The 105,077-nt window shown below is 50.3% G+C and overlaps 1 protein-coding gene across 2 annotated transcripts; it reads left to right on the top strand.

Annotated features, from left to right (window-relative positions):
- Window positions 1–36,664: 36,664 nt before the first annotated feature.
- On the top strand, window positions 36,665–92,798 carry PARD6B (par-6 family cell polarity regulator beta). Of its 2 annotated transcripts, none has more exons than XM_078875736.1 (4): window positions 36,665–37,013; window positions 66,360–66,582; window positions 91,392–91,600; window positions 92,165–92,798. In XM_078875736.1, exons 1-4 carry the CDS (start codon window positions 36,954–36,956, stop codon window positions 92,657–92,659), a joined length of 987 nt encoding a protein of 328 aa, XP_078731862.1. In that variant the 5' UTR covers window positions 36,665–36,953; the 3' UTR covers window positions 92,660–92,798. The 2 variants fall into 2 exon arrangements, with proteins under 2 accessions (XP_078731862.1, XP_078731861.1); XM_078875735.1 differs by having other exon boundaries at window positions 91,389–91,600.
- The last annotated feature ends 12,279 nt before the right edge of the window (window positions 92,799–105,077 follow it).

Raw genomic sequence — 105,077 nt, 5'->3', positions numbered from 1 at the left:
GATAGGACCGCGTGGTGGCACCGGGGGGGGGCTCATAGGTCAGGGCCGCTGAGACCCTGCGTTCGAACCTGGGTTTCGGCTGCTACTTGTGATATAAAGCGGGTGGTCAAGTATAGTCAGTTCATGATCTTGGCCCTGCGAGATCCATAGATTCGCATAGAGATGCGCAGCGTCACATAGAGGCCCACAGACTCGCATAGACTGGATTGTGACTAAGACGGGTTCTCTAGTATAGCGAGTCCATTATCTCAGCCTGGTGAGATCGAGACTCACACAGAGCTGCGTGGTATATCTGTACGTAGAACGTATTTCACACTGTGCAATGTCAATCGGAGATGCAGCAGAAAGGCAGCAAGTTAAACGCACACACAAAAAACTGTTCTAAAGAAATGAGTTTTCAATTCGGATGTATCAGTGCATCGCTCCAGTGGCTTCCAAATTTCGGAAGATAGAGACCCACATTCTCGCATAGACTGACTCGTGAGTTAACCAAGTTCTCTAGTATAAGTGAGTCGATTATCTCAGCCTGGCGAGACCCATAGACCCACATAGCGATGCATAGAGTGACATAGAGACCCACAGACTCGCACAGAGTGGGTTGTGGGTAAACCGAGTTCTCAAGTTGTGGTCAGTTGATGTTCGCCAACGACTGCGCAACAACTAAAAATCGGTCGCACTTAATTTGGCTTAAGTTCCACTGGCCACAAACACCGACTAAGTGTAGAGATGACTTCGATGCAATTGGCCTGCGAAGGATTCTTTATTGAAGAAGCCACGTGCTCGCCCTCGAACAGGCAAAGATCCCCCCACTCCAACAGCAGCGCATTAAAATTTCGATTTAAAGCTTTCGTGACTGCAGGGATTCATCTTCTTGGTTCTTTCGGTAAAGTCACGTAGAAGGGAAATAATAACATAATAAAAATAAAACATAATAAAATAATTCTCACGACGTTTCGGAGGCAACACAGGCTTCCGTCTTCAGGTGGAACCATCACAGCACGATAGCCTCGTACAAGCTTGCCTCCGAAACGTCGTGAGAATTATTTTATTAGGTTTTATTTTAATTATTTTATTATTTCCCTTCTACGTGACTTTACCGAAAGAACCAAGAAGCCACGCATTTCCCTTATATACGATGCGTGACCACGCCCCTTGTCACCTGACCACGCCCCTGTCACCTGACCACGCCCCTATTCCCGAACCTTCTGGCTGGCTTCTAGATTTGAAGCTTTCGTGACTACAAGTATTCATATTCTTAGGTTTTTATCGGTAAAGTCACGTAAGTAAAAAATTAAAATTAATAAAAGTAAAATAAAAATAAAATAAAAATCACGACGTTTCGGAGGCAACACAAGCTTCCGTCTTCAGGTGGAACCGTCACAGCACGCTTGCTGTAATCAAGTAAATGAGAGATTCCAAGGGATACTACCCCGTATATATACTGGTTGAGGGGAGGGGGATGGGCCAGGACCGGCCCACTTTTATTATTATGGTAAGGTGCGGCTTGAGACTACGACTAGTCTACATAACAAAGGACTGAGCCTTTATTATGGTAAGGTGCGGCTTGAAACGTCGTGATTTTCATTTCATTTTTATTTTACTTTTTATTTTACTTTTATTAATTTTGATTTTTTTACCTACGTGACTTTACCGAAAAAACCTAAGAATACTTCTCGCTGTCCCCAGACGACTCGCTCTGCAGTTTGACTCGATTGGCATTACACAAGTGATTGCGTTTTCATTTGAATTGTAGGGGCAGCCAAGGGGGGGGGGGGCGAACTGCTCACATTCGACTATCAATATTGGACCGCTCTGCATGTTGTTTTTGGTAGAATCCTGTGATTGGCAGGCGAATGCCGTTCGTGATTTTTTGTCGTCGTTGCTGATTAAGAGCCTTGTCTCTGCTGCTGCCACCGCCGCTGTCAGCTGTCTCTGTCAGCCTGTAGCCTGCCACTGCTTGGCAAAGACCCCCCCCCCCGCCTGTCTCCCCCCCCCCCACGTTTTCCTCCCTCCATCCCTCTCCCCAGCTGCCCCTTGCCCGGTCGTTGCCTCCATACTTTGCCGTCTTCTCCTCCTCCTGCTGCTCCTTCTCGCAGCCTTCGCTTCCCCGTCTCTCGGTCTCCACCCCGGAGTTAATTCTGCCTCTCATCTCTCCTCTCCACCGTGCGAGATGTCCCCCTATGGATGATGTCTTCTCCCCTCTCTCACCCCCTAAAGATTGTACGGACTTTGTAAGAAAACCATATATATATAATCTCTGCTCTTCCAGGCGCGCTTTGTGGGCATGCAACGATTTCGCTGAAAATCTATTATCATTTTGCGCGTGTCATCATCAGCTCTCTCCGATGTCGGGGTGTTATACCGCGCGGCGCTCGCAAACGACGTCCGACGTTTCGCACCGCACGCGCGGAGCTTCGTCAGGAACTTTAGAAGCTCCCGGCACGTGCGGCGGAACTTCGGGCCGCATGGTGATCATCGTCATCGTCGTCGCCATCGTCGTCATCGTCGTCATAGTCCTTATCGGCATCGTCACGCTCACGAGTAGACGCGATTATTTAGTTTTTTTGGCACATACCGGAAATCGACCCCACGTGGGTGAAACGCTCGGCGCTCCGGCGCGCGTTGGGTTCGTGCCCGACGTCCGACGTTTCGCGGCACGTGCCGAGCAGCTTCTTCGAGAGCTGAATCGAAGCTCCCCAGTGCTGTTTTCGGCTCGTGTCGCGGCGCATCGATCGTGCACGCGCCACGCACGTCCGACGTTTACGCTCCTCCTCCCCGACGAAGACTTGGATTCAGCGGAACCGAATCGAAGCTCCCTGGCACGCGGAGCGAAACGTCGGACGCGCGGTGGCACGGCCCCAAAACAACAACATCGGTCAGAGAGAGCGGGCTATGCGGCAGTGGTCGGTGACGGATGAAACGAGTGCGGGGCCTGTAGCATTTGTCATTAAGGTGCCCTTAAATGAGAACAAAACACAGAAATATTAAAACACAATGTTTTACTTGCATCGTAAAGTAATTGTATTTTTTTTATTTGCTATACAGCCAGATAATACGACAAATCGCTAACCTTAAACACCCAGTCGTTCGTAAAAGTTGAAGGCGGTGTAGAACTATAGTAATAGAGCAAGTGCAGAATCACTGAACCGGAATTGATAGCTTGAAAGGATTTAGTGCGGGGGCCCTTGAAAGTACTGGGCCCGTAGCTACTACATATGTAGTACTACTACATATGTTGTAGCTGCTACACATGTAGCTACTTTTGCTACTCGGACAAATATATAATGCGGCACTGGCTGTGGTAGTGAACGTGGCAAGGGTGCTGGTGGGGGGGAGGAGGAGGAGCGGGGGGGGGGGAGTCGGAGTTGATGACAAATATACGTCGAGATGAGAACGCTGCCCCTATTAGCTAAGGTGTATTTATTTATGGTCACCAGTGTTTACGGGATGAGTGTCGTGATTCAACGTGAGGTGGGCATGCGAGATCTGGATACCTTTTGCTTAGTGTTGAACTAACTCCTGCACTACTGACAAACGCGCCCTTTCTGTGTGTGTGTAATAAATTGTGCTAAAAAAAGTAACTTGAACCCTGCTGATGTTGTACAAGACTGCTTGCTTGACTCTGATTATGAGTGTTGCCGATATCATCATCATCCTAGACTTGAAGTTTTCGTGACTGCAAGGATCCATACTCTTTGGTTCTTTCGGTAAAGTTACGTAGGTGAAAAAATTTAAATAAAAAATGAACATAAAAAATAGAAATAAATCAATCACGACGTTTCGATTGCAACACAAGCAATCATCATCAGGCGTGACAACCACAGCAAGGAAATGTTTACTGAAGTGGGAGAGAAACCAGGGTTAGGGCATGATAATTGTTTTTTTACCCTTCTATCTGGCAACAAAAATGACACCTTTTTTATAACGAGTCATGTTTGCATAGACCACAATACCTGCAGTCATAACTCAAACAAAAAACATAACATGCATTATGACTGCACGTATTGTGGTCTATGCAAACATGACTCCTTGTAAAAAAAGGTGTCAGTTTTGTTGCCAGATAGAATGGTAAAAAAACAATTATCATATTTTTTTACTGGCAAATGAGGTTCCAATGGAGGGTTAGGGCAGTTAAATAAGTCAGAGAGGGGGAGGGTGGGGGGGCGAATGGGGAGAGGAGTGGGAGCGCTGCAGAGAAGCTGAGACGCTGAGAGCCAAGAGGCAACACGATTACTGCCAAGATAGATGATGGCATCCAAAGCAAAATAGCCGCACTGCTAAAGATGGAACAACTACGAACAGTAAAATTTTACTTGGTTAATAACATCTTTCTAATGATTTATTTTTTTCACCTACGTGACTTTACCGAAAGAACCAAAGAGTAACATCATCATCATCATCATCGTACGATCATTATTTTGATAATCATCATTATAATCATCATTTATCATCACATATCAATCGTGATTATCATAATCATTCACCATCACAATCATTCATGATTATCATAATCATTCATCATCACAATTATTCATGATTATGATGCTCAATGATGGCCATCATTGATTATTAAAATCGTCATCGTTATTTGTTTTCAACATTATTTGTCATCATCACAAATCGTCAGAGTGATCACGTGATGATGCCGCACTCACACTCTTGCGGATGTACTGATGTCACAAAGACAAAGATCCCCCGTATAGCCTGAACAGACTGTTGGGGCAAGTGCTGTCAGCGAGCGCCTATGAAGGCCGGCACGGCACACGAGGGGGGTGGGTGGCCAGCACCACGCCCGACCGCCTTTGTCTCCCCAGTGGCGATGTTTACACACCGCGCCAGGTACTCATTTGAGGCTGAGTCGACCTAAGGGAGGCTCAGGACCGGTTCAGATAATCGTCACTGGTGTTGGCCGTGAGCGGGAATCGGACTCGAGTCGCCGGGTTCACAGCTAATGGCGACCCTACGTACACGTGCACCACCAGTACATGCACCACTGATACATGCACCACCGATACGTGCAGCACACACACACGCACCACCCACACATGCACCACTGATACATGCACCACCGATACATGCAGCACACACACACGCACCACCCACACACGCACCACTGATACATGCACCACCGATACGTGCAGCACACACACGCGCACCACCCACACACGCACCACCCACACATGCACCACCGATACATGCATCACTGATACATGCACCACCCACACACGCACCACCCACACATGCACCACCGATACATGAACCACCGATACGTGCAGCACCCACACACGCACCACCGATACATGCACCACCGATACGTGCAGCACACACACACGCACCACCCACACACGCACCACCCACACATGCACCACCGATACATGCACCACTGATACATGCACCACCCACACACGCACCACCCACACATGCACCACCGATACATGAACCACCGATACGTGCAGCACCCACACACGCACCACCGATACATGCACCACTGATACGTGCACCACCCACACACGCACCACCGATACATGCACGTACACTCATAAGCCCTTAATCTGTCGCTGAGCAGCTCCCATGCCTGGCGTCACTGGCGCGCCCGTAGTGGAACCACTGTCAGAATTCATGAGCGGGGCTCTGCATCAACCAGCTGCTGTGAAATCAACACCACCACCACCAACAACAACAACAACAACAACAAAAATAACGCTACACATTCGGTGCGTTTGGTGTTCGCGCAATTCTTGAAGCGCGAGGCAATCAGCAGGGCGCTGCTGCTGCTGCTCTTGTTGATATGCACAGTTGGGGGGAGGGGGGCAAAGTGGCAGTGATTTTCAGGCCGCGGTACACACTGCCCCCCTCGATTCGAATGACGCCAGGCGACTTGCGATGTCCACTGTGAAGAAACTGGTTGGGGTAGTGGTAGGGGTAGTGATAGGGGTTGTGGTAGTGGTTGGGGTAGTGATAGGGGTTGTGGTAGTGGTTGGGGTAGTGATAGGGGTTGTGGTAGTGGTAGGGGTAGTGATAGGGGTTGGGGTTGTAATAGGGGTTGGGGTAGTGATGGGGGTTGGGGTAGTGATAGGGGTTGGGGTAGGTAAGGGTAGTGGTAGGGGTAGTGATAGGGGTTGTGGTAGTGGTTGGGGTAGTGATAGGGGTTGTGGTAGTGGTAGGGGTAGTGATAGGGGTTGGGGTAGTGATAGGGGTAGTGATAGGGGTAGTGATAGGGGTTGGGGTTGTAATAGGGGTTGGGGTAGTGATGGGGGTTGGGGTAGTGATAGGGGTTGGGGTAGGTAAGGGTAGTGATAGGGGTAGTGATAGGGGTTGTGATAGGGGTAGTGATAGGGGTTGGGGTAGTGATAGGGGTAATGATAGGGGTGGGGGTAGTGATAGGGGTGGGGTAGTGATAGGGGTTGGGGTAGTGATAGGGGTAGTGATAGGGGTAGGGGTAGTGATAGGGGTAGGGGTAGTGATAGGGGTAGTGATAGGGGTAGTGATAGGGGTTGTGATAGGGGTGGGGTAGTGATAGGAGTAGTGATAGGTGTTGGGGTAGTGATAGGGGTAGTGATAGGGGTGGTGATAGGGGTAGTGATAGGGGTGGGGGTAGTGATAGGTGTAGTGATAGGGGTGGGGGTAGTGATAGGGGTAGTGATAGGTATTGGGGTAGTGATAGGGGTTGGGGTAGTGATAGGGGTTGCAGTAAGCCTGGTCGTAGCTGGGGTGGCCGTGACAGCGAGTAGCGGTAGCAGGATGGGCTATGGGACAAGAGATGGGTTTTAATTGTTGCGATTATTGTTCAGGCCGCAGTGCAATTGATGAGCGTGTCGATTCTTCACGTTAATCCCGCATGTGCACCACTGCCAACCAAAAACAACGCGCTGAAATGACACGCACAGCGCCCGTACCTAGGCAGCTTGTGCCTCTCAAACAGATTAAAATAACACTCCTAGTTTTTTCGGTAAAGTCACGGAGGTAAAAATGAAATAAAAATGTATAAAAATAAAATAATAAAAAATCACGACGTTTCGGAGGCAACACAAGTCTCCGTCATCAGGTGGGACCGCCACAGCCAGATTTGCTGTATCAAAGATTAAAATAACGCCTCGCCTGCGTTCGCTTGGTGAGATCTCACACGTGGTTGCTGGGTTTTCGGAACAGAGCGGTATATTTTCAGCTCGGAAATTTGCGACGGGGTTATGAGATCATGACGAAAACAAAAAATAAAAAGTTTCACGGACGGAAATTTCACGAAACGTGATACTGCAGTAGGCTTCATATCGGAAACAGATTAGGGCATCATTTCTCTATGGGTTGAGGCACTATTAAAGTTCAGATGGATTTCCTCAACGCCACAAATATCTTGGCCTACGATCCATTTAATACGTCTCTGTCATTGCATCTGCTGCTGGAAAGAGCCCTCCAATCTCTCCACCCATCGGCTCGTGTTATCGCAGCGCCTCTCACAACCTCCGCCCTCATCTCTTACACCAATAACCAGGACGAGCGTGGGGAGCAGACAGGGGGTGCCTTGCCCCCCTCCCCGCCCCCCCCCCCCTCCCTGGTGACCAAAACTACGAGTTGGCGCTCCCTTGACAAGCACCATGAGATAAATTCTACATTTGAAGCTTTCGTGACTGCAAGGATTCATATTCTTAGGTTTTTTCGGTAAAGTCACGTAGGTAAAACATTAAAATTAATAAAAGTAAAATAAAATAAAAATCACGACGTTTCGGATGCAACACAAGCTTTTATTTTACTTTTATTAATTTTAATGTTTTACCTACGTGACTTTACCGAAAAAACCAAAGAACATGAGATAAATGTTAAACAACAACAAGAACAACACTTAATTTGCGAAGACGGAGCGCCCCATACAGCGCTAAACGTTCGAGACCGTGTGAGCGTAACGACGATGAGATTAGTGCAAGAGGAGCCCGCGAGATATAAATAATCGTTGCCTCCAGGTGCGGCCGTACGAGACAAATCAATTACCGGGGGCCCCACGTGACCGCTTGCCGCACCCCCTGAGCTGTTAACGTCGTTCAGTGCGCCACTGATTAGAAGCCCGGAATCTCTCCACGCACAGAACTCCGTCTATCGCAACGCCACTCACAACTCTAGATTTGAAGCTTTCGTGACTGCAAGGATTCATACTTCGGTAAAGTCACTTGATGCAGCAAATCTGGCTGTGACGGTCCCACCTGATGACGGAGACTTGTGTTGCCTCCGAAACGTCGTGATTTTTATTTTATTTTTCATTAATTTTAATTTCATTTTTTTACCTACGTGACTTTACCGAAAGAACTAAGAGTATGCCACTCACAACGTTCCCCGTCTATCGCTTACACCTCAAGAACCGGCGTCGTCGTTTCTCCGTGGCGGTCTCCGCTGCACCACATCTCACTTAAAACGAAACAAATTTTTTTTACAAGGTAAGGCCCACCTGAGCCACGTAGCTCTCTGTGTTTTTCTAATTTCTTTTCAGAAGCTGCCAGGCCCTATCGCGAATGATAGCTCGGCCGGAAGCTGTTGGGTTTATCACCGCGCTGTGAATAATGTTTCGCGGGCGGCCAAAGCAACGCTCTAAGAGCCACGCGCACCTTTAAACGGGGTCCATTCGAGCGCGTGCCGGGGGGTGGAGGGTGGAGAATTAGCCGCGGATCGATTTTTGTTAATGACGAGCGCGCTCAGCGACGATGTCAAACCCAATCAATGTGGTGGCGAGCAAAATGTCTCGCGTCCGCACGCGGACTCAACTCGTTTGGGGGACGGGGGGAGGCAGGCGGGGGAGGGGGGGGAGTCTCTTCAGGGATTGTTCATCTCTTGATCAAATTACGCTCCGATCGATGTGGCCATTTAAGGGCTCAGCCCCCCCCTCCCCCCCAAAAAGAAGAGGCGGCCACGTGACTCAGCGGTCTGAGCACCTGGGTTCGAATCCGGGTTTGAGCCGTCCAACCATAGGTGGAGATTGGGGAGTGGGGAAAGGGGGGGCATAGGGGGACAAGGCCCTCCCCCCACCCCCGCCCAAAAACTGGGCACCTTTATTCATTTACTTTCAGTATAAGATTTAAAAAAAAATTACGTGCATCCGCGATTTCATTCCGAATGTGAGGGACAAAGCTCATCCCTGCTGCCCCCCTCCCCCCCAATTATAGAAGTCAAACTCCGCCGATGCGCCCAACCACAGTGGTTAAACCGGGTTAAACCGGTTTAAACCGGGTTAAACCGGGTTTAGACCGGGTTAAACCCGGTTTCTCACGGGCGAGTCACACAGGGACCCATAGACACTGGCGGAGCCAGTGGGGGGGGGGGGGGGGGTTGCACGTGCCCCCCCAAAGATCCGATCGAGATTCCTAATTTCGATCGGATCATTAGGGTTTATTAGTAATAAATCGGCATTTGCGACACCCACTGCCACTGTGTGGCATATTGTTACGTGCCAGGGACTCTATGAGATGATAGGACAATAGTCTGAGTCCATCATTGGCAATAAGGAACGGCAAAGCAGTTATTAGCGACTCAGAGAATTGTGCGCAGTTGCGTATAGAGTACACGACTTCCCTGAAGGCAAACACCTTCAGCGAGCGCGATGCCGATCACACAACGCGGTTCGAATTCGACCCTCGATCGATGGCTGCGCCATCGCCACACACGCGTCAAATAAAAAGCAAGGGACAAGTCATTACTTACTAACAACTATCATTTTTCATTGCTGGAGGGGTTGCCCCCCCCTACCTGAAAATCCTGGCTCCGCCATTGCCCACAGACTCACATTGAGACCCATAGACTCACACAGAGACCCATAGACTCACATAGAGACCCATAGACTCGCACAGAGACCCATAGACTCACATCGAGACCCATAGACTCACACAGAGACCCATAGACTCACACAAAGTCCCATATACTCACATTGAGACCCATAGACTCACACAGAGACCCATAGACTCACATGGAGACCCATACACTCACACAGAGACTCATAGACTCACACAGAGACCCATAGACTCACATGGAGACCCATAGACTCGCATAGAGACCCATAGACTCACACAGAGACCCATAGACTCACACAGAGACTCATAGACTCGCACAGAGACCCATAGACTCGCACAGAGACCCATAGACTCACATCGAGACCCATAGACTCACACAGAGACCCATAGACTCACACAGAGACTCATAGACTCACACAGAGACCCATAGACTCACATGGAGACCCATAGACTCGCATAGAGACCCATAGACTCGCATAGAGACCCATACACGAGCATAGAGACCCATAGACTCGCATCGAGACCCATAGACTCGCATAGAGACCCATAGATTCACATAGAGACCCATAGACTCGCATCGAGACCCATAGACTCGCATAGAGACCCATAGATTCACATAGAGACCCATAGACTCGCATAGAGACCCATAGACTCACATAGAGACCCATAGAGACTCGCATAGAGACCCATAGACTCACATAGAGACCCATAGACTCACGTAGAGACCCATAGACTCGCATAGAGATGCGGAGACAAAATAGTTTTTTTCCGGTAACGTCACGCAGGTAAAAAATAAAATAAATCAAAAAAACTCAATTAAATCACGACGTTTCGGGCGCAACACAAGCGTCCTTCTTCAGGTGGGGGGGACAACGTAGCGAAAGCACAACCGCTTAAGCGCCCGAAACGTCGTGATTTAATTGAGTTGTTTTCATTTATTTCATTTTATTTTTTACCTGCGTGACTTCACCGAAAAAACAAAGAGTATGAATCCTTGCAGTCACGAAAGCTTCAAATCTAGAATTAAGGTTGAGTCGTGATGAAACCGGGTTAATCGTATTCTAGTGCAGTTAAAGTAAACACGGAATAATTATATTCAAGTAAATCTAATCTACCGCAAACCAAATTACCGTACGTAATGTAGTGCGGTGCATTTAATATCCTGTATACGTGATAAGGTACACAACTTATTCCGACGCATTTAAAATCTATATTAAGCATCGTACTCACATCACCGATACATCACGTGTGTGTCCCAAAACCGGATAACCAAAGAGAGGTGATCTCAGCCAGAAGAGTAACATATTTATTTTAAATTTCCCTACAGATAAAATGTATTTTGCCCGTATGTCACCATACCATGTTTATTTTATATCCTTAACAAACTGTTGGGGCAAGTGCTGTTAGCGAGTAGCACCTATGAAGGCAGGCACTGCACACGAGGGGGTGGGTGGCCAGCACCACACCCGTCCGCCTTTGTCTCCCCAGTGGCGATGTTGACACATCGCACCACTGCTCATAGACTGACACTATCCATAGACTCAACACTGCGCCTACGAATAGCAGGGTTGACTAGGTACGGTGCGAAATAAATTCAACAATCGTATTATGTAATTTGCTAGATTTATTTGCGTGAATTGCTGAGCGAACTGCAATAATAATTGTGATTATAATCGACGTGCCGGTAAAAGCGCTTGCACACCACGTGGTAACTGGATTCGTTTGGCTGCGTCGGGTGGTGGAGGGTTTTTTTTCGACACATAAATTGTTCCAATCATTACATAGTAGCCTAACCCGATGATATAAAAAAAAAACGATGAAACATTTATAAATCATAACATTGGCTGCGAAAGCCCTGCGCGTGTTCAGTCAACATATTTTATTTCAGTTTCCACTTTCCAATAACGCACGTAATGACTAAACCTCGTTTTTTTTCCCCTTTCATATTTATATATAACATCGCTAAAATCTCGGTGGGGGGACCGGAGAGGGCGGGGGCACGAGGCGTGTTTCGTGAATCCCAAAGCTACGTTTTGATTAAGTCAGATTTTCAGCATCGCCAAACGACGGGAGGCTGGAGTGGCAGGAGTCGGGAGGCGCTGTTCGAACCCAGGGGATGCCGGAGAAAGAGAAATCCCAGGGACAGTTAACAAGGTTTAGCAAATGGGCCCCGTTACGTTTCACCGCCTCATCACATTTGCGGCTCTGTGCCATGCCCCATCGGGGGAGGCGAGTCACTGATAATGGACGTCAGCGGTTTGGCATTTTTTCTGAGCAGATGCAATCGAAGTAAATTGGGATTTATAAAAAAAAAATCACACGCGGCTTACAATTATTAATATATATTATTTGCACACACACACAGAGTATTCTAATACTGTAATACTGTAATAATCATATTTAATTACAGACCCTTTGCTGGATGAAGGCCTAACCCCCGCTTCGCACAGCACGATGAGGCAAATAATACCGATGACGTCACCGCCCCATCACCTCCCGTCCAGCGGCACATCTGGGAGACGACTTTCTTTCCTCCGCAACGAATTAGTGGAGAAATCTAAACGCAACATGAGTTTGTAAAAAAATTAAAAAGTTGCGTCTTTCGATATCCATATTCGATGTTGTGTCAGGATTCAATCTTTCGTCGTTAAGAATAAAAATACTCCTCCACCACCCGACACGATTGTCACGTGTGCGCCGATGTGTTTTTTTTCCGTGCAAGTGTATTTCTATGTAGTCGCGGAAAGGTCCGAAGCCACTGGGGAGCTTCGTCGGTCAGAATTTCGTCAACTCATCGGCGAGTGTAAACACAGTGAGGGAATGCCGTTGGTTTCTGGATACGCACATTTATGGGCCATGATGCCGGCACTCAATAGGCAGTAATAACCAGGGCGGTCTGCCGGATTCCAACCGAGAAGCTCCTCAACGAGCCGTGAAGACGCTACCGTTGGGCCACGTCACAGACAGCGGTGGCGATGGTGGTGGTGGTGGCGGTGGTGGTGGCGGTGGTGGTGGTGGCGGTGGTGGTGGTGGTGGCGGTGGTGGTGGCGGTGGCGGTGGTGGTGATGGTGGCGGTGGTGGCGATGGTGGTGGTGGCGGTGGCGGTGGTGGTGGTGGTGGCGGTGGCGGTGGTGGCGGTGGCGGTGGTGGTGATGGTGGCGGTGATGGTGGCGGTGGTGGCGATGGTGTTGGTGGCGGTGGTGGTGGTGGTGGCGGTGGTGGTGGTGGTGGCGGTGGTGGTGATGGTGGCGGTGGTGGAGATGGTGGTGGTGGCGGTGGCGGTGGTGGTGGCGGTGGTGGTGATGGTGGCGGTGGTGGCGATGGTGGTGGTGGCGGTGGTGGCGGTGGCGGTGGCGGTGGTGGCGGTGGTGGTGGCGGTGGTTGCTACACGGCACGTGGTCTTCAATCGAGCGCTGTGGAGGTGGCAGCAGCGAGGGCTGGTGACTCACGGCACAGAGATGTTAGCTCCCTCCCCTGGTATGCAGGAGGTCGTGGTTTTAATCCCGACCCTGACGCCTGCTGTATATTTGGAGTTTGCGTGTCTCTCTCCCCGTGGTCGCGTGGATTTGTCTACAGGGTCCTCCGGTTTTACACTCCACTATTAGAAACGTGCGTTCATAGTATTCGGCTGCTGTAGATGTCCACGTGACGACAAGCCCACTTCGTTGAGCTGTCATTTGTGAAAAAGAGCAACGTAGCTGAGTGGGCCTTGCTTGGTAAAAAAAAACCAAATAGTTTAGTTGTTGCGAAACGTCCTTCCCCGCGTGTCGTGGTCGAAGAGGAGCCGGAGGACCCACTACGGCAAATGTGCTGTCGAAAACCGTAGCGAGAGCGTAAAATGGATGTGGTGTGCCGGGTGAGTGTGGATGGATTCCCACACCCTGTTGCTTCTATATGCGATAGGGTGTTTAAAATGTTGATTGTGTATTATTATTATTTAACCAGGTCAGGCCCACTGGAGGGATGTAGCTCTTTTTAAATCCTTTATATTAAGTTCACTTGCTTGCTTGCGCGCTTAGGACCGTGCAAATCTTTCGGTCGTTTTTTAACCCACTTCCCGTGATCCAATCGAGCTGACATTTTCCACACAGACTCGTTGTGCGTGACAATTAATGTTCGTGAAATTCTTTTTCCAAAATGTTACAATTTTTAGGACAAAAATATTATATTTAATTACCAATTGCTTAATGGTGCAATGCAATCATCTGACCCATATGTGGCAGCCATCTCAAGCCAGAGGACGAGAGGATTCTAGCCGCCACGCATATAAAGGATTTATAGTGAAAAACTTTGTTTTTACGGGTTATACTTGTTCACAAGCGACCTGGCCACAACTGATATGTCAACGAAGTGGCTTATAGTGTGGACATTTGAAGCAGCCAAATACTCTGAACGCGCGAAGTTGATTCTAAATGTGGAGAAGAAAGCCGGAGGACCCGGAGAAAAATCCACTCGACCACGGGGAGAGAGCAACTCCAAATCTACAGCAGCAGGCGTCAGGGCCGAGATCGAACCCACGACCTCCTGTAGACCAGACGAGGTAGTTAACATCTCCTAGCCACCGTGATGATGATGAGAGACACTGCAAACTCAGAATATTCAGCTGACATCAGGGTCGGGATCGAACCCACGACCTCCTGTAGACCAGGCGAGGTAGTTAACATCTCCTAGCCACCGTGATGATGATGAGAGACACTGCAAACTCTGAATATTCAGCAGGCATCAGGGTCGAGATCGAACCCACGACCTCCTGTAGACCAGGCGAGGTAGTTAACATCTCCTAGCCACCGTGGCGCATCTAGTGTTGCACCCTCGCACCCGTTGGATTTCTCCGAATGCTGCGCTATCACCCCCCACATGTATAGACGCTCCTTAAGTGGCCGATACCACCTTAATATATAGAGGACCACAGAGCTTGGGGGTAGAGAATGTGGCTTTGGCTTAGCTGTTGCTGCTGCTTCCTTTCCCGCTCGTCTGTGGTTTCCCCTCCTCCTCCCGGCGCCTCTGAGTAGTCCCCATCTCCCCTCTGCGATACGGGTTGAAATTACGATTATTATAATGCCAGACCCCCCCCCCAGACCCCCCCCCCCCCGCCCTGTGTGGGCGCTGTGATGGGGGTCTTGGCCGTCCCAGAGTAGCTGTGCCAGTTCCTACATTGGCAGTGGGCTGACGAAGCCCAGGGTGGTACACAAACAAACAAGGTTCAGCCAGGCTCCCCCTCCCACACCCAGCCTCGCCTCATTATCCCTGCCCCCCCCATCCTCCTCCCCCCTCCCCCTGTGCCGGCGAGGCTTGCAGGAAGGCAGAGCGACTTCTGTGCAAAGAGGACAAATACACAAATATAAAGATTCATACTCTCATATTTCATACTATTGTATTTTTATACCCACGTGACTTTACCGAAAGAACCAATGGGTATGGATCCCTGCAATCACGAAAACTTCAGATCCAGATTGAAGAAAGTTTCCTCCTCCCGCCGTCACCCACTCGCCGTGTAGCCTGTAACAGACCGTCGGGGCAAGTTCTGTTAGCGAACAGCAACCTGTGAAGGCCGGAATGGCACACGAGGTGGTGGGTGGCCAGCACCACGCCCGGCCGCCTTTGTCTCCCCAGTGGCGATGTTTTTTGCACACCGCACCAGGTACTCATTGGAGGCTGAGACGACATTGGGGAGGCCCAGGACCGGTTCAGATAATCGTCACCGGTGTTGGCCGTGAGCGGGAATCGAACCCGGGTGTCGCCAGGTTCGTAGCACAGAGCGCTAACCGCTACACCACCGCTCCCCGCGTGACTACACACACACACAGCACCACGCCCGGCCGCCTTTGTCTTTACACACCCTACCAGCAGAGTGCGTACTCACATTTAGCAGAGTGCGTACTCACATTTGTTGAGATGGGGACTTCAAGCGATAGGGACTGCAAGGCAGTTCTACAGGAAGTGCTGATCGAATTTCGATTTAAAGCTTTCGTGACTGCAGGGATTCATCTTCTTGGTTCTTTCGGTGAGGATTGTTTCATTATGTTTTATTTTTATTATTTTATTACTTCCCTTCTACGTGACTTTACCGAATGAACCAAGAAGAAGAAGTGCTGATCGTTTAAGTTGTTGTTGTTGTTGTTGCATAATGCAAACTACGGTTTGCGTCCTGTTGTTTGAAGATCATCGTTGAGTGTTTCGGGTCAAAACAAATCGCTGCACGCGAATACAATAACAGTATTATTATTATGTATCGGTCAGCATTCTTTATTTTATTTGTTGGTGTGGGGGGCGGGGGGAGGGCGGGACAGGACCCCCCCCCGCCCCCCCGACTAAAGCAGGGAGGACATCAGATATTCATTCACCCTCTCACGGGGATTCGGGATTTGCGGGAGGAAGCGCGCGGAGGCATGGAAACGCGTACAGCCAATTACCCAGGCAATCAATCTGTGCGGCGGGAGAGAGGGCTGAGTCTTAAGTGAAACGAATGTCAGCCGCGTGACAGCGCCGCCAATTCGGCGTGGCACGTACACGCGTAACAAAGACAAAGATCCCAACCCCCCCCCCCCATAGCCTCAGCAGGCTGTCGGGGCAAGTGCTGTTTAGCGAGCGCCTGTGAAGGCCGGCACGGTACACGAGGGGGTGGATTGCCAGTACCGCGCCCTTTGTCTACGATACGTCGCACCCAGGTACTTATTTGAGGCTGAGCCGACTTAGGGGAGGTTCAGATAATCGTCACCGGTGATGTCCGTGAGCGGGAACCAAACTCGGGTCGGCAGGTTCGTAGCGCAGGTGGTGGTGGAGGTGGTGGAGGTGGTGGAGGCGGTGGTGGTGGAGGTGGTGGAGGCGGTGGTGGTGGTCGACTCAAAATCAAATGAGCGCTGTGCCTGGTGACGATGTCTAAACATTGTCACTGTGGGGGGCAGTGCCGGATTAAGCTAGTGCGGGGCCTGTAGCATACGTTATTAAGGGGCTCTAAAAAAATTATAAATATTAAAACACATACATTTTAAACTTGTATAGTAAAGTAATTGTACTTTTTGTATTTGTTACACAGCCAGATAATAGGACAAATCGCTAACCTTAAACACCCAGTCGTTCATAAAAGTCGAAGGCGCTATAGTACTATAGTAATAGAGCAAGTGCAAAATCACTGAACCGGAATTGATAGCTTGAAAGCATTTAGCGCGGGGCCCTTGAAAGTGCGGGGCCCGTAGCTACTACACGTGCAGCTACTACACGTGCAGCTACTACACGTGCAGCTACTACACGTGTAGCTACTACACGTGCAGCTACTACACGTGCAGCTACTACACGTGCAGCTACCACACGTGCAGCTACCACACGTGCAGCTACCACACGTGCAGCTACTACACGTGCAGCTACTACACGTGCAGCTACTACACGTGTAGCTACTACACGTGCAGCTACTACACGTTCAGCTACTACACGTGCAGCTACTACACGTGTAGCTACTACACGTGCAGCTACTACACATGCAGTAGCTACTACACGTGCAGCTACTACACCTGTAGCTACTACACGTGCAGCTACCACACGTGTAGCTACTACACGTGCAGCTACTACACGTGCAGCTACTACACATGCAGTAGCTACTACACGTGCAGCTACTGCACGTGTAGCTACTACACGTGCAGCTACCACACGTGCAGCTACTACACGTGTAGCTACTACACATGCAGTAGCTACTACACGTGCAGCTACTACACCTGTAGCTACTACACGTGTAGCTACTACACGTGCAGCTACTGCACGTGTAGCTACTACACGTGCAGCTACCACACGTGTAGCTACTACACGTGCAGCTACTACACATGCAGTAGCTACTACACGTGCAGCTACCACACGTGTAGCTACTACACGTGCAGCTACTACACGTGCAGCTACTACACATGCAGTAGCTACTACACGTGCAGCTACTACACGTGCAGCTACTACACATGCAGTAGCTACTACACGTGCAGCTACCACACGTGCAGCTACTACACGTGTAGCTACTACACGTGCAGCTACCACACGTGCAGCTACCACACGTGCAGCTACCACACGTGCAGCTACTACACGTGCAGCTACTTTTGCTTGTAGGATCATCCGGCACGGGTGTGGTGTTGGCGCGTGCCCCGCCCTTCGTGCGCTGGTTTGCTATTCGCGAACAGCACTTGTCCCCTGGTGAGTTTGTTGCGGGCTACACGGGAGACCTTTGTCTTTACGCATGTGTGATTCACCCCACCATGTGTACTCGAATGCCCCTGATCACCATCATCACCATCACTGCTGTCATCCTGCAATTTACGCAGACGTCCCGACGAAATGTCGACAATTAGACGCTCTCCCACGACAGCATTGTCCCCGTTGTATCATCGGCAGTGTGCCACGTGTCCTCCCCCCCCCCCCCCTTGGAATTGTTTGGCGCAGGAAGATAATTTGGTGCACAGGTAGTTCTTCCAAAATATACCCAATTTTTTACATACATAGGAGACGTTTCAGGCAATGACCCCTTCTTCATAGCACCTAGACGGACAGGGCAGAGGGGTAGAGAGTGGATACGGGGTTAAGGGCAGTCTCCAGCTCTCATCATCCATTCCGGCCTCTCTATTTACGTGCCACGATAAAGGCCACTTGCCCGAAACGTTTGCTATTACAACTCTGTTACTTTTTAAGGCCACAAGTATTCTTGACGATGATGTTGAGTTTTTGTTTGTTTGCTTATTAACAGAGAAACACACACTGGAATGCTTCATCATCTACACAGCTCGCCATTGTGTTCCGATTATCAATCGGGGCCATTGCCCGAAACGTCGGCTATTATATAGTTTATTCTCTTAAACCCGCGGTGTCATTGTAGAGGGTTTTGGTTTGTTCACTGTGCTACGCGTCCGTACATATGCGAGCCCACGTGGAGGGAAGAAACAGAGACAACAAGAATATCAATTGAAGATAAAAACCGTTGAAAAATATCGACAATCTTCGAAATTACGACGCTCACACACAACGGCCAATGAGAACGCACAGCTCCAGAACAATGCGGAACAATGCAGTCTCCCGCAGAAGTTACCAGGCATGCGGAGCGAAACGTCGGACATCGTGCCGAGCAGCGCACACACACACACACACGCGGAGAGCTGCAAGCAACAGCGCTATCAGCAGCACCGGGAATCAGAATCTTGATTTCGACTGCAGGATAAATCCGATGAGCAATGAAGCACTTGTTCACATATAGCCAGCATGGGGGGGGTGGGGGGGTCACCAGACGCAGCGTTGATAAATCCGTGTTAGGCCAATCAACTTTTTTTATTATAGTTTTTTATCCGGGCCATGCCCCACTTCCTATTTCCTCGGATAATTGAGAGCTGACTGCCCGTGATATGACGAAAGGAAGCTTTCGCGCAATATAATATACCGGCGGGTGCAGTAATTACGCACACAATGTTTTCATTACTCGGAGGCATGGAAGCTGTGTTCTCTGCCCTCCGCTCCGTGTCATGCATAATGCATGTGTCACGGCTCAACGGATTACGCTGCACCATAATGCTATCCGTGCTCTTGGTATGTGTATCGTAATAATATTAATTTTAAATTTCTCATACGCCGCAAAGTAGTCAGTCGCCCCCTCTCCGAGCGAGAGAGGACGACTCGGAGAGAGGACGACTCAGAGAGAGAGAGGACGACTCAGAGAGAGGACGACTCGGAGAGAGAGGGGACGACTCAGAGAGAGAGCGCGACTCAGAGAGAGAGAGGACGACTCAGAGAGAGAGAGGGCGACTCAGAGAGAGAGAGGACGACTCAGAGAGAGAGAGGACGACTCAGAGAGAGAGAGAGGACCACTCAGAGAGATAGGGCGATTCAGAGAGAGAGAGAGGACGACTCAGAGAGAGAGGGCGACTCAGAGAGAGAGAGGGCGACTCAGAGAGAGAGAGGACGACTCAGAGAGAGGACGACTCGGAGAGAGAGGGCGACTCAGAGAGAGAGAGGGCGACTCAGAGAGAGAGAGGACGACTCAGAGAGAGGACGACTCGGAGAGAGAGGGCGACTCAGAGAGAGAGAGGACGACTCAGAGAGAGGACGACTCGGAGAGAGAGGGCGACTCAGAGAGAGAGAGGACGACTCAGAGAGAGGACGACTCAGAGAGAGAGCGCGACTCAGAGAGAGGACGACTCGGAGAGAGAGGGCGACTCAGAGAGAGAGAGGGCGACTCAGAGAGAGGACGACTCGGAGAGAGAGGGCGACTCAGAGAGAGAGAGGACGACTCAAAGAGAGAGGGCGACTCAGAGAGAGAGGACGACTCAGAGAGAGAGAGGACGACTCAGAGAGAGAGGGCGACTCAGAGAGAGAGGACGACTCAGAGAGAGAGAGGACGACTCAGAGAGAGGACGACTCAGAGAGAGAGGGCGACTCAGAGAGAGAGGGCGACTCAGAGAGAGAGAGGACGACTCAGAGAGAGAGAGGACGACTCAGAGAGAGAGAGAGGACCACTCAGAGAGATAGGGCGATTCAGAGAGAGAGAGAGGACGACTCAGAGAGAGAGGACCACTCAGAGGGAGAGGGCGACTAAGAGAGAAAGGGCGACTCAGAGAGAGAGAGAGAGGACCGCTCAGAGAGAAAGGGCGACTCAGGGAGAGAGGACGACTTAGAGATAGAGGACGACTCAGAGAGAGAGGACCACTCAGAGAGAGAGGGCGACTCAGAGAGAGAGGGCGACTCAGAGAGATAGGACGACTCAGAGAGAGAGGACGACTCAGAGAGAGGGTGATTCAGAGAGAGAGAGGACGACTCAGAGAGAGGACGACTCAGAGAGAGAGGACGACTCAGAGAGAGAGAGGACGACTCAGAGAGAGAGGATGACTCAGAGAGAGGACGACTCAGAGAGAGAGAGAGAGGACGACTCAGAGAGAGAGAGGACGACTCAGAGAGAGAGGGCGACTCAGAGAGAGGACGACTCAGAGAGAGAGAGAGGATGACTCAGAGAGAGAGGACGACTCAGAGAGAGAGGACGACTCAGAGAGAGAGAGGACGACTCAGAGAGATAGAGGACGACTCTGAGATAGAGAGGACGACTCAGAGAGAAAGAGGACGACGCAGAGAGAGAGAGGACGACTCAGAGAGAGAGGGCGACTCAGAGAGAGAGGACGACTTAGAGAGAGAGAGAGCGGACGACTCAGAGAGAGAGGACGACTCAGAGAGAGAGGACGACTCAGAGGCGCCAGGAGGAGGAACCGCAGACGAGCGGGAAGGCAGCAGCAGCAGCATCAGCAGCAGCATCAGCAGCAGCAGCAGTAGCAGCAGCAGTAGCATCAGTAGCAGCAGCAGCAGCAACAATCAGCAGCAGCATCATCAGCAGCAGCAGCAGCCACGCGGCTGAGCAGGAGCCGGCGCTACCAACGATTGCCCAAGCTCTGCGGTCCTCTACATATCAAGACATTTTCAGCCGATCACTGAGTGCCTTTGTACACGTGGGAGGAAACCGGAGCGTTCGGAGAAAACCCCGACGCAGTGCGAGGGGGCAACACTCAATTCCGCACGCAGTTTTGAGTTCACATTTTGCCGTTTCGCCTTCTCCTGACGAGCCCGGCGTGTATATGGCAACGCTCTACCGCCTTCTCCAGGCGAGCCAGACTTACGACTCCTACGTGACGCTAACGGTGAAGAGAGCTTGACAACATCTGTGCGTCATCCACCAACCCTGGATTACAGCCAGCCACGTGGATAGCCACCTGTACGTCGACATGTATTTTGGTTTAAATCGTTTCTCTTTTTTCAAGTTACCGGTAACCCCATTCGTACCGGATTGGTTACCGGATTTCTGCCCGTATGGAAGTGTCCAGCGACAAAGAGAAACACGTTAACCTCTTTTTTTTATCTTCTTGGTTCTTTCGGTAAAGTCACGTAGAATGGAAATAATAAAATAATAAAAATAAAACATAATAAAATAATTCTCACGACGTTTCGGCCACAACGCAAGCAGCCGTCCTCGGGTGGAGAGCAGGTCTGTCGAGACGACATTTTTATTATTATTTTATTATTTCCATTCTACGTGACTTTACCGAAAGAACCAAGAAGATGAATCCCTGCAGTCACGAAAGCTTTAAATCGAAATTGTATTATTTTATTATGTTTTATTTTTATTATTTTATTATTTCCATTCTACGTGACTTTACCGAAAGAACCAAGAAGATGAATCCCGGCAGTCATGAAAGCTTTAAATCGACGTTCGCCTTTGGCGAGGCCTGGTCCCCCGCAGTGGCAGGAACAAGCGAGACAGCCCCCACTTCTTCTCCGTACGTTGTGCTCAAAATAAACTCAACACTTTCGCATTAAAACACCGTGGCCTTAAAATATATATTCATATAAACATCGATATAATCGGTGACGTTTTGAAACAATGACCCTCCTTCATAAAGCATGAATAGCAATTGACTTTCTTCATAACACATGAAGAAGGGCTATTGCCTGAAACGTCGCCGATTATATATATTTGTTCTTCTCTTAAGGCCACGGTGTTATTATGGGAATCTGTTGAAGGGCAATTCTCCGAAACGTCCACGATTACATATCTGTTTTTCATAGCACGTGAAAAGGGGTCATTGCCTGAAACGTCGCCTATCACATATCTTTTCGTTTTTCAAAGCACATGAAAAACGGGTGAACGCTTGAAACTTCACCCGTGACATATATATCTTTTCGTCACGGCACGTGACAAAGGGGCCCATCGCCTGAAACGTCGCCCATTACAAACTGCCGCAACCTCCTGCGAAAGGTCACGTGCGGCAGTCACTGACGGCACGTGCGAGTTGGTCGTCGTCGTCGTGGTCGTCGTCGTGCTGTCTGGCGGCCGTTGACCCGCGCCAGGGCAGCCAACGCAGCGACCGTAGCGGCCACCACCGTGAACTCGAATCGATTTGTCTGCCACGCTGCCCGCTCCGCCTGCCTCCTCCCTCCTCCCCCCGCCCGCCGCCGCCGAGGTCCCAGCGCCGGCGAGGAAGCCGCCGCCGCTGCCGCAGTCACCGCCCGGGAAGAATCGAGAGGAGGCTGCTGCTGCGGCTGCTGCGGCTGCGTTGATGTGGAGACGTGAGACTGGGGGGGGGGGGTGGTGCAGGGCAGCTTCTCTACGCCTTGACGTTGTGACGAGATCGATAGGGGAGAAGAGGAGGGGGGCGGTGAGACGGGGGGGGGGGGGGGGCGGTGAGACGGGGGAGGGGGGCGGTGAGACGGGGGGGGGTGAGATGGGTAGGTGGTGAGACAGGGGGGGGGTGACCGAATGGGGGGAAGGATGACACCGGAAGGGGGGCGGTGACGGGGGGGGTGACGGGGGGGGGGTGACGGGGGGGTTGACGGGGGGGGTGAGACGGGGGGGGGGGGTGAGACGGGGGGGGTGGCAGAATTGGGGAAGAAGGGACACCGGAAGGTGGGGGTGAAACGGGGGGGGGGGGGGGGTGACGGGGGGGGGAGACGGGGGGGTGAGATGGGGTAGGTGGTGAGACAGGGGGGGGGGGTGACAGAATGGGGGAGGGATGACACCGGAAGGGGGGGGGGGGTGACGGGGGGGGGCGGGGGGGGGGGGTGAGACGGGAGAGGGGGGATGACAGGGGAGTGTGGGACGGCGGGAGGGGCAAGTGCTGAGAGCGAGTAGCAGCTGTGAAGCGCGGCACGGCACACGAGGGGGTGGACACACGCGCACAGACACACGCGCACAGCAGAGGACTTTTGGGTTCGCGTTGTGAACAACTTTTAAATTCAAACTTTATTCCTCGCTGGGATATCTGTTTTTTGTGCGCGTGTGTTCGTGTGATGTGATGTGCATCGTGGCGACGTCTTTATTATTGTGATGCAACAGCGTTGCCTCCGTCAATTGGCCCCGTCGGCTCGTTAAATCGTGCGCCACTCTCGCGAACTCCCCAAAGCAGACTGCTAATTAAATAAAGAAATGCGTGTTTGTTTTAAAAAACATTTATAAAAAAAAACATGAATACATTTCAAAGCGGTGGAAAATCAACAGGGACATCAATGTTCTCTTCCTGGCGCTACGTGATTATCTTCTCGACATGTATGATCGATGGACCACTACCGCATTCTCCAGATCACAAGGCACGCGTCCCCCCCCCCCCCCCCGTAATTTAAATCCAAAGTTTTGCAGTGCGTCTTATAATCCGGCATGTGACATCCACGCCTCGATTTAAGGAACGAAACAGGTGGATCTTCTTGGTTCTTTCGGTAAAGTCACGTAGAAAGGAAAATAAAAAAAATAAAACATAATAAATTATTTTTATATTATTACATTTTTTAATATTATATTATTTTATTATGCTTTCTTTTTATTATTTTATTATTTGCCTTCTACGTGACTTTACCGAAAGAACCAAGAAGATGAATCCCTGCAGTCACGAAAGCTTTCAATCGAAACAGGTGGACTTCTCCACAAATCTGGCTGTTGCCTGATGAAGCTAGTTGTAATTCATAATAAAAAAATTTGGGTTAGATCGCGGTATTTATAAATGTGTCGCAACCCTCCACCACCCGACACGGCCAATCAGTGAAAAAAAAATGTGTCACGTTGACAAAATACAAATATTTCACTACAATTTGAGTAGTACGCCGTTTCGCTAGAAATTGCATGCGGCATCTTCGGGCGATTTGCCAGACGAGTGAAGCCATCCACCTGCTTCCAGTCTTAAATAGTGCAGCAGGGTGACGTCATCATTGTGGAACCCCATCAAGATTCGAGATCAGAGGCGGAGGTGGGGGTGGGAGTGTATGTATATTCTTAGGTTTTTTCGGTAAAGTCACGTAGGTAATTATGTAATAGATCAGTAATCAGCCACTGAGCATGTGACTCACCTGTAAGGAATTGCAACATGTGTTGTGTATTACTTTATAAGACGTTTCCAGGCTGCGCTGAGTCTATAGCTATCACAGCGGTTAAAAACACATTCCTGCGGAGGGAGCTCGTAGGAACGTTGGGTTGCTCGGTCAATGGCCAGGGTCAACGGCGGCGTGGTGTATTTCGCAAATATGCCCGACTGTGAGGGCGGGCACAAGCCGGCGTGAGAAGGTTAAACGTTGAGTTTTATAAGGGCACCACGGTGTGACCAGCCCCTCCCCACCCAGCCCCACCCCTCCCACCCCCCACCCAGCCCCACCCTCCCCACCCAGCCCCTCCCCACCCTCCCCACCCAGCCCCTCCCCACCCTCCCCACCCAGCCCTTCCCCACCCTCCCCTCTCCACCCAGCCCGACCCCTCCCATTTTTGGATGCACGACGGACGGACAGACACAATAATCCCCTGTGGGCTGGTGAAACCAGGTGGTTCCTACCAGTATTATTTGATTTCTTCTCAATTTCAATTGCTTCTCTAACTAATCTTGGCCAGTAATAATTCGTTCTGCATAGCGCTTCAACGTTATCAAAATAAATTGAATGTCCTTGTTGGCATGCATGCTATGCCACTGCTGACAGCTGTGTTTGGGAGAATTTAATGTTCCTTTGGTGTTTTTTTGAGTCTTACGCTAATGTTACGTCCGCCACTTGGTGGCGAGCACCGGTTGTTTACGGTATCGCCGTATGGACGGAGAGGCACAAGTGGGGAGCGGTGGTGCCGCGGTTAGCACGCTGCACACGCTAAGATAAACCGCATCGCAGCCGACTTCAGTGACGATTATCTTAACCGGTTCTGAGTCTTCCCCAAGTTCAAGTTCATGTATTAGGTATAGCCCTGTGAGCCAATCGGCTCTTGAATCGGGTGCAACCGCAACAAACAAAAAACAAAAACATGAACGAAAAACATCCAGGGTCGACCCAGCCTCAAAAATTATCACCCGATGCGACGGATAAACAACATAACCGTTCGGGAGACAAAGGCGGCCGGGTGTGGCGCTAGCCATCACAGGCGCTACTCGCTAACATCACTTGCCCCAACAATCTGTTAAGGCTACACGTGGGATCTTAGTCTTTGTGAGACAACATTATTGTTTTTTTTCTCCAGCAACACCGGGCGCATGTTTGGGCGACGGCTTATTGGTATTTATAATCATTACTCGGCTCGTTTACCCAGGAAAGTCTCACGACTCTTGTTCTGGAGAGTCCTGCCAAGTGTTTGGCAGTAGGAAGGGCGATGCTGATTGTGCTGCTGCTGCTGCGTGCAATCGCAGTTGAGTCATTCTTAGGGTAATTTTTCAGCATTAGGATGTTTGGCCAGTACCACGCCAATTGCGTTTATTTTCTACGTATTCCTCACTAAATGTGTTTTTGTTTATTTCCGAAACGCTGCTCATCGGCTGGCTCGGAGCATAGATCATCGGCGTAAGGCACTACCACTAGGTGCACAAGGTACCGTCTATCCATAACAACCCTGTATTACCCTATACTCCCTGTATTGCTATTACCGGTTTAAGGCGGCATGGTGGAAACTTGGCCAAAATAAATCTCGGAACGGCGTTGCAGACAATTTCCGGGCTTAAGTCAGCGTCCCTATATTGTGGAGAATACGGTGCGTCTATTTTGCGCTGCGAAAACCAATAGATGGGATTTGTTTTGCCCCGTGAAGGCTATTGACTCTTTAATTGTTCGCAAGCATCCACCCATCCACCCACACGTCGCCGCGTTTCATTCGGACGAATTCATTGGCCCGTTACTTTCCCTGCCCTGGCGTCTATTTGCGGGCTGTCAATCATTCTCACAGCGCCGGCGAAATAAAAGAGCAACATCAAATGAGCAATTATCCAAATTCAACCATTCATTCAGTCAACGGCGCCCCCTAATTAAGGCCAAAATGAGAGTGAGCTGTGTGTCTGATGGGTGCAGAACAATCGTCACCATCGTTAGCGTTACCTCTTTGTGCTCCGTTAAATGAGCGCCAGCTTTTATGAGAAATTGTGCCGTGAAGAAGGGTCATTGTCCGAAACGTCGCCTATAATACTGGAAAATGTTTTATGTTGCGGCCACGCAATGGTGTTATTGACGAATGTCTTAAGTCTCCTTGGTTCTTTCGGTAAAGTCACGTAGAATGGAAAGAATAAAATGATAAAAATAAAACATAACAAAATAATTATGTTTTATTTTTATGGAAATAATAAAATAATAAAAATAAACATTGTAAAAGAATTATGTTTAATTTGTATTATTTTATTATTTCCATTCTAAGTGACTTTACCGAAAGAACCAAGAAGATGAATCCCTGCAGTCACGAAAGCTTTAAATCGAAATTGAATGTCTTAAGTGTTTAAAAATTATTTTATGAGCAAATTTACTCAGGCGGTGGAACGCTCGACTAGTAACCAGAAGGGTTGCGAGTTAAACACCAGGTCGGCGATTTGACTTGGCCCATTGTCAAGTTTCATGTATTAGGTGTAGCCCTGTGAGCCATGCGGCTCTTGAGTCGGGTGCAACTGCAACAAACAAAATATGAACAGAGAACATCTTAAAGCGACGACGCGCAACAGAAACATCCTGGATAAACCAACAAATCTTCCGGGAAAAAACCCCATCATAAAGCGAATACCACCGTGGAATATAAACAATACTTGCCCTAAATTTTTTATTTAAAGCTTTCGTGACTGCAGGGATTCATATTCTTGGTTATTTCGGTAAAGTCACGCAGAAGGGAAATAATAAAATAATATAAATATAAAACAATAAAAATTCTCACGACTTTTTTCAAAATTTCTTGTAGTGGATTTCACACCTGATGATGATTGCTTGTGTTGCAGTCGAAATGTCGTGATAATTTTTTGTTGTTTTATATTTATATTATTTTATTATTTCCCTTCTACATGACTTTACCGAAAGAACCAAGAATATTAATACTTGCCCTCGCCATGGCAATGAGGAATTTCCACCACCGGCTTCGATCCATCATCTCTGTCCGTCTGTTCATACATCTGTCCATCTTCCTCTTTGTTTGCCTGTCTGGTTGTCTTTCTGTCTGCTTGCCAGACTGTTGTCTGTGAATCTGTTTGGTTCCCAGCCTGTCTGGTTGTCTATCTGTCTGACTGCTTGCCGATGTGCGGGTTTAGTCACATGACTCTCCATCCATTTGTCATGTTGAACATCCTGTCCATATGTCCGCGTCTCTATCCATCTATCCGTCCGTTCTGTCTGCCCATATGGTTCGCTTGTCCACCTATCAGCCTGTCAAATCAGTTCACCCATCCATCTGTCCACCCTTCCTCCATCTCTCCCTTACGTCCACCCGTCTCCGGATCGCCAGAATCACGGGGCATTCACCAAGCCACTGCGGTGCCATCACTCCGCCCCCACTCGCCCAACTTACTCCACGGTGGCAGTCGGGCTGTTGTTGCGTGGGGCCACCATAAGAGTGAGATATGTGAACTTGTGCCCGAGGAGGTGGGAGGCAAAGGGAGATTTGGGTAGTACGACGCTCACCCCATTGCAACCTCCCGCTCAAGCCGTTGCTAGGCGTGGGTTAGTCGTGCCAACGCAGAGCGGGGCCACAGCAGAGGTCGCAAACGGGTTTTGATTCCTTACCCCTACCCGTACCCTACCCGAAATGAGTGACAAACGGTTACTCACCAGTGACTCACGGCCTTCCCGTACCCGTGCCCGGCCGCACCAGGGTCGCAAACGGCTACCCGTACCTGGCCACCCGTCCCCGCTTCTCATCACCCCTGGGCGGGCCGGGTGGGTGGGTGGGCGGGCCGGGTGGGTGGGTGGGCGGGCCGGGTGGGTGGGTGGGCGGGCCGGGTGGGTGGGTGGGCGGGCCGGGTGGGTGGGTGGGCGGGCCGGGTGGGTGGGTGGGCGGGCGGTGTGGGCGATCGGACGGACGGGCGGGCGGGCGGGCGTGCAGGGGAGGGCGAGCGAGCCTATATCTGTTGACGGTGACGAGGCCGTTCGCCCTGAAAGATGAAGGGGTTTCTCCGCTCGTGGACGGAGCGATCCATCACGCGCACGGATACTCCGAGGTGGCTGGGGGGGGGATCTGGTGGACGGTGCTGGAAACGCGGCCCAGAGTTATCAATCCTCATCGTCCGGCAGTGAATCTTTGCCAGCGGGCGCCGATCAAAGCCATAAATCAGGGTTTTTGTGTGTGGCGTTAATTTTGGGGCCTGAGTTTGGGGGGTGTGCGGGGGGGGATTGGAGGATCGCGTAGAGATCGTCAAGTGAAGCGCTCTGATGTGTTTTCGGGTTCGGCGCGTTGTCCGACGTTTCACGCCACGCGCACTGTGAGTTTCTGCTGGATTGTCAAACAACGCACGGTACACATCGGAGAGTTAAAGCAGGTTACGCGGTATTTGCTTAACATATCAGCGAGACTGCCTTAAAGGGTATATAACAGACAACGTTTCAGGCAATGGTCCTTCTCCATAGCATATAAACAGAGAGGCCAGCGAAGTGGAAACCCAGTTTGTGTGATGCAACAGATAAGGATCGTGAAACCTTACCCCACGCCCCCTATTAAATATCGACGGGATGTTACTGAAAAATATGCATACGTAGAATCTGAATATTTGTTTCTTCTGAAGGAATCCGAATAGCTATAAAGCTCTTTTTTCACAGATGTCCAGTAGGGGCAGGTCAAAACGTTACAATAACAAAACTTTCGATTTGAAGCTTTCGTGACTGCAGGGATTCATCTTCTTGGTTTCGGTAAAGTCACGTAGAATGGAAATAATAAAGAAATAAAAAGAAATTATTTTATTATATTATTATATTATTTTAGTATGTTTTATTTTTATTATTTTATTATTTACCTTCTACGTGACTTTACCGAAAGAACCAAGAAGATGAATAACAAAACTATACAAAAACACGACAGGAGTGAAAAGTACAGTGTAGGAAAGGTAAACAAATCACTTTAAAATATACAAATAAAACCAAACAAATACTTGTTTTTATCTTACCAGGTGAAGCCTACTGAACTACGTATTAGCTTATTTTTCAGAAGCGACGTGGCCACAAATGAGAGCTCAACGAAGTGGCATATCGTGCAGAAATGTATAGCAGCCAAATACTCTAAACGTCTCATAATAAAGGTTTTTGGGTGAGATCGCGTTATTTATGAATGTGTCGTAACCCCACCGGTGTGTTGAAGAGTGAATCCACAACAAATTGTAAATGTTGTGGATTCACACAAAGTAATGAACTATTTGTCTTTTGTCAACGTGACACTTTTTTTTTACTGATTGGCCGTGTCGGGTGGTGGAGGGTTACGACACATTTATAAATAACCCCATCTAACCCAAAAACGTTTATTATGAATAATATTGGTCGCGAAAGCCTACGTATTGAATTCTAAACGCTTGTCGATTCTAAATTTGGAGGGAAACACCGGAGGACCCGGAGAAAAATCCACGCGAAGAAAATACAAACTCTAAATATACAGGCATTGTCAGGGTCAGGAGCGAACCCACGACCTCCTGCATACCAGGCGAGGTAGTTAGGCCACGGGTAAAACGATTTGTCAAAATATATGTGTCGTAACACCCTCCAACACCGGACGGAGCCAGACAAATAAAATTGTCACGTGGTGTACAAGCGTTTACGGCGCAGACTATTACCTGTACACCGATAAAATAGGGGCACCACGGTGGCTAGGAGATGTCAACTCCCTCGCCTGGTACACAGGAGGTCGTAGGTTCGAACATGACCCTGGCGATGCCTGCTGTATATTTGGAGCGTGCGTGTGTCTCTCTCCTCACGGTCACGTGGATTTTTCTCCGGATCCTCTGGTTTTTTCCCTCAACACATTTAGAATCAACGTGCGTTTAGAGTATTTGGCTGCTATAAATGTCCACGTGATGATACGCCACTTCGTCGAGCTATAAATTGTGGCCAGGTCGCCTCTGAAAAAGAGCTACATAGCTCAGTGGGGTCTTACCTGATCAAATTAAAAAAGCGTTCGTTTGCTAGTTTCTTAGCCAACGAGACGTCACGGAATATATTTGTTGGTCTCTCCTCTTCCCCTTGATTCTCTGCGTCCGCGTGTCTATTATTTCCCACGTCCTTAACCGACCCCTCCCGATCGCGAAAGGCCACGACGTCACCCACATTAGGATTTGGGGAGCTTAACGCGATCCTTACCCTAAACCAGGGGTCGGCAACCTACGACTCCGGAGCCGCATGCGGCTCTTTACGGGCTGCTTCTTGACGATATGTACGTATGTACAGTATGTACTCAGATGCATTGCGGCTCTTGAAATACTGAATTTTGTACCGAATTGGAAAGAAATGGCTCTTCTTGTTATTTTGGTTGCCGACCCCTGCCCTAAACCATCCGCCACTTTACTAAATCATCCAGCTGGACGACAATTCTGCTTGGAAGCAGCAACAGCAGCAGCAAGGGGAAGCCCAGGACTGGTTCAGAATATTGTGACTGGGTGTTCACCATCAGCGGGAATCGAACTCGGTTGGCTGGGTTCGTAGCGCGGTGCAGCGCGCTAACCGCTACACACACACATACTCACGAAGACAAAGATCCCCCGTGTAGCCTTAGCAGACTGTTGGGGCAAGTGCTGTTTGCGAGCACCTATGAAGGCCGGCACCGGTACACGAGTGGGTGAAGTGGCCAGCACCACGTCCGACCGCCTTTGTCTCCCTAGTGGCGATGTTTTACACACTGCACCAGGTACTCATTTGAGGCTGAGTCGACCTAGGGGAGGCCCAGGACCGGTTCAGATCATCGTCACCGGTGTTGGCCGTGAGCGGGAATTTTACTCGGGTCGCTGCGCTAAACGCGACACCACCGCTCCACCCCAATACCAACACCCGCTATTCGCCACCAAGTGACGGTGACATCACCACGGCGCTTGTGCCAGGCCAGGTGCACTTTGACGAAAACGCACTCTGCAGACCAGGGTGGGGGGGGGGAGAGTGATAATAATGCGAACACAAAATACAACAGCGGTATCGCCAGGGTCCGGGATCGAACCCGCGCCCTCCTGCGTACCAGGCGAGTGAGATCAATGGCTCATTGTGCGTCTCGTCTGGATTTTGCATTAGAGCCGCCTGACATTTGACGAATCCGTCGGCCACTTTCATCCTCATGGCAACCATTTAAAGGCCCTCTTTTTGTTTTTGCTGAGTTTTGACATTTGCTTCAGGTGCATGGCACGCGCGCGGCCACCCACACTGACTTTTACCGGTGGGGGGCAGCGGGGGGGTCAGGGGTCAATGATAACTCTGAGCAGCGCGTCTTCCTATTCAGCTTAAACTCATGTACGCTAAAAACAGGGGGGGGGGTAAACAACATCAATCAAAGGCATCGGGCCCTCCGAGTGAAGAACCTCTTGGCTAGAGGCGAGACCGATAAATCCAATATCTGTGCATTCTAGCGGATTGGCGACAACGACCCCCCCCCACCCCTTTAATTAATTTCAGAGCGGTGCGAAATCGCAAAGGTTACAATTTCACAAACGGCAACAACGACAACAACAACGACAACAACAACAACAACAACTCGCAATCCTAACGCACCCAGAGTGTTACGGGTGTCTCAGAGCGTGTAATTAATTTCACGCGGGGAACGAGAGAGAGAGAGAATGGAACGGGTTGAGCAAATGGGAAGGGAGGGAGGAAGGAGCGAAGAGAATGAATGAATGAAGGAGATTCGAAGACGTGGGTCTTTAATGTGGGTGTAAGGATGCCTTTTTTTCGCCCCCCACGCTCTACCAAGCTCGGGCAAAGTTCGTTCTCAGTAACACTGAGGGGTCTGTTATGAGAACTGCACGGTGGTCACTCTCCAATAAAGTTCAGCGCATCAACAACAGCAGCAACAACAACAACCACCGGTAGCTGATCTGGGCACAAATTAAATTCCCGCTGCTGCTGCTTGCAACACCACTATCACCACCAGAGCGCAGATGCCAAATAAACCCCCAAAGTTTCGATTTAAAGCTTTCGTGACTGCAGGGATTCATCTTGTTGGTTATTTCGGTAAAGTCACGTAGAAGGGAAATAATAAAATAATAAAAATAAAGCATAATAAAATAATTCTCACGACGTTTCGGCCACAACGCAAGCAGCCGTCCTCAGGTGAAGAACAGGTATGTTGGAAAGACAGCGTCTGAATGACAGACCTGTTCTTCACCTGAGGACGGCTGCTTGCGTTGTGGCCGAAACGTCGTGAGAATAATTTTATTGTTTTATTTTTATTACTTTATTATTTCCCTTCTACGTGACTTTACCGAAAGAACCGAGAAGATGAACCCCCAAAGTGTGAAAATAAGAATAGGTTTTTACCCTTTATGGCAAAATAAAACAGGAGGTGTTAAGATATTCAAACACCAAAGAGATACATTCGGCAAGCAACCGAGTCTGCATTAACACACGTACTTGTGGTGAACATGCAAACGAACGTGCTGTCATAACATAGGCATTGTCTTTGAAACTGATTGGCTTTGATGCTGGCAAAAAAAGGTCCCATGATAAAGCTGCTCACCCCGAGCTATAAATGTTCCGATACGTGCATTGTCTTTGTACTGTTCGCATTTTGTCGTTCTGTTTTTTTAACGATCAGCGGAAACAAGAAGATGCTCGGTGCATTCGGCACTTTGCTTCGTTCATCATTTCGTAAATGTTTTTTTTTACTGGCTTTATGTAAACCCCCCCCCCCACCCCTCTCGCTCGCTCTCTCGCTCGCTCTCTCGCTCGCTCTCTCGCTCGCTCTCTCGCTCGCTCTCTCGCTCGCTCTCTCGCTCGCTCTCTCGCTCGCTCTCTCGCTCGCTCTCTCGCTCGCTCTCTCGCTCGCTCTCTCGCTCGCTCTCTCGCTCGCTCTCTCGCTCGCTCTCTCGCTCGCTCTCTCGCTCGCTCTCTCGCTCGCTCTCTCGCTCGCTCTCTCGCTCGCTCTCTCGCTCGCTCTCTCGCTCGCTCTCTCGCTCGCTCTCTCGCTCGCTCTCTCGCTCGCTCTCTCGCTCGCTCTCTCGCTCGCTCTCTCGCTCGCTCTCTCGCTCGCTCTCTCGCTCGCTCTCTCGCTCGCTCTCTCGCTCGCTCTCTCGCTCGCTCTCTCGCTCGCTCTCTCGCTCTGTACGCAGCCCCCCCTCGCAGTCCGACGGCCTCCGACGGGTAGCTCATTGTCGTTCTCTGCTCTGACACTGGCAGTGAGACTTTTAGAAAGAAAGCTGTCTCTGGTGTAGGCAACTCAGTTTCAAAGACGATGCATACATAATGATATTATCAGAGCATGTTTGTTTGCATGCTCACCACCAGTACGTGTGGCTAATGCAAACTTGATTCATTGCAAAGGGCATCTATTTGGTGTTTTAATATCTGAACACCCCCTGTAGTATTGCCAGAAAGGGTAAAACCTATTCTTATTTTTCACGCTTTGATACTGTCAAGAAAGGTCCCGTGATAAACCCACCGAGTGTTCGAAGCGCCCTGGCATTTCATCAGAATACGTATTTATCACGCTGCAGGGGGAATCCGATGAACTTCAAAACTCTTTCCCCCCCACAGATGTCCAATAGGGGGCGAGTAAGAACGTTACTTGCGATGCAAGAGGGTCACTCGTTCGGTTCGATCTCCCGGCGCGCCCAGTTGGAACCACGGTGTCAGGGTTTGACACGTTGCTCCATCACGCCTCGCATGCTTTGGCTGCAGTTTGACCCGCTGTTCAATTTCACCAACAACAAAAATGTTAAGACTCATTTCGACCAATCGTCGGTCAGAATGTCCAAAATTTTATTTCCTATTCATCATCCTTATGCCCGGGTGAATAGAAAGGCTTTTTAATTGAATGTGTCAGCTTGGCAACTCTAGTTGATCTGGTCTGTTGGGTGGTGCAGGGTCACGCAGTCGTTAAAAAAATATAATTATCCACGACACACGACAAACTAACTCAAAAGTAACTCATTATTAATGATTGCAATGGTAATTTGCTGGAAAGTGTCATTTGCAATGATCGCTATTGCATTGTTTTAAATAAATACGCACATTCCACCAGTTATCACCGCAACGATATAACGTTCTGCAGCCCCCTCGTGATAAAGAATTTAATTGCAGTTTTTGGTGGAGCGGAATAAGATATGCCGTTGTTGCGGGCGTTTGAATAGTTCGTGTTATGATCGTCGCTGCGATATGTTAAAGCAACTTTCAATACAAATTAGTTGGGTTGAATAGGAATAATACGGGTTGGCTGTTACTCGAACCAATGTTGCTCAGTTGGAACCTCATTTGCCAGTAAAAATATGATAATTGTTTTTTTACCCTTCTATCTGGCAACAAAACTGACACCTTTTTACAAGGAGTCATGTTTGCATTGACCACAATACCTGCAGTCATAATGCAAACAAAAAACACAACTCTGATAATGTGCACTGTCATTGAAGTTGATTGGTCCACACCCGAGACATGTGAGACTAGGCTCTAAGGAAAGCTGTCTCGGATGTGGACCAATCAACTTCAATGACAGTGCACATTATCAGAGTTGTGTTTTTTGTTTGCATTATGACTGCAGGTATTGTAGTCTATGCAAACATGACTCCTTGTAAAAAGGTGTCAGTTTTGTTGCCAGATAAAAGGGTAAAAAACCAATTATCAATGTTGCTCAGATTATGTATTCCGACAAGGGCCGCGTGGCTGATGTAAAATGTAAAAAAAAAAGTTTTTTTTTTGGTGGAGGAACAGGATATGAAAAAGGAGGCGAATTGTGACTATTACAATTTATTACTAATATTCTCCAGAACGACGCTAATTATGTATTTCGCGTTACGTATTAATACTGGTACAGGGAATCCTGCACTTGCGAACGAGTTAGTTTCCAGAGGTCTGTTCGTAAGTCGATTTGGCCGACTTTACTCCTGTCGGTTCCAAACGTGTTGTACGGCATGTACACAAAGCACGGGAAATGACTTTAAACGTTGTATGATCTCCCGTAGATGTAGATGCCACTGATTCTTTGCGTTCTGTAGATGTAGATGCCACTGGTTCTTCACGTTCTGCAGATGTAGATGCCACTGGTTCTTCATGTTCTGCAGATGTAGATGCCACTGGTTCTTCACGTTCTGTAGATGTAGATGCCACTGGTTCTTCACGTTCTGTAGATGTAGATGCCACTGGTTCTTCACATTCTGCAGGTGTAGATGCCACTGGTTCTTCACGTTCTGTAGATGTAGATGCCACTGGTTCTTCACGTTCTGTAGATGTAGATGCCACTGGTTCTTCACATTCTGCAGATGTAGATGTCACTGGTTCTTCACGTTCTGTAGATGTAGATGCCACCGGTTCTTCACGTTCTGCAGATGTAGATGTCACCACCGCCATAAATTGCACGGCGGTTGAACTTACGTCTCTCGGTCCGAACAGGCAACTGGACATACGGACAGGTTTGTTCGTATCTCTGAAAGTTCGTAAGTCGAGTGTTCGTAAGTAGAGGAGTCTCTGTATTTACGTTGGCAACGCCTGGAATTCCTGGCAGGTGGAACCGAATCAAGTGGAATCCGGATCTTGGATTTCTCCACCCGGCGATTACATTTTGCCGACGACGTCACCGACCAAACCTCTTTGTTTATTCCACAACGCATAAGAGCCGGTGGCGAGCCGCGTTGGGGGGGGAGGGGCGAACTGGTAACCACGTGACGCGTGCTCGTCCAATCGGCGCGCGCCGTCCCCCCCCCTCGCGTCTCCTTATCGTACCCACCAAATACAAAACACCCCCCCGCCCCGTTCGGTGACGTCACGACCCTGGTAGAGTTCACCGCGCGCCTCGATTACAACGCTCGCGACGGCGACGCGTGGATCGCGGCGGCCATCTTGGGTAAGGAATAAACAAACCGGCTTGAGCTTCACGGGTAAGGTGAGGGTAGGGGGGATAGGAGGTGGGGGTGTAGAGGGGGTTTGATGACGTCATCGGAATGTCCACGCCCCCCTCCCCTGCCCGCCACGTCCGTCTACCCCTTAGCAAGATGTCTGATCTGGATTCAGCCTCAGTGGAGCGGCGCGCGTGGGTCGAGTGCTCGCGTCTTGCGTCCGGACGTCGTTTCAGGGCCACCCCCTTTCCCTCTGCCACCCCATGGGGTTCACTTTTAAGCATTTACTAAAAGTCTTCGGCGTCTTCGTGCTCTCTCGCTCTCTGTTGTTGTTTGAAACCTAGTTTGCTGTTGTTGTTGTTGTTGTTGTTTTAAACCGGTAAGAATTCTAGAGGGGGTTGGGTTTTTTTTTACATAGATATTTGAGGAGAAAAAAAAAGCACCCAGAAGTTGAAAATCTTTTATTACTTTTCAACGGTTAAAAGACGCCTTCATGGCAAAACATCAGCGGGCCACGTCGCGGCAAGTCAACCTCATAGAAGTCAAGAGCAAGGTACGATTTTTATCCGTGGAGTTCACCGAACCAGCGGGGGTGAAGTATGGTCATTTGAACGTAACATTCGTGGACGCTTGCAAATAAACATTTGCTCGCACATCCGTGGATCAAATCGACTATCTCGGACGATGTCTCTCACGACTCACTCCAGCGAGAAGTTGCTTTCACCATACTTCACCACGCTGGTCACCACCGGGCGTTTGGTGGTGAACCAAAAAGTGTTACGAGCAGTTCGTCACGGCTCAGTGTTCATGTTCACCAGCGCGGTGAAGTATGGTCGAACGGGCTTTTGACACGGCACGTGGGTGAGGTGATGAGGGGGGTGATGAGGGAGTGAAGGCCTTCATCCAGCAGTAGATCGACGCTGCCCCTACCCCCCCGTGTTCCTTGCGCAGTCAAAACACACCGGGCGGTGTTCATGAGTCATTGGATGATGATCGATGTTTCACTCTGCACTGTTAGATTCGTTTATTTTCTGTCGTTGCTGCTGCTGCTGCTAACGCACACAATGTCAAATCGTTAACGTGTTCGATTTGCCCACACGCTTTGCGGTGTGGGCAAAGCACTCATCCAGCAGTGGAATGAGCAAGTGGGCTCTTGTACAGTGCGTGTACACCTGAATTGGCCATACTTCACGCTGGGTTGGTAGGCGGGGAAGCACAGACTGTGGGCACATAGAAGTACAACACAACAATGGATTGTACTGCACGACTACTCTGGTTTCATTGTTAATAGCTGTTAAATGCCCCCCCCCTCCCTCCCTCTCTCTCTCTTTTAAAGCACTTAACTGGTACGTAACTTTAACCAACGTGTGCTCTCAAACTTTAAAACGTGTCTTGGTTAAATGTGTTTATACTGCACCAGCGTGGTGAAGTATGGTCATGTGAACGACGAGGTGCATGGGGAGAGACCAATTTGTAGTGGATTGACAATCAGGGGGGGGCCTTCTGCAAAGTGTGCCGCCTTCAGAATGGTTAATTAGTGTGCGCGTGTCTGCTGAGTGTGTGTGAATTAGATGGTTTTATGGAATAGTTTTGAATGTTTAATGTTTTGTAATTACGTAATTGAAGGCAGACCCGTGGCTTTTAAATGTTGACCCCCCCCCCGGCTCCATAAATCGGTTTGATAATTGATGCGAACATCGTGAATACTGATTAGATCTTTAATGTTACTAACATGTCTACAAAGGCCGTGGTTTTGAGAAGGGGCTCTTAAAAACACTTGGGTATTGTCAAGATAGATGGCTGTGCAGAGTGATTGCCTTCGTCAACGAAACGATTTCACTCTCGTATCTCACTTACGAGCCGTGAAAGCAATGCTCGCAAGCTGCCTTTTGAGCGCATTTGCTTAATTTCACAACTCCATCTCCACGAGCTTTTGACCTTTTGGCTGGCACCTTATCGGGTCCTTCGTTCCCACCACCACCCTGGCTTGTGACATCTCCGCTTTGTTGTTTAGCCACGGTGTGTTCCTGCCCCAAGCCCGCTTCACTTATCTCAATGGCCCAAACTTTCAAGTAGACATTTCAAACATCATCAACCAGTTTATTTAAATCTTAATTTGAAGCTTTCGTGACTGCAGGAATCCATACTCTTGGGTTCTTTCGGTGACTTTACCGATCGAACGTGCGTTCGATCAAGGTCACATGTTGCTTTAAGAATCGTATAGCCCAATAAGGTCCGCAAGTGAGTTTAAATACATTTTCGATTCGACTTTCGTGCATGGCAGTTCGAAACAATGGGGCGAGTTGATTGATCTACTAAACTAAACTTTAATTTTATCCAGGTAAGGCCCACTGAGCTGTATCGCTGTTTGTTTTCAGAAGCGACCTGGCCACAAATGATAGCTGAACGAAGTGGCTTATGTGTAAATTTATAGCACCCAAGTGTTTTAAATGGATGTTTCTAAATGTGAATGGAAAAATCGGAGGACCTGGAGGAAAATCCACGCGACCACGGGGAGAGATACACCGCAAACTCCAAATATGCGGCAGACGTCGGGGTCAAACCCACGACCTCCTGCATACCAGACGAGGCAGTTAACATCTCGACACTGTGGTCATGATGAGAGAGAGAGACACCGCAAACTCCAAATATACAGCAGGCGTCAGGGTCAGGATCTAACCCACAACCCCCTGTATTCCGGGCAAGGGATTTAACATCTCAACACCGTGACGTCCAATTTGGCTGGGTGCCCCTCGGAGTTCGTAGACGCTGTGTCGGAGACACCGAACGTGGTCACCCACACCCAGGGCCATACATAGAGGGGTGTGGGGGCCCCCTCCCCGACGTATTTGACCTCTTGACACCGTCACGTCGAAGCACGGCCCCCCCCCCAAAGCGCGGGGCCCCGGGCAGTCGCCCCGATTTGCCCGTACCCCACAAGGACGGGCTCTGCGTCGACCACAGTCGATCGGCAGGTCACACGTAGTGGGGTTAAAGTGTGGGCACTGACCGCCATCTCTCTTCTACCAAGCCATCTGGCCGGCCTGAAAGAGTAGGCCAAATACTCCTTTTAAAGTAGCTTGCTAGAATTCTCTCAATCAAGGGACCTTATGGCAGCAGCAGCAGCATGAGACAAGCAATTTGCTTTGAGAATTGTTCGCTCATTTTCTAGGTGTGCGTGGGTTTTATGGGTCTGTGTACCATTCGTGTGGAATGTTGTAAGATTTCGAGTTAAGTTTATAATATTTGGACACTGCTTTAATAAAAGGCCCTGCTCGTGAAGTTTAAAGACGCCACCCCAGCGCCCCACCTGGTTTTACGACAAGAGTGGTTAGCAACTTAATGCAGTAGAGCTGCACTACCAACCCTGAGTTTTGATTCCCAGCTACGGCTAACATCAACCCGCACTGACTGGCGTGGTGAAATAGAGTCAAACGTGTTACCCCATGGCCGACAAGGTATGGGGGAAGCGGTGTATTAATAGAGGGGTGTAAGTGTACGTTTGGTTCCGTAAATCATTACATTAACAATGTTTTTAAACTACCACGTAGGTTGTGCGGTAATAGCTTTCCGATGTGTTTTTTCGTCTTTTTTTTTACTTAAAACTTATCTTTTTGTTACTAGTAATCCCTTTTTCTTTGTCGCCGTTTTAACTTTTTTTGAACGAAAATATTGTTCCTGGATAAGCCTCTTGAGATTTCACATCTCATTTTGCTTAAAAGTATGAAGGCATGCAAGCAGTATGGGCAGATATCACACTGCACCTTTTCGGCATCGTAATTTTTTTTACTGTACACAAACTCAAAGTCAAAAAGTCACCGTGCCCTCATGTCCCAACGTTTGCACTCATATCAGCTGTTGATGTTGAGCAAGTGTTGTAAACTCCACATTCCTGTGGTAGGCAACAGTCTGTCCGTATGTAACCGAAGGTGGCATGTGTATTTCGTGGAGAGAAAGGAACTGTCAAAGGCAGAGGTAAAGAGGAAGGCCTTTAGCCCGCACTTGAATAGTAGTAGGGCAGGAAATTACGTATTTTTCTGTATCAAGTTGTGGAAGTTCCATATTCCTGTGGCAGAACTCAGTTTGTTCTTCAAGAGGGATCCAATTGGGGTGAAGCGGTAGTACTGTGGTTCGATCTCTGCGCCATGAAACTGGCAACCTGGGTTCGATTTCCAGCCATGGATAACATCAGCGGCGCATTATATCCATGAACTCGCCCCACCAAAGCTGCATTGACGACTCACCGTGGTACAGTATGATCAAACCACTACACCCCCCCCCCCCCCCGTGACTAACATGGCACGGGCAGACCTTCACTCAGCAGTAGATTGACAAAAGGCTGCACATTTTATGAGGATCGCTTGAATTCTCACACAACGGAGAGAATCCCATGTTAATATGGCAGGGACCGCAGTGTGTACCATTAATTAACACAACAGTAAGCACTTGCCCGAGCTGATGTGCAAGGCGTTTAAGATGAACACACTGAGAGGTGGTTGGGGGTGGCTTGTCCATTCATATAATGGCTGCGACCCCGAGCCAGCATCACGGACAAGGCTGGGTTCAAGTCCTGGGTTGGAATCTGGTTCTTAGCCTCTGTGATTAAACCGGAGGCTAAGAGCTTTTCAAGATATCGTGGTCTCAGCCTGATTTTTTTTGCTTTTATTTTACGAGGTAAGGCCTACTAAGCTGTATAGCTCTTTGTCACAAGCCACCTGGCCATCAAAAATGATAGCTCAACGAAGTGGCTGATAATTACGTGGAAATGTATAGCAGCCAAATACTCAAAATGCATGTTGATTCAAAATGTGAAGGGATAAAAACCGGAGGGGACCCAGAAACAAAAATCCATGCGACCACGAGGAGAGAAAGACATGCAAACTCCAAATATAGAGCAGGCATCAGGGCAAGGATCGAATCCAAGACCTCCTGTATACCAGGCGAGGTAGTTAACATCTCGTCACTGTGGCACCTCTGCACGAAAAAAAACCCGTTGTTATGATAATAATCCAGAGATCTTGATGGCTTTTAGGAGGCCTTCACTCAGCAGTGATTTTGAAGAGTTTGAAAGTAAGATTTGTTTCTGGTTTGTGAGAAAAGCAAACACGCAATCCTTAAAACAAAACAAGCGTTGTTTTGGCTTGATTGGAGTTGCGTTTAATAACGCGCGTGCGGGTGGAATCCCGTGGGAGTTGCTGCTAATTTTCTCCGATTAATAACATTGTTTGTGTCTTTAGCAAGTTCAAAACAGAAATAATAAAAGGAGCATTGTGTGCGATTGCACTTGCGTTGTACTTTTAACGCAAGCGCACGCTGAACCGCGTGTCGCGCGCAATTGCTGAGCATTGGCCCATGGGACGAAAACGTCCAACGGCACTTCCAAAGTTGTAGGAGGCGAAAGGGTGTGCATGGACTCGTTTCTTGAAGCGGGTTTCTTGACTTGGAGAGGTGTGCCGGGGCATTCGCGAGCAGAAGCATTCCGAAAGAGAGGAGCGTTTTGATCTGCGGTGGATGAGACGGGTCCATCTCCCCGCACGAAAGTTGGAACGGCGGCGCAGGTTTCTTGAATCCCCCAGCAGTGTAAATGGGTGCACAGCGATTAGCTGATTTGTAAATGTGGAAGAGTGTATGGCGAGATGTTTACTCCCTCGCCTGGAATACAGGAGGTCGTGGGTTCGATCCCGACCCTGACGCCTGCTGCTGTATATTTGGAGTTTGCGGTGTCTCTCTCTCTCATCATCATCACGGTGGCTAGGAGATGTTAACTACCTCGCCTGGTGTACAGGAGGTCGTGGGTTCGATCCCGACCCTGACGCCTGCTGCTGTATATTTGGAGTTTGCGGTGTCTCTCTCTCTCATCATCATCACGGTGGCTAGGAGATGTTAACTACCTCGCCTGGAATACAGGAGGTCGTGGGTTCGATCCCGACCCCGACGTCTGTATATTTGGAGTTGCGTCTCTCTCCCTGTCGTCACGTGGATTTTTCTCCGGATCCTCCGGTTTTCTCCTCCACATTTAGAATCAACACGAGTTCAGAGTATTTGGCTGCTATAAATGTCCACATGAGATAAGTCACTCCGTTGAGCTGTAATTTGTGATGGCCAGATCAGAGCTCTATATTGCTCAGTGGGGCCTTACCTGGTAAAATACAAAATAGTAAAATAAATAGTGATTCGGTTGAGGGCGGTGTTGGTGACGTTTAAGTCTCTTCTTCCTCCTCTTCCTCATCTTCGTCGTGTCTCCTCTCCAACCTCTATGGTCTTTTTCCCAATATTCTTTACAGGCCACCGCTTCTGGTGTTGGAATTGCTAACATCTTGAGGAGTGCATTGTAGGTGCTGCAGTCCACGGCGCAAATTGGGGTAAAACGCTACGCCCGATTCAACACGTCGCTTCCTTCCCCCTGTTGGTAACGCATTTTTCTAAATTCGCAAGTGACTCGCAGATTACTCAATTGGGATTATACAGTGGCGCAATCATCGCCAACCCCCACTGCTGCCAACACTAATGCCACATGTCATTCTTGCAAATTAGACTTATCCTGATCTCTGGAGTACTCACCTGCTTAAAGAAAATAAGCCCAACTTAAATGTGACCTTTGTTTTACCGCAAGGATAACATTGTCGTCATCAGAATCAGAATGTTTATTTATACTCGAGGGATCCGATGAGCTTATAAAAGCTCTTTTTCACCGATATCCAGTCATCATCATCACCACCAGCAGTGATCATCTTCATCACGGGCTGTGACCTATCCACTGCTGGACTAAGTCCTCCCCAAGCCTTGGCCATCGCCGTACGATCTGGCGATCCTCGTAACCACCTGCGTGCGAAAGGGGATCATCGCCTCACCCTCCGTGGTAGACATCCTCATAGGGCGTGTTCCCGACCCCCCCCCACCCCCCGCTTTGACTGCCACTCCATCATCATCGCACCTCCGGTTAGCACGGTCGGCTCGCTACGTATGGCGCGAAAGAAGTTCAACACGCAGCCTGTTCTATAATGCACGCGGTAGTAGTCGCGTTCCTGAAGAACGCCGCTTTATGGAAACAAACGTGTGTTCTAATAATATAAGGTAATGTGCAGTCCACGATAACACGTGAGATGCGTACGCACGCCGAACAAAGACTTGAGGTGCGTGGGTAGCATCTAGAAGCATCCAGCAGCATCCCACTGCTTTGCACGATGCTACGCTGAGTCAGCCATTACGACCGCGTATTCCTCCTCGCGAGAGACGTAGTGCCGTTGGCTCACTCGCCTTATATCCAATTCGCATCCGCGTTGACCACCGGCGATCATCGTCCCTTCTGAGCTCCATGTCCTGCCCAAGCCCACTTGCTTTGTAAAAGTCAGAGCAATGTCTACAACTTGCAAATGTTCTTTTGCTTCCACATCCCCGAGTCTTCCTTCGTCTCTGCAAATCCAAGCGTCCACCTCTCGGATTTTCTCTTTTCTTTGTAAGTCCTCTCGAATCGAAAGCATGTGCTCACGTAGCAGCGGTGTAAATTTCGCAATGTGGTTGCAGCTGTTTCTATATCCGGACATGAGCGCAGAAGTGGGGTGTGGTGGAGCATGACTGTGATTCAGAATCAGGATCTGAATATTTATACCGGTGGAATCCGATGAGCCGTAAAGTTATTTTTCACAGATGTCCAGCAGAGGCACGGGGTCATAACGTTATAACAACAATACAAAAACACGATAGGAGTGCAAAGTATAGGAAATGTAAGAGAATCGCTTCAAAAAAATATATACAAATAAAACGAAACAATTTTTTTCTTACCAGGTAAAGCCCACTGAACGATCATCTTCCTACTTGATTTGAAGCTTTCGTGACTGCAGGAATTACTCTGGGTTTTTTCGGTAAAGTGACTTTACCGAAAGAACCAAAGAATATTATCTTCCTTTTCAGAAGCGACCTGGCCACAAATGATAGCTCAACGAAGTGGCTTATCGCGTGGAAATTTACAGCAAGCACATAGGCACTGGTGCATTGGTAGCTCGGGTTCGTGGATCACAACGAGATTTGTGAATCTCCCAAGCCCCGGCCTGCACAGCAAGAGGCTTCATGAACCTATCTGTGCGGACATCAGAGCGTTAGCCTTTCGTATGCGTGGTGGGTTTCCTTCCGGGAACTCTGATTTCTTCCCCACACGATACCGAACGTTGTCTTAAATGGAATTTGCCACCACAGTCCCAAATGACGCACACAAAACACAGCGTTCCTGTCGGCTATTCTAATGCCCGTGCATTTAGCAGGGAAAGCCTCATTGAGTCTCAAGACACTTGTTCAGGAGGGTGCTGCTACAACCGGTATGTTTGGCCACAGACCAGCAGTGGAGCGCACAGACATTGCCCCATATCATGTCGACAATTTTAACATTTCGCGATCAACATCATCCATAATACAGGTTTTTTTGGGTTAGATTGCGTAAATATATGAATGTGTCGTTAAACTGCCACCATCCGACAGCCAAATAGTGATTGTAGTGACGATTTGGCAAGTTCTGTTTACGTGACAACCCTTACTAATTGGCTGTGTCGGGTGGTGGCGGGTTTAACGACACATTTTTATATTTATGCGATCTAACCCAAAAAAACCTGTGTTATGAATTTTCACATTAAACCTCCGTTTTCTTGAAACGACGGCCAACCGGAATTGGCTTGAGCGTGCACCGACATGGCAATTATGAACTGATCGCAAAGACACTACCCCCATGGCTTCTATCCATTGCACCAGTAGTTATTAATCTTAATGCAACCTTGCACCCCTTGGGTTCGCAGTCGTTAAAATATGTGTAATGCCAATAAATACATAGGTATGATGAACCAGTAGTTGTACTTACATGCCCGTGCTTAATAAAAAAAAAATTTGGCCATGTCTCGCACCCCCAGAAAAGGGCATCTTGCACACCCAGGGGGTGCGTGCACCCCAGATTAAGAACCACTGGCTAATTTCTCCCCAAAAAGTCCTCCAGTTGAAGGCCAACTCTCAAGTTGGTAAAACAAAAATTCAAGTTGGGGGATTTCGACGATCGGGCAGGTCTTCGCCAAAAATGTAGATATCTAGTTTATTTGTGTGTCTCAGGCATTATTCTGATGTTGGAATTCAGATCGAAGAACCGAATGGTTATGAGGTTGGGATTGTGGTATGCAATGTGTGTAGGCCTACCTAATGCACTAATTTCTTTGTCGTGATAACTTTCATGGTTGTGTTTTTTATTTTAGTGCCATTTCTTAAATGTGTTTATTCGTTTTTGACTTTGCTTGGCAGTAGTAGGAGTTTCTGTTTGCTAGGTATGCGTGTTTGGCTTCTGTCACGCTGTATGTAGCCAACCGCCTACATGGGATTTGGTCCTTATATATAATTACTGTACGGCGTTTTAGAATGCTGTTGGCATGAATGACGCTACATAAAATGAAAGTATTGTTATTATACGGGAGAATTTGTGTGCTGGCCCAAATTGGCAGTCAACTGGAGCTGTCTAAAGACTAAAGGAAATGGGATGTGGGGGGAGCGGTGGGGGAGCAACAGCAGAGTACATTCTTAGGATTTATGATTCATGGAAACCTGAGTTTAGTTCAGGTCAGTTTCTCTTAAGCAGGAGAGGAATGAAAGTAAACTACTAAAACTTTGTTTATTTTGATTTAAAGCTTTCGTGACTGCAGGGATTCATATGCTTGGTTCTTTCGGTAAAGTCACGTAGAAGGGAAATAATAAAATAAAATAAATATAAAACAATAAAAAAATCTCACGACGTTTCGACTGCAGCACAAGCAATCATCATCAGGTGTGAAATCCACTGCAAGAAAAAATTCTTGCTGTGAGAATTTTTATTGTTTTATATTAATATTATTTTATTATTTCCCTTCTACGTGACTTTACCGAAAGAACCAAGAATACTAAAACTTTGTTTATTTTACCAGGTAAGGTCCCACCGAGCTATGTAGCTCTTTTTCAGAAGCGACCTGGCGATCGCAAATGATGGCCCAATGAGAAGTGGCTTATTAAATGGAAATTGATAGCAGCAGCCCAATACTTGAAACGCGTGGTGATGTTGATCCTAAATGTGGAGGGAAAAACCATTGGACCCGGAGAAAAATCCACGCGACCACGGGGATAAGATACATACTCCAAACATAGAGGCATCATGCGTGGGATCGAACCCACAACCTCTTGTATACCGGGCGAGGCAGGTAACATTTAGTCACTGGGGCACCCGAATAAACCCATTGAACCCAGAAAACTCAGAAATGCATGAAACCAGTTAATGAGTTGATGAGTGTGAGTATTTTTTGGGGAGAGAACTGACCAGGGCTCAACTCCTCACCAAATCCTTTTCAGGTTGCTAGTCGGTTACATTTTTCAACTGCATCCAGTTTAACCAGGTGAGAAGTCAAGAGGCCAGGATAGCCTACGTATTTAAATGAGACCAGAATAGTTTAATTTGCCAGAGAGTGACCTTGGGGCATCGGTCTGCTAGACAGCACCAATGATTGCTTTGTATAATCATCCCCATCCCAAGTGAGTAAGTTGTGGTGTAAATTTAGAATTTGGTCAATTTTGACCCAGACGCTGGCATACAACGACCACCCTAGCGAATGATGTCAGGCGATCTTTAGCGTCCACTCCGAAGCAGACGGCGCGTAATATTGTCGTGGTTCTTACACTGGCAAGTATTAACCAGGGCCGCTGCTGGAATTCGAACCGTGAACTTCTGCAGCAAGCCGGGAATGCGCCACCACTGGGGCCAGGGGTCGGCAATCTGTAGCTTACAGAGCCGCCTGCGGCTCTTCAAGGGACTGCTTCGCATACCTGTCAACCCAGACAGGTGACTCCCTAGTCTTGTACACGGAAATTGAGTTTTCAGGTCCATAGGCGTACAGCCGTTTCAATATATAGGCAAAAAATAAGTTTATTTGTTTGTGTTTCTCTCCCTTGTGACGGGACTTTGTAGGATGAATGTTGAGATTTATAAGGGCACGGGGTGACCAATAAGGTCTAAATTGTTCTGTAATAAGGTAGGCACTGATAAGGGGTTAACAGGTATGGCTTGGTGAGAAGTTGTTTACTCAAGATCGCCGTATTCGCGTGCAATTGCGGCTCTTAAAATATTGTGTTTTCTTAGTTGTTACCCAATCCTGGAGAACAAAAAAAATGTCTCCTCTTGTTATTTTGATTTGCCCGACCCCTGCACTAGGCCATGGTAGGCATGAGGAGATGGAACATGGACCCCGTAGCCACATCTATGGCTATAGGGTATACTGGATGTGGTGTTACGGCATACGGAAATATTTAGCTGGTCACCGAATCTCACAGCCCGGTTAAACCTCCCCCCCTCCACTCATGTTCGGTGAGCCCCCCATTAACAACAAAAACACATCTTTCAATTCCCAGCGGCTTTGGCCTACTCAAATAAAGGGACATCAATCCGTCAGTCAGATGTTGTCCTCCCCCCCCACCCCCGCCATTGAATTCAACACCCGTGTCTTGACTGACTTGCGGGAATGAAACGGCACGGATTGTTCCAAACAGTAAGGTCATTGCAAAACTCGGAGGCCGTATGAATTGGGGGAAATTCTGTGTTGTTGTTCCCCCTCTCTCATTCGTCCCCCTTTTGTGTCCTTTTAGCAGTCGTAGCGGTGTGGGTGTCTTGCTTTAGTGCTGTGGCAATGGTCGTCACACGCTGTGTTTACCCAGGGTTTCAGTTTGAGACAAATGAACGATCAGCAGTTGGATTTTTTTGTAAACCCCCCCCTCCCATACCCCGCTTTCTTGCTCTTTCTAATGGTTTCTGACTGAAGTTGAAAGCGTGAATGCATCGGCGCTTGTCCGTCTGTGTGAATTCGCAGGGGCAATTCTAAATTTAGTAAAGAAGGTGATGGTCCAGTTTGAATGAAACTTCAGAAAATAATGCGTGTCGTCATTTGTCCGGGACTTGCCATGTATGCAAAGATCAAGCTGCATTTTATTTTGTTCGTAATGGAGGTTGTTTTTAAAGGTTAGATCGCGTAAATATAAATGTGCCGTTAAAACCCGCCACCACCCGACGGCAGCCAATAGGTGAGGTTTGTCACGTAAACACAACGTGTCACTTGGCTACTACTTCAGCAGACCGGTGTGTTGGAGAGTAAACCCACAACACTTACAATTCGAGTACGACGTTTCACCGATAAACACGTTCCTTCGGAGTGGGCAGGTAGGAACTTGGTTGGACAGCGCATTCGTGTACGACAGACAAATATGCACGACAGACAGACAAATAATCCCTGGTGGGCAGTGTGGAACCTGTTGTTCCTACCTGTATAAAATATAACTTGACTTGAGGTTGCCAGGCAGCCAGCCAGGTAGCCAGCCCCCTTAACTATCGGCCCCTCCCCCTTGCTTAGGCCCCTCCCCTGACCCCCCTCCCTCAGGCCCCTCCGCTCATCCCCCCTCCCTTAGGCCCCTCCCCTGACCCCCCCCATATCCTTAGGCCCCCCCCCTGACCCCCCTTCCCTTAGGCCCCTCCCCGTACCCGGCAGTAGGTCTCCACCAATGAAAGAGCTGTTTATATTATATATATATTTATGCACGACAGACAGACAGACAAAAAATCCCTGGTGGGCAGTGTGGAACATTGTTCTTACCTGTATTAACAACCAGCCACATACGTTTTTGGTTACGTGACAAACCTCACTATTTGGCTGTGTCGGGCGGGGGCGGGTTTAACGCTACATTTATATTTACTCGATCTAACCCCAAAATAACCTGTATTATGGATGATATTGGTTGCGAAAGCCCTACTGCTACTACGTGTTAAACTTCAAATGGCTACATTGGACCCTGACGCTGGCACACAGTGGCCTCCTCTCAGAGGTCGCAAACGGGTTTTGATTCCTTACCCGTACCCGTACCCGGCCGCACCAGGGTCGCAAATGGGTACCCGTACCCTACCCGTACCCTACCCGAAATGAGTGACAAACGGTGACTCACCAGTGACTCACGGCCTACCCGTACCCGTACCCGGCCGCACCAGGGTCGCAAACGGCTACCCGTACCCGGCCAGGTAGCCGGGTATCGGGTAGGGTACGGGTATCGAGTACCCGGTTGCGACCTCTGCCTCCTCTTGAGAAGGACGTCGGGGGACCTTGAACGTGCCACTGTGAAGCAGCGGTGGCTCAAACATTGCAGTGCTCGAGAAATTACAGCAGTACCCCTGTTTACCATCGCTTTGCAAATTACGGTCTGTGTCCTATCACGTGGCGGTGGTCGTAGTTGCATTCCCGAAGAACGCTGCATTTTAGGAAAAATGGCGTTGTAATAAACAATGTATGAATATAGTGGGTACAGCGCGATCCGTGATAAAGCGGGAGATGTGCACGCGGGCCGAACAAAGACTAGAGGCGCGTGGGGTAGCATCGAGAAGCATCCAGCAGCATCCCAACCAATGCCTTGTGCGACGCTACGCCGAATCACCCGGTACGGCCCGCTTATTCCTACTGGCGCGAGACGTGGTCCCGTTGGCTCGCTCGCGTGAAATCCAATTCGCGTCCGCGTTATCAAAAATGTGTTCCCTGGTGTGTGCGTCGCGTTATGTATCCAATTCGCGTCGCGAAAACAACACGCGGCGTTGTAGAACAAACTGTGCGTCGGCGCTTTATCAACACCGCCACCAGTATCATCAAATGCGAAAGCCTACGTGTTAAACTGACCGCCACCAGATTTGCACCGCCTCAACCTCAACCCCCCCCCCTCCACACGCTCACGCCGGCGGTGGTATCGTTTGCCCTCTCTCGTTGACCCCGTCGCCGCTCAGCCTTTCGCCTCCACCGCTCGCCTACCCCGTGAACCGCTTTGGCTTAACGTCGTTTCGACATGCGTCGCCGCACCTTTCAGGAACGCATTCCCTCCCTGCTCCCCCCCCGGGGTATTACTGTATCTGCAAGTGACTCAATTGGGATTACCCGCAGCAGCAGAAACATAGCCCCCCCCTCCCGTACTGCGTAAACTTTGCAGGACCCTGCTCGGTGAGGCTTCCCTGGGTTAAAGAAGCAGAATAATCATAACGATGCGAGGTGGGTGGGTTGGGGGGTAGTTCTGTAGATCCTGGCACAGGATGGGGCATTGCCGATGAGCGTTCAGACTTTGACTCATGAATGTTCATGAGCCTGCGAATAAGGAGGGAAGCACGAGCCGGCAGCTACACGTTCATCAATGTTCGTGACATCACACGCTTTATCGTGAATTCACGAATCTTAATTACAAATTCATGTACAGCATCATCACCACCATCATCATCTTCTTTCACCAACCGACGCTGATCAACGTGGCGAAGTGTGGTCAGTTAACCATCGTGACCGATACGGCGTGCGAAGATGCTGATCCAGCAGAGGGTTGCAAACTATATATATAATTGATATATTTCATATATATGTATGTATGTTGAACTTCTTTCGCGCTGTACATAGCCAACCGTGCTCATGGGAGATGTGGGGTAAGGACAACAAACTAAACACAACAACAAGCAGTTCCAAAGAAATGAGTTTTCATTCTAGATTTGAAAGTGCACAGCTCCATCTTCTTGGTTCTTTCGGTAAAGTCACGTAGAAGGGAAGTAATAAATTAATAAAAATAAAAGAAAAAATTCTCACGACGTTTCGGCCACAACACAAGCAGCCGTCCTCAGGTGAATAAACAGAGCTGTCGGAAAGACAGCGTCCCAATGCATAGCTCCAGTGACTTCCTAATAAATCAACCATCAGCAGCTACGATCTAGATGACACACTTACACACCACGTGTATTTCCCTGACTCCTTGTAAGCCTCGGCGGCAGTACTATAAGGAAACCCGAAATACTGGGAGAGAGAAAAAGAACGAACGGGGAGAAATGTCTGGTGCCTGGCCTGCCTGTCAGCCTGGCCTGCCTGTCAGGCCAGGCTTGGCAGGCCTACGTTGTATCTTGACTGCAGGAATTCATACTCTTTGGGTCTTTCGGTAAAGTTACGTACAGTGAGGGAAAAAAGTATTTGATCCCCTGCTGATTTTGTACGTTTGCCAACTGACAAAGAAATGATCAGTCTATAATTTGAATGGTAGGTGTATTTGAACAGTGAGAGACAGAATCACAACAAAACAATCCAGAAAAACTTCATGTCAAAAATGTTATAAATTGATTTGCATTTTAATGAGGGAAATAAGTATTTCCCTCATTAAAGGCAGACTGCTGAAGCAGGAATAAATGTTTTCATGGCAGCCGTGGTTCACGTACCAAAGGCGACCCACGCAAAAAAACACCTCCCAAAACTAGATGGCTGGCAGCGCCGTGTGAGACACCGCATGCCCTGTGGCCTCTTTTGTCCGAGCACATTTTTTGGGCCGCTCGCTGCTGCTGGCAAAAAATGTTTTGCGTTTTCCGGGCGTGTGCGTGCGTTTGTGTGTATGTGTGCGCGCACCTGGGTCAGTCCCGTGACCTACTGCCAGCGGGCGTTCGACACTTCACGTGGCCTTAAAGTGCACATAGCCTGGCACTAGCGCCACGGTGACGTCACCGCCACTTGGTGGCGAATGGCGGTTGTTGTGTGTGTGTGTGGGGAGTGGTATTGTAGTGGTTTAGCGCGCTGCGCTACGAACCTGGCGGCCCATGTTCAATTCCCGCTCACGGCCAACACCACTCGACGGTTATCTGAACTGGTCCTGGGCCTCCCCTAGGTCAACTCAGCCGCAAATGAGGACCTAGTGCAGTTTGTAATTATTGCCACTAGGGAGACGAAGGTGGTCGGGCGTGGTGTTGGCCACCCACCCCCTCGTGTGTCGTGCCGGCCTTGAAAGGTGCTTGCTAACAGCACTTGCCCCAACAGTCTGTAACAGGCTATGTGGGTGGATCTTTGTCTTTTAAATATGAGTGTATTTGTGTATATAGCATGCGTGTGTTTTGTATTTCCGTGTGTGTGTGTGTTTGTACTTCCGTGTGTGTGAGCACGTGCATGCCAGCCTTAATAGGCGCTCGCTAACAGCACTTGCCCCAACAGCCTGTAAAGGCAGTTTGGGGGATATTTGTGTGTGGGTGCTTATACATGGCAAATTATGGCTGTTGGTGTTATTGTTGCAGTGTGTGTGTGTTTGCGTATATGTACGTGTGTGCGCTTGTATGTTTGCACATACGTCCATTGTGCACCTGGGTGTGCAATGTAGTCGTACAGTAGTTTGCGTAGATTGTTGGAGAAAATCCTATTCGCGAGCACCAAATTAAGGCCATGCTGGCGTTAATAGGTGCTCGCCACTTGGCAGCGATATAAAGAACGGCCAACAATGGGAAAACCCCGCTCGCCAGGATTGTAGAGGATGCGTAACAAATGTGGTTCACAAGATAGAAACGCAGGAAAGCTGTCATGGATCACTTCCAAGCGCCGTGTCTCGATTTCACATCCGTTCCCTAGGACGGTGGATCTGCTACTCTCACTGCAGGACAACATTTTTCTCTTCCTCCTCCACCTCTGGCCACACGGCTCGGCTTTCAAACTCTCAATTCGTTTGGCTTTTCGCCATGGCACACGCTGATCCATTTCAGAATCAGAATCTTTATTTCACAGGTGTCCAGTATGGATTCGTCAGCAAGTGCCGCGGTAGTGAGATGTTAACTCCCTCGCCTGGTATGCAGGTGCTCGGGGGTTTGATCCCGACCCTGACACGGCTATATATTTGGAGTTTGCATTTCTCTCTTCTCGTTTGTGGCCAGGTCGCTTCTGAAAAAAGCTATACAGCTCAGTGGGCCTTACATGGTGAAATAAAAATAGTTATATTATATTCGCGCGATCTAACCCAAAAAAGCATTATTTCATCCTGTCGTTGGCTTCTGGTATCTATAAATGGTTCAGCTTGTATAAACCCTTCTCAAAATTCAATAAGGTTGGCTCCTCTCATTGACTGTCCTTACACTATCTCACTCACTCACGCCTTTGCATTATACTTGTACATACCTTTTGTCAATCCACTGCTGGATGAGGGCCTCCATAAACTGCACTGGTTGTGTGGGATATTTGACCATACTTCACCAAGCCCGGGTCAGTGCGGGTTGGTGAAGGGGGTGGTGGCCCTGAACTGATTCGGATAATGCTCAGTACTGATGTTAGCCGTAACCAGGAATTGAACTCAGGTCACCCGGGTTCATTGGAATTTCATGAGACTCAATCGTGGGTGGGTTGGACACATGGGTAGAATGAGATGATGATGATAATAATGATGGTCACTTGGTAAGTTTGGTGACAGAGTGACATCCAAGAGAGAGGCCACACCAAGGAAGACGTCCACTTTGGAGATAAAGCAAATGATACGAGTTGATGTTCATGAGCTAAATTAATTAGGGGCACCATGGTGGCGAGATGGTATGCAGGACGTCCTAGGTTCGATCCCGACTCTGACGCCTGCTTTATATTTGGAGTTTTGCGTGTCTCTCTCGCCGTGGTCGCGTGGATCTTTCTCTGGGTCCTCCAGTTTTGACGTTCACATTTAGAATCACGTGATGGTGAGAGCCCTCTTTGTTTAGTTATCATTTGTGATGGTCAGTTCGCTTCTGAAAAAGAGCTTTACAGCTGAGTGGGTCTTACCTGGTAGAATACAAAAAATCAGGCTGAGACCATGAACTCATTATACCTGAAAAGCCGGTTTCATGACGCAGACAGAGAGCAGCTGGCTACGAACCCAGCCTGTCCGTGATGCTGGCTTGGTGTCACAGCCATCATGAACCGACAAGCCACCCCCCCAGCCACCTCTCTGTGTGTGGTTCATATTAAAAGCCTTGCATGAGTGGCTACCGTTGTGTTAATTAATGATGAGGCCTTTGTCCATCAGTGGATGGATCATGCGTCGATGATGATGATGATGAAGGCATATGTAACGATTTCATAATCAGGATCTCTATTTAGACTGGAAGAGGAATCCGATGAGCTATGAAGCTCTTTATTTCACAGATGTGCAATATGGGCATGGGGTCAGCGAGTTACAACAACGACAAACAATACGGAGCAAAAAAAACAATTGGAGTGCAACATACAGACACGGTAAGCAAGTCACTATGAATAAATAATAAAAATATTAAACGTACGAAGTGCACAAGCACATAAATTACTGCCGATTTGTCAGCACTAATTGCAAGCTTGGAGCAAGGCAGCAAAACAACAACAACAACCCCAGAGCACACAGCAAGACAACACAGTCGTAGTCCCTCAATAAAGTTGCACGTTAAAATCGAACTATCGATAGACACGGGTAAGGATAGACGTTACAAATCACATTTGCCAATGCGGTCGTATCCAGCACAAACCTGCTTCAGGATATTATTTTTGAAGGAAGGTTTACGATGTTAAGGGGGAGGAAACGAGGTTGTTCCAAAACGCTGCTGGTGCTCCAACGGCGAAGGCTTTGTCACCTATTCCAGATCCTCTTCTCGGCCTAGTTAAACGGCAATTAGGTGGACACCGTTGGCTCCTTGGGTTTATGACGTCGAGGCTCATGAATTAGCTTTAACACATTCCTGCGGAGGGAGCTGTTAGGAACGTTGGGTTGCTCGGTCAATGGCCAGGGTCAACGGCGGCGTGGTGTATTGCGCAAATATGCCCGACTGTGAGGACGGGCACAAGCCGGCGTGAGTAGGTTAAACGTTGAGTTTTATAAGGGCACCACGGGGTGACCAGCCCCTCCCCACCCAGCCCCACCCCTCCCACCCCCCACCCAGCCCCTCCCTGCATGACGGACAGACGGACACAATAATCCCCTGTGGGCTGGTGGAACCAGTGGGTTCCTACCAGTAGCAAAGCACATATTTGCCAAGAGAGACATGAAGGATGGAGAGGGCCCCAATGTGGATTTCTCCTTGCGTCCAGTGACGTGCGATTGGATTTTAAGCAGCGGTCACAATCCACGATAGAGGGTTTTTTTGGGGTTAGATCGCGTAAATGTGTCGCTAAACCCGCCACCACCCGACACAGCCGATTAGCAAGGTTCGTCACGTAAACAAAACTTGCCAATTCGTTACTAGTGTAGTGGGTTCACTTGAGAGACACACAAATCCAGGAGGGAACACGTTTATTCTACGACCACAACTGGATAACTACATAACCAGTAACCACCACGGGGTAACTATGTAAGTCAAACTAGTACAGCACAGCGGTGTGTTGGAGAGTACATATTTAATATTTATATTGCATTATATTTGAACGATATAACCAGAAAAAAAAACCTCTTATTGATAATATTGGTCGAGAAAGCCTACGTGTTAAACAGAGGTCACGATGGTGGGTCCTGTGTGGTACATCGAGTGCCAATCGAAGAACGCGATAACAAACTAAACGAAAACGAATCGGCAGTGGATTTGCACAATGCCAGCTTGCAGATGAATAAAAAGGTCTGACACAAAGTGATTTAGATGACGACTTTGCCGGGAATGTTAACAATGTACATCCGAGGAATACAACCGCACGGTGAGAATAGATGTTGTGCGTGAGCAGCAGGAGTCGGGGAGTGGAAAAATTCGAAACACGAAGGCCATTACCTTTGTGTGACATAAACACAGAGTCCAATCCTTATGTAACATGCAATCTTTTGCGAGAATTGGCTCCGCTGTGATTTTCCACGCGTTAATGAAAAGCTTTAGCCTGCAACCAAACTGCCCGGAATCCGCCCCATCATGTCACATCTCGACAGCTAAGCCGGTTTTAGCCTGGATAGTCATTGCATGGGCACGACCACTGTGATGCAAGCCAGGTTGTCATGGGCGGCTAGGGGACTGTGTTGTGTGTGGTAGCCAGCAGAGAGCAGTGCAGCAAAGTCAACTGTTGTACTGTGCCGCTATGCTCCTATGTCTTATGTTGTCTGCCTTGGCCCGCATGCACTGACTGGTGTGGTAAGGTACGGTCATATAACACCACCACGACCCGCACGGCATTCGGAGGCCCTCATCCAGCAGTGGATTGACAAACAGGTCTGTGCATTAACAATCACCATAATTATTATCCACCATCGTCGCCAGCAATATCATCATGATGATCGTCATCATCCCGCTGAAATGGATAAGATGAGTACCGCTTCGTCGACAAGTCAACAACGACCGCTTGCATGACGCAAAGTATCCCACGTCCACAGCAACGTGGAATTCTCGCCATTTATTTTCTCACGGCCAACCCAACACGGAACACCCCGTGCCGTGCTTGGGGTGGTGGGGGGAGACACGCCGACGTTTGGCCTGTTCAAAGAAAAGATTGCGATAAACACGGCTGCGTGGGTCGTCGTGCTTTCGAGTTTATTTCGCTGAACTCGAGGGGATGGGTATAGGGTGCTATTTCGCAAGAGAGACCTGGATTTGCCAGGGTGGCCTGCTTGCGCCTGCGTTGCCCCGTGTACGCGCGTGGTGTTTTGTTTTTGTTGGCACGATGTCCGACGTTTCAGGGCACGTGGGTTAGCAGGGGGGTGGGTTTCCTCCGGGTTCACTGGCTCGCTTCCATCGCTAAAAAAGCATCCGATGTACGTGGTATCGAAGCTGCAAATGTACCTGCGAATTACTCAATTGGGAATTTCACATGTAGCATCACGGCAACGTCACGTGAACCCCCTCACCCACCCCATCCCCTACTACGAAAACCTGGCAGAGCCCTCCTTGAAACGAGTGTTGAGCCGGGAGGCTTTCCTGAGCGGACGTAAGAAACTGTGCCCCGGAGCGCCTTGAGGGAACTGATTTCGGCGAGCGGAGAAGCCTCCCCCGAGCGCTCGGGGTGACAGCGTCAAGCGACGCGCGGTACGGCCCGAAAATACGCGGCCGAGCAGACGGGGAAAATCAAGAAACCCATGGGGGGTTACTTTTCGATCGTTCCCAAAAAAAGATAAAAAGCTCGTTAAAATCCGAGGGGGGGGGGGGGTCCCTATTTCCTTGCGGGCGTACGGGAAATCGTTGGTCCGCGTGGCGGCATTTAAACGCAAGCGGCAGCCCCCCCCCCGACCAAACTTGCTTCCGCTTAACCTATCACGGCCACTCATCTCTCACCTCCGTGTTCATTATTTCGCCGTTGCGCGTTTGCCCCGTCGCTTTGGCCATGACGAATGGCAAATCGTTGGCGAATCGACGCCGCATCACGGCGGCGTGCTCCGGCCTGACATCGAGCGAGCTTTTATTTTGTTTGCGTTAAAAAAAATAGTTTTGACAAAAAAAAACGTGTCGGTGCATCGCTCACACGCGTGCTTGCAAACCTAAAAAAAAAATGCTCACCATTAGTTTTAATTTATTTCTAATCTTCCAAGATGCTTCCGTGCGACGCATTCATCCCTTGACAGGCGCGCTCGCTGAAAATGTCATCTTCCGAGTGTTAATATTGACCGAGAAGCAGTGAAATAAACACACACACACGGAGACAGATAAAAAATTATACTCCCCACCCCTTCCCCCATATAGCCGAACACAGACTGTTGGGGCAAGCGCTGTGAGCGAGCGCTTTTGAAGGCCGGCACGGCACATGAAGGGGTGGGTGGCCAACACCATGGCGATGTTGATGACACATCGCACCAGGTACTCAGAGGCTGAGTCGACCTAGGGGAGGCCCAGGACCGATTCAGATAATCGTCACCGGTGTTGGCCGTGAACGGGAATCGAACCCGGGTCGCCAGGTTTAGTAACGCAGCGTGCTAACCGCTACACTACCGCTACCCACAAAGAAAGAAAAGTACAAAGATCCGCCGTATAGCCTTAATAGACTGTTGGGACAAGTGCTGTTAGCGAGCACCTTTGAAGGCCGGCACGGTACACGAGGGGGTGCGTGGCCAGCACTTCGCCCGACCGCCTTTGTCTCCCCAGTGGCGATGTTTACACATCGCACCAGGTACTCAGTCGAAGACAGACACACACACATACACATGCGCGCAAACAAACAGTGGTATGGGCTTTTGATTTGTTGTTGGTGTTGTGTCGGTGTGATGTAAGGACTGCGGAAGAAGCTTTTCTTTGTTATTTTTTACGGTTTATATTGGAAACGGCTGAACGATTTATTTTTTACATTTCATTGTGAAATCGCTCGGAGTGCAGAGAGAGAGAGGGAGAGTTGGGGTGCGGGACGTTGTTTATTGTGCTAATCAGACGCGGCCTTTTAAAGCAATGCCAGCTAGTTCGGAGTGACTCGGGGCATCAGGAGTGCTGAGCTGGCACCGCTCACGTTCGAGGGGGGTTTGAATCGAGGCTCCATCCGTCCATCAACTGGGACGATCTCAGTCTTGGTCGTCACCACAGCCTTGCACGGAGAAACGTAGCCTTCGCGTAGAGACCACGTCAGAGGTCGCAAACGGGTTTTGATTCCTTACCCGTACCCGGCCGCACCAGGGTCGCAAATGGGTACCTGTACCCGGCCGGGTACGGGTAGCCGTTCCCTACCCGTACCCGTACCCTACCCGAAATGAGTGACAAACGGCTACTCGCCAGTGACTCACGGCCTACCCGTACCCGTACCTGGCCGCACCAGGGTCGCAAACGGCTACCCGTACCCGTACCCGGCCGGGTACGGGTAGCCGGGTATCAGGTACGGTACGGGTATCGGGTACCCGGTTGTGACCTCTGGACCACGTACGTTCATCGGGTGAGCCGGTGAGACTCGCATAGCCGCTTGTGATCGCCAACCTGCACGTAGACTCGCATGGAGACCCTGCGGACACAAGTAGGGAGACTCGTAAGCTTGCATGAAGACCATCAGACTCGCAACGGACAGAGTTGTTGAGTTCTCAAGTGTAGAGAAGGTTGATTGACAGCGAGAGCCCATTTGGGATAAAACTGGGAACGAGACAGAACAGTAGTGCCAGTTTGAGGGGGTGGATGCTGGCTGTTGAGTTGACCATCGATTAACCAGCATGCGATTATCCGGCTGCTTGCAACATTATCAACATCATCCGGCGGTCCCGACCCAATCCGGCGAAACCGGCAAAACCCGCTCCAAAGGCTGCTACCAAGTCCCGTGATCGACACCCCGTGTGCTTGGCAAAAAAAAAGTAGCTTTGCTTGATTTCAGTGTTAAATATTATATACAGTACATTATACACTACATACAACGAAAACAATTACAGTATCGCACGTAATGTACATCACCCCATGCAGAGTCTTCGAGATTGGAGTGGTAAGTACGGTACAGTAAATACGGTAACTTTTTGCAGTAGGATATTTTTTAGTCTTTTTATTTATGGCAATTTAATCTAGTAAAGGAATTTAAAACACTAAGAAAACACAACAGCTAAAAAACAATATGCAAGAATGTGCAAAAATAAGCTCTTCTAAATAATAATGATGGAGTGATTATCCGGCGTTTTTGAAAATCCTGTGCCCCCCGAAGCCACTGGATAATCCATGATCTACTGTAGTAGTGTAGCATGTATTGTAGTATATAGTACAGTGTATAATAGTGTAGTGTATAGTGTAGTATGAATGTTGAAGTTCTTTCGCATCGTACGTAGCTAACCGTGCTAATCGAGGTTGAGGCTCCATGGGTACCTGAGTAGATGTCTCAAATTCCAAGCATGCACTGCTCTCTATGCCTCTTTAATCAGTTGCACTTATTGATTCTTGTTATCTTTACTCAAGTCTGGCAGTATAATCCTGCAAAGTGTTCAAACTAAAAGTAAGAGTTTTAACTTTTTTTGATGTTTCCAAAGCCTTGTTTCATTGTCCACAGCGCTGTTTAAATCGCATCATCAAACTATTGAGAAAAGTAAAGCGGAGCTTGGGCAGGACACGTCCCCCCGCACCGCCCGATTAGCACGGTTGGCTTACGCAAAGCAGCTCAACGTACAAACATCACGGGGAGAAGGGACGCTGGTCAAACATTTATCACGGAGTGGCAACCCAAGGGACGGGACGCGGGCCCCGAGAGGACGTCTCACCGATGAGACGGAGCGACGAGATCACGTCATAACCGCGAGGGCCGCTGGGATGGAATGGCCCTCGATGTTTCGGTGCTCGCCCAAGCGTGCGAGGGTCAAAGACCGAGGCTTGAGAATCGGGGCGGGCGGGCGGCCGAAAACTTCTGCCATCGACGAATAAAAATTTTCGGAGCCCTAACCTTTGGAGCCGCGCTCGTTCGGCGTTAATGATCCGTGTCACATTTTTTTCTTCTTCCTCAAACTTTCTGTCGGTCCACCTGCCCCCTAGCCATTAATGATTGACAGTTTATACGACGGTGACTGGCTGCCTCTTGAGAGAGGGCTGAGATTTTTTTTCACTTCGCGTCATTTGCCCGTACCTTTGACTCGGAGTCATTTCCGCTCGGATGTTGATTGCTTGAAGAGCGCACCTTGAACAAAAAAACATGACCAATCCCCCCCCTACCCCCCCTTGTCAATCCACTGCTGAATGAGGGCTCTCCCCTTACGCCATATCAGGATGTTGCTTTTCATTCTCAAGTTCGGCCTTGGCATTTTCTTCGTGAGCACGAAAAACTCCCAACGGCAACTTCCCACGGGGGTTGACGACAGTGGGTTTTGGTGCCGCTCGATTTGCAAAAATAAAATAATTCGGATTGTCCAATCTTTTTATTTTCTAGGCATTTCTTCCCTTCAGATTTAAGCGGAAAAGCGGCGTCGCCGCCAGCAGTCTCATTGTCTCAAAACTTATGCGGGCGCCACCTGCAGCGAAATGCCCGGCTCATCTTCCTTCGCCACCCGAGGCATTGGTCTGTGTGTGTGAAGATCTGAGCGTAAATTGCGCCTAAGCTGGCACTTGACTGCAGTTAGCACACCTGTAGCTTTTTTTTAAAACAACAATAACAATAATATTCATAATCAACGTTTTTGGGTTTAGATCGCGTTATTTATAAATGTGTCGTAACCCTCCACCACCCGACACGGCCAATCAGTAAAAAAGTGTCACATTGACAAAAGACAATTAGTTCACTGCTTTAGCCCACCGGTGTGTTGAAGCGTGAAACCACAACATTTACAATTTGATAATTGACGTCTGTGAATGGGCCCCGTTTTATCCGTAGATGCCAATGCCCTCCCACCGTGTATGGAGGTTGGCGAATAAACAGAACCCTGCAGGGTACACGGCCGGAACTAGCCGGCGGGGGGGGGTAGCAGAGGAAAGGCCAGTTTAAAGAGGTGAGTTTTCAAGACGGGAATTAAATATAGCTGACGATTATTATTAATGTGTCATTTTCTTGGTTCTTTTGGTAAAGTCACGTAGAAGGGAAATAGTAATTATTTTATTATGTTTGTGTTGCAGTCGAAACGTCGTGAGAATTTTTTATTGTTTTATATATTTTTTTCAAAATTTGTTGCTGTGGATTTCACACCTGATGATGATTGCTTGTGTTGCAGTCGAACCGTCGTGAGAATTTTTTATTGTTTTATATTTTTTTTCAAAATGTATTGCTGTGGATTTCACACCTGATGATGATTGCTTGTGTTGCAGTCGAAACGTCGTGAGAATTTTTTTTTGTTTTGTATTTTTATTATTTGATTATTTCCCTTCTACGTGACTTTACCGAAAGAACCAAGAAGATCAATCCCTGCAGTCACGAAAGTTTTAAATCGAAATTTAATGTGTCATTGTTTGCATTATGAGTGACACGGGTGGGAGCTTCTTTGGGTGATGGGGTGTGTGGGTGGGTTGGTGAGTGGGTGGGTTGGTGGGTGGGTGGGTTGGTGGGTGGGTTGGTGGGTGGGCGGGTGGGTTGGCGGGTGGGCGGGTTGGTGGGCGGGTGGGCGGGTGGGTTGGCGGTGTGGGCGGGTGGGTTGGCGGGTGGGTGGGTTGGCGGGTGGGTGGGTTGGCGGGTGGGTGGGTTGGCGGGTGGGTGGGTTGGCGGGTGGGTGGGTTGGCGGGTGGGTGGGTTGGTGGGTGGGTTGGCGGGTGGGTTGGCGGGTGGGTGGGTTGGCGGGTGGGTGGGTTGGCGGGTGGGTGGGTGGGTGGGTGGGTGGAAGCAAGACCCTTTCAGATATCACTTGCCACTGATGTTAGACGTGGCTCGAAGTGGAACTCGAGGCGCTGGATTCGTAGCACTGCGCGCGAACCATTGCACCACCCCAGCCACCACCTCCGACCCGAGTTCGATACCAAGCCGGGGCTCACATCCGTGTGGCGTGATATCTCAACCAAGTGATTTAAATTTTCTCCTTTGTAACAGTCATAATAGTGAGAAGCACACACATGAATAACTTAGAGCTCTGTCAAATCACTGCTGCATGAAGACCTCTGTAAGCCGTGTCAGTCAAAGGGCTTTCTCTAGCTCAGGACTGGTCCAGATACAACTCACCACTGATGTAGGCGGTGGTCAAAAAATCGAGAACAGGTGGCCGGGATTTTAGCACTGCACACGAACCATCGCACCGCCGTTACCACCCCAGCCACCACCTCCGGACCCCAGTTCGATACCCGGCCAGGGCTAACATGCGTGTCGAGTGACATCCGAACTGCTCCTGGGTTACCGAACCCCGTTCGGCAAGATGCAGTGACTAGCCGTGGTGAAGTGTGGTCAAAGTACCGCTCTCCAAGCGGCACCGCACGTGCGCACGAAGCCTGCGCCCAGACATTGAATTTACAAAGAGGCTGTAAATGGTGGTTGTTGTTGTTGTATAGTCTCGGGTCTCACAAACATTTGTGGCTATAGTTTAAATGGAGATAAATGTGTGCAGCGTTTCTCGACAAAGGGAAGAGTTTGCAAGCTTTGCAAGTCTGTCCCGCCGCCTCGGCCAGTCATGCACGTACACACACTTTTTATTTTTTACACGTGACTATCGTTTTTATCTTGCTATTCTTTTGCCATAAGGAACCACTCGGTGCTTGGCACGGCGTGTGCGGCGCGAGCCTGAACTCGTGATGTTGGCTTCGGTCGAGCACTGCGCCACCGCTCCAATCTCATTGCTGGGCCGGTGTTGGTGGTGGTGGTGGTGTTGTTGTTGGTGGTGGTGGTGACTACACACGTGGCTGCCTGTAATCCAGAGCTGTTGAGGCAGCAGCAGCAGCAGCGAGGGGGGTGGAGATCACCGCACACAGATGTTGACAAACTTTCTTCCTGCTGGCGTTGAACGGGTGGCATACCCTCGCTCGCCAGGAGAAAGCAGTACAGCAAAAGTGGACGCCCATCTGTTCCATCTGTATGGGGATAGAGTGTTGCCCCCTTGCATTTGTGTTGGGTTGTCATACGGGCGCTCCGGTTTCCTCCCCACATGTAAATACTCATTAAATGGCTGATAACACCTCCATGTGTATTTAGAGGTCTGCAGAGCTTGGAGGTGCCGCAGGGATGGAGCGCTGGCTTCCCGCGTGGCTGCGTTCCTGTGTGTGTTGTTCCTCCTCCTCGTGGCCTCATAGTCGTCCTCTCTCCCTCTCGTTGTTATTCACTCAACTCGTGTCAGACTGGAGCACAAAGCCCTTGGTGTGTGTTTACAAAATAAGAGCCGTTTGCTTATAATATTTTAATCTTGTGCTAAGAATACAGTGCCTTTCTTACTTATATTTGTGCCTTATGTTCTGTTAAGTTGATATTCTTCTTTATTTTATGCCGTGATGTTTTTTTATTCGGAGCACATGTTGTGAACCTAGGGCTTCCTTGACAGAGATGATTTTTATTTTTTTTATTACGCTTGTGTACATTTTTTACATTGAGTCTCAAGACTCGTTTTGTTCAGGAGGGTCCTGCCAAATATTTTTCGGTGGGGGGGCGATGTTACTACGTATGTACGTTGAATTTCTTTGTATGTTGAACTTCTTTGTAAGTACGTTGAATTTCTTTGTATGTACGTTGAACTTATTTGGATGTATGTTGAACTTCTTTGGATGTATGTTGAACTTCTTTGGATGTATGTTGAACTTCTTTGTATGTACGCTGAATTTCTTTCGCACTGTACGTGGCCAACCGTGCTCATCGGACGTGCGGGGGAAAGAAATAAACTAAACACAAAAAGCAGGTCTCGATAAATGAGTTTTCAATCTATTACCGCCAATTGACTAAGCATCAGGTCTTTTTTTCAGCACTGGAATGTGTTTGCCAATACTGGGTACATTTAAGGGTTTGTTAGCAATGGGAGGAAACTTGAGAAGCTGGAAGAAACCCATGCAGAACAGGGGGGAGAACATACAAACTTGAGAGATAATGGATACCCTAGTCGGGAATCGAACCTAGGCCTTCCTTGCCGTGAGACGCAAGTAACTGGTCACTGTGTCACTTGGAGGATGCCTGTGGCTAGTTAGATGTAATTTCTCTTTGTTGGCGTGATTATTTTTTAGTTGGCATTATAGCTTTTCAGTATCATTGCTATGATCAGCACCTCCGATTATTACGGTTGGCTACGTACGGCGCGAACGAAGTTCAACGTACGAACATACGAGTCGAAGTATTGCGCCACCCTGCCGCCCAAAGTCTAGGTCTCATTGAACTAAAGTGTGGGACTTTCTAACTTAGCACGTCAATGATTCACAAGCGAATCGATGAATTGTCAATTTTGGGGGTCGTGATTTGAATTGAGAATGTAAAATAAATCCGGCCAGTTTTTACCATTTCATATTGTTCCACTTTTAATTTCAGTATTTTTTTTTTTTACAATTTTGTGGTCCATATTGTTGGTTCTTTCGGTAAAGTCACGTAGAAGGGAAATAATAAGAAATGAATCCCTGCAGTCACGAAAGCTTTAAATCGCAAAAATGTTGTGGTCGCTTCGTTAGCCTAAGTAAGTGGAACCTTCGCATGTGCCAGCCTACGTTTATTTAATAGCATTTAAAAAACCATTAGTGGCTCACTTTGCATACTCTTTGCACACAATTATTACTCGCGAGTGGTGTAGTGGTGGGTGGTAGATAAAATAATGACACGCCTAATTAGCTTATACATTTTATCTTCTGCATACAATTTGCATAATCGTAACGAATGGATTCTCGCACGCGCAAATTGCGTGCCACGAATTAGAAACCTGAGCGATTTCAACTGATCAATCAATCTTTATGTTTTATACATATATGAAAACAAAAAGACCTTGAACACCATTCGTCAAGAACGCTGTGACCTTACAGAGAAGAAGTGAATAACAGCGGGGCGTTTTGAGCAACGGTCTTAGCAGACACTGAGAGCGAGAGAGAGAGGCCAGCCCCGAGTAGATTGAGAATTGGTCAACCTCCCTGGCCTCTCCGTGCTGTGAACACTGGCGATTGGGTCAACCTCGCCGACCGGGATGCAAACTCGCAACTATCGCAATCGCGAGCCGCTCTCGCCCTTACCGCTGAGCCGGCCCGGCCACCAGGCTCACCCAGAGAGAGAGAGGCCCTCTTTGTGTGGATCCCCTTGGTCGTCTTCCGTCGTCACACTGGGTCAGAGGTCGCAAACGGGTTTTGATTCCTTACCCGTACCCGGCCGCACCAGGGTCGCAAACGGTTACCCGTACCCGACCGGGTACGGGTATCGGGTACCTGACTGCGACCTCTGGGATGAAGCCATGTTGCAGGCGCGGGTGGGTTGATTCTAGGAACTTGAATTGTGAGAAGAGACAAGACGTTGGGAAATGAGTGACAAACGGTTACTCACCAGTGACTCACGGCCTACCCGTACCCATACCCGGCCTCATCAGGGTCGCAAACGGGTACCCGTACCTGGCCGGGTACGGGTAACCGGGTATCGGGTAGGGTACGGGTATCGGGTACCCGGTTGCGACCTCTGCACTGGGTTCTACGCGCGTACTCGGACTCGCGAGCGCAAACGATCGACTTGGGGCGATGCCATCCGCCGGTTTGAAATCGCGTGGTCGTCGGCGCCGCTGCCCCTGCACCTCCGATTGGCGCGGTTGGCTGCGTACGGCGCGAAAGAAGTTCAACGTACACACCTGCATGCACCACTAGCTCAGCGTCCCTCTTAGTCTCTCGTCTGCCGTCCCTCTCCATCTGACTGTCATCCCCCCCCCCCCCGCCTTTGCGTAGTTCGAGGCGGAGTTCCGCCGCTTCTCGCTGGCGCGCTCGCGGCCCAGCTGCTACGACGAGTTCTACGAGCTGCTGCGCCTCGTGCACTGCGCGCCGAGCGCCGAGCTGCTGGTGGGCTACGCCGACGTGCACGGCGACCTGCTGCCCATCAACAACGACGACAACTACCTCAAGGCGCTGTCCACCGCCGCGCCGCTCCTCCGTGTCATCCTCCAGCGAAAAGGCGAGTCAGTGACGGCGTCGTGGGTGGTGGGGGGGGGGGTGGTGGGGGGGGCAAGGGGGGGGAGGGGGGAGAGTCACGCGGCCCGACGGCAGCATCGTCATATCTTAAAGCTCTAAAATCGCATCACATAGTGAAAAAATAATACGGTTTCATGAAAAAAGAATATGGTAGAGTGAAAAAAATAATATGGTATAGTAAAATAATGTGGCATAGTGAGAAAATTATATGGTCGAGTGAAAAAATAATATGGTATAGAGAAAAAATTATATGGTAAAGTGAATACGTAATATGGTAAAGTGAATACGTAATATGGTAAAGTAAATACATAATAGGGTATAGTGAAAAAATAATTTGGTAAAGTGAAGAAAAAATAATATGGTGAAGGGAAAAAAGAATACGGTAAAGTGAAAAAATAATACGGTACAGTGAAAATATGTTATGGTGAAGTGAAAAAATAATATTGCCCAACGATCCATCCATTCATCCGTTACTCATTCAGGCTCAAAACGCTGCTTGGCTTCTGAGATCTGGTGAGATCCGGTGCGTGCTGTACCGGTGATTTGGTCATCGGCCAGTGGCCGTGCTGAGTCACAAAATCCAGTCCGCGGGTCACCTTGGCGCCCCTACTAATCCCTTTCATGTCCAATCCCCGGCCACGATCGCAAAAACAAGAGTTTTGTTTGCAGCTAAAAAGGGACAACTCTTGCTCTCCCGTGTTTAATGGCGGCTTAGAAATGAATCACGCACGCGTGTTATTTCGGGGGCGAATGTTGCCGAAGCCGCTGTGAGACACGGTGTCTCTCTGTGTGTGTGTGGGTGTAGTTGGACACGACCTCCAAAGAGTACCCTGGCACGTTGTGTAAACATTAGCCACGAGGGAGATGATGACGACGGCTGTTGCTGGCCACCCCACCCCCGGCCTTCATAGGTGTTCGCAAACAGCACTTGCCCCTGCAGTCTGTTAAGGCTACATGGGGGGTCTTTGTCTTTTTGTGGGTGTGAAGCTAACAGCACTTGCTCTAACAGCCTGTTAAAGGCTTATGTGGGGTATCTTTGTCTTTGTAAAGCAGTGTTGACTTTGGCGAGGTCCGATCCTGGACCCTCCCCTAGGTCAACTCAGCCTTAAATGGTAATTGGGGAGACAACGGTGGCCAGGGCTTGACAATGGCCACTCACCTCCTTTGTGTGCTGTGCTGGCCTTAATAGGTGCGAGCTAACAGCACTTGCCCCAAACAGCCTGTGAAAGGCAAATACGGGAGATCTTTATAAAACAGTGTGTCCGTGCGGGGTGCGATTGCAACAGCGGTTATCGCGCCGCGCTACGAACCCAAGAACCTCGGTTTGATTCCCGCTCACGGTCGAGAAACTGCGGCGAATATCTGAACCGGTCCTGGGCATCCGCCACGCCAACCGAGCCTTAAATTGAGCGCCTGGCGCGGAGCGTCGTCTTCATTCAAGAGACGCCGCACGGTCACGTGACGAACCCGCTCGCTTGCGCGATCCACCAACCGTGAGCTGCCGCTGCCGCCGCTCGACGTTAAGTTTTTTTGCGGCGACTCCGTCGTTGGCCTCGCCGCCGCGCGCCGCACAACGACCTCCTTTGTGTGCGCGGTCAAGTTGTCTCGGTGGCAGCACGCCGACGCTACGTTGTCATCTTTCGGAATTCAATAAACCTCGTTGCTGGGTGACGTGATGGGGCTCGTAATTGGCCCGTGTCCGGAGCCACTGAGCTTGGCACCGTCAATGCGGCTTTCGGTCACCACTCCCCCTCCCCCCCCGCCGCCCCCGTTTTCCGCAATTAATCCCGAGAGGTTGGAGCGAGTCGATGAGAAAAAAAAATGCAGTTGCGTTAAAAAAATTAAAATAAACCGTAAAGTTGGAACGTGAACGGCGACGACGACACATACCTGCAACGCTCGCATCTCTCCCTTGATCTAGAAAATCTGGACACCGTTATTTCCGTTTTAATTATAGCCCCGACTTGGTTGAGATGCTGTAATATATAATAATAATAATTATTATTTCCGGGTCCCCCTTTTGTCAAATCGATTTTGGCTGCAGGGCCTCACGCGCACTCGCGTTGCCGCTTTAGAGGGGTACTTTGACCACACTTCACGACAGCGGGTCAGTGCATCTTTCCAAACGGGGTTTGGTAACCCAGGAGCAGTTCGGATGTCACTCGACACGCATGTTAGGCCTGGCCACGTATCGAACTGGGGTCTGGAGGTGGTGGCTGGGGTGGTAACGGTGGTGCGATGGTTCGTGTGCAGTGCTAAAATCCCGGCCACCTGTTCTCGATTTTTTGACCACCGCTAACATTAGTGGCGAGTTGTATCTGGACCAGTTCTGAGCTAGAAGAAAGCCCTTTGACTGACACGGCTTACAGAGGCCTTCATGCAGTAGTGCTTTTAAAGAGCTTTAAGTTATTAATGCGTGTGCTTATCATTCTTATTTTTACAAAGGAGAATGTAAATGATTTGTTGTTGTTAACATTATGCAAGTTTTTATTCACGGTATGTGTTACAAGCAAATAAAAAAAACACATGACAGAGAGGGGGTTTAACATTCCTCCTCGTTTCAATCTCACGAGCAAAGCGTTTACCCTCGGCTCGCTGGAACGGATAATCTGGCGCTGGTGATGCTGCCGAGAGAATAGTGATAAAATGTTTTGAGACGTTACAGACATCCTCTTATCTCGTCTGCAATATATTTACCCCGCTTGTTTATCATCAAATGCCAGAATTCCTGAGGTCATGTAGCTCTTGCTTAGCTCTTGGGCAGCTGCGTCTCTCGTCGTCAGCACTTCTCAAGGGGGCTTGCTCTTCTCTGATGTGTCCGACGTTTCACTCCGCGGTGCTGGGAACTTTTTCGGTTCCCCCCCCCGCCCGCCGCCCGCTCTACGTGTGGCGCGAAACGTCGGACGTCGTGCCGGACAACACCACGCGGTACTAGCCGGAAGCACGCCGGGTGAAGCCACGCGCCGCAAAGCAGGAATGAGACTAATCCTCGTCCCTTTTTTTTGCTCCTGTCCTGTTGAAACAAAGTCAACTTGAAAGTTTGCAACGGCGAAAAAAACGCCGCGACGACAAACTAGAAACCCCCGCTGATTGTGGTCGCACCCCCAATCGCGACGATTCGGAGAGGCGGGGGGGGTGTAGGGTCAGAGTTCGATTTGAGAGACGTCGTTTTTGTTTGCTCGTCGTCACCTAATTTCGAAAGCTTTCCAACTCGCGCTAATTAACGGCGGCGATGGTCCCCTTTGGCTCCATCCGTCCGTCATTGGGGGTCATAGGTAACACCCGTCCAGGGCGAGCCAATAGAAGGATGAGACTTTCACATGAAGTTGCGTCTCTCTGTTTTAATCTAAGCAGAACACGGTACTGTGTGTGTGTATATATAGTGGGGAGCGGTAGTGTAGCGGTTAGCGTGCTGCGCTACGAACCCGGCGACACGGGTTCGATTCCCGTTCACGGCCAACAGCGGTGACGATTATCTGAACCGGTCCTGGGCCTCCCCAAGGTCGACTCAGCCTCAAATGAGTACCTGGTGCGGTGGGTAAACATCGCCACTGGGGAGACAAAGGCGGTCGGGCGTGGTGCTGGCCACCCACCCCCTCGTATACCGTTCCGGCCTTCATAGGTGCTCGCTAACAGCACTTGCCCCTACAGTCTGTTAAGGCTATATGGGGGATCTTTGTGTATATATAAGGTTTAAAATAGGCGATGTTTCTAAAATAGGCGATGTTTCGGCAGTTGCTCTTGTTGTATTTACAACCACACTGGCTGGCTATTTATTAATTCTCTCCTTTTCATTTGGGGGGTGAGGTTGCGGGGTGGGTGGGGTTGCGAGGTCGGGAGTTGCGGGGAGAGGGCTGAATTTAAAAGTGGCAGGGTAATGACCAGAGTCTCAGTTTTGCTAAAGTTTCCCGGAGATTAGTCTGCAAATCTAGTTGAACATTACCCCCGCTTCCCTGCTTGAGCACCAATTTCCGTTGGCAGCTCCTGAGCAGGTGATTTAAGTGAATCGTTGGGTTGTTCTTAATTTAGAACTCCCAGGGAGGGCGTGAAAGCATTGGCCAATTTAACGTCTCGTCTCCTATTCACGGAGGCCTGGTGTCACACAACAACAACCCCCATTCGCCACTAAGTTGCGGTGACGTCACCACGGCGCTTGTGCCAGGCCATGTGCACGTTAAGACCACGTAAAGTGTCGAACGCCCGCCGGCAGGAGGTCACGGGGCAGACCCAGGTACCACAGGTCGACTGACTGAGACGACTGGCCGATGCACCACCTGTGGCCCCTTATTGTGCTGTGTTTTAGCCGCCCGGCGCTCCGCTCGTTGTTGTGGTGTCACACAGGCACACATACGCACACGCGGAGGCCTGGTGTCACGCAAGCAGTGCATTACGAGTCGCAACGAGGATGAAAGATCACGGCTTGCGCACCGATTCCGTCGGATCTCCCCACGTTTTCAATTGACTCTCACGGGGTTGGGGAGGGGGGTGTCGGGAGAAAACAACGTTTGGATGTTTGCAGAATTGTTATTTCATCGCTGGCTTTTTATTGGAAAGTATATTTGTCGAACACCCCCCCCCCCCCCCCCATGGCAAATTTGTCCGGTATCCATGAAGCTGAAGTTACAAACGGGCGAAGCAACTTTATACTGGAATTGCGTTGGGTATTGGATCATCGTTGTGAGCGTTCTATCAATAGCCCCCCACCCCCACCATGGAATTTATTACTCCATTCTTTGGAATGTATTATTTAACGGTGATTCATGTTTGTCCATTATTTTTCACTTTTCAATACTGATTCGTATGTTCGTCATTGGGCCGTCACTGTTTTTTAACCTGTGTTTCTGCTTTTTGTTCTTTTGGGGACCTGAGTCACTCACAAGTGAGACTATCCAGCAGCGTCACGGGTATTGGCCAAACATCCCGATTCTGAAACGTTCCCTTGCATATTACTCGACTGGCATTGCACCGGAGCCATTTGCAGGCGATCATAATTCATTGTTGGCGGGGCCCACGAGACGAGAGGGAAATTGGAACCATTCAAGAGCTGTGCCACTGTGAGGTGGCTACCCACAGGTAAATAAAAGCATCTGGTTCAGGACTCACAACTACCGGGCGGAGTGGGGGGGGGTTGGAGGACCCCCTCCTGAAATTAACGAGTCTCAAGACTGCGCCAAAGTTTTCCCGGGGTAAACACCGAGCGTCACGCTCAGGGCTTCGGGCAAACCAAGACGGGTGTTGAACGAGAGCCAATTTTCTTTTTTCTGATTCGGGGGAAAAAAAAATATGAGCAAATATTTCAAGAGCTGCAATGCACTGTTGGTGAATATATAAGAGACGGTGGTCCTTCATGAGCCGCATGGTAAACTGGACGACTTCCATGGTGAACTGGACTGCCATGGTGAACTGGACTCCCATGGCGAACTGGATTCCCATGGTCAGACGTTAGCAACCAAAATAACAAGGAGAGACATTTTATTTTCGAATTTCTGTAGCTGGAGGCGTGCCCCCCCCCCCGCCCTCGCGAGGCGGCTAAAAAGACAAAACGACGACAAAAAGACAAAGGCGTTTTTGACGCCCGATTTTAAATTAATATCTTTAACTTTTTTTTATTTCAATCGCCCGGCGGCGTTTCATCTTTCATCTGCGGGAGCGCGGCGCCACTCGCAGGGGATCGCTCGGTCCCAGCGAGGTGTGAACCACGCGCCGGAGAAAGTTCCAGCGACAACATTGACGGCTGCTGCTGCTGCATGGCGGCTGCTGCTGCATCGCTGCTGCTGCATCGCTGCTGCTGCTACATCGCTGCTGCTGATGCATCGCTGCTGCTGCTACATCGCGGCTGCTGCTGCTACATCGCTGATGCTGCTACTACATCACTGATGCTGCTGCTGCATTGCTGCTGGTGTTTGCTGCTGCATTGCTGCTACTACATCTCTGATGCTGTGGTGCTGCTGCTGTTTGCTGCTGCTGCATCACTGCTACTGCATTGTTGCTGCTGTAGTGCTGCTGCTGTGCTGCTGCGCTGCTGCTGCATTTCTACTGCTCCTGCATCGCCGCTGCATCGCCGCTGCATCGCCGCTGCTGCTGCCGTTTTGAGGGCCCTGTCGCCGCTTACCGCAGCTACGTGGGAGACCCCGCGGCGAGTGCCGGGCGTGAACAGAGCGACGCGCCGTGTTGTTCTTACCAAGGCTCCAGCGCGATCGTACAGAAACAACGAGAGAGAGAGAGAGAGACCGCCGATCGCATGATTTGGCACAAAACTAAATGGGGTAGCAGCAGCGGTTAAATGTGTCGTCAAAAGGACCGCGTCTGATTTCATACGGATATTAATAGTGTTGTAGTGTGAAGGAAATGTTCGTACGTGCAGGTGGTTATAAAATTATGTCCCCAACATTGACACACAATGGTCCACGCTTGGAAATTGAACTGGCCCACGACGCAAGGACTCACCATCTCATTCCTTCACTGACTTGCCAGCCCACCTCACAATTCGTTTCATGTAGCCATCCATTTACTCAGCCACTCCCCAAGCCACCAACCCACCACCTGCTAACACACTCGGCACTCGCTCACTCAACCACCCACTCACTCAACCACCCACTCACTCAACCACCCACTCACTCAACCACCCACTCACTTAACCACCCACTCACTCAACCACCCACTCACTCAACCACCCACTCACTCAACCACCCACTCACTCAACCACCCACTCACTCAACCACCCACTCACTTAACCACCCACTCACTCAACCACCCACTCACTCTCTCAACCACCCACTCACTCAACCACCCAATCACTCACTCAACCACATCCACCCACTCAACCAGCCACCTGCTCACTCACTCAAACACCGACCCACTCTACCACCCACCCACTAACCCACCCACTCATCCACTCAAGAACCAACCCACCTACTCACCCGCCTACCAACCCACTTACCCACCCACCTACACAACTACTCCTTTACCTTCCCACTCACATACCCGCTGACTCAAACACTCACTTCAACCATCCACTCGCCCACCTCGCTCCCGAACCACTCGCCCACACCACACGCACCACTCATCCACCACATATCCCCATCACGCAAGCCCAAACTCATTCACCGCCGACACACAACCGGCGTTTGCTCGCTCGCAAGCACACACAAGCAGATATTCACAAGCCCGACAGGCTTTCCGGTTTAACCTGTCGCACGCACGACTTCATTTCATAACTTGGTGTCGTCGTGAGACCGCATCCTGGTCACACTTCAGTGAGTGAGGGAGGGGGGGGCTGAAGCTGGGCTTGTGGTGGAGTGGAGGGAATGGAGGTGGAGGGAGGTGGAGGAGTGGGCGGAGCCGCGGTTGTCACTGGGAGACGCTGCTGGTTTTCTCCGCGAGCCCTACGTCACGCTCACCTGAGCCGCATTCCGCACGCTCCTACGGCCGTCAGCTGTGGGAGGGGCAGGGGGGTGCGTTGGTGGTGGTGGGTCAAGAGTTGGAGGCAAGGTCTTGCGTAACAGCGGCCATGCGTCGGTCCCCCATTGACTTCAGCAGCAGATTTTTTTTTGGGCCAGAGCTTGGATGTACAGAAGCATTGGTTTGTGTTGGTTTTTTGACGGATTTTAATTGTTGTAACGATAGTGATTTGTATTATTACGCGTGTTATACGCAGGAGTCTGAAGACTCTTTTTCAGCGAGAGCCCTGCCAAGCTTTTGCAGTCAGCGGAGACGTTGCTTTGCATCGTCCCAATTGATTAATCTGCAGGTGCATTTTCAGCACGTTGGACTTTTGACCGTGACGAATAAAGTCGTGACAGTGATGTAGGTGGCGTGCCGCGTTGGCTAGGAGATGTTAACTACCTTCCCTGGTATACAGGAGGTCGTGGGTTCAAACCCGACCCTGACACCTATTTATTTGGAGTTTGCGTGTGTCACTCTCTCTCTCTCTCTCCCCTGTGGTCGCGTGGATTTTTCTCTGTGTCTGTTTTTTTCCCCTCCATATTTGGAATGAACACGTGTTTAGAGTGTTTGGTTACTCCTATGAGTTGCCATTTGATAAACCACTTCTTTGAGCTATCATTCGTGGCCAGGTCGCTTCTGAAAAAAGAGCTGTATCGCTCAGTGGGCCTTACCTGGTAACATTTGAAACGTAGCTTTTAAAAATTTTTGATTTAAAGCTTTCGTGACTGCAGGGATTCATATTCTTGGTTCTTTTGGTAAAGTTACATAGAAGGGAAATAATAAAATAATACAGATATAAAAAAAAAAATTCTCACGACGTTTCGACTGCAACACAAGCAATCATCATCAGGTGTGAAATCCACAGCAATACATTTTGAAAACAAATATAAAACAATAGAAAATTCTCACGACGTTTCGACTGCAACACATAGCCCAGCGGCCTACAACAAACAACGCCTGGCACGATGAGATCCTGGCTTGACCGTCGCCTAGCTGCCCGAGATCTGACGAGATCTGGGCGACTTCCGGGTCATTCTAGACACCTGTGGAAGAAAAGAGCTTCGTGGCTCATCGGATTTCCTGCAGTCTAAATAAAGATGTTGAATTTTATTCGGTCGGAGGCAAACGGGGGACTCGCCGCCGCGCTCCAGTTTGCACGCAGCCGTCGCCTTCGCAACAGCAGCAGCAGCAGCACTGTACGGCCTCTTATCGCACCGCAAAGCCGCTGAGGTGCCGTAACAAGCTGGGAAAGCCAGTCGCGCGACCGAGGCTCCTCGTGGAGAAAAGAAACAAATAGAAAAAAATAGTTGTCATTTTTTTTTTCAAATATCTGTCGCCTACCACAACCACACCCCCCGCACCCATTTGATTTCGGTGGGTTGTCACCGTGGCGACGTGTTCGTTAGCGTTTTGATGTATTCAGGAGAGGTGAGATGAGATTTTATTTTAATTTTGTTCCGCTACGAATAGCACATGTGGGGGGGCCGGGCACACATGGTCAATTCACATTTTGATAGTGCCACTCGTAATTCATTAGAATCGCAGTGCGATGGTAAGTTCAGCTCACATTGCCGCTCGAAGTCCCGAGCGACTTACACCGTTCGCGCGAGCGATGACGTGGAGCTCACCTTCTGTTTACAGGCCCCCCACCCCCCCCCCCCCCCCCCCCCTGAGCCGGTGGTGGACATTCCTCGTTCCTATGGCAGGAGTCGAGTCTCTCCACACGACAACCAGTGTTTACATTGCCACACGCGGTGGTACTAATTTTATCGACCCCGGAGGGATGATGGATTTGAACTCGCCTATACCCCGTTCAGAATATTTATTTATACTGAAGGAATCTGATGAGCGTTAAAGCTCTTTTTTTACAGATATCAAGTCGATTTCCGTTGTTGGGTCTGTGAGCCATGCAGCGTCGATTCCCTCCCTCTCCTCCCTCCCTCCCCTTCCTCCCTCCCTCCCCTCCCTCTCCCACCGTCTCCCCCCCCCACCTCTCCCCGCGCCCCACCAGCCGTGCTCCACGGCTCCCTCCTGAGTGGGAGGTGTCGCCAGGTCTAATTGAAAAGGGTGCGATAAGAACAAGCAGCAGCGGCAACCGTGGCGGCGTTGGTGGGAAAGTGTCTGTTGGCGGTGGGCCTCGAGGGAGCTCTGCGGTCGCGTTTAAAAACTTCGGAGTTTAGGGGACATCGTGCCGCCGCTTCTGCGGGCGGATTTGTCTCTTCTCCCCCCCCTCTCTGGCTCTCTCCCCCCTCGCTCGCTCGCTGCTGCGTTGCGATGTATGTTGAACTTCTTTCCCCATCGTATGTAGCCAACCGCGCGCGCTAATCGGAGGTGTGGGGGAAGGACAACAAACTTCATACAAAAAGCAGTTCTAAAAAAATAGTTTTCAATCTAGATGGTTTAAAAGTGCATAGCTCCCAGTGGCTTCCTACTATCGAAAGGAAGAGCGTTCCAGACGGACGCAGAAGCGCACCCGAAAGCGCCGCGCGATGCGGTGACCACCGTCTTTGTTCGATGGCTGTGCCAAAATCCGCCGCTGCTGCTGCTGCTGCGAGGATAACCACCGGAGTTCACGTGACGCTGGTTTACGCTCCTTGACGAGATCAGCGAGGTGTTGTGGTTCATGCGCGGTGAGCACTTTGTGTGCCGGTGCGTGCATGACCCCTTACGTAGGGGCTGCAGCGAGCGGCTCGGAAACGCCGATCCGGCATGGCTGAGAAATCCTGCGTTCGATTCTGGGTTTCGACCGCTGTAATTTAAACCGGGTTCTCAAATGCAGTGAGTTTGATGGTCTCCGGTCGGTAACCAATAACCGTCCGTATAAAATGTAGTTTTTTACTCAATTTGCCCATATTACGTCCGGGTTATGCAAAAATATATATTGGGCTGTCATGCGATGAAGGTTTATTTTTGCTGAGGTGTTGGATCGGAATCCAGGCAGCGACACGAGATTAGCTACATGTTCTCAAGATGACTCGCGCTGACATCCTGGGTTTCTGTCAAGAGACGCTGAGATGTTATGGATTAGTGTCAAGGGTAACTGAGGTTCTTGCTAGTTTTTTCGAGTCGTTGAATCGTAGGGAAATCCTGAGGTTTGAATGCTGGGGCAGCCAGTGGAGGTGGCCGGGTGGCTGAGGTCAGAGTTCAGAGCGCTAAGCTGGCTGCCTGCTGTTAAACCGAGTTTGTGTTTAGAGGGCACCGTGGTGGCGAGATTTGAACTTCTTCCACTGGTACGGGGTTCGATCCCGACCCTGACGTCTGCTGTACATTTGGAGTTCGCATGCCTCTCTCGTTCCCAGTGGCCGCGTGGATTTTTCTCCGGGTCCTCCGTTTTTTTCCCCTCCCACATTTACAATCAACGTCACGCGTTTCGAGTTTTTGGCAGCTGCTATAAATTGTCCACGTGATGATAAGCCCACTTCGTTGAGCTATCATTTGTGATAGCCAGGTCGCTTGTGAAAAATATTGCTTTCTAGCTCAGTTGGCCTTACCTAAATAAATAGTTTATAGAGACCTCTTCATAACAGAAGGAAACTGCAGGCTGAGGTGACCGATAAGGCCCGGGGAAGGTTTTGACAAACACCTCTGGATGAGCAAGCACTTTGCCCTGGGGGAGGAATGCACACAGGAGATTCCTCGCTGTGGAGGAGGAGAAAGAGGAGGAGGTTGAAGGAGGGGGCCGTCGTTTGGCAGGCCCAGTGCTCTCTTATCTACCCCCCTCCCACCCATCGACCCCCCCCCACCTCCCCCTCCTCCACAGCTGTTAACCATTAACGCAGCACACGTGATCGTTATGGTTTTAGTGGCGGCAGGCAGTCGTGATAGAAGACGTCAGGCCGGTGTGGAAGAGTAGGCCAAGCACCCTCTTGTTTGGAGGCTTTCTTTTGAGCTCGCTCTGGCGCAGGTTCCTTCCCTGCAAGCGGTGGTGCGAGCCAGGAAGTTGCAGGGCTGCACCTGTGCACTGCACTGTGAAGTTGATGACCCCCCCCCCACCCCATAGCCAACATCAAGTGGGGAGTGATATTCGAACCAGTTCTTGGCCTTCTCTTTTCACTGGCCTGCGATGAGTAGCGTAGTGAAATATGGTAAAAACAACTTCCCTTGACCAGTAGTGTGTGGAGATGCCTTCATCCAGCAGTGGATTGACAAACGTTAGCAAGTAAACATTTTTTTGTGATCTTTCGCCATGCAATGATTCATCCTCCAGCTATTCTGCGAGTAATCAGATTGTCTTCCACACGAAGCCAAACACTCAATTCGTGGAAAATGGACCTGTGCATCCACGGAGGAGGAGGGTTGGTGGCTCACGCGCATGCCGTGTGAAACTCCCTTTCCGTGGACGGCAAGGTGCCAGTCCGTAGGCTTGCCAGGAGAAGAAGACGGTACAACAAAACGTCGACTCCACTTGTTCTTTCTAGATTTGAAATTTTCGTGACTGCAAGGATCCATACTCTGGTTTTTTCGGTAAAGTCACGGAGGTTAAAAAAAAGAAAAACAAATACATTTAATCGCGACGTTTCGGAGGCAACACAAGCTTCCGTCTTCAAGTGGAACTGTCGCAGCTAAATTACTGATACAGCAAAATTACTGAAACAGTATTTTTGCTGTGACGGTTCCACCTGAAGACGGAAGCTTGTGTTGCCTCTGAAACGTCGTGATTTAATTTATTTGTTTTTCTTTTTTTAACCTCCGTGACTTTACCGAAAAAACCAAAGAGTATCCACTTGTTCTGTCTGTGTGGGGATAGGCTGTTGCTCCCTCGCATGCGTGGGTTTTTCTTCGGGTGCCACAGTGGCGAGATGTTAACTACCTCGCCTGATATACAGGAAGTTGTGGGTTCGATCCCGACCCTGACGCCTGTATATTTGGAGTTTGCGTGTTCTTCCCGTGGTCGCGTGGATTTTTATCCGGGTCCTTCAGTGTTCCCCCTCTACACTAAGAATCAACAACGTGCATTTATAGTATTTAGTTGCTATAAATTTCCACACGATGATGATAAACCACTTTGTTGAGCTACCATTTGTGATAGCCAGGTCGCTTCTGAAAAAAAGAGCTCCATGGCTCGGTGGGACCTTACCTGGTAAAATAATGAATAATTGTATTCCAGTTGTGCTCACAGCATTATCGTGAGACAAATCATCCATTCAGGGACCCTATCAGAGCAGTGCAACCCTTCGATTTAGAGAACGGCCCGCAGAAGCGGATATCACAGAGCCGCTTCTCTCTCAAGCCACCTCTGGTGCATCAGTAGAGGGCAGCATGGGTTCCCACCGCCTCCGAGGGTAATGTTCACCGCGTGACATTCCAACCGAAAATGAGTAAATCTCGGAGCTTGAATTCCGCCGCATGAGAGTGCAGAGCGAAATTGAAACGTAAGAAGTCTTTGGTGACCGGACTGAGCCCATCGACTCTGGTTTGTCCACCTCTCGCCGTGGCAGTGTTAATTATTCATTTTGTTGGTGATTTCACTCGGCTGGGGGGGGGGGAATGACCTTCCTGCGAGCGTTCACAATTGTGAGACGCGGCGTTAAAGGCAAAGGTTTCCCCGTCCGTGCCAGGTTCTGAGACCGAAATGAACGCTCTACGAAACAGCGCTTTGGGCTCCGTTGGTGGATCGTTGCAAACTAAAAACGAAACTTTTTTTTTACCAGGTAAGGCTCACTGAGCTACCTGGCCACCACAAATATTAGCCAAACCCAAGTGGATTACCATCACGTGGTAATGTATCGCAGCCAAACACTCTCAACGCGTGATGTTGATTATAAAATGTGGAGGGGAAAACAGGAGGACCCGGAGAAAAATCCACGCGACCACGGCGGAGAAAATGCGACCTCCAAATATACAGCAGGCGTCAGGCTCGGGATCGAACTCGCGACCTCCCGTATGCCAGGCGAGGTGGTTAACACCTCGCTGCCTGTGTGGTGCGACGGTGGCGAGATTGCCTTGCCTTCCGCTCAGGTGTGCTTGTATCCCACCTTCCACTGCCCCCGCTGGAATTCATTAATTCCGTGTGTGCCGTGGCCTGCACCGAAAAAACGAATTGCCTCACCTTGTTATGTTGGCATGCGGCGAGCGCGCGCGTGGCCGTGTGCCGATGCCGTTGCGGCTCAATTAAAATGCAAATTCACGCCACTTAATATTTCGCGAAATTCGCTCAACGCCGTCATACGTCACGCCGGTTTTATTCTGCCGACGGTCTTTTTTTCCTCTTTGTGCTTTGACAGCGTGCGCGAGCGTAACAAACCATCCCCCCCCACCCCCCGACATTGCATGAAAGCATCAAATAGATTCTGTATTTTTAAACAACCCCCCCCCCCGTGCCCCCCCCCCCCCCGAGTCTTCTACCGCAACGCCAACGCCGCTCGTACCAGGAACAATTTTGCCTCTCTCTCGCAACTTTTTTTTTCATTCCGTGTGAAATATATATTAAAAAAATTCACCCTCCTTAAATCCACATTCTTCTTTATCCTGTTGTGCCGTATTGGTGCCGTTGCTATGCCCCCCGAAAAGTCCAATTGGGTTCTCTCTTTTTGGAGAAGTTTTCAGCCCCTTCGTGTGAACGAGAACAGCCCACGGGAGGTGTCACGCCGGGAACTCGACATCACAGACTTGGCACTTTTCCCCCAACCCGCCCGGCCACACAGAGCACTGCACCTTCTGTTCTCCTATCACCACAGCGTGTTGTTCTCACAATGCGAATTGGGTTATACAACGCGATGGAACACATTCGGGAGCACTATTTTTTTGTTGATAACGCGGAATGCGAATTGGAAATAACGCAATCGAGCGAACGGAACTACATCGCAGCGCGAGTCGGAATAAGCAGTCGTAACGTCTGCCTCGGCGTAGCATCGCACGAGGCATCGGGATGCTGCTTGATGCTTCCCCAGTCTTTTTATATTCTTAGGTTTTTTCGGTAAAGTCACGTAGGTAAAAAATTAAAATTAATAAAAGTAAAATAAAATAAAAAATAAAAATCACGACGTTTCGGAGGCAACACAAGCTTCCGTCTTCAGGTGGAACCGTCACAGCCCGACAGCTGTATCAAGTAAATGAGAGATTACAGGAGATACCACTCCGTATATATAATGGTTGAGGGAGGGGGAAGGGCCAGGAATGGCCCACTTTTTATTATGGTAAAGTGCGGCTTGAGACTATGAATAGACTGCATAACAAAAGACTGAGCCTTTATTTGTCCAGTTTGCGTGTACGCATCTGACGCGTTATAGCGTGCTGCGCTTTACCCGACGTTATTTACTACAACGTGATGTTTCCATAACGCGGTGTTCTTCAGGAACATCACTGCCGCGTTGCAAGAGAACGGACGGTAATGCTCCTCGCGTGACACACTCCATGCCGCTAAACCCTGGGACCCATCACCTCCCTCGGCGCTGTCTCTCTTCTCCCTCTTGTGTTTACCCTTTTAAGAAGTGCCCAAAAAAAACTGCCCGAGAAACAAAAGTGATTGATGGTTGACATTAACCTGAAAATAAAAACGCAGATTGCAATGTCAGGCATCCGTCACGTTCGGATTGGCACCGCTGATGGTTATTAGAAATCCCAATAATTCGAGTGGTCATTTCGTCGGCAACCTTTCAACGAACGCCGGACAGCGCGCTCGGTAATCCAAAGTGAGAGAGCGAGAGAGATCGACGGAAAATCCCAAACCGAAACAAGGCACTCCTCCTCTCTTATGGGAATGCATCCGGGGGGGGGGGGGGTGGGAATGTCCAGCGAAGAGATGGAGCGACGAAATCGGCACGCGTGTGCGTGCGGGTTTTGCTCGGTGGATCGATCGTTGCGGGCAGCGGTGGCTTAGGCAGGCCTTGATCCAGCAGTGGAATGACGATGATGTTCATGGACAGCCCCTCGTCAAGCCGCTGCGGGGGTTGTTTGACCGTACTTCTGGAAATCGTGAAATGGGGGAGCGTAGATGTCGGAGCATAGTGCAGTACAACAACAAATGTTGCCGCACAGTCCTCTGCTGACCACGACCTCGCTCCTCAGCAGCCTGTGACAATCTGTTTTGTGATCACGTGACAGTGAACTGTGACGACCTGTTTTGGGCTCCACGGTGGAGAGATGTTAACTCTCTCTCCTGGTATACAGGAGGGCGTGGGTTCGATCCCCCGACCCTGACGCCTGCTGTATTTTTTCGGAGTTTGCGTGTCTCTCCCTGTGGTCGTGTGGCTTTTTCTCCGGGTCCTCTGGTTTTTCCCTCCCACGTTTACAATCAACATCACGCTTTTAGATTGTTTGGCCGCTATAAATTTCCACGCGATGATGAGCCACTTTGTTGAGCGATCATTTGTGATTGCCAGGTTGCTTCTGAAAAACAGCTGTATAGCTCAGTGGGCTTTAGCTGGTAAAATAAAAAATAGTTCAGTTTTATTATATATAGCAGTCTCCGCTTTTGCGCTCTCAAGGCTCAAAGCCTTTGTCGCTTCCATTACGGTGGACCTACCTGTTGCCAATTGTATACGGAAGCCGTGAGCAGATTTTCTGAGCACAGATATGAAATGAGAGCTCTTGCTGAGCGGTGTAGCGGCTGGGTGTTCAGTCTGCCGGAGCAGGAATATAATAAGCCTCGACTGCCAAGGCAAAGGGTGTTATGTACGATGGTGGTCATTTGTGAGTGTTGTGTATGTGTGCATTTACCAAAACAGGCGCAGTGCTGGCAAAAACGCCCCCTCGTCTGCCACAGTTCCGGCCTTCATAGGTGCTACGTGCTAACTGGGATATTTGCACAGGGTTGGTGTACGGTGATTTTTCTGCAATATTTTGCTGTCTTTTCTTGGATTTTCTGTTTGCACATAGTCACTTTAAGATGTTTTCTTGTTCATGTTTTTTTGTTTGTTGCGGTTGCACCCGATTCAAGAGCCGAATGGCTCACAGGGCTATACCTAATAATTTAACTTTGAACTTTGAACGGCACTGGCCCCAACATTCTATTAAGGCTATGCGGGTGATCTTCGTCTTTGTTATTTACTGAAACACAGCAGGGGTGGCACAGTGGGGAGGGCCCAGGTGGTGCATCTGCTGGTCATCTCACTCGGTCAACCCATGACACTACATGGGTCTGTCCCGTGACCTGCCACCAAGCCTTGCTCGCTCCACGTGACCTCAGAGTGCACCTCGCCTGGCACAAACACTGTGGTGATGTCACTGCCACTTAGTGGTGAATGAATGCGGTTGTTGCATCTGCTGGTCATCTCACTCGTTCAACCCATGACACTACATGGGTCTGTCCCGTGACCTGCCACCAAGCCTTCCTCGCTCCACGTGACCTCAGAGTGCACCTCGCCTGGCACAAACACTGTGGTGATGTCACTGCCACTTCGTGGTGAATGAATGCGGTTGTTGCATTTGCATCGTGTGTAAGAGCGCCTGTGTGTGTGTGTGTGTGGTTGTGGGTGGCGGTGCTCGCTAACAGTTGGCACAGTGGGGGGTACAGCTCGTGGATCTGCCAGTCATCTCAGTCAGCCAACCCATGGCACCTTGGTCTGTCCCTTGTCCTCATGCCAGCGAGCCTTCGTCACTTCACGTGGCCTCAAAGTGCACCTGGCCTGCACAGGTGACGTCATGGGGACGTCATCGTCACTTAATGGCGGGTATTGGTATTGGCGGTGCTCGCTAAATGCACTTGCCCCAACAGTCTGTTGAGGCTATGCGGTGGATCTTTGTGGGCGGCGGTAGGAAAATACGCCCGGGTTCAATTCCAGGTCACGGTCAACATGAGCGATGAGTGATATCGGAACCAGTTCTGGGCCCTCCCCTCCTCAGGTTGACGTATCCTTGAATGAGCGCCAGGTGCGGTGCGTCAACACCGGCGCTGGGGAGACAAAGGTGGATGGGCGTGGTCTTGAAAACATCACCCCCCTCGTGCGCTGTACCCGGTGCTCGCTTAACAGCACTTGCCCCAACAGTCTGTTAAGGCTATATGGGCGGTGGGGGATCTTTGTAGCAATGTGACCGGTGTTCAAAGTGCACATCATCGCCAGAGGCCAATTATATCCGTGGTTAAGTCGATATCCTTTTGTGCTTTTGTAAATCCATTCCACGCGACTGACGCAAGCGTCTTGTTTAACTTCTTCCACGGTCATGCATATAACTTTGGCCTGCGTTTCGACTGCACTGCAGGCACGGATCGCGTGGCCTGCTCGTAATATCGCGTACAATTGAATTCCATTATGCGGCTGACTCACGTCCCCCCCCGCCGTCGCCACCACCCCCACAGCTAGAACAGATATGAATGAATCAATCGATGCATGAATGAAAGATGAGGAAGCATTCTGTCGAGGCCAACAATCTCAATCAGAAATCGTTCGCTTCTGCGCAGAGCTCTCGCTCGGGGTGATCGGGAAAAGCCTGCTGGAGCACAGGTCATAAAGCTATGTAGCGCTCAGCCTGATTTTTTGTTATTTTGCCAGGCAAGACCCACTGAGCCGTATGTATCGCTCTTTTTCAGAACCAACCTGGCCAAAAATTTAAGCTCAACGAAATGGCTCATCGCGTGGAAATGTATCGCAGTCAAACACTCTAAATCTCTGCGACCACGGAGAGAGAAAGAGACACGCAAACTCCAAATATACAGGCATCGTCAGGATCGGGATCAAACCCACAACCTCCTGTACACCAGGCGAGGTAGTAAACATGTCGCCACCGCATAGCCCCTCTTTGAAAGGGATGATCCCCGTCATAGTTCTGTGATATCTGGTTCCACGGGCAGAACTCGGGACACAAAAGGGTTGCACTGTTCATTGAGGGTTCCGAGTAATTACTGTGTCTCAGGACAGGACACCGATAGGACATCATTAGCCGCAATCATCGTTAGCCACTGCTGGATGAAGGTTTCCCAACGCCATCACCAAAACTCACCGTCCTGCAAAACTCACCGTATCGCGCGGCGCTTTCAGATGCGCTTCTGCGGCCGTCTGGAACGCTCTTCGTTCCGATGTTAGGAAGCCACTGGGAGCTTTGCACTTCTAAATTATCGTCTAGATTGACAAACTCTTTTCTTTAGAACTGTTTTTCGTGTTTGGTTTGTGTTGTCCTAGCCCCCGCACCTCTGATTAGCACAGTCGGCTACGTGCGGTACGAAAAAAGTTCAACATACGTGTAAAGATCCACGCAGTGGCTGCGTGCCAGTTGATTGCATCGCTCCATCTCCGCCGTCAGCAGCCTGTCGTCTGCGCATCTCCCTCCCACCTTTGCTGCCGCTCCGTAGCTAGTCTCGACCAACGGCCTTCGTCCCTTCTAAATGGTGCGTCCTGCTTAAGGTCCACGCACTTTTTTTTTGCCGACAGTCCAATTGCAGAATAAATTGGGGGAAGAGCTTGCGTGGATTATATATATAGATATATAGGTATACTCTTTAAATGTCTCTCATTGCTCGCTCGTTTTCTGTGTGTCAAGCCACGGACTTTTTAATTCGCACCCCTGCACGCATATCGTTAACGCTCGGCTTGTAGCCTCCACCCTCCCCCACCCCCCCCACCTCCCCACCCCCCCACCTCCTCACCTCCCCACCTCCCCACCCCCCCACCTCCCCACCCCCCCCACCTCCCCACCTCCCACCCCCCCACCTCTCCACCCCCCCCACCCCCCACCCCCCCCCCACCTCTCCACCCCCACACCTCCCCACCCCCCCACCTCTCCACCCCCCCACCTCTCCACCCCCCCACCTCCCCACCCCCCCACCTCTCCACCCCCCCACCTCCCCACCCCCCCCACCTCTCCACCCCCCTCACCTCCCCCACCCCCCCACCTCTCCACCCCCCCACCTCTCCACCCCCCACCTCCCCACCCCCCCACCTCTCCACCCCCTCACCTCCCCACCCCCCCACCTCTCCACCTCCCCACCCCCCCACCTCTCCACCCCCCCACCTCCCCACCCCCCCACCTCTCCACCCCCTCACCTCCCCACCCCCCCACCTCCCCACCCCCCCACCTCCCCACCCCCTCACCTCCCCACCTCCCCACCCCCCCACCTCCCCCACCTCCCCACCTCCCCACCCCCCACCTCCCCACCCCCCCACCTCCCCACCCCCCCCCCACCTCTCCACCCCCCACCTCTCCACCCCCTCACCTCCCCCACCTCCCCACCTCCCCACCCCCCCACCTCCCCACCCCCCCACCTCTCCACCCCCGCCACCTCTCCACCCCCTCACCTCTCCACCCCCCCACCTCTCCACCCCCCCACCTCTCCACCCCCCCACCCCCCCACCTCTCCACCCCCCCCACCTCTCCACCCCCTCACCTCCCCACCTCCCCCACCTCTCCACCCCCTCACCTCTCCACCCCCTCACCTCTCCACCCCCCCACTTCTCCACCTCCCCACCTTCCCACCCCCCCACCTCTCCACCCCCCCACCTCCCCACCCCCCCACCTCCCCACCCCCCCACCTCTCCACCCCCCCACCTCTCCACCCCCCCACCTCTCCACCCCCTCACCCCCCACCTCCCCACCCCCCCACCTCTCCACCCCCCCACCTCCCCACCCCCCCCACCTCCCCACCCCCCCACCTCCCCACCCCCCCACCTCCCCACCCCCCCACCTCTCCACCCCCCCACCTCTCCACCCCCTCACCTCCCCACCCCCCCACCTCCCCACCCCCCCACCTCTCCACCTCCCCACCTCCCCACCTCTCCACCCCCCCATCTCTCTACCCCCCCACCTCCCCACCTCCCCACCCCCTCGCCTCCCCACCTCCCCACCCCCCACCTCCCCACCCCCCCACCTCTCCACCCCCCCACCTCCCCACCCCCCCACTCCCCACCCCCCCACCTCCCCACCCCCCACCCCCCCACCTCCCCACCCCCCCACCTCTCCACCCCCCCACTCTCCACCCCCTCACCTCCCCACCCCCCACCTCCCCACCCCCCCACCTCTCCACCTCCCCACCTCCCCACCTCTCCACCCCCCCATCTCTCTACCCCCCCACCTCCCCACCTCCCCACCCCCTCGCCTCCCCACCTCCCCACCCCCCACCTCCCCACCCCCCCACCTCTCCACCTCGCCACCTCTCCACCCCCTCACCTCTCCACCCCCCCACCTCTCCACCCCCCCACCCCCCCACCTCTCCACCCCCCACCTCTCCACCCCCTCACCTCCCCACCTCCCCACCTCCCCACCTCTCCACCCCCTCACCTCTCCACCCCCTCACCTCTCCACCCCCCCACCTCTCCACCTCCCCACCTTCCCACCCCCCCACCTCTCCACCCCCCACCTCCCCACCCCCCCCACCTCCCCACCCCCCCACCTCTCCACCCCCCCACCTCTCCACCCCCTCACCTCCCCACCTCCCCACCTCCCCACCTCTCCACCCCCTCACCTCTCCACCCCCCCACCTCTCCACCTCCCCACCTTCCCACCCCCCCACCTCTCCACCCCCCACCTCCCCACCCCCCCACCTCCCCACCCCCCCACCTCTCCACCCCCTCACCTCCCCACCTCCCCACCTCTCCACCCCCTCACCTCTCCACCCCCCCACCTCTCCACCTCCCCACCTTCCCACCCCCCCACCTCTCCACCCCCCACCTCCCCACCCCCCCACCTCCCCACCCCCCCACCTCCGCATTCCTTTGCGCTGCCGCCCTCGTCATCCTAAAGACCCACCTCGCCCCATTCCGTTCGCTCTCCCCCCCACCCTCCTCTCTCTCCGTGCGTGCGCCGTTCATATTTTTTTCTTTTCCCTCCCGCCTTGGCCGTTTGGCCTCTCTCGCGTTCTGTCCGTGTTCAGCGAAGAGCCACCCGTCAGGTGTGAAGGAAGCGTGGCTTGGTGACGCACGCCGCGTTGCGCAATCGCCGCGTCATCGCAAAGCACAAACAAAGTTCTCCCCCGTGTGCAGCCTCCCCAACGGAGTGCTGGGGCAAGGGCTGTTGTCGAGAACCGATGAAGGTCCCGGACGGCGCTCGCAGGGATGGTGTGGCCGGCACCACGCCAGCCTGCCTTTGTCTCTCACCAAGTGCTGATGGTGTTTACCAGAGGTCGCAAACGGGTTTTGATTCCTTACCCGTACCCGGCCGCACCAGGGTCGCAAACGGGTACCCGTACCCATACCCGGCCGGGTACGGGTAGCCAGGTATCGGGTAGGGTACGGGTATCGGGTACCCGGTTGCGACCTCTGGTGTTAAAATATATATATTATTCAATGTATTTTCTCTGGTAAATATAAATATCAACCCCCACGGGGTCCCGGAGGAGTGGTGATTGTCTCCTATTCACTGCCCCCCCCCCCCACTGCACCCCCCCCCCAGCCTTGGATTCAAATATGAGCGACTGTTATTGGTCGTGAGCAGGAATCGAACTCGGCTCGTGGGGCTTATAGAGCGGTGTAAGAATCGCTGTACTACCACTCCCCAAATGCACATGCAAGGTACACGAGGGGGGTGGGTGCTCAGCACTACGCCCAGCTGCCTTTTTCTCCCCAGTGGCGATGTTTTTACACACCGCACCAGGTACTCATTTGAGGCTGAGTCGACCTAGGGGAGGCCCAGGACCGGTTCAGATAATCGTCAGCGGTGTTGGCCGTGAGCGGGATTCGAACTCAGGTCGCCGGGTTTTGTGCGCGCACACACACACGCACGCATTCCCACACACACACAGAGACGCATGCGTATACACACACACCCAGAGAGAAAAAGACACTCCTTACACACAAAACAGTCACTTAAATCGCTCGCCCAATTGCCACGAGGTCTTCCGGCTGTCGCGCACCAAAACAAAACACGACTGTGCAGTCGGTGACGAATTGTTAATTTCATTGCGTGCGGCAGCTGGCAGAGTTATTTTATTATTTTTATGACATTACAATGCGTTTGTTCTAAAATTCATCATCGTTATTAATAACTTGTTTTTTTGGCGGCGCGAAAACCTGCGCAGATTTCTCCGCGGTCAGACGGCTTGGCAGTTAGCGGGGGGATGGTGGGAGCCCACTTTACCCTCAACTCAACCGTTTATCATCAATCATCATCCTTGTTCCAGGGTGGATAAATTAAGTGTACCGGTTTTGCTATGTTGTGAAACTGACCCTTTCCATAGGAGCGTGGAATTTCCGCCACCGATTCGGAGCGGCCCAGCGGGACTGAAAAGCACGCAGCAGGCAGATGCGTTGCGATCGGCCGGTCTACGGCTTCTAATATTGAACGCAATTGTCAATCATCGACCGAATGAAGGTTTTTTTGGGGTTGTATCGCGTAATTGTCAATGTGCCGTTAACCCGCCGTCACCCGACGCAGCCAACTAGCAAGGTTTGTCACGTGACCAAAACGGGCTGATTAGCCCTTACTTCAGCGCATCGGCGTGACGGCGAGTAAGCCCACGACATCTACAATCGAGGACTGTCACGTTTCGCTGGTGATTTACAATGGGATTCATCGGGCTGTTTTTTTTCTCCAGAATTGTGAGGAAGTCTTCCTGCTTTCGCTCTTAACAGCGCAAGCTGTGAGCCTATCAGGGTGCAAAGATCAGAGGGGGGGGGTGGGGAGGTTTATTGTAATCACAGAAATTACAAATGGAAGAAGACTCCTTCGCAATTCTCGGTCCGATTTCTGCCGTCTCATTTCCGTCGTTTAACCGCCGGGATACTCTGCGGCAGAGCGAGCGGCCCGCGATCAAAAGGTCGCAAGTTCAAATCGTGGTTGGTGGTTTCACTCGGCCCATCAGCCCTCCGGTGCAGATAAAATGACTACCGCTCCATGGGGATGTCAACAGCGGTTTGCCCGATGGAATAGACCCGCCCCCGCCGAAGCAATGTGTTAATTTCCGCACGGGAGACGATCACCGATACGTCGATGCCGCATGTGATCAGGAAATCACTTTCGACATTTGATTCTTTGTTCAGCCTGGTAAAAGGGACTTAAAAAAAAATTCTTGACGAGCAAGTAAAAACACTGTGGACGATCTTTTCGCGATCCACCAACCCCCCGCGTTGCAGGCAAACCCCCGCACCAACCGCCACGGTCGCCGACTCGACGTGACGGGGGGGTGCGGGGGAGGGGGGCCGTGAGCCCAGGCGTGTATTTTGCGAGCGGGCAAAATGAGGATTTATGAACAACCGCTGGGCCCGATGGTGATGTGCGGTTTAATGACGCCACGCCCGAGCGCACGGGCCAGCCACGCTCTTGCTCTAAGGAAGACGGACGCTTGCCGTGCGGCAGGAGAACGCCTGCTGCACGGCGGCGGGATTGGGGGGGGGGAGGGGGTGAGATGCCACAAAACCATCGTGCGTTCGCGTAACGTACGCACACGTATGTTGTTACGTGGCCGACCGCGTTGATCGGAGGTTGGTGGGGGGGACAACAAACGAAACACAAAGCGCAGTGATTAAAGAATGAGTTTTCAGTCGAGATTTAAAAGTGCGTATCTCCCAGTGGAAAGGAAGAGCGTTCCAGACGGCCGCAGAAGCGCATCTGAAAGCGCCGCGCGATGCGGTGACGCATCTTTGTTCGATGGCCAGCCTAAACCCGCCGCCGCCGCTGCAGCTGCTGTCAGGATGACCGACGTTCGCGTGATGGTTTATGCTCGCGTGATAGGGTTACGTGGAGACCCATAGTCTGCCAATGAGACCCATAGACTAACATGGAGGTCCATAGGCTGACAATGAGACCCATAGGTATACACAGAGACTCATAGGCTTGCGTAGAAGCTTCTTGGGCTTCAAAACTGGCCATTAGATCAAAGCTTTACCCAGAGCGATGAGGACTATGTATCTGTAAATATGCAAATTAATTTTGCCCTGACAATCGCACGCTGCCTCCCCCGGACGGACGCCCGCCTGCGTGCGCACGAATCTTCTTCCACACTTGCTACCTTTTATTTTGACCCTGAAGCTTGACCCTGAAGGTTGACCCTGAAGCTTGACCCTGAAGGTTGACCCTGAAGGTTGACCCTGAAGGTTGACCCTGAAGGTTGACCCTGAAGGTTGACCCTGAAGGTTGACCGGCGGGCGACGTGGCCGCGCGTTTTTGCGGAGGCTCGCACGGTTCAGAAGCGGCGGCCGCCCTGGTTAATACTTGCTGTGGGGGGGCTCCGTATTAACCCCCAAAAGGACGACGCGTCGTTTGGAGGTCCCGTGGGGGCGGTATTTACAATAAAAAGAGCGTGTCACGTCGCCAAGTTTGAAATTGTACTTTTAAATGTCCTAATTGGGTAAATACACATCGCAGCGTCGCGCCCCCCCCCTCTCTCCGCAGGCACCACGCCTGGCCCTGAAGCGCAGCGTCGCCGCCTTCTCCGATAGCGTCGCGCCGCTAGGGCAGCGCGAACACCACAAACCGTTCGGATCCACGGACGACTTGACAGATTTTCTACGTGTCTATTCTTGTTGTATTTCCGTCCAGCAGAGGATGCCGACTACAACGCGTTTGGAACCAACAGCCTCTTGCGCAAGAAGAAGGTCGGCCTCCCGGGCCTCCCGGGCCTCCTCCACCCCCGAGACAAGCCGCGGCCCCACCGAGACATCGGCCTCCCGCAGGACTTCCGTCCCGTGTCCTCCATCATCGACGCCGACATCCTGCCCGAGAACGTGCGCCGAGTGAAGCTCTACAAGCAGGTACGGGGGCAGGGACTGGGCAGGTACGGGGGCAGGTACGGGGCAGCGATGGGGCAGCGACTGGACGGGTCAGCGGGGATATTGCCAAGGGCTCTTGGGAGAGTCTCCCCCCCCCCCCCGTCTCCCATCTGTGTCCTCATCTCTCGCCCCATCTCCCCACATCGCATTTTAATATTTGCCTGTCACCTCTATCTCACCCATCGCCCTGTATCTCCCCATTGTCATTGTCTCACCCTGTCTCCACCGTGTCTACCCCCCCCATTCACCCATGTCTTCGTACATTTTATTCCGTAATTACATCTCGCACCTCATTTTGTGTATCCCTTCATCTGCCCATGTTCGTCCCCTATCTCTGCTCGCCATGCCCCCACGTCTCCCCTATCTTTCCATCTCCTTTACATCTCCTCATCTCATCGAGTCTCCCACGGGTCTCTCCCATCTCTCCTCAAACAATATCCATCTCCCCACATCAACAACAACAACAACAACATAATCATCTCCCCCTCCTATCCCCTCTGCCCTATCGCCCCCCCCCCGCACCTCTCACCCGCAATCCCCCACCAGGGCTCGGAGCGGCCTCTCGGCTTCTTCATCCGCGACGGCACGAGCCTGCGCGTGATGGCGCGCGGCATCGAGAAGACGCCGGCCGTCTTCATCTCCCGCCTCGTGCCGGGAGGCCTGGCCGAGAGCACCGGCCTCCTCGCCGTCAACGACGAAGTGCTGGAGGTGAACGGCATCGACGTCGCCGGCAAGACGCTCGACCAGGTCACCGACATGATGGTGGCCAACAGCCGCAACCTCGTCATCACCGTGCGGCCCGCAAACCAGCGACCCGCCGCGGCCGGCGGCACGCTGTCCGGCGGGACGGGCACGGCGCCGTCCGCGACGTCCTCCTCCTCGTCTTCCGGCGCCGGTGGCGCCAGGGGGGGGCGTGGGGGGGGCGGTGGCGGCGGCGGCCGCGCGGAGCAACGGCGCGCCGGCCGTCGAGCGCCCCGCCCTACGTCATCACCAACTACACGGACGAGGACAGCGGCGAGGAGAGCGACGAAGACCTGGTGATAGATTCGGCGGCGGCGTTGTCGTCGTCGTCGGCGGCGCCGTTCTCCCTGGAGCCTCTGCCGCTGTCGCCCAACGGGGAGCTGTCGCGGCGCTTCCAGTCGGACGCGGAGCTCAACGGAGGGGCGCAGGCGGAGAGGGCCGGGGGGTCGCGGGGTGGGGGCGGGGGCGGCGGTGGCAAAGCGCCGGCGGTTGTGGCGAGAGGGCACGGGAACGGCGGCGCGCTGCAGCGGGGCAGCATGGAGGAGGATGGCACCGTTATCACTCTGTGACGGCGGGAGCGCGTGGTGGCGGGGGCGTGGGAACGCGCGTGTGTGTGCGCGCGCGTGATTTGAACTTTGACCTTCGAAGGCTGCGATGGCGGGAGGTGCTGTGAGGTCACTGCGACCGGGTGTGCGCGGGGGAGGAGGCGGCGACGTCGTTGTCCCGTTGAGAGATCTTCTGTACGGTGGTGGTGGTCGTAATCACGTCGTCGTCCGTCACTGTTCAGCGTCGTCACCGTCGTTTTTAAATTTTCACTTTCCGTAAATTTCCTCTCGTCGTAATCGTTATTTTGATTCTTGTCGTATCGATCATGTTTGTCGTTAATTGTCGTCGTCGTCATCGTAATCATTATCGTTTTTGAACGTCGTTGTTTTAGTCGTTTTTATTGTTCGTCAGAGTTATCACGTATTGATTATCAACGTCTTGTCGACGTTGATGCCCATCGTCACATCCATTGCCGCCGTCGGCATCATCGTCAGAATAATGATGATCGTCGTCGACATCATCATAATGATCATCATGATCATCATGATCATCAGTGTCGTCACCATCTCTGTTGCGATCATCTTCTTTGCCATTATTGTTATCGTATTCATTGCCCATCTTCATTCTCACGTCATCATAATCATCACCATCTTCATCATCAGTTGTCCTGATTGTCATCATCATTATCATCGTTAGTACGAGACAAGCCGACGACTTCTACACAAAAGCACAGCCACTGTGGCTACTTCATCTCTTTATTACATTGAGTCTTAATATCATGATTATTATTATTTCCCAATCGAGTCTCCTCGTTAGGTGACTTTCTCTTAAGTAATGTGCAGCACTGCTACTGACGCACGCGCTCCCAGCTGGTTGTCTCCCCGGTATCGGCAAAATCGTCGCCTGCCGTTTCCGTGAAGACGTTTCTCGGATAACAAACAAATGATGGTGAAATTTTTGTTTTTTTATAATCGTCTGTCGTTAACGGCTCGGTGGGGGGGGGGGGGGGGGCCCGCTTGCGCGCCGGCACCGTCGGCCTGCCGGAACGTTCTCCTTCACCTCCGCCACCGTCATTCGTCTTTTAAAGAAGTAAAATAAATAGAATCCCCTTTGTCCACTAGACCGCCGAGGGTTCTGGGTGGGCGGTCGAGTTGCCCGTGGCATGGCGACCCCCCCCCCTCCCCCCACACGCGGTTACGTCGTAAGGCCATCGTCGTCATGTTGCGGTTAGCCGTAGCTCATTTTATTTATCACAGATCTTTTACGCCCCGATAAAATATCTATGAAATTACAAGCACAAAGCACCGAAGTTCTTACTCATTAAATAGCTTTTATCCGTTAAAATTCGTCGTGCTTTGGGAGCAATTGAAGCAGTTTTGTCGCGAATTCAAATTATGTTTGGCGTACACTGACAGGCTCACCCCGTACGTGACGAGCTTCACAGATTTGTAACTTGCCAAGTGATTAGAAGGCTCGTTCGGCCGGCTCGCGTTGAGCGAACTGTTGGCCGAGAACATTTAAAATAAGCGAACCTTTCTTTTTTCAGCGGAATTAACGGGGCGCGTGAAACAATAGCGATAGGTACGTGAGATGCAAATTTACTGTGCACGGTTACGGTGTAACGCGGGGGGAATCGCCCTATCGGGAGATTTTATATCGCTCCGCGAGAAATTATTTTGGCGGCTGGCCGAGGCGGCGGAGAGGAGGGGGCGGCGGTTGCGATGGCGGAGGAACGGGTGGCCAGCCTGACAGGCCAAGGACAAACAACAACAGACAAACAAACAAACTAAAAGATGAGCGAAACGGGGCGCGATGATTTGAAACAAAAAGGGCTGTGCTTTCCCGTCGCTGGGGGGGGTGGGGAAGATATTTTCCACTGTTTTTAGAGATGTATATTTTTGTAGCGGTCGAGATTCCAATTCCACTAAAGTGCCGGCAGCAGGATTAGTAAGTGGGGGGCGGGAGGTGGGATGGGGGTGGGCGGGGGGGGGAGGGGTGGGGTGGGACATGACACTTGGGCCTTGAAGCGGAGGATGGGGGGTCGGTGAATTTTTTTATCCGAATAAAATGCAATGATGTGATATCGGTACTGTACAACGTGTACGCAAAGTGTGCTGTGTGTGTGTGCACGCGAATGTGTATCGTGCTTGTGTGTGTGTGTAGGGGGAGCGGTAGTGTAGCGCGCTACGAAGCCGGGGTCACCCGAGTTCGATTCCCGCTCAGGGCCAGCACCAGTGACGATTATTTGTACCGGTCCTGGGCCTCCCCTAGGCCGACTCAGCCTCAAATGAGTACCTGGTGCGGTGTGTCGCAAACATCGCCACTGGGGAGACAAAGGCGGCCGGGCGTGGTGCTGGCCACCCACCCCCCTCGTGTGCCGTTCCAGGCCTTCATAGGTGCTCGCTGACAGCGCTTGCCCCAACAGTCTGTTAAAGCTCCGCGGGGGGATCTTTGTTTTTGTTTGTGCGTGCCACACGTGCGGCACACGCGTGCGTGTCGTGAGGTGCGTTGATCCTGCGATCATTTGTGTATCGCCTGTGCTCAACCTGTGTTGTCGCGCGTATGAATGCTCGTGCGTGCGCGCCGTTGGGCGCTCCTGCGGTGATGGAAACGAACCAGCGATTGCAGCGCGTGGGTATAATCGTCAACGGCGACGCGTGCGTCGTGTCCGAATGTTTTTTACGCGTTGGGGAAAGAATGATCGCCCCTGCCTGACGATGCGCCCGCAGTTGGTCTTGTAATCCCGTTAGCGTGGAATCGCCGATCCACGTTGCCTTTGTGCACGCGTACACCGTGAGAGAGTGTGCGTGTGTATACCGCTCTTGTGTGTACCGTGTATGTAAACACGCAGACGCACACGCGTGTACTGTGTGTGTATACCGCCTAACTGTATACCGTGTATGTAAACACACAGACGCGTGGTACCGTGTGTGTGCACCGTGTACCTCACCGGCTCTTCCAAATTGACGGCTTTAAAGTCGCGATTGAACAAAAGCAAACGAAAAGAGAGAACCCCCCCACAATCCCCACGTGGCTGTGTTAAGTAAATCAAATCAGCTTCTTACGGCTTAGTAGTAATGAACAGAATAATGAACTTCGTCTTTTTGTTTAAAAAAATGTTTTTCTACCCGGCAAGCAAAGAGCGCGGCGGGGAGGGACTGCGTGACGATGTAGCCGGAGCAGCTCCCCACTACCCCCCCCCCCCGCTGCTCGCTGTTATCGTTGACGTGCGTGGGGGCCGCACGCGTTTTTCCGATCGCGATCGCCCCCGCCGCGACGCGTTGACCGTTTCATTTTTTTTGTCCGTTTAACTTTTTTTCTTCATGAAAACCCAACGACGTAGTTTCGCCGTGCGGTCGCGCGCGCGGGCGCACGCACGCACGCACACATCCCGTGGTGGCCGTGCGGGCGATCGCCGCGTAACTTTTTAGGCAATAAAGCTCATTGAGCCAGGTCTTTTTAAGTAACCTCCTAAGGATTTTTTTTTGTTTGTCGGTGTCGGAGTCCGGGTGGGGAGTGTGTTCTGGTACTCGTGTTTTTTTATAATCTCCCCGTTTTACTCCCACCGGCACACCGGAGCCGAGCCATCACGGAGCCCTCGCGCTCCGGGTTCATTCATTCTTTCCCCCACCACGCTGGCCGTTTACCGCGCCGGGCCGCGCTGGAAATAAAACGCAACGCGCCGAACGCACGAGAGACGTCTGCCTCCGGTGGCGGGGGGGAGGAGGGAGGGCCGGGGGGGTCAAGCAGGGTCTCGGCGCGCTCTCGGGGACGCGGCGTAGCGTTGTCGCGTGCGGCCTCGCTGTGGTACGCGGCAGCCCCGGTTCGATTCCTGACCACAGCGTGCATCTGAACCACCGGTGCTCATTCAGTCCCTGACGCTGGCTTCTGGAGCCTTCCTTCGGTCGACGCGGTCCACAGCGAGTCGCACGGCGCGGAAAACGTGGTCGCCGGTCCACGCGAGCGGAGCTGTGACCAACGGCAGCCGCTGTGCAACGCGAGAGCCTTCATCGGTGTTGGCTCGTGGCTCCCGCCACACCGATTAGACCAATATTGTGCACGCGCGCGCGCGCACGTATACAGGGTGCTTCAAAATGTATTTCACGCTTCTGAGAAATTTGCCTCCAGGCACTGGAGACCACCTGGAGAAGATTCCAGGCACTTGTTGACAATCATGGCGAACAAGTGGGGACTCTGACGTTTTAAAGCTATTAACATTGTATTTGTTTTGATTTAAAGCTTTCGTGACTGCAGGGATTCATGTTCCTGGTTCTTTCGGTAAAGTCACGTAGAAGGGAAATAATAAAATAATATAAATATAAAACAATACAAATTCTCACGACGTTTCGACTGCAACACAAGCAATCGTCATCATCAGGTGATGATCTCACCCTTTTTAATGAATCACCTTAAATGCGTGAATAAGCTATTAAAATACGTGGAAATTATCTCGGCGCTTTATCTCATTGCAGTCGCGTCGAGTTTCGGATGCGATTCGCGAATAGCCAAAGTCGCGGATGGCAAGTTCGTGAATAACGAAGGGAAACCGCGCAGCTTGAGATTCTCGGTGAATCGGTGACGCGACGCGCGGACACGCGCCGCGTTGGGGCCGTCGCATTGTCAACAAACGTTTATTGAAACGGAATAAACGGCGATGAACTAAACGACAACAACAACGACAATAGCCAGGGCTTAATTTCTCACTGGCTATTTTTTTTCTGGGTCAGTGTTGTGTTGGTGCCGTGACGAGTAGCAGCCACAACCATGGGGCAAGTCGATGTGCCGGATGCGGTGTGCTGGACGTGGTGTGCCGGGTGCGGTGTGCCAAGTGCGTTGTGCCGAATGCGGAAATGCGTTCAGGGTCGCGTTGTTCGACTGGAGTAGGTGAGACAAGACACTCGGGAGACACACAGCCTTTGGCGAGATCTACACTGGACATGGAAATCTTTTCCGTTAATCAATTTGAGATTAATACCCCGACGACGATGACGATATCAATGGCCCCGCTAAAAACTGCCTTGCAAAACTTGTGAGTGTGTGTATGTATGTTGAACTTCTTTCGCGCCGTACGTAGCCAATCGGGCGGTGCGGAGTGGCACAGCCAGCCAGCTCCCGGAGTCCCATCGTTAAACAACAAAAACAAAAAGTAGAGCGGCAATCTCCCCACGACGCCAATCGTTGCCGCCCGGGAGGGGTCCTTCCGAGAGCGAAAAAAATTAACCCGTAAAAACAAAGTTTTTCACTATAAATCCTTTATATGCGTGGCAGCTAGAGTCCTCTCGTCCTCTGGCTTGAGATGGCTGCCACCTATGGGTCAGATGATTGCCTGCCACCATTAAGCAATTGGTAATTAAATATAATTTATTTTTTCCTAAAAAGTGTAAAATTTGGGGGGGAAAAATTCACGAAAATAAATTGTCACGCACAACGAGTCTGTGTGCAAAATGTCAGCTCGATTGGATCACGGGAAGTGGGTTAAAAAACGACCGAAAGATTTGCACGGTCGTAAGCGCGCAAGCAAGCAAGCAAGTGAACTTAATGTAAAGGATTTAAAAACAACACCCAGCTCGGCTTGGAAGTGCAAAACAGCTGGAGGAACGCTCTGCTCGGCTAGCGCGTCTGCCCGCGTTGATTCAGTCACGTGGGACAGCGGTCAGCGTGCTGCGAAACCCCCCAGGGAGTTCCATCACATCGGTGTGCTGTGCTCGTGACGAATTGGCGTGGTCTGTTTACGTGGAAAACTTTAAACTTAATTTGGAGCTTTCGTGACTGCAGGAATTATTCTTTGGTTCTTTCGGTAAAGTGACGTATAAAGATAATAAATTAAATTAAATACTAGCATACGACGTTTCGATTGCAACAAGCAATCATCAGGTATAAATTAAATACATTACATTTCTAAGTATATTAGATTTGTGTTTCTATTTAATTTATACCTGATGACGATTGCTTGTGTTGCAATCGAAACGTCGTATGCTAGTCTTTAATTTAATTAATTAATTTATCTTTATATGTGACTTTACCGAAAGAACCAAAGAATAAGTGGAAAACTTTACTTGTTTGGTTGTGCCGTCGGGTGGTGGCGGGGTTTAACGACGCGTTTATTTTTACGCGATGTAACCAAGCAAAAAAAAAAACCCTCTTATGGATGATACTCTTAGGTTTTTTTCGGTAAAGTCACGTAGGTAAAAAAAGTAAAATTAAAAATAAATGCGTTGTTAAACCCACCACCACCCGACACAGCCAATTAGTAAGACTTGTCACGTACACAGAACGTGCCGATTCGTTACGGATTAGCTGTGGTGGGTGGTGGCAGGTTTAACGACATTTATATTTACGCTATCTAACCCAACAAACCTCGTGTATAATATTGGTCGCGAAAGCTCACGTGTTAAACAGAATCAGAATATTTATGCTGGAGGAACCCGATGTGCTATAAAGCGCTTTTTCACAAATATGAGGGGATCAACCGCCGTTTTTTAGTGGGGCCGAGTAATCAACGACGTAAATCAATCGATTTAAAGCTTTCGTGACTGCAGGAATTCATCTTCTTGGTTCTTTCGGTAAAGTCACGTAGAAGGGAAGTAATAAAATAATAAAAATAAAACATAATAAAATAATTAAATTTCGATTTAAAGCTTTCGTGACTGCAGGGATTCATCTTCTTGGTTATTTCGGTAAAGTCACGTAGAAGGGAAGTAATAAAATAATAAAAATAAAACATAATAAAATAATTCTCACGGCGTTTCGGCCACAACGCAAGTAGCCGTCCTCAGGTGGAGAACAGGTCCTGAGGACGGCTACTTGCGTTGTGGCCGAAACGTCGTGAGAATTATTTTATTATGTTTTATTTTTATTATTTTATTACTTCCCTTCTACGTGACTTTACCGAAAGAACCAAGAAGGCAAATCAATCGATTACATTTATATTAGGTCGATTAATCGATTTAAAAAAAAACATTTAATCGACCCAGCCAGGTTGTGGCGGCTTGCTCTGCACGTGGCACTGCCTGTAATGCGACACTGTGAAAGAGTTGGTGGATTACCGCACAGATGGGTTGTGAAACTCCCTTCCTAGTGGGTGTCCAGGAGGAACCGTACCCCCCCCCCCCCCCCCTGGCTCGCCAGGAGTAAGGCGGCACAGCGAATGAGAAATCCTTCTGTATGACGGGATAGAGCGTTGCCTCCTCGCACGCGTGGATTTTCTCCGGGTGCTCCGAGTTTTCTCGACGCGTGTGAGGATTCATTCCATTGGCCGAAATCGTCTTAAAATAAAAACCGCCCAATGTGGCGGCAGGGCCCTTCTGAAAATGAGTCGGTCCGTGCACTGAGTGTGACTTCCCTGGATAAAAAGAGCGCCGCTGTGGCTAGGAGATGTTAACTACCTCGCCTGGTATGCAGGAGGCCGTGGGTTCGATCCAGACCCTGACGACTGCTGTAAAGTTGGAGTTTGCGTGTCTCTCTCCCCCCGTGGTCGCGTGGATTTTTCTCTGGCTCCACCAGTTTTTCCTTCCACGCTTAGAATCAACGTCACGCGTTTCGAGTATTTGGCTGCTATAAATGTCCACGTGATAAGCCACTTAGTTGAACTATCATTTGTGACCAGGTCGCTTCTGAAAAACAGCTGTATAGCTCAGTTGGTCTTAGCTGGTAAAATAAAAATAGTTTAAATAAGTAATTATTGTTAATCGACGAATTATCCCAGATTTGAAGCTTTCGTGACTGCAAGGATTCATATTCTTAGGTTTTTTTCGGTAAAAGTCACGTAGGTAAAAAAATAATAAAAGTAAAATAAAATAAAAATCACGACGTTTCGGAGGAAACACAAGCTTCCGTCTTCAGGTGGAACTGTCACAGCACGATAGCTGTATCAAGTGAGATAAATTCTGTTTTCTTGGAATCTCTCTCACTTGATACAGCTATCGTGCTTTGACGGTTCCACCTGAAGACGGAAGCTTGTGTTGCCTCCGAAACGTCGTGATTTTTATTTTATTTTTAGTAATTAAATTTTTTTACCTACGTGACTTTACCGAAAAAACATAAGAATATGAATCATCCCAGCTCAACGTTCAACTCCTGACCCACTTTGCAGACGCGACAATCTGTCCCGGCGAAGTAAGTTGTCTTGGTGCAATATCATCCATCCATCCACGTGGTTTTTTTTTTGCTGTTGTCCGTGAGGTTAAAAACAATGACGAGGGTAGCGTTGAGTCTCGAGGCCTGGAGTCGTGGTGGTGGTTGTTGCTGGTAGGGTGAGACAAGAATTCGTGGTGAAAATGACGACACACCCGTGGCGCTTTTTGTTGATTTTAAAAGCTTTTAGCGCTTTCCTTGGGGTGTCGCACTGTGATCATGTACGCACGTCTGTTGAACTTCTCTCCCGCCGTACGTAGCCAACCGTGCTCATCGGAGGTGCGGTCCTTACCTACCTGTCGACTCGTAATCAATTAGGTCACGAGTTCAAATCCCGGTTCAGAGGGTCAACTGATCTCATCATCATCGCCAACTCGTCTCTGCTCGGTTATTTAAATGAGTTCCCCGCTCTGTGAGAATGTGGAGGTGATTGGCCTGCGAGTAAGGCTAGCTCCCGTTATGGGAATGTGGAATTTCAACCAATTCCAAAAATCCTGTCCCAGGCTTTCCGGGGGTCAACTGATCCCATCATCGACGCCAACTCGTCTGCTCGGTTATTAAAATGAGTACCTGCTCTGTGAGAATGTGGAGGTGATTGGCCTGCGGGTAAGGCTAGCTCCCGTTATGGAAATATGGAATTTCAACCAATTTCAAAAATCCTGTCCCAGGCTTTGCCACTTTTTTAAATATATTTTTTATTTTACAAGTGGGCAGTTACATAAATAATGTAACTCTACGGTAAGATATTCCACAGTAGACCTCGTAATGCAAATGCAACTGTGGTGGTGGTGCTGCTGCTGCTACTGATTCTCCATTGCCAGCGGCGCACATGCTACACAATTAGCAAACTCCAACACGGTCTTCATCTTCTTGGTTCTTTCGGTAAAGTCACGTAGAAGGGAAATAATAAAAATAAAACATAATACAATACAATTCTCACGACGTTTCGGCCACAACGCAAGCAGCCGTCCTCAGGTTAAGAACAGGTCTGTCGGAAAGACAGCGTCTGAAGAAACGTCGTGAGAATTGTATTTTATTATGTTTTATTTTTTTTATTTTATTATTTCCCTTCTACGTGACTTTACCGAAAGAACCAAGAAGATGAATCCCTGCAGTCACGAAAGCTTTAAATCGAAATTCAGATACGAATCATCAGTCCACGCGTTGGTCGACGTGGGGGGGGGGCCCTTCCGGACCGCACTCGGACCTACGAACTTCTGCACGCGCGCCGGGAAGGTGGTCTAATGGTGCGTTCCTTTCAAAATCATCAAAACCCTCCTCCACGACACGAGCTATATTCTCCCCCGAGACCGTGAATGGATCACCTTCAAAATGCAAGTCTTTAAAAAAAACTCGGCACACTCGTCAATACCACCGTGGCCTTAAAAGAATGGGAAAATGTATACTGTTAAAGCGACGCTACGGGCCAATGGGGCCTTCTCTCGGCTCTCCGCTGTGCAGGCCCATTGCCCGAAACGTCACCTTGTGAAACACATCGTCTCAGGGCCGCAGTGTTGACGACCGTGGTGGATTTCGATTTAAAGCTTTCGTGACTGCAGGGATTCATCTTCTTGGTTCTTTCGGTAAAGTCACGGAGAAGGGAAATAATAAAATAAAAAAAATAAAACATACTAAAATAATTCAATTTCGATTTAAAGCTTTCGTGACTGCAGGGATTCATCTTCTTGGTTCTTTCGGTAAAGTCACGTAGAAGGGAAATAATAAAATAATAAAAATAAAACATAATAAAATAATTAAATTTCGATTTAAAGCTTTCGTGACTGCAGGGATTCATCTTCTTGGTTCTTTCGGTAAAGTCACGTGGAAGGGAAGTAATACAATAATAAAAATAAAACATAATAAGATAAAATTATGCTAAATTCCTCTTGATATGCAAATTATTTTGTCAAGGCGCCCTTTCCCCCCCTTCCAACCCAGCTTATATATATGCTCCAAGCACGTGTGCTGTTTCATTCAGACGCTGTCGCCTCGACAGACCTGGCTTTCACCTGAGGACGGCTGCTTGCGTTGTGGCCGAAACGTCGTGAGAATTATTTTATTTTTATTATTTTATCACTTCCCTTCTACGTGACTTTACCGAAATAACCAAGAAGATGACTCTGTTTCATCAAGCCCTGTGTGCTTATTAACGTTGTTCATTGTATGTCTAGCGATTGAGAAACAAAGGGGGATGCAAGGCTGCAGTAGAGGTTAAGAACCACGGCCCTAAGGCCACTGCACTCGCCGTGGAGGTTGTTCAGCCGTACTGATGGGTGCAGGGTGGTGGTGCTGGTGGTGGTGCTGGTGGTGGTGCTGGTGGTGGTGCTGGTGCTGGTGGTGGTGCTGGTGGTGGTGGTGGTGCTGGTGGTGGTGCTGGTGGTGGTGCTGCTGATGGTGGTGCTGGTGGTGGTGCTGCTGATGGTGGTGCTGGTGGTGCTGGTGGTGCTGGTGGGTCCCCCAGACCGGTTCAGTCATCGCCCACCGCAGTGGGGAATCAAAACTCAAGCCGCTGGGTACACAGGGCGCTTCAAAAACATGTTAACACTTATACGGGACTATCGGTTTTAATGGGAAAACAACGGATAATAACACAATGTAACACGATAACAAATGTAATGTTAATAGCTTCAAAAAAGTTCGCCATCATTGTCAACACGTGGCTGGGATCTTCTCCAGGTGGTCTCCAGAGCCCGGAGTCGCGTTTTTTGTGGTATTGTTGCAAATTCTCAGAAGTGTTAAAAACATGTTTGTGTATTATTGCGATGGCGCTAACCGCTGTGCCACCACTCCACCCTGACCGACTTTGTCCAGAACAAAAAAAATCGCTTAAAAAATGTTATACCGTACTCTTTGCTTCTTTCGGTAAAGTCACATAGGTAGAAATAAAATAAAACAAATCACGACGTTTCGATCGGAACACAAGCGAAACATCAGGTGGGACAACCACAGCAAGAAAATTCTGAAGTCGTCTACCCACGTGACTTTACCGAAAGAACCAAAGAGTGTGGATTCCTGCAGTCACGAAAGCTTCTAATCCAGACTGAAATGCATACCGATGACAAACAAAAATTACACAATCAGCCATGTTCAATCCATATTCTTAGGTTTTTTCGGTAAAGTCACGTAGGTAAAAAAATCTCAATTAATTACCTACGTGACTTTACCGAAAAAACCTAAGAATACGAATACTTGCAGTCACGAAAGCCCTCCGCAAGCTCTCCGCCGTACCAGACGCGTGTCCGTCACCAGCGTCTGCTTTAACGTCTCCGACAATGCGCCTCCAAAGCTCGCGTTTCGACTGCTCCTCGTGTGTGAAGACGACCAGTTACGGGGGGAGTGGAAGGAGGGAGGAGGGGTGACAGGAATGCCACGAAAAAAGTGGAGCCGTGTCCCTTCGATATCGCTACACGTGAGTCCATCGCTCACGAGGCTTTTGTTTTTTTCTCGGTCGGCGACAGACCGTGAGTCGGTATTCCAATCCCACCCACCCATTGCGTTCCTTGCCCGCGCCTTGCAAGGAGGTGGCGTCTGCCCTCTAGCGTTCACTTCCACGCTCCTCCGTTTTTGTTTTTGTACTCACTGCGCGAAATCTCGCAACAGCACCGCCAACCCAGTGCCGGATTGCACTGGTCAACACACTTTTTATGGCATTCCAAATCTGGTATCAGTTTTTGTCTATCACATCAGGTTTTTGAGATATTAAATATTGCATTTTCAATAAAAACTGCAGAAGAAAAATATTAAATAAATGTGGATATCTACATAAAATTATATTATAAACACACTATCCTAAAAATTCAGGCACCATATTTTAACACTAAAGCAGTCACTGACTCGGAACAACCTGCAATCATAAGGGACAGAGTAAATTTCGGGTAAAATCAATGAAAATGGGGTATGCCGATAGCATAAAATGAGATGTGATAGAGCAAATCTGAGATCAGTTTTGGAATCAGCACCCTGAAATTAGTCTAGAACAGCTGCAAAAGTCCAGGCCAGAAAAACATGTTTTTTTGGTTGACCAGTGTTATTCAAGTAG

Source organism: Lampetra fluviatilis, chromosome 42 (assembly GCF_964198595.1).
Source record: "Lampetra fluviatilis chromosome 42, kcLamFluv1.1, whole genome shotgun sequence".
Classification (NCBI taxonomy): domain Eukaryota; kingdom Metazoa; phylum Chordata; class Hyperoartia; order Petromyzontiformes; family Petromyzontidae; genus Lampetra; species Lampetra fluviatilis.
The sequence above is the reverse complement of the archived record's forward strand: the minus strand, read 5'-3'. Positions and strand labels throughout refer to the sequence as shown.

Bases quoted from the DNA above. Each gene is read 5' to 3' on its own strand.
- PARD6B (XM_078875735.1), top strand. From the start codon at position 36,954: ATGGCAAAACATCAGCGGGCCACGTCGCGGCAAGTCAACCTCATAGAA. The intron at 37,014-66,359 runs GTACGATTTTTA...GCCTTTGCGTAG, and splicing joins TCATAGAAGTCAAGAGCAAG to TTCGAGGCGGAGTTCCGCCG. The intron at 66,583-91,388 runs GCGAGTCAGTGA...ATTTCCGTCCAG, and splicing joins TGTCATCCTCCAGCGAAAAG to CAGAGGATGCCGACTACAAC.